The sequence below is a fragment of the Dunckerocampus dactyliophorus genome, chromosome 7 (assembly GCF_027744805.1).
Source record: "Dunckerocampus dactyliophorus isolate RoL2022-P2 chromosome 7, RoL_Ddac_1.1, whole genome shotgun sequence".
In the NCBI taxonomy this organism is placed as follows: domain Eukaryota; kingdom Metazoa; phylum Chordata; class Actinopteri; order Syngnathiformes; family Syngnathidae; genus Dunckerocampus; species Dunckerocampus dactyliophorus.
Window position 1 is genome coordinate 1,721,722 of NC_072825.1, and position 141,962 is coordinate 1,863,683.

The window sequence follows — 141,962 nt, forward strand, 5'->3', positions numbered from 1 at the left end:
GCTGCAAATGGAGGTTTTCTAGTAGTGTGTGTGTGTGTGTGTGTGTGTGTGCTCGCTGCTGTGAGCGTGCACGTCCTGAAGAGGGTGAAGAAGAAGTAGTAGTGCTGGAGGATGCAGTCTCGCTCACTCTCGGGCTGCGTGTGTGCGCGTGTGTATATTTGAGTGTGTGTCTGGCTGGCAAACTGCGCTCATGTAGCTCCTGCTCGCCGAGGCTGAGGGAGGGAGGGGCCGGAGCACCACAGAGGGGAGGTGGGGCGCCGAGGAGGAGTCAGACTTGGCTTGGCTAGAGTGGGTGTGTGTGCGTGTGCGTGTGCGTGTGTGTGTGTGAAGCAGCTGTTGAGTTTTATCTCTGCTCAACTTGATGATCCTCTCGCTCGCTCACAGACACGCTGACCTCAGTAGACGAGATGACACCAGTTAGACCACGCCCCCTATTCAACGCGTGTGAATGAGCAAAAAAATAAAAATAATAAAATTCCCATTGAGCTAAATTAAGATGAGATTTGGAATGATCCGTTCCAGAGTCAATATGCCACCATTAAGTTGGACATGGGGCGTCCTCAATCACGCTTGTGGCGCCCCCTTTGGGTTGTGGTGAAAATGCTTTGGAGGACATGCTAGCGTGCATGTAAATACAGATACATCCTTAGACAAAAGCTCAAAGACTGACTGAGCTGCTAAGTCCCACCCCTGATGTCCTCATGTTGAACAAGTGTTTACAAGCGTAAAAATAAGCTCATACTAACAGTTGAATCCACTTTAAAACACTCAACGTTTAAAGCATTAAGGCTTTGAAGAGTTGAGGTTCCACTGTAGTTTACTTCAAGGTACTATTACCTGATGGTGTGCAACAGGGGTCAATGTTAGAACCCTTTCCATTTGCACCATATGACAGCTAAGCATTCATTTTATTACATCCCGGGATGCACCTTTTCCAAGTCGAGACCCACTTTTATTTACTTCAGACAAAGCAAAACTACAAAAAAGTAATCTTTTTTCATGTCCAAAGTGATTTGTACCGAGGAACTGAAAAAGATCATAAAGACGACATGCACACAAATGATGCATAAATTAAAAATAAATGCCAAAATTGAAGTAAACAAGGCCACAAAATGACATATTTGACTTATAATTGTGCAATGAGTGTGTACTAAGGAGGATGATACTAAAATATTGCTCAAAGCCAGACATGGGTGGTAGATGACATATTTCTGTGTCCTTTGACAAGCTGTCTTGACAAGCCTTGAGAACGACTGATCTAAAAAGTACCTACGCTGATGACACATTCTTTTCTAGCACCTTGTAGTTGGGTTTGTGGAGTTAAGGTTTATTCACAATGATAGTCAGCTGCTATTAACGTATTTTCCGGACTGCGAGTCACCTCTTTTCATGGTGTGGCCGGTCCTGCGACTTACAGCCAGGCTACCGGTACTGTACATAAAAAACATCACAAACCAAGCAGTGAACATTACCGCTCTACGCTAGCGTGAACATTCAACAGACTGAGTGATGTGGGATGAGATCGTGAACTTGGTGAACTTGCATAGCGGTAACTTGCTTGTTGGACTCGCTGGCTTGTGATGTTAATTTAGCTTATCCAGCCTTCCAGGAATGTTCCTTATGCTAGTTTTCTATATAATTACAATAATGTTCCTCTCTCTCCACCACAATACTGTTAATACAACGCATGCATGTCCTCACCAAGGAGGTTTGGGTGATCCACTGAATCCAAAGAGGCAAAACAAGTACAGAATCTGTCATATTTCCATCCCGGCCAGGTAGCAGTGGTCCAATAATCCCCCTGTGACATCTTCTTCAACGTTTCAAAGCCTGACTCATGACAAGGAGATGATTCTGGTCTTATATTTGTTCTCCCGGGGTGGAGTTGATGGAATCACAGGTCCAATGAAGTGCTCTGTCTATGTGTGTGTGTGTGTGTGTGTGGTTAAATATGGACCGAGACGGCATCCTGGTTTGGGTCTGGTGGAAAGCAGTCGTCAGTTTCAAAGAACCTCCTCCTCTTCATTTTTTGTTTTCTTTCCATGGATTTGGATTTCCATGGAAGTGCTGCTCAGCCACGGGTGTCAAACTCAAGGCCCTGGGGCCAGATTTGGCCCACCACATTGTTTCATGTGACCTTATGCCAGGAAATAATGCACGTCAAAAAGATTTTTTATTTTATTTTATTATTTTAATGTATTTTAAAAATATATTTCTTATTTTATTTATATATTTTGATTGGATAATTATTTATTATTTATTTTAATGTATTTTTTAATATACTTGTATATATTTTTTAATTTTATTATTTATTTTATTTATTGTAATTTTTGAAAACTTTTTAATGTACTTATATTTTTTTAGCATTTTATTGTATTTGTCTTTATATTATTTTATTTTATTTTTAATAATAATAATAAAGTAAGTGAATAAAAAATATGATTATTATTATTATTACTATTAGTATTATTCATTATGATGTATTATTGCGCTACAATTTGGAAATTAACCATATTGAATTATGTATTCATTCTTATTCTATTTTCTTATTTCTCTTTTCTGATCTCTACTGTCTTACCTTGGTTGTTTTATTTTCTAATTAAGTTTATGAGGACATTTTTGGAGAGCTGCTCAAAACGTGAATTTCTCTTGGAGATGAATCTAAATAATAATCCGACATAAAATCATTTATAATGAAACATAAAAAAGACAATCTTTCTTGCTAAATGTATTTGTTCTGTCAATTTTTAGAGATTTTTTTGGGTCAAACCCCATTAAAATGAATTATTCTGCTCGGCACCTTGGCTTCTTGTCGGTAAAACAATACAAAGTGAAAAAGCTAATAATGAAATGTGCCGTAATATTACGAGACGGTCATGTATATGGCTTCACAGTTACAGGTGGCCCTCTGAGGACACCCGTGGTGAAATCGCGTGTGACGCCCCCGTAAGTCAGCTTCTTTAAACAACAAAGCCGTTGAGACCGAATCAACAGCGCCTCTGCTGGTTGCAGCCGGTAGTGCACTCCGATTGCTGGAATTATCCTGGCAGTCTTTAAGCTGTGAAAGTGTATGAAAGTAATCATAATCATGCGTCACATCAGGAGATGTGGAGCGTTTTTTTCTAAGCACATCATGCAACACATCAGGCAAGGTGAGTAGCGAGCGCGACTTCACAGTGCAGCATTCCAGGCAGACACAAACCACAAGGCGTGTCCGTGGTGTTCTTCCTCCACACGGCCTGACAGGAATGTCAGCACAGACAAAACGTGTGTTTGTACAGCGTAAGAAGATGTTAATGACAACCTCACCTCCTACTTGCACTTGCACACGGAACAAAGAACTTTTCAGCCCGCTCCTGCTCAGGTATTCCACTTCACATTCCCCGGAAGCATCATTCAAGTGTCATTCAGCAATGCCACGCCGTACAATTCACCAGCAAAAGAGCTCTTTGTTGACACGTTAATGATTAAACATGGCTGGGAAGCATATCTAAGTCGTCACAATAGCAACGCAATGCACAAAGAACATGCGGGTGACATTTGCAATGTGTTATCTTGGCTGAGTGACTTTCCTTTCCTGGGCGGGGGCCCACGATGGAGGGTGTGGACCTTCAATCACACACACACGACAATGTCTCATTCCCAGGAAGGAGCTCAGGGAAACGGGACAACGTTGCGTAAACCTCAAATGCTGGCGGCATCTAATCTTTGTGCAGCCGATAAGACTTTTAGCAGATAAAGTCCAAGTGTTTACGCGTGTGATCTCTTACGCTGCGTTCACACTTGCGGTTCCGTCGCTGGTCCGGACTCGTGGTGCGGTTTGCTTGCCATACACACAGGACGTTTTGTCACGTGACCAAAGGCTGCTTCACTGCTAAAGAACATGTGCGTAAAGTCACGATGCACCAAGCCACACGTTTTTATTTCCAATCACGATATCGGAATTTGAATGGGCCAATACCGACGCTATTCCCATACCAAAGCTCTGATATTCTTTTAGGTACATTTGCTGATATTCTTCTAGCGACGTTCGCTGATACTCTTTTGGCAACGTTTGCTGATATTCATCAAGATACAGTATTTTGCTGATACTCTTCTAGCTATGCTCTTTCAGCTACGTTCGATGATACTCTTGCCCATGTTTGCTGATACTTTTCTAGCTGCGCTCAATGATAGTCTTTCAGCTATGTTTGCTGATACTCTTTTGGCTACATTTGCTGATGCTCTTCTAGCTATGTTTGCTGATATTCTTCAAGATACGTTCGCTGATACTCTTTCAGCTACGTTTGCTGATGCTCTTCTAGCAACGTTCAATGATGCTCTTTCAGCTATGTTTGCTGATATTCTTCAAAATACGTTCACTGATACTCTTTCAACAGCGTTTGCTGATATTCTTCTAGCCACGTTCACATTTGTCATGTTTGGTGCCCACAAAGGTTCGGATGATGGCGTTCACGCTTGAGCAAAGGAAACGTAGTCGCACAGCAAACGCAGAAGTGTTCCTTTTAGCCAAACTAAACACGACACGTGTGAACGCAGCCTTACTTCGGAATTAAATCAACTTCTTAAACGTTTGCAAGCCAAAACACCAAAAACACACAATAAACTGCTCATCGATTCATCAATAAAACAACAGTCGTAGGTTTTCTTAGGCAAATCACCAACAATCCTCGTTAGTATTAAGGTGGATTGGACAGATTACTTCATCTAAAGCCGTTAAAATGACTATTCCGTTCATTCAACACAAACTAATCCTCGTTTACAGTCAGTCTTTTTTTTTACACATTTCAATGTTTGTAGAAGAACATTCAAATACAAATTGTTTAACCCAAGAGAGGAATATTCAAAATACAGTACAGTGCAAACATGCAATATGTACATTGTGCATAAAAACAGCTTCACTAATGCTCTAACGATATTGTTGCATGGCGAAAGAGGGAATACTTTTTTAATATTTGATATTTATTTGGTTCTATTTGGCTTGAAAAAATATTTTTACATACATACTTTTACATATAAATCCTTTAAAAAGGTGTTTGGACAGATCTAGATTTATATTTAAATTTGTAATAAAATTTAGTTTTCTCAACTGGAAAGCAAATAAGGCAAATTACTTACTAAATTTAAATTGTAATTTTTTAAAAATAAAATCAAAAACATTTTTTATTATTATTATTAAAATTACATTTTAATTTGAAAAAATACTTTAAATTACTCTAAGGCATATTACTTTTTACAATTGTATTGGTCATATTTTATTTGTTACTTTTATTTACATATTCCTTATTACACTATTTTTTTTCAATTTTCATTTACTACCTTTTAGTGTTGGGGGATACCAGAATTTCCTAACCAAACCAAACCAAACTTATTTTAAGTAGTTCAGTTATTTCTTTATTTATTAGCGTTTTATTAATAGTTCTATCCTTGCTAGTCACAAATACTGTCTGAAAACACATCACCCTGTGCTTCTTTGGCGCCCTCTGCTGGTCACAACTCGGTCATTGCACCCAAAGAAGGCACCACTAACGAAACGCCACCAAGCGGCCGGGAGGCTAAACTACAATGGGGGCGAATGTAGCGACATGAGAGGTGACTGAGTTCACTTTGTTGCTTACAAACAAGCCCAGTCGACGCTTGTAAAAGCAGCTAGGAACCACTGAAAAAACGGCAACACGAGGACACATTTGAGTGAAGCGCTTACCTGATTTCTCCGGGAAGTTCCTTCATATGATTTAAACCACGCGCCCTTCAAGCGGACTTTCCCACGCAGTGACAGTCCAGTGTGGCGTGATACGAAAGACCGGAAAGGTTTCCGTGTGAAGAAATCCAACAAAACACCGAGCCCTGATGGAGCTGAGCTGCTTTTCAACAAGTTTCCACCTACACACAAACAAAAACACCAACACCAGCAGCTGCACACAAACACCGCGAGAAAGGAGGACGACCTGCCAATCAAGCTTTGCTAATTACAGTGCGCCACCTGGCGGCGATAATTGGCACCCGGGGTGGGGGGGACTATTTTGGGGTATTGCGGGGAAAGACAGGCACAGGATGTTTAGGAATAAAGTCAAAGGTGATTTGTGTCAGTGTGAGTTACCTAATTGACACCTAGAGGCAAAAAATACGTCTTTAAAGACATGAGCGGCATGCCCAGAAAAAAGTCGCTGGAATGAAATGGTACATTTTTATATCTTTGTTAAACACTTGGCCCTAAAAATGAGTGGCTGTACAGTATACTGCTGTGAAGTATGACGTCTTCAACCTTTAAAGACCGCTATCCCTCAGGTGTGTTCCATTTTTCTTCCTTGTGAACTTGCAGCATTTCTCTCACGCCCTTGTTTTTGGGGAGTTTGTGTGTGTTTTTGGCATTTTGTTTTTATTTTTGATCCTGCAGCATTTCTCATTTGCATTTGTTTTATGGTGTTTTTGTTGTTTTTGGATCATTTCTGTTTGCCGCGCTGCTTTTTTTCTCTTTCTGTGTTGCTTAAAAGTGCCAAATCATATTTATTAATTGTTATTATCATTTAGGTTAGATGTTATGTCCTAGCCGGCCCATCCCATGTTTACATGAATAAACTTGTGTTCCTTTGGGGTCTGGAGAGAGTTTAGGCACTCCCAGATCCACAGTATAGCCCCCCCCCCGTCCTCCTGGTGACCTCGTTGTAGTATGGTGCAAGTCGAGCCGCAGCAAAGGCAGCCATCAAGGCGGTGCAGATGTCCAAGTTGAATGTCAGAAGCGCCAAACTGGGCCAGAGTGCAAACAAAAGAAATGAAAAAGCGTTGCTTGAGAGTAAACGTTGTGCGTTTGTCATTTTTGTTGGCTTCATATTCAGTCATTCAACGTGCAGCTGCTTCTTCATTTGTGTTTGGCATACTTGCGTGTTTACATGCATTGATGATGGAAGAGGACAACGCGTCACTGTGATCGCTGGCAAAACTGCAAAGGACACACTTGAAGGCAGAAATATTAGCAACCATGATGTCTACGGTGGTGTGGAAAAGGGTTTGCCCCCTTCCTGATTTTTTTTTTTTTGCATGTTTGTCACACTTAAATGTTTCAAACAAATGATCATCAAACAAATGTAAATATTAGTCAGTGACAACACAACTTTTTATTATTAAGGAAAAAAGATCCTAAACTACATGGCCCTAAAAGTGATTGCCCCCTAAACCTAATAACTGGTTGGGTCCCCCTGTGGAGGAATTTTGGTCTACTCATCTTTGCAGAATTGTTGTCATTCAGCCACACTGGAGGCTTTTCCAGCATGAAGCACCTTTTTAAGTTCATGCCACAGCATCTCAATAGGATTCAGGTCAGGACTTGGACTAGGCCACTCCAAAGTCTTCATCCATTCAGAGGTGGACTTGCTGGTGTGTTTTGGATCATTGTCTTGCTGCAGAACCCAAGTTGCTTTCAGCTTGAGGTCACCAACAGATGGCCGGACATTCTCATGCTTCCATTTATAACAGCAAGTCTTCCAGGTCCTGAAGCAGCAAAACATCCCCAGACCATCACACTACCACCACCATATTTTACTGTTGATATGATGTGCATGACAAAGTGAAAAGGAAAATGTAGCTTTCTTTGACCACATACTCATTTGTTAAAAGGGACAGGTGAGACAGGTGTACCTACAGTATATGTTGTGGCTTGTATGCATCATACAGTTTCCCGGGCGCTATAGGATGCTGATGTAGCGCCATCTAGAAATAGCAACTTGGCGAATCACCTTCAGTTACGTGCGCGTCACCGCACTCACAGGTGTGAGGTCATCACCATGCGGGAAGCGAGCTGTGAGGTGAGCCTTCTTCATCAGCATGTAGGCGTGTCAAAACATCATGTGATTGGAGGCAGGGGGGCGGGAGATGGGGGGGATGACCTAATAGCTGCAAAAAGCAATGAAGTCATACAACCTGACTCATACTGCATTCCCACATGACACCAGCAGCACCAGCTCTCCCAATACGCCAACATCCTCCTGTGTGTGTGTGTGTGTGTGTGTGTGTGTGTGTGTGTGTCCGTGCTGCATTGTCATCACACAATTATGAACAAAAACACCACACAAGTTGTTGTTCTACAACCAAAATATGAAGTTTAAGTCTGCATTTATTTTTTTTAACGTTACTCATTTTTGTCGTAGATTTAAACATAAATTATTATAATTTAATTTAATATTTTTAATGTCATTTTTATGAAATATTCCAGGGTGTATTTGTGATTTTTTTTAACCGCTTTTTTTTTTTACGTTATTGTATTTATTTATGGTAGGTTTGTGGGGTGTTTATTTAAATGTATTCAATATTATTTATAAAATATTTTAGGCTTTATTAATTTTTTCAGGTGTGCTGCTTCCCCCCCAATATTGATCTATTACTCTATTTGTAATACGTACTTATTGTAGATATGTGGGGTATTTATTTGAATTGGATTTTTTAAAAACATAATTCACTGCCATTTTTCTTCAATAGTTAAAGCTTTATTTTGAACATGTTTAATAAGCTGCTTTTTTATTTTATGTTTTTAACATTATACTTATTTATTGTAGCTTGAACCAAATGAGTATTATTTAATTCAATATTTCAGGGTGTATTTATGAACATGTTTAACAAACATAAGGTTTCATGCTGTTTTTTTAAAAAAATCTTCAGAATTATTCCTAATTTGCAGTTATGTTTATGGATAGTATGATTTCAATATATCAAATATTATCTAATGTATTTTTAATTCAAATTTTCTGAGCTTATTTTGATTTTATTTAATATATTGTTTACCATCTACACTCTATTCAAGCAACACTGATTTATTTTCTATTGATTCATTTCATCTAGCTAACTTGACGCATGGGGAGGCGCAGTGAACTGTGGTGGTGGGGGGGGGGGGGGGACTTTCAGTATTAGTGCAGACCTGCCAACATGTATGAATTTGTCGTACTCAGCAAGGAATTTAAAATGTGAATACGCTTGTGTGCTTCACTGCTCCTGTAGTACAGTACACACAAATAAATGGAGTTTCTTAAAGTATTTCAAAATGGGGGGGAGGGGGGGCAAAAAGATGTCTGTCCCCATGACAGAAAATAATGGAGAAGCACTGCTTTAAGGTGAGCTTTGGCACGTGTTTTAACACGTACATGTAATCATCCTAAGCACCCAATTGGACACGCTTGACGTTAACGCCGCGTTGCAGGCGGATTCAATTCAAATAAAGAAACTACAAGGTGCTCACGTGTGAGGCTGGTGACGTCAGTGGTTTACATTTAAGACTTGACATGAGGTGTGAATTGAATGAATGACAAAAAATGTAATGATAAAATGCAAAAAAAGCTATTTATTCTATTCAGTCTGGTCTTATATGATGTAAGTATATATAAATCTTATATTCAGGTTAGGTATAATATGTAATAAATAGTCTAATATTTATTTAATGTGGTGTCATCACACATTAAACATCAATTTTCACAATGTTTTTTGTGTTCCCCAGTAAAATATCTATTACAGAGCAATTAATTATGTGACTAAAATCGAGTAATTTTTTTAAATGCTATTTATTATATTAAATTATATTATGTATTCTAATGTAATAAATAGTCTTAATAGTTATTTAGTGTCACCTAACTAGTATTTTTCACAATATATTTTGTTTCGTATTGCTTTGTAAAATATATATTATAGAAATAATTATGTGACAAAAATCTGATAATAAAAAAATGCTGTTTAACATATTAAATAATATGCTGTATAATATGTAACAAATATTCTAATATATATTTTATGCCGTGTAATAGTTACTAGTAGTTTTCACAATGCTCTTTTTGTGTTCCCCAGTAAAACATCTATTATACAACTAATAATTATGTGATGAAAATCTAATAAATGTCTTAAAAATTGCTATTTCATATATGAAACGATATTATCTATTATATGTTATAAATTTTGTAATATTGATTTTATATGGTGTAATGGTTACCAGTGTTTTCCACAATATTGTTTTCCTATGAATATCTAATATATTGTGACAGATATCATAAATGTAACGTACATCAAATATAAACTCACCAGCCACAACATTAGGTACACATATTGTTAAATACGTATTGCTGTCTTTGTAAGTGCAGCTTTTTTCCTGTAGGTGAACCTAATGAGTGTATTTTCCTTCCTCACGTCCATTCTGCTGCTCCCATGATGGAAACCAACATCTCTGTGGGGGGTAAACAGCAGGTTAAGTCCAAGAAATGAGCACTGAAAGCAGAAACGGAGAAGTTAGACAGCAGTGGGAGAGCACCAAGAGCTTCTTTGTTGCTCCGGAGGAGGACGTGTCATTTGCATGAAGCCTTACATCATCGTCCTGTGTGCAGCACGTGGTGCTCGGCCTGCTCATCCCCTCCTTTGTGCGTGCCGAGGCCTCGCTCCAGTGACAGTGGGGGCGCCGCCGACGTATTTTTTTAATAAAGAGGGACATTTGCTGATGGAAGTGAAAACGGGGACACCCCTTGTGGGACTCTCATGCATGTCCTGACGGTCTTTTGTGACACTTCGGACGCTACTGTAAGGAGGGGAACACAACAAAGGCCTCGTGTGCGTGTGTGTGTGTGTGTGTGTGTAACCACGGATGCCTTTCATCGGGGGGGGGGGGAGACAGCAGGGACCACTCTAGCCAGATGGTCACGATCAGTAACATGACCTCACGAGTAGTTGCACACGTATTCTGTAGCACATGATGGTCGCCTCAGGCCGCCATAGGCTTTGACACGACGGCAGTGGGGGGTTGTGGGGGTTACAGGGGTCACGATCACCAATCAGGCCTCCAAGAAGGAGACCCACGTCGAGGCGGGAGGGAGGTTTGTGCAGAAACCCGATCCTGGATCTCCTTATTGATTCCGTCTCTCCTCTCCCAGTGGACCCCCTTTAATGGACCTGGTGGACATTGTATACTCAACAACCCAACCCGCCCCCGCCCCCCCCAAGCTTCTACGTGGGAGGGTATTGTGGGGAGTAGACCTCCGCCCCACCACGTCCTCTGGTCCTGCATGCATCACGCCATCCCGCTCCTCTCTTCCTGCTGCTGCTGTTTTTTTAAACTGGGAGGGTCAGAACTGGGTTGGGGGGGTGACTTCAATCCCGGCCTCACACCAGAAATCTCCCAGTGAGTTTTCATCTGCAACACGCACGCCTTCCGAAAGAGATGCCTCGTCCTGACTGGCTCCCAGTCGTAGCGTCTAGACTGTGATAATACACCTGCTCGGTATTCACACCCTCTCCATTTCCTGCTACCTAGGAGGTCCAATACAATCAATACCAGGACGCTGGTCCACCTTAGAACATGCAGAAATACAAATGATCTGTTCCAGGGTCAAACCGTTACACTGCACCATACTGGATTAGTGGAACAGACCCATGTAGAGCCATTCACAAACACGAGTACTGTACAGCCTTTGCATAATTTTTTTTGACAGTAAATTCCATCAAGGAAAATACTATAGAAAGTAATATACTTTAGAGTAGTCTGTGTACAACTTGTATAGCATTATAAATGGGACATGACAAACAGCCATTATTGTCCCAATAGCTGGCAAGACACGATAATTGTGTCTTGCCTACAGTCAAGCATGGTGGTGGTTGCGTCATAGTATGGGGCTACACGAGTGTCGCCAGCACTGTGGGAGCCGCGGTTCATTGACGGGAAACATGAATTCCAACGTGTATTGTGACATTGTGAAGCAGAGCATGGGAAACTGGGGCGCATGACAGCTTATCTTCTCAAGGGACAATACTATACAGAGTAATATAATTTAGAGTAGTCAGTGTACCGCTTGTATAGCAGTATAAATGTATGATCCACTTAAAATGAGTCAGCACACAGCCATTTTTGTATAAATATGCCAACACAACCGATTAGCAAGATAATTGTCTTGCCTACAGTCAAGCATGGTGGTGGTAGTGTGCACGAGTGCTGAGGAACATGAATTCCAACCTGCGCTGTGATACTGTGAAGCAGGACCTGGGCTGCATGGCAGTTTTCCAACAAACAGTACAGCAGTACATGTTGAAATCTGTGTGTTCCCTCATTGAACCGCAGCTCCCCCAGTGTGGGCAGCACTCGTGCACACTCCCACCACGCTTGACTGTAGGCAAGACACAATTATCTTGCTATTCACTTGTGTTGCCATATTTAGTCAATGTTTGCGTGTTGACTCATTTTCAGTGAAAAGTACATCTATGCAAGCTATACAGTGACTGATCTAAAGACATTACTTTTTATGGTACTGTCCCTTGACAAGATAAACTGCCGTTTGTGAGGTGTACACACTTTTGGGAGACATGCTTGGAAGCAAGTCTGACTAAAAGTGTTCAAATATTCAACCAAAATCTTTTCCTTTGGAAAGCGCAGGACAGGAAGTGTGTGTTTTTGTTTTGGGCGCAAGAGTGCCGAGTGTGGGAAAACACTTAAGACGTGACAGAGGAGTGATCAAGTGAATTTAATGGCCGCGTCAAATCATTCTCCCAACACCTCACGTGGGAACACCGCACTCGACAAAACTCCGGCTGGATTTCTCGTTGAACGGCGCTTCCCTTTTGTTTGAAAGGCGCGTGCCAGGTGCTGCTGAAAGCATTTTATTTAACGCACATGAAGATGGAAAACATTTTAAGGAGTGGGGGGAGAGGGGAGGGAGAGTGGATGGGTGTCATATTCTCATGCAGAGTTTGCCTTGTCATTCACATCCTCACCTTGACTTTGACACTGAGGAAACACAAATAAAAAGGGCCAAAAACATTGCAAGTGGAAATAATATTAATATCTTTCCGGGTGTAAAAGTACAGCACGGGTTGGAGAATAAGTTGATGGAAATTGTTGTAAAGCAAGTTGTGTGTCTTTTGTGTGGACATGCCATCAGGCGTGGCTTGTCGAGGACATCTTGTTGGGGAGTCTTCTTTGTTCACAGGCTCTGCTGCTGCTGCTGCAAAAGCGCTTTTTTATTTTTAAAGGGGGACTGACTGAATGTATGGATGGATGTATGGTTGAATGTGCCCCCGCCCCCCTCCTGCATAGGGTCTGCAGCGTCTGTCTGCCAACTCCCTTCCCCCTCATATATATTATATAAATATATATATGCACAGACACCGCCCCCCTCCCCTCTCCTCCCCAGCCAGACAGAGTCTATACATAACATCCTCATGCGGAGACGACAACGTGGTGACCTGCTGCCGCAAAGCGTGGCTTACATGAGGTGGGCGGATACCCCTCCTAATTAAAAAAAAAAATCCTCATCAGTTATTATTTAACCCCCCACCCCATCCATACTGAGGAGGAATAAAGTTGACATCATCCTTTTTCCAGCAGCGTCATGTGCGTCCTTCCCTCCGCCGTGTTTACATCCTTGCGTGGGTTCTTACATAAAAGGAGACCCCCCGCCCCCCACCTCTCATACAGGACGAGGTTCTGGTCGGATCCTGGAGCGGCGCGGTCCAAAAAAACCCCACCACGTCTCGGTTTGGTGTCAGGCTCTTTTTGAGGAGGAGGGGAGCGGCTCGGCAGCCAGACGGGGTGGAGCATCGCCAGGCCCGGCCCCCGATGTAGCGTGCAGACGCCGGCCTTCTTCGTGTGTCCCGTCCGCCTGGAGCTCGCCGAGAGTCTACTGTACTGGAAGTGTGGAGGGGTCCAGAGAGCGGGAGGGGGCGGTCTATGGGAGGGACTAGCGCAAAAAGAGAGGAGGGGGTGTCGGAAGGAGGAGGCGGCAGAGAGGAGGTTGTTTCTCCAGTCTCTTTCCCCTCGTCTTTGTCTCACACACTCTTTTGTTAGCCATGCCGAGCCTGCTGGTTCTAGCAGGGCTCATGGAGAAAAACGGGGGCTACGGCGGGGATCTAGCCGGCTCCGGCTTCGGAGGCGAGGCTCTCCTGGTGCCGCCCGACGACGACGAGGACGACTCCCGTGCCCTGCGGGTCGCGCTGGGCCAGCTGTCTCTGCTGGGGCTCGGCGAGGGCGAGGACGGCAGCGGAGGCGGCGGCGGAGCCCCGACGACAGGAGTGCAGGACCGGAGCAACAACAACAACAACAACCACCACCAGCACCACCACGGCGGCGGCGGGGGGGACGCGTCGATTCTGCAAGGGAAGAGCAAGTTGTGCGCCCTGTACGAGAGCTCGTCCAGTGAACCCAAAGGACGAGGCTGCAACATCACTGAATGTGTCCCAGTGCCCAGCTCCGAACATGTGGCCGAGATAGTGGGCAGGCAAGGTAAACTTTACCAGCATGCATCTTCCTGCTGCTTTTCATCCACCATCCCCCGTCCCAAAAATGTTACCTGGTGTTATTTGACAAAGAAAAGGGAGTGGTGTGTGTGTTTTTTGTGTCCCCCACCCCCCGCCCCCCGTCCCCTTCTTTCCATTAGACATCAGCCTCCCACTTTTCCTGCCTCACTGTTGCAAGTTCCAGTGTGCATCATCATCATCATTGTTTATTTGGAGTATTTTAGCATCTCAGGCATTTTTAAGCAACATAAACCCCCCATACCCCCTCCTTTACCCCAGCCCGCCCCTCCCGGGTGAATGATTCCACATCCACGCCATCAATGTCACTGGAGCACTTGCTTCCTTTGTCGTCTGAGACGCGCCAGACTGTTCAAAAGGCAACGTGCTGTTGTGAGCAGGGGTGGGGCGGGGGGGACTAGGGGAAAAAGGAGGGTTGGCTTCCACTGTGAATGGTTGGGCCCTGAGCAGAGGGAGCAGGCAGGGATGATGTTTTGGATGTGTTGGGTGCCTCCCAAAAGATATCGGGCTGGTTGTTTATGTGGCGCACTCATGGCCCACTGACACATTTGGACAATAGAAACAGCCAGCCAGCCAGCGTGGGCCTCCCCTCCCCCCCACTTCTTGTTGGAAAAGTTACATTCCTGTCACATAATATGTTCCTGCCTTATTCCGACACTGCACATTTTGAAGCTGGCGTTGAAGTTAAATGACAGCAGCTGTCAAACAAAGGTGTGAAAGTGGCGGGGCGGGGCGCTGGGGGGGGGGGGGGGGTAGGAGGGGGGCATGTAGCTAGTAGTATGGCTGCTCGGCACATGGGATGCTCTTTCAGGGTGACTCAGCTAGACACAGAAGGAGCAGGTGCTTGCATTTTACAACAAAAAAAGTGTTTGTGCTTATTGTCTGCAAAGCTCAGGCGCAGGTGTTTTGGAGCCAAGTTGCTTCAGTAGAACTTCACCCTTTCACGCTCGCTGGTAGTGGCACAAACACGACGGGCGGCATCTAAAAGCTTGAATGGGAGTCACGCCTCTGAGCCTGCACACACTCCAGTGAGGCGAGGGAGGAAGCAGGTTGGGAGGTGTGTGTGTGAGTGGGGTGGGGGTGGGGGGGTTTAGAAAGAGAAACCACCGGATAAACTTAATTTCCAGACCGTCACAAACACGGGGGCTTCTTTTTAGTGATACTTTACTGCTCGGGTGTTATGCTGATATGGATTTTATTTCTGCAGTAAAAGTGGCCCCCATTGTCTTCCATTGCAGGCGCTGAATTGTAATTGGTGGCCCAAAGACACAGATGTATACATATGGTGCATGAAACTTGTTTTAAGGGGCTGTTTACACAAGATCCCATCAAAACGGTGACCTGGTGTCCGTTTGCTTACGTAACATTGTCATTCTGGAGCTTACAAATGCAAACATTTGAAAATAAAAGCCATATTATGTCCATGCAAGCATGTTCGTCTGTGTGGACATGCGTGAGGACACACAGCTGAACACTTGTAGTGTTTTTGCATGCATTACTTTCAACTAATTCCATATACACGACAAAGAAGCGTGTTCAAAAGCCCGTTTCCAAACTATTTTGTGTGCATGTGCATGGTGATTTTGCCCCCCTTGTGGCCTGGCGTGTTTTTTGTGTCGGCTTTTATTTGGAACATAAGAATATTGTGAAAGAAATGGTTGATTTTGAACACGCTTAACAAAGTTACATTGAAGTAAATCACATGTTGACACAATTCAACATGTCTGAAGGGGAGCAGGAAGAAGCAGAGCTTGTCCAAGTCTCCCATGTTTAACAGGTACCAGGTTACTATTGTCTAAAAGGGGGAGAAAAGGACAAAGAATGTGTAATGCAATCATTGGAAACATAAAAGAGAGGGTCACCGGGAACGGCGTACTTCATGAGGTTGCATCGCATCAGTTTTGTTGTGAATCGGCGCACGGGTGTGCTGTGACATCGCCAACTAGTGGCGTGGCATGCATATCATGATTTTAGTCGTTTGTGTGTCGTCTTCATTTGGAACTTTAAAAAATAAATGCATTAGTAACGTCACATTCCCAAAGCTTTCGATTGATTACATTTTCAGCTCAAATTTTCCCCAAAATTTTGCCTTTGTTTTTGTACAATATTGCACGTAACAAACTAGTTCGTTTGCTGTATTGTTCCGTGTGTCAATCTCGCCAGGATGTACGGGAAGTCTGCATCAACAATAAGTTCCATCCATTCCTCATTTATAATTATTTTGTATGCTTTTCTGCATGTAAACTATAATTATTCTCTATAAAATGTATTTTGTGTTCACATTGTTGGGTGTCTGGAATGGTTTCATTAGATTTTGATTATTTCCTACGGGAAAACCAACCTGTAGTTTTCGCACGTGTTGGTTTTCTGCCAAACTTTTGGAACACATTAAAAACGAAAACTGAGGTACCACTGCATATACCACAAAGACGGGTATTCCAAAGACCGCTTCAAAACTATTTAGTGTCCATTGCAGTGTTTTGTGTGTCATCTTTACAGTAATCCCTCGTTTATCTCAGTTAATTGGTTCCAGACCCGACCGTGATAAGTGAATTTATCATAAAATAAGTGAAAAGTAGGATTCCTTATTTATAAATGGAATATATTCGTAGATAGAGCATAGAAAACCGGTTTACAACCTTCTAAATACGTTTATTATTAGAGCCCTTTGGACATGAAATAACACCCCTATAGTCACCTTTACGCTCGTATTACCCAAAGAGTACCGTAGAAATAATAACAGAAAATAAGACATAATATACACTCGTGATAACATTGGGAGATGTCCTTGTTGTTCCTTTTTTTCTCTTTCTGTTCTGGACAGAACTTCCTCCGGTGGCTATTGTCTCATCAATGTAACATTACTGACACCTAGTGACCAGTTTGGAATACTACATATCGCCGGAAACAACGTCTTCTGAATGCCTTATATTTGTATTTTATTTTTCGCCATTTTAAGAAGCTTAATTTAGGCAAAAAATAAAATAAAATAAAATTTGCTTAAATATGCTTTTTACTAATATTCAACCAAACCTTCCTGTCGGTTGTAAACGTGACTTCAATGCAGGGCTGTTGTGAAGAAAGAGTCACACGGAGCGGGGTACACTTCCTGGCCGACAAACGTACAAGGCTTCACCAGTGGCCGCCTTTGTTGTGAACGGTGCCACGGATGAAAATGAAGCATCTTCTGCGACTGTAAATTCTTGTTGTGTTTGATTAATCTTTGCCCAGTTGAGCTCACACATGATTGTCTAATTGGGACATTCATTTGGGCTGATTAAAAGGCGCCGTGTAGGAGTTTGTTGCGCCGCGATCCTCTGCGACACAAGGGCGTCTATTAGCTTCATTAAATAACCACAATGGCTGTTTGCAGGTTCCGGGTATGGGTATGATTTCTCCCCAAAGAAGCACTTCCTGTCTTGTCCTGAGAGGCCAGGAGGCAAACAGGATTCCCTTACAATAACGTCTCTCATTGGGTGATTCGTGCTGAAGCCATAAAGGAGCACAGGTCTCTTTAAGATTTGCCCGAGGCAAGAAAGACCTGGAAGACTTGTCAATAATTGTGCGGGACTTAACAAGGGTGCTGGCTCACTTTCTGAATGGCCATCTGAGTCGATACATTCTGCATGGATGCTACATGAGCACATCCTATCACCTCATGGATTCACACAGAGGTCAAAACCTCTCCACACACACGTCATGCTTTGTTGCCCTGTATTGTCTTCATTAAATAAAAAATCAACATAGAGCAACAGTCGTCCCAAAAACAAGGGCCGATGTGGCCTGTTGCGAGTTCAAGGAGAGGTCACAGGATGAGCATGATGCTGCAAATAGATCTGCGGCTGCTCCTCCGGCCCACAACACGAGCTCGTGGTCTGGACATCTTAAGGAAGCGCTTAAATAAACTCTTGTTTTTCTGCTGGAGATCTCAATCATCACAACAATTTGAGAGAGGGTACCTAAAAAGTCCACTTTTCTTTGTTTGTTTCCAGTAAAAACGTCAAAAATTCCAATCTAGTCGGTGGTCTTTATCATCACCAAACCGACACTGGGGTTAGACCTTAGTGGAGGTTTTGGCTTCAGAGAGAGCTCCAGTTTTAAAAATGTATGTTGGTGTGTCTGCAGGTTGCAAGATAAAAGCCCTGCGGGCCAAGACCAACACCTACATCAAGACCCCGGTCAGAGGAGAGGAGCCGGTGTTTCTGATCACCGGCCGCAAGGAAGACGTGGCCCTCGCTCGTCGAGAGATCATCTCGGCCGCCGAGCACTTCTCCATGCTGAGGGCGTCCCGCAACAAGCTGGGGGTGTCCTTCAGTGGCTCCCCGCCCACACCGCTGCCGGGCCAGACCACCATCCAGGTGAGGGTGCCGTACCGGGTGGTGGGGCTGGTGGTGGGGCCCAAAGGATCCACCATCAAACGCATCCAGCAGCAGACCTGCACGTACATCGTCACCCCCAGCCGAGACCGCGACCCTGTCTTTGAAATCACAGGGTCGCCAAGTAACGCCGAGCGAGCCCGCGAGGAGATCGAAGCGCACATCGCTTTCCGGACAGGAGGCCTACACGACCACAACAATGAGAACGACTGCCTGGGCCCCAACGGTGGAACCAGCCCGGCGGGCAGCAGCAGCGGTCTGGAGAGTCGTCTCCAGCAGGTGTGGGGCCTCCAGGGGGGCCAGCGCAAACCTCTCACCAGCAGCTACCGCCAGAACTTCTCAGACGCCATGGTCGGAGGGGGCGGGGGTGGCGATAGTGAGGGAGGCGGGGTCTACAACAAGGGCAACTTCTCCAGCTCTGGAGAGAAGCCTTGCTCCTTTTTTGGATCGGAGGGCACCCAGAGCTGGGGTGACCCCGATTACCCCAAGCAGATGGCCTTCTATGCCCAGCAGCGCTCCAAGAGCTTTGGAGGCCTCCCGTTGCCCCTGACCAGACTCTCGCCGGGCCTGCCCGAGCCATGTGGCGGCACCACTAACTCGTCAGTCACCAGCATCGGGACTGTGTCCGGCTCGCCTCACGCCCAGGCTCGCCGCGCCCACAGCGAGCCCACGTCGGCTGGCGAGGGCAGCTTCCCCGGGCGCCTCCCCGTGCCGGACTCACCGCCGGCCACCGTGCGGGACTGCATGACCTGCTTTGAGAGCAAGGTGACGGCCGCCCTGGTGCCCTGCGGCCATAACCTCTTCTGCATGGAGTGCGCCATCCGGATCTGTGAGCTGAACCACCCCGAGTGCCCCGTGTGCCACACACAGGTCACGCAGGCCATTCGAATATTCTCCTAAGAAACCATGTCCGTTTTTATCTTTTGTTTTGTCGTTTATTGGGTCATGATTTGCTCTTATTACGGTAATTATTATTACTATTATTATGATACACGTTTGTTTTTTTCAGAAAATTTTAAAACAAGCAGATATTTTAGAAGGCACTGCTTGCTTTGCTAAAAAGTATAAGAAATATTTTTAAGTTTTTCTTTTATATACATATATATGCATATATATTTTATAAAAGTTTTGTTTATAAGAGAAGTATAGTACCTTTTCAGGTTTTTTTTGTGGGACTGCAGCTGTTTTTCCTTCATGAATCACAGCGCAGGCAGACGTAATGTGAACATTTTATTCTTACACTTTTATGTTGCCATGAAGTGGGTTTAAATGGAAGGAAGCGGATGATTGTGGAGGTAAAATATTCAATGCACCGCACCATACAATCATCACAGTTGGAAAACTTGTCAATCAAACCTTCAAATTTGATGGTAAACTAATCCTTTTATGAAGCTTTGACAATAGATTGAAATCCGCAAAGAGAAAATGTGAATAGTTTAGTCAAAGCCTTGCAATCGAAACCAGACAACATATCTCCCATACTTTTTTTTCCCTCTTAAAGGGACGGGACATTACATCACTTATTTGTCATAATTGGTGAGGTTTCATTGGTGCCATTGTTCACAGCGACGGTTGAAATGAGTGAATTTCATCACAGCGGCCATTGATTACACATCGCTCACTGTAATTTGCTGAAAAGATTCAGTGACGCTCGCTCCTCGTAGCTTAAAGCGCTGATTTAATTTGTGAGGCCCCAAAGCCTTGGAATCCGTCCAGTTGGCCGCCGCCTCCTATATACAAACCCCCTTAACGTGCCCCCCTCCCCTCCACGGACTTGTTTCCTAGCCACCTTAAACCACGCGGTATTGTCTGGCGTGGTCATTCGTCCGCCGTCGCGAGACAATACTAAAGGGGATGTCTCCACTAAAACGAGAACAAGCAGTTATATTATTATTAATAATAATCATGGCGTGTGTTCTCCAGCAGCATCACGCGTGAGCCGAGCCGTCTGGTCGGTAATGAGCCGAGCTGCACAGGGGCAGGTACTTCATGGCCCCGCTGTGGCTTTGACCCCACCGTGGAGGTCTCATCTGGCCACCTTTCTTTGTAACACCCCCACACCACCACCACCCACCCCGCCCATCCCTCCCCAGCTCCTCTGCTGCTGCTTACAGTGAGATCATTGGCTACAGAGGGCCCTCACTGAGGAGGGGGATTATTGTTTCGGCCTGATAGCGACGACAACTGCTCTTTGATAATTAGGCAAATATGCTGGTCCAGGTGCAGACCGTAAGGGGCTGAGGCAACCGGGGGTGGGGGTATTTTAAGGCTACGCCCCACTGTTACAGGCACAGAGTGAACTGAAGTCCACTCTTTTATATGATGCATAGAAGAGGAACGGGGGCATCCTTTGTCCTAGCCAACACACACACGTACACACAAGCACACACACAGACACACACACACATGCTTGATTTGACTAAAATCTGAGGTGGACGCTTGATACTTGATGAAAAACATGTGGTCGTCTTACAAAAAAAAGATCACATGAGGTGTAGTGTGATATTCCCCCCCACCCCTCACTCACATACACACACACACACACACTGTGGCGCTGTGAAATTCTAACAGGGTTTACGTGACAGCAGCAGCAGCACCGATCGAAGTTTCCACAAGGCCCCGCCCCCTCCCACTTGTCCTTAACCGCCACCCTCCCTCCATGATGCGGGCTGGCGACTGTGCAGGGCCCGTCCTGCAGCTGCCCCTTCACTATGGATACTGGGGCCTCAGCCAATAGAAGACCCGCCACCCGGCCCCTCCCCATTGAATGAATGAAAATCAGACAATTGTAATTGACAGGAAAGCAAAGGAAACGCCCCATTTAAGCAGAATCAAATTACACCCCCCCACACACCCCTTCCCGCTTTCGTCTGCACGACTCAAGCCCGGGGGATTTCAGAAGAGGGCGCGTGGGGTAGGGGGGCTTAAGCTGTTGAATAAAAGGGAGGGAGGGGTTGGGCATGTGGCTGGAGAAAGGGTAGCGGCAAGTTGGGGCTTGTTGTCACGTGGGGGCCAGTGGTGACACCGGAGAACATGTATACACCCACACCCTCAAGAGACACCCCCACCCCACCCCCACTCCTCTGAGGCTGTGTTCACACTTGTGGTTCGGTGCTTTGGTCCAGACCAAAAAAGATTCTCGGTGCACACTTTGGTACACGTGGGCTGTGCAGTAAAGAACATAACGCTGGGGTGTCCAGAATATGGAAGGATGCGGGGGCCACTTTGATACATTGTGAATATTAAAGATGCTAGGTCAATATATGCTAAACTACCTGAAGAAAACATCCACATTTAAGCTGTGTTAATTAGTGTCATGCAGGCAAACCTCGTTTTTCGTACTCCCCAGTCTGTTTTCGTACAATATTGCACGTTACCCTGCACTGTATAGTTCCGTAAAGTCGAGGGCCCAAACAAAGCACCACTCACTGTCTGTACATTTTTTAACTGAGTGCAACTGCTAAATAACCCAAAATAATTATTTACATTTTTTTTCTGCATGTAAAACGATAACTGTTCTCTGGAACGGATTAATTTGTTTTACATGATTTCCTATGGGAAAAATTGCCTCAGTTTTCATGTTTCAGTTTTCACTTCCACTGTATTTAATAATATATCTCATTAAAAATTAATTTATTTTATTTTTGCAATATACAGAGGGCCAATTAAAAATGAGCTGCTGGACAAAAATGGCCCCCGGGTCGCACTTTGGACACCGCTGGCATTAAGTCAGGACTTATTATGTGACGTAACTCAAATATTCAGAACCAAAACGCCGTCCGCTGGCTTGAATCCGCAGGTTTTAAAAAAATATTCTGCTATATTTACCAGCTTAGATTTCAACAAAGCCTTCTCAAATATACTTTTAAAAAGCTTCCAAGGCATTTTCTCTTACATATTTGTCATTCCTGCATGTTTTTTGCTGTCATTTTAACACTGGTCCGTGTCTTTGTTCCGTGCAGCACTCACATTTGAGCTCAAGCCCACCGAACCACACGAGAGTTCAGTTACTTGGTGTTTGGTGCGCGGCGATGTAGTAACGTTCCTATTAGCGTGATAGTGTGGATTTGAGTTGTCCATGCAGCTATCTAACTAATGCATAAGTAGATGCTGCTATATAAGCACGTTTTCCACACGTTCACATGAATATCATAACTTAAATCAGGGGTGTCCAAACTTTTCCCGGCACGGGTCGCAAACTGGAAAATCAAATGATACTTTGATATTTTACATTTTGTAACCCAACCCATGTAGATATGCTAACAAGTTACTGTATACTGTATATATTTCAAGATTCCGTTACAGATCACAAAGTGTATTAGTACTTTTTGTCCACTGCTTGTTTGACCATTTTTGCTGTTGCTGTTTTTCAGTTTTACAAATATTTCCACTGACTTCTTGAACATTTTTTTCAAAATACTGTGACTTTATTCCCTCAATATTCCAACCTTTTTTTCCTAAGAATTGCAACTTTATTCTTTGTTTGTTACTAATATGGCGAAAATTGTTGCGCAAATTACTGTGAAAATGACTTTTTTCCTCATAGTATTACGACATTATGCTCGTACGTTTTTTTGCCGTGATGTTACAATTTTTTACATTAACAATATGACCTTATCCGAATATCTCTACTTTATTCTTGTAAAATTACTGCTCTTTTTTCCAATTTTTCTTGTTGTTTTTGTTAGTTTACTTGTTTAAATTGTATTTTTTAAAAGGTGCATAGGGTCGATAAAAAAAAAAAAAATCTGCCACAGGCCGCAAATGTCCTTTGGACACCCCTGACCTAAACAATTGTAAGGGCCAGCGTTTAATAGGTTGTAGTGTACAACATGTATATTTACATATACATGATATGTATGTTAGAGTGTAAAAGGAGGGCCATTTGCAGCCCTTGTCTGTTTTATTGGCCTGCAGCACATTCTAAAAAAAAAAAAAAAAAAACAGCAGCAGAAAAAATGGAAAAATCAGCAGCCATTTTACAAGAATAAAGTCAAAATATTAGAAGAAGGAAGTTGTAATCTAACACGAAAAAGTCAAGAATAACATTGTAAAATGATGAGGAAAAGTAACATTATTTTAGTAGCATAAAGTTGAAATATGAAAGAAAAAAATACATTTTTTTTTAAGTTATAATGTTATTATTATGTTTTTTTTAAGTTATTTTTAAAATATTATGAGAAACAAAATAAAAAGTTTTGGAAAGTTAGGTTGCGGAAGAAGTTATGAAAAGAAAGTCTAAAAGTTGTAACATGAGAAACAAAACAAAACACAACAAAGTAGTACTTTTTGGAAAATTGGGTTGGGAATAAAGTCAAAATATTATGGGAAAGAACATTTACAAAGATGATTTAAGAAGACAGCTGAAACATTTGGAAAATGAAGAAAAACCCCAAAATGGGGAAAAACAGCAAAGAGCGATGCAAGTGGCCCTTGCATCCTCTCATTTTTCTATGTGGTCCTCGCTGGATAAAGTTTGGACACCCCTTGTGCAAAACATGTATAGTAAATGACAAAATACACTACTGTAGCATTATTAGGTGTAAAGATTGTACTCACATGAAAGATTCCTTCAAAAAGGGATAAACGCATGCGCAGTAGCGCTTGTTAGAAGACTGCGATGAGGCCGCATGGCTCGTTATTACACCGGGGTCGGGATGATAGCCTAAATGCACCAGAGTTCCTTTGAACCGAACCAAACACGACAAATGTGAACGCACTCTTTGGAGGCAAAGAGAGCACTGTTCTTTCAAAATAAAAGTACCTTACGTTCTATGAAGGGAGAGTATAAAAATAAAGCGTAGTTCTCATTTTATGGAGAAATTGCACAGCACGTCCAGTTAATTATTTGTATTTTTTATTGTTGTTTTCTGCCTTAATATTTTGCTATTCTGCCATGACACTGACATTCTGGCCTTGGATTGCACCACCCCCTGAAACAACTTGTGTTTTCGAGTAAAAGAATGTGAATGAACCTCGGCTTGGAGGAGGGCACCGAGGAAATCACAAAGACGAACGAGTTCAAGCACCTTATTTACCAAACATTTCATTCATACCAAACCGACCACTGATGGTGAAATATTTGCTAGGATTTGACGAGACATGCACATAAGGATTCCCTATCATTTTTATTTGCCCTTCTCGTTGTTTCACAACAACGGAGGGCTCGCTTTGTAAATACGCGAGGACTGCTTCCGCTTTGCATCATTCCGACAAAAGTTTTAGGGAGAGTAAAACCTTTTATTATACACGACCCATCCTTCTTTTGACTCTTCATAGTATATTAGATAGATCCATACGTGTAACAAATATTATTTCAAAGGGATTAACTTAGTATTTCATCCAAATATATAGATGAAAAAAAAGACTCAGACTATAAACTGTAATAATAATATCCTTTATGAAGCCTCTACTGTATAAATCCAATCTAAAATACAAATTCCGATGAATTGTATGTGTAATAACCCCCGAATGAATACATCACTTTCTATGTACGTTAGGATAAGAAGCAATAAACAAAACGAGTCGGTTGTTGAAATAATATTCTATCCAGACTTTGATTATTAGCATATTAGCGTTTCATATCAAGCCACAGCTCTTTGTGTACGGAGCGTGATGTTATAAGATAGCTGCTGTGCTCTTCAGGGTTTTTCTGCGTGACGTTATGTTGAATATTAAGCGGAGCACACAGGTGACGAAGCAAAGGGCGCGCTTCTTTTTAGCGCTGCCTGTTTTCAGGCCATAGTACGCCTGAAAGGTCAGAAGTGGCGTGTAGCCAAAGACCAAATTAGGAGGAGACTGATGCTGTGTTTCAATTCACACGCTTTTGTGACTGTTGAGTGCACTCAAAACACTCATGGTGGTAAGTGCGCTGTGCTGGACACTTACCAACCTCAATTGTAGCGGAAGGGGCAGGACTACCGTACCTACATGCAAGCAAGAAAAAGTAATTAAAAATTCTGGGTTAACTATTGTAAAAAAAAAAAGGAAAAAAGTGGGCGTTCCAAATTGTTTCCCCAAAATGTTTCCCCAAGTGGTTGCAATTCACCATTAAAAAAAGGAGAGAGGAAGAAGCAGGTACAACTTCACCAAGCTCCCAATCTCATCCACTGACTCCAAGCCTACAGCACCCTCTTGTGGCTGTCAGTCAGTATAAATAAAAATTTAAAAACGTGCTCAATTATATAAATTTTGATATACAGTGTAAGTCGCAAAACCAGCAAAACTATGAAAAAACTGGGACTTATAGTCCAGAAAAGACGGTACAACCTTCAATAGTCGCCATCTTGTCTTCGTAGCGAAAGGTGCGGGACTACCACATCTACACGCAAGCGAAAAAAAGTAATAAATTCTGTTCTAGTTATTGCAAAAAATAAATAAATAAAGTGGGCATTGTAAATGTTGGTGAAAATGCTTCAAGTGGTTGCAGTTCACCAATCAAAAAGGAAAGAGGAAGAAACAGGTACCATATTTTCTGGACTGTAAGTCACATTGGTCAAAAAATTGGTCCTGAAGAGGGAAAAAAAACAACAACATATAAGTCGCATCGGAATATAAGTCGGATTTTTTAAAGAATGTATCTCACAAAATTCATACATTAAATCTGGGAAGACAAGTTAAAAGGCTGAATAGTTGTGTGCTATGTTAACTTTACACATGAACAGTTATTGAGCTTCGCAATATCATAAAGAACATACCTGGCAGGTGGAATAGGCTAAACTAAAATAAGCCAGTGAGCCCGACAAGCAAGTTAGCGCCAAGCAAGTTCACCGAGCTTCCAATCACATCCCACATCAATGAATCCAAGCCTACAGCAGCCCCTTGTGGCCGTCAAAGGTAATGTTCATTCCCTGGTTCATATCAGTCAGAATGAATTAAAATTTAAAAACATGTTCAATTACATAAATATATATTTTGATATACAGCCACAGGACCAGCCAAACTATGAAAAAAGTGCGACTTATAGTCCGGAAAATACAGTACAATCCTCAATCATAGTCATAAAAAAACGAATACATTTTGTTTATATTATTGCAAAAATCAACAAGTGGGCAAAAAGCAGACGTACCAAATGATCGAGTGGTTGCAATTCACCATAAAAAAGGAGAGAAGGAGAAACAGTTAAATACTGCGATCGTCATTTCCGACCGTAATCAATTTGGGACATACACTGTCAAGTTAAGTACACAGCGTATGCAGTATACCGGATGGAAGTGTACTGACGAAAGTATTGGATTTGAGACACAGCTTCAGTCCAGTGTTCATTTATTTTGCAAAAGCAAGTCTGTGAAACAAAAGCATATCAGGTTTCAGTTTGGGAGGCGTGCAGCTGACAAGGCGCCGCACCCCCCCACAAGCTGAAAGGAGGGGCAGTGCCCCTCGGCCGCAGCTAGAAGCGTGCCGCGGGCGACGACGTAGCGCTCTTTTTCGGAGCGCCGCCGACTTTGAAAGGTTTTTGCCTGCATGTTAGCAAGAGATCGTAGCTAAGATTTATCCGCATAAAGGACTCAATAAAAAAAGCTTTACCACCTCCTCAAGGCGAACGTGGGTTTGGGAAAAAAAAAAGTCGTATATTTGCAGCGTAGTTTAATCGATACACGAAATAAGAATATGCTTGTAGGTGTTAAGTTTCATTTGTGCAGCTCGCCCAGTATGAAATACTCGGGGCTAAAGGGTGCGCTGACTCGTGGCGACGCTGGAGTCGTTAATTTCTTCGTAGTATTATTCATTCCGATATTGTATTACGCTTTCTGTTCTAGTAAAAGTAGAAACTGTTGATGTTTTTTCTTGATATGAAAGTTTATGCATTTATGTAGGATCCCTCTGAAGGAGTGATAGGAAATCCTTATTCTCAATGGATGCACTTACGCAACTGTAACCAACTTTTACGAAATCTCACGTCAAGCAAGTAACGCATTTGAATGTACAAAGATTTAAAAAAACAAAAAAAAAACACGACTTAATGCACTCCTTTTTTTTATTACAAGCTTTAAGTTTTTGTTTTTTGGGGGAAGGGGAAAGAATTTGTGACAAGTTCAGACTATATTTGAGTTCTTCCACATACATTTATACAAAGTAACTTAAAATGACTTTAAAAAAAACATATTACAGTTTCTGTAATCTATTTTGCTAACATTGGTTTTTATTTCTTAGAACGCAGAGGAAAAAAGTCAGTATCTGGATGTTATTTATGGAAACAAATGAAGCAACATATTTAAAAGACGTTTTGTTTTTTAATTAAAAATGACAAGAAGTTAATATATTTCTAAACGGGGAGGGGGGAAGTCAGTTTCTACGTAAATGGAGAAGTTTTATTTATGACAGTTAACTTCACACACGTGGACGACAGAATAGACTATTTTTTAGAATTTGGAGATATTTTAGTCGCAGAGCATCAATCTTGTGCCTCGATGATATCATCTGTAACCCCGCCCCCCCCTTGCCCATACACACATATATGCCTTCAAGGAACCCCATAGTACTGACTGACACACGTTACGTTACATTTCCTCTGTGAAACAAACTGGCTTCTTGGAATTCAAACGTTAGCACAACACGCCAGGACTGCAACATACACTTTTCATTTTGGACATCTACTACTCAAGTTTTTGATTGACAGCGACAGAGCAGCTTGATGAAGGCCTGATTAGTTGGTTAGTGGTCCTGCTTGAACTTGGATCCAACACCGCAGCCACTTTTTGCTGGTGAGGTGAAGTGAAAGCGTAGTAGATCTATGTAAGTAGATGCTCACACACACACACTCATACATACGCACGTGCGCACACACACACACACACACACACACACACACACACACACACACCAGGATCATTACTGTACTAGTTTGCATGTATGTCGTATGGTCACTTAGGTGGGAGGAGCAGCGTAAAGGGTTTCTCCCTTCGTCGCTCCACCTCTGTAGATTTTCATAGTCGGGAGTCTCTTCGGAGGTCAAAAGTTGACAAGTTTGACGGCAGACGAGGACGCCACCTCAGTCCCCGCGTCAAAACATCTCCTATCGCCTCACAGCAAATCCACTTGAACTTCCAGTAGTTTGAAAACTTGACAGCCAACGTCACATTCTCCTGCTGCATGCGCGAAGGGACTCAAGTGGCGCCCCGTCCCCGGTCGAAAACCTGCGATCTTCCTCCGAAGAGGCCGATACGGTCTGACAGTTTGTCTTTTGGTAGCGTTTCCAATATTTGCAGCACAGTAGGTGTGTTTCATGCCGGTCTAATAGTGGTGGTAGTGCATTAGTTTACGGGCCAGCGTCAACGCCTGGTGTTAGTTTCTGGTTTCCCTGTGAACGGTGAAAGAGGGTTGCCTGCGTGGCGCTCTGTGGCTGACCGTCAACTTTTGATGGATGCGAACACAAAAAAAAAAAAAAAGAAAGAAAAAAAATGGAAAAAAAAATCTTTGAACTCTGTTACAGTGTGCCATGCCCGACCAGGCATGTGATATTGCAGGTTTATTTCTTATAGCACACGTTTTTTTGGTGAATTACATTTTTGGAAGACATTTTTATTATTATTATTATTATTAATTATTATTGTATCTGCTCCATGTTAGTTCTGGTTCTTTGTTATTTTTCCAAGATACGAGATGTATTGTAAATGTTTCTAATAAAAACAACAAAATGAAAATGAACCCTGACAGATGGATGAGTGGTGCTTTTTATTTTATTAAATGTACCGTATTTATTATGGTGTGAATAATGAAAGAAAAATATTATACTGGATAAAGCTTATCCAGTTAAGCTTTGAGAAATGTCATTCACTTCTAAATGGTTGAAATGAGCAGTTAGGATGAGTTTCTAAACACCCAAAAAAACCAAACTGACTGAACTGCTGGAACTCAAGTTTCAAAATCATAATTGGATATATAATAAATTAAATTATTTACATGTGATTACATTATTTAAATATGTAATTTTTGCACAAATGTACTTTCTGTTTTAGATGAAAGGCAAAAAAAAAAGTCACTGTTCATGACTGTGCTAAATCATTTTGTCAGGGGGTTTAAAATATGCCATCCATCTATTTTCTATACCGCTTCTTCTCATTAGGGCCATGAGGCATGCTGGAACCTATCCCAGCTGACTTCGGGCGACAGGCGGGGTACACCCTGGACTGGTGGCCAGCCAATCGCAGGGCACAGACAAACAACCATTCACACTCACATTCATACCTATGGACAATTTAGAGTCACCAATTAACCTCACCTGCATGTTTTTGGATGTGGGAGGAAACCGGAGTACCCGGAGAAAACCCACGCACACACGGGGAGAACATGCAAACGCCACACAGAAATGCCCAAGGCAGAATCGAACCCAGACTGTTACTGTGTTGGCCAACATGCTAACCACTAGACCACCGTGCGGCCCGTTTAAAATATGCAATATTTCATAATTTGCAAGTTGAAAGGGTTAAATAAAAATTGTGCACTCGTCTCAGCTATCAAAAGAGCAGTTGTCAGTGCATTTTTGTGCAATGGAGCAGACATAAAATCATCAAACTGAACTGCTACAAAGTCAGTTTTCTCTGATTAGTGATCACAATAAGTGAATGCATTGAATATGTTTGTTGTGCCAAGGAGACTAGATTAGAAACGGTCTATTACAAATGAGATTTATTTATACAGATGCAGTCCAATACACATATATTAGAATAAATGATTTTTGTGTGTTTTTCAACAAAAAGCCCTCACCTACACCACCCAGTTTAAGACCCGTGAAGGCAACACAACTGTCAACTGATTGTGTGCACACATTTTTAAATCAAACCCTTACTTACAAACACAAATAACCTGTCTCAGCGGCCCCCCAAGCCCCGCCCGCCCGAGCAAAGACGAGCAAGCACGAGGGGGATCCTGCAAGGCAAAACATTTTTTAAAAATTCTGGTCTCCTGGTCCAGTTAGACAGAAAGCAGGAGAAGAGGGAGTAGTCCGGCTGGACCGTGGGGCCTCACTATCGCTTGAACCCTACACGAGGCAGCCCCATCCCCAATTATAAGAAAGCAGCTACACCCCTTCTCATTTAAGGGTGTGACTCATGTAAGCAGGAAATCACCAAGAAGACAAGAAGAATAAAAAAAAAAAGTCTTAAAATCCCAGCATTTAGGATGACATGTCCCCGCATGGACAGCTATGTCGATGTCCTCACAAGATCTTCATCCGCTGCAATGCTCCTCTACTAATTTGTTCATTTACTGGTAGATTTTAATGGCTGAATTATTTGAAAACAACATCGTCTAGTGTTCAATAAATATGTCTTTGTAGACGTCAAACATCTATTGGGGGAGTGGTGGCAGTTCAGTCTTTGGGAATGTTCCGGTGATGGAAGACAAATTTGAATGCGATTTGTAAAAAAAAAACAAAACAAAAAAAAACTAGCATGAGATTTGCCAATCAGCTCTTGATTATGGAGCGGTCTTGCTTTAAAGAAAAATTGCTGATGGAGCCGAGAGTGGAACTGCTAAACTTCCTGTGCGCCGCACGTCTGTTTATCACGTTTCCCGACCTCTCCTCCATTCTGAACACCTAAACCCCCTCCCTCCCTCCCTAAAACAACTACAGTAGTCCTTGTGTGAAGTGGTCATTGGTACCCACCTCTTCTTCTCCTCGCCACGTCTGCCTCTCTGTCTTAGTCTAACTCGCTTTCTGCCCAAACACGGCAATGAAGGAAGAGGTCGGCAGCGGCGGCGCCAGGCGGTCAGTTATTCTGGCAGCACATGCCCTTACTGGACGTGTTCTGGGTGGGCTCCACTGTGATGGGCACGACGTTGGAGGCAGGCGAGAAGTCTGAGTCGCTCCGTCCTGACATCTGCCGCTGCGACACGATGTTGTAGATGGCTGTGGGGAGACGTAAAACGTGACACACGTGTCGACGAGGAAGTTCAAAATCTGGTTCAAAATGGGAGTGAGAGAGGCCATCTAGGTCAAGGTTGACAAACCATCTCTGAACAGAGGGGGAGGTCTGAGACAACACCTCTTCCCCCACATACAATGCTGTCCATCCATCCCTTCCTCAAAGTTTCAATCATTTCTCCTCCGACACGGCACAGCCACTTTTGCTTTCAGGTGCCCCCATGACCATCGTTACATCTGGATGGAATACTAACGAGGGTGATATTAGCCCAATGACTGTCATTGGCTGGCAGAGGTCTCATTCCACAATAACCATTGTCACTTTGCATCCCAAAAGAGTGAAACCATTCTTGGTTGGGTGTGTGTGTGTTTCTGTTCTACTTTAAAAGATCACCTCAGACAAGAGCTGTCCTATCTAGTCTTTGAGCATGAACTAATGAAGCCTGCTTAGATGAGGGGTGAAACGTCTTCGAAGACAGCTGTTCTCAACTGGTGGGTTGTGGCACCATTTTCAGTGTGTCGCGGGTCTTTGCCTGGGAACATTTTTTTTAAGAATACGGTAATGACCAAATGTCTATGAATGCACCTAATGTTCTTGACTGCGCTATTCGCTGGCTATGCCGCCACAAGGTGCATGCAATGCTTCCGGCCGACTTTGTCAAACTTGACTGGGAGAGGAAGGCGTGGAGTGGAGACTTAACGTGCTGTCCATCCGACACACAGTTGCAGATATCTGCTGGAGAAGACCATGCCATTCAGAGACAGCGTCTGAGCGCTGCAGCTCCCATTGTGTTGAAAACAGTCCCTTAAAATAAACGATTAGCTGCTAAATCCCACTCCTTGTGCGTGATGGCGGCAATGCCTAAAGGTTACAGCCAGTGTTTGTGTAGAGTGCATTGAGCTGTGTGAGAAATTTCAAGTCAATTCAACTTCTGGGGGTGTAATAACAGTGTAACAGCGTAATTGTCAGGAAGATAATAGCACAGGCAACACAGCAGGGGTGCATGTCGTGACAAATTTTCTTTTGTCCTTTTGCGTGCAGTGCTTCAGGAGTACAAACATTACACTGTGGGGTGTCTTCCATTTTCACATGATTACATATTGCAGAATAAAAAACAACAACAAATCATTTCAAGCCGCCATGCACCATTCTGTCTGTCCTTAATAGCCAGCGAAAAATTACTTTGTATAGGTCCCCGAGCGATACACTCCCTGCACAGCTATCAGGCTAACGCCTTGTTTTAATTGTGACCGTTAGAAAGATATTAATTCATTGTGTTTATTTTTGCAGTTGTGTTATTACGCAGCACAGTTACGGTTCAACTCCATGGCAAACTCAGGAAGCCATTTTGGGTCATCCTCCATCAACCAACAAGTAACAATTATTCAGGCCTTGGTGAAGGTCCGCCCCCGACTGCGTGGCACGTTTATGTTCATAAAGGCAGAATGGTTTGATACAGCTTCCGTATAAGTGTATATTAATGACATAACAGTCACTAAACATGAGATTACATCCCATAATTAGACATAGGTTGTGTGTGTCCAGTAGGCAGTCTGATGCTAACGTCTCCACGTGACGTGACGCTCCGTCAGGTGCGCGGTTTACGTCTCTCTAGAAAGTTTACTAGCTTTCTCCTCATCTCCCAGGGAACTCATTAGCTACGCTAGACGCTACAGGGGCTCGTCTGCATAATGTTTTATGAATGAGACTTTAAAAAAACAATTTTTTACGTTAATGCAAGTTAATTGAACTTGAAGCATCAGGGAACTCAAACAAAACGCTTTGAGAGCGAAATGAAGTCAGGTTGGAGGTCATTCACTCAATTCCGGTTCAACTATAAATCTGTGGGAATTTATGGGCATTAGTGATGGTCTTCACAGGGGAACTCATAAAAATCCAAGGGGTTTTGTGGCCACCTCAGTGCACACAGATGGTAATGTGGATACTGCCGCCATCTAGTGGCAGTCGAGAGATGGTGTCTGTTATATTTTAAACCTTCACCATCGATAGACCAATAGACGGCTACTGTGCTTTTATTAATCACCTAACTTGTGACTTTGGCCAGAGACAAACAAAATGGTTGATAGTAATGGGTTTTTAACCCACGGCAGTTGTTGACATCGGCCTGCACTTGTTCACCAAAACATTTATGCCAAAATTATGCCTCATTTTCCAGTTAGCGTACAATACGGCGTGTGTCTTGTCGTGTTATTAATACGCTGTGTGAGTCCAAGTGTGCCCTCGTATTTTAATCACACAATGTGCTTGGTAGAAGCAGGCTAATACTGTACATGGAAACAGGAGGAAGTCAGCGCAGTCGACCGATGTCATCAGCAGCTCACTGTAGTTCTTTGCTAACTAACAGTGATTATTGCCACAGGCACAATGTGGCAGCGAGATCAACATAGACACCACCTTGTTTTATTTGCTATGAGCTATTTCTTGAATTCGATGGTGTTTCTCATCTTCTTATCAAAATGCTGGCACTTACAACTTTCCTTGGCTCCATGTTTGGCTTATTTTGCAGCCGTGATGAAAAGAAAAGCAGAGGCTTGACGTGAGAAACAATATTGAATTAAAAAAATAACAGAAGGTGGTGTCTGTGTTGATCTTGCCTCCACATTGTGTCTTTGGCAACAATCACGTCTTCAATGAAGGTAAAAGTAACCCTAAATGCTCATTTATTTCTTTCATTCATCATTTATATGTATTTTGAATGGTTTTATGCATCTAAAACTATAATTTTAAAATTATAAAAATGTTTTGTGTCAACACTTTTGGCTTTCTGGAAAGGATTAATTGGATTTACATTATTTCTTATGGGAAAAGTGGATTCAGTTGGAGCATGTTTCGGTTGGAGTCAGACCTTCTGGAAGGGATTAATGACACCACCCAAGGTTCCACCGTACATGTTTATTGTATGTTTTAGTTGGTGGCTAACTAAAAATAAATGGGTGTAGAATCCAGGTTAATACAGCCATACTTTTATTTTGAAGCTTATTTTGCACAGTACGTGTCACTAGACGGTAACTGCCACAGACAGTAGTTGGCAAAAATGGGAAATGTCAACAACTTTTAATAGAAATGACACTTTTTGGGTTTCAAATATTTATGTCGAGAAAAGCAGGGCCTTTTTAGTAATAATAATAATAATAACAGTGCATGTGTTAGTCGACATAGACGGACGGATTGGCGATATAGGCGGGACCAACCTAAGCCGGTTCTACTGTACATGAAAATAAATAAAAATGATAATAGAAATTAAATCTGAATCATTAAATATAAAGACGTAACAGTATGTGCAATAAGAATGAAGAATAAAAGTGGATTTCTAAAGAAGAACTGATGCTATAAGAAAAATGTAACAAAAAAACAAAAAAAACCCAACAACAACAACAACAAAAAACTCACCTGTTAGGATAGTTTGGAAAGCGAGCTCCACATTAGACGAGTCCAACGCTGACGTCTCCAAGAAAGACAAGCCGTGTTTTTCTGTAAAAACAAAAAACACATGCACATTACGGGTGTCCTGATACAACCTTTTCACTTCCGATCCGATTCTGATATCGCAGCCTTGAATATCGATCCGATATAAGCACAGATCATACATACAGTCATCCCTCGTTTATCGTATCATAGAAAACCTGTTTACGATCTTCTACATTATTAGAGCCCTCTGGACATTAAATAGCACTCATATGGTCCTTTACATTTGTATTACCCAAAATAGTAGATATAATCAGAGAAAATAAGACATATTACTGTACACATAAATAAGATAATAAGATAACAGATTCACACATTAGCAGTTCCTTGCTTTTTTCTGGACAGCGTACTTCCTGCAGTGGCTACTGTCTCATCAATGTATTGTAATGGCGGCTTTAAGTGGCTTTACACTCGTTTTACCAAATACAGCAGACATAATAAGAGTAAATAAACCATTGAAGATGGGCGGACAGATGTGTAGAGGACAGGAAGTAACGTCGGAGCTTCAGAGTTGAGTTTTAGCTTGCTGTGGGTTATGGCCCTAACAGTAGCTCGTGTTATTATTAGGAATATTATGTTATTATTATCGTGCCTGTTGTGAGATCATTTAAACTTGCAATAAATGCCTTTTCTGGCGATCATATCTGGCCCTCGTCTCACCAAACTCCGATACCTGGTGGCCAATACAGAATGCTATATTCACAATTAGAATACTTCTTCTGCCTTGTATTTGTGTAATGTAGTTGCTATCATTTACAGGTAGTTAGTTCATTTAGCCATTTGTATGCTTGAAAATGCTTAATTTAAGTCAAGAATAAGTGCAATCTGGTTAAATAAGCATTTTTTCCCTAATAATAGACAATATTCAAACAAGAAACAGCGATCCTTAATTAATTTGTGAAAAACCACGATTGCGTGAGGGTGCGATGTTTGAACCGCGGTGTAGCAAGGGACAACTGTACTTTTACTACTTGTTTAGTAGCATGGAACATTAGAAAAGGCTTGATCAAGTGATACCTTTATTACTCAGAACAATGATCCGCAACAGAAGGTATGAGAAAAAATGAGCCATTTTCTTCTTGATACATGGTTTTATCTACAATAGGCATAATGTAGCGAGGCTCGACGTACTCAACAAAGCATTTAAACCTGACATTACCCACCACCACTGACAGGGTCTGGCTCTTTTCTGTAACAGCCAATGACTTTTTGCCATCCTATCTCTCACACTTTGCAAATGTACCAAACAGCGGTGGTTGTTTCTGGAAGCCACGGTGTTGCAAAAATCCTTCTTCAAATGTGCGATGAGGTTGGTCGTATTAACTTACGTGCCACCACAGGAAACTTGTGCAGGACAAGTTTTGCACTCAGCTGCAACGTCTTTTTCGGATTTTAATGAAACGGCTTACATCACTCTTACTCCTTGCTAAACGTGCTGGGGCACGTTGTTGTTGTGATCATGTGGGTTCTGCACTCTGAATAGACGTGCTGGTGCCGAGTGTGGAATGGACTGCTTGTGTCGGAGATTTTAGATGCAGGCCGATATAATCCAATACTGTTTTTTGGTGATATCGGTCCAATATCAATATCAGATCTGGACACTCCTAAATGCACATAACTAGCTTGCATATTATAGCACTTGTAACACAGCCAACCACTCGAAGGAGGACACGCTTATCATTGTCTCGTCTACAGATAACATACTGCACTGAGGGCCGAGATTAAATACATGTTTCATTTATTCAAGTTGGGCCCCATGTGGCTTTCTCTGCCATGTGGTGGAAGCATGTAGTTATGTTCAAGTCTTCCGTGTATTGCAGTACAAACAAGGGTGTTCCAATGGGAATCCTCACAAGTCATAAAGAGGTTTAAAAAATACATATATATTCAAAAACAACATGAAGACATTCTGAACCAGAGCATGCAGTAATTAAAGCAGAGTTTGTTTGCCTACTTACTTGGTTAGTTAGTTACCTGCGAAAGCTTTGGCCTCGTCTGTGGGCACCGCCCTGAGGTGACGCAGGTCACTTTTGTTTCCCACAAGCATGATGACGATGTTGCTGTCAGCGTGATCCTGGAGCTCCTTCAGCCAGCGCTCGGCGTTCTCGTATGTCAGGTGCTTGGCGATGTCATAAACAAGGAGTGCTCCCACCGCGCCACGATAGTACCTGCACAGAAACACAATATGGTTTTGTTATTTTATGCAGGTGTGCTTCATCAATATACAGTCAAACCTGTCTATAGCGGCCACTAAAGGGAAACGGCAAAAGTGGCTGCTATAGGCAGGTGGCCGTTATAGACAGGTTGGCGGCCATTTTGAATTTGTGCACGCACATATTAACATGTCTGTGATTAGAAGCTTGTTGTGTTTGCAGATACATATAATTATACTGTTACATGTTGACCAGTAGAGGGCACTGTGGGACTGCGGATAAAAGTGGAAAAGAACTACTAGGCTTGTTATGATATACCACCCACAGAACAAAGCTGTGCTACTATATATACGGCAAAGTGTCATTACAACTTTAGTTCATCAGGAAGTGACGGGAAGTGACGGTGCGACGTCACGAGCAGGAGAGCTAGGCTGAGTGCTAGCTCTGAGTGTCGACAGAGTTGGGAAGTGTGTGTGATGTTGGCATGGATGTAAAGTCCTGCAGTGTTCTCCGCTGTTAATAAAACGATTAAAGTGCATCGGCGACGTGAGTCTCTCCTTCCCCACAACAAGAGGCATTACAGTATTGACCAGTGCACACCAGGAAATAAACGGTGTCACTGTCTGCAACAAGCTCCAAAGAAGATGGCTTTTTTTATGTGGAACAACTGACAGTTTGTGTGGATCTTGTGAATGATTGTGACTGAGCTAGGACTCAGTAATTAAAGTCTACACACGACGGCTTCATTGATTAAAAAAACAAAACTTTTTCGTGCATGAAGCTTCTGCTTAAGTCGGCATTTTGGCCGCTATATGCGGTCAGATATTGACCAAGGGATACAAAACGGGTGGCCGCATTAGACAGGTGACCGCTATACACAGGGTCTATAAGACGTAAATTTTCTGCGAGGGATTTTTCAGTGCCCGCTATAGGCAGGTGGTCGTTCTATACAGCTGGCCGCTAAGACAGGTTTGACTGTACCATCAAACCTCAGTGTGCATACGCCACAGTTTTCGTCGAGATATTTTCATGCAATTTTCCTACACTAAACTAGTCCATTTACCCCGTACTGTACTGTACTGTTCTGAAAAAAACGAGTGACCAACGAAATACCCTACACGTTGCTGAATCACCGTCCGTGCATTTTTTTATTGAGCGTGACTGCGAAATAACCTGCCATGGAACCAAAGAAAGTTGCAAGTGGCAGCAATTTGACAAAGCAGGCGAGAAACCCGATTGAATTCAATCTCGCCAGGATGTACAGGAAGTCTGCATCAACAATACCTTCCATGCCGCATGTAAAACTCATTTTTTTCTCTATAAAATTGATTTTTTGATCATATTTGTTCAGTCCCTTGCCATTTCACACTTTGGTTTTCGCTGCTTCACTCCGACAGTTTTCAAAGCTGTATTACTAGATCATCACTGTTTCGTGGTTGAATACAACCAGTGAGTCAAAGAATCTGTTTAAGCATATTTTACATATTTTTTTTTACCAAAATGAAGCAGTTTTCAAACACAAAAATGGCAAAATTAACTAAAATATAAACAAAAAGCTTTCAGAAAACACATTCAAAGATGTTGTGGTGATATGTAGTATTCTACACTGGTCACTAGGTGTCAGTAATGTTACATTGGTAAGACAATAGCCACTAAAGGAAGTAAAACAAAAAAGAACCATGAGGAACATGTGAGTCTATATTACATGGTATTTTCTCTTATTATGTCTTATATTTGGTAATACAAGTGTAAAGGTGACTATAGGGGTGTTATTTCGTGTCTAGAGGGCTCTAATAAAGTTGAAAGGCATATTTAGAAGGTTATAAACAGGTTTTCTATGCTCTAACTACCAAAATAACCAATTAAAAACAAATTAACGAGATAAACAAGGGATTACTGTAATTGGACTTACATGATTTCCTATGGGGAAAAAATAGCTTTGGTTTTCGTATGTTTGGGTTTCCGTCTCTTTCGTCTCTTAGAACAAACTAATAAGGAAAACCAAGGTTCCACTGTAAAAGACAAATACTGTACTTACGCAGACGTGATAGCTCTGTACCGCTCCTGTCCAGCTGTGTCCCAAATCTGAGCCTTGATGGTCTTGCCTTCCACTTGGATGCTGCGTGTGGCGAACTCCACGCCGATGGTGCTCTTGCTCTCCAGGTTGAACTCATTGCGAGTGAAGCGAGACAGCAGGTTGCTTTTGCCCACGCCTGAATCTCCAATCAGGACCACTAACGGGTGGGGAAAAAAAACAATCACGATTAGAGTCGTCATCAAAGTGAACTCCAGCATTCAACAATGCATTTTGCTTGACTGCGGTTGATAATAGTACCGGTGTACTTTTATTCGTTGCACTGTACATATTTTTGTCTTTCAAATAAATAAATAAATAAATACACTTTCGCTAGTATGTGCAAAGCAAAGTTCAAACACAAAAGGGCTCACTAGGCCTGTCAAGATAATCGATAAATCGAATAATTGAACGATTAAAAAATAACAAAAAAATAACAAAAAAACAAGTCGGTCATTTTGCTGGCCTCGACAAATTGACCTGCATGCGTGTTTGTTTTCCTCTCTCTTTACCGCACAGGATGACAAGAGCGTTCACTCTGTACATTGGTGAAGTTAGTTTCACGCTGGACGTTGGACATTCATCTCCGTCACTGTTAATTTCACGTTGGCAGTTGGACATTTGGCTCCATAGCAACAGAGGTAGTTCCCGCTTTACTGTGCGCGGACTGCTCTCTCTGGTGCGGGGCGCTCGCACGGGAAGAGTGTGGGGAAATATTTCCCCAGCGGACCGCTCATTCACAGCAGCATGTCCTCACATGTCAAAGCGGCAACTGGAAACATCGGCTAAGTCAGCGCAAAAACTTTGATACTCTTACTAGACACCGAACACGAGCTCATTGTATAAGCTAGCGGGGTTAGCTTGGTCTTTAGCCATAGTCAAAACAAAATTTCAACACATATCACGCCTCACACTTCCGGCCTTCAAAATAACAGCGGTGCACATCCTGTCAATAGTGGCAATAAAATAAGAGTGTCATAAAAATAGCTGCAATTTTATTTAATTTCATTCCAATTACAATATTAATTTTCCATCCATCCATTTTCTATACCGCTTGTCCTCTTTAGGGTCGCGGGGGCACGCTGGAGCGTATCCCAGCTGACTTCGGGCGACAGGCGGGGTACCTCTGGGGCAAAGATGAGTGCATAAGATGAAAGCAGCGTGCCGCTATAGTTGAGTAGAGATGACGATTCTGCACGCTGCAACTAATACTGCTGCGCTTCAGGTAAGGAATTTTACTCAAACTTTTACTGTTGCGCTTGCACCTTCCTAAAAAAAAAAACAAAAAAACACTGTAAACCAGGAGTGTCACGGGCCATTTTTGGCAGGGAGCTTGTTCTTTATTGGCCCACGATTTCTTCTAAAAATAAGAGTTGTTATTAATGACATCACACTAATTATCTTATATACTGACCTACACTCGACTGGATTTAGCATTTTTCAATTTGATCAATATTTGCATTTTTTATCGTAGAATTTAATTGATTGGAGAATTGCTTGCCAATTGATTGCAATGCCATTTTCATGCTTCCCTTTAAATCATTTAATCGTAATATTATCCATCCATTTTCTATACCGCTTCTTCCTCATTAGGGTTGCGGGGGCATGCTGGAGCCTATCCCAGCTCACTTTGGGCGACAGGCGGGGTACACCCTGGACTGGTCGCCAGCCAATCGCAGGGCACAGAAAAACAACCATTCACACTCATACCTATGGACAATTTAGAGTCACCAATTAACCTAACATGCATGATTTTGGATGTGGGAGGAAGCTGGAGTACCCAGAAAACCCACGCACACACGGGGAGAACATGCAAACTCCACTCAGAAATGCCCAGGGGAGAATCAAACCCAGGTCTTCCTGACCTCCAGGCTGTTACTGTGTTGGCCAGCATGCTAACCACTAGACCACCGTGCGGCCACAATATTAAATATTAAAAATTAAAGTTTATGGCTTTTGATATGATGTACAGTATGCACTGGCATTATTATGCCATATAATTAATGAAAAAAATGATCTCAAAAAATGTTGTCAATAATATCGATTATCGGCCAGCAAAATTTGTTATCGTGGCAGGCCTAGGGCTCACAAATGATTACATTTGCTCTTGTCTGGTTGCTGATGACATCAGAATGCAGTATGTTGTAATTAGTGTATTTATTATTCGCTGAGCCCGTCATCTCTTAACGTCCACCACTGACCCACAAGGAGAGGATTCATTCTGTGTTCCTTCTGATTGTCTTTGAAAAGCTTGAGATAAAGAAAGCATCAGGTGACTCAGCCTCACGCCATCCTTGATACTAGGAAATAGGAACTTTAATGTTGTAGCCGTGTTGCTGCAATGGCATTGACAAACAAAGCAAGTCATGTTTCAACACTTGGCATTGCTGCAACGTGTTAGTCAGTGCAAGTATGGCGAAAAAAGACACAGGAAGACACGAGTTCAGCTCTAATTGTCCTATCACCGTGAGGACACCTCCAAAAGCTTGACACCGTTTTGCCCAGAACAAAAACAACTTGGGTGGAGGCGAACAATCGTTATGCAACACTTTGCAGGTTGGCTGCCATTAGCCAAGCGCTACATAGTCTCTATTACACACCCAATCACAAGCCATTGTTGGTTTTGCACTTCGCAACAGAAGACATCAGACTTCCATTACAGCTGTAATATCGTATCATCAACTCCCCACACCCAATTATTATAAGCAGCCGAGCCCTGGATGCTCACGTGAACTGCGACGCTAATTCTGGGAGGATGAACCTGTTTGGTCAGATCAGAACAGATCCTGTCCCTTTAAAAGGCATTTAAAAATAATTAAATGGTAAAACAGGTTACATAATTTCTCACTAAGAAATTACAGCGAGTGAATAATACAGGCAGGCTAACTACCTGAGACATCTTTTAATATCAGATTTAAAGTCAAATTTAATAGCATTAAGAGAGTCCTTTTCAAAGTGATCTTTGAGTTTTGAATATGAATAAAACAATCCAAGTTAATGACTAGAGGTTTGTCTTGTCTATTGATGTGGTCCTGTGACTGATCCGTGCATTTGACAGCCATCTTACAGATCGCTATTTCATCTTTGGACTTTTCAGGGGATTTTACATTAATCCCTATGGGACACCATTAATCTTAAAACAATGTTATACAGCGGGTACCTCAGTTTTCGTTAATAATTGTACCGAACGGTCAGATGAAACCCGAATTGTACAAAACCTGAAGCAATTTTTCCCATAAGAAACAATGCAAATCCAATTGGTCTCTTCAAGACACCCAAATATATTAACAAAAAATACCTTTTATAGAGAAAATAATGTGAAATAATGATAAATGACAAATGGAATGGAACCCAGTGTTGATGTGGATCTGACACGAGCGATCCAGCAAGCCCTGCATCCTGCTAGGACTCAAACTCGATTCGACAGATCCCCATTAAATGAGAGTTGAGCAGCGCTAGCCAACGAGCAAAAAGCCCGAGTTGTCAACTCGCCATCCCGCGCAGCTCTTTAAGGCGTCAAGGAGTGGGGGTTTACCCGACGTACTTTCGCGCAGCCACACTGGCTGGCATCGGTCCCACGTACTTCCTATACATCCATGCGGACGCCATCTTCGTACTTTGCCATGAGTTCTTTCTTCAATTCGATAAGTGTTTCTCACCTTCTTTATCAAATTTCTGGAACTTACAACTTCCTTTGGCGGGTTATTTGGCAGTCGCAACTCAGTATAAAAATGCACGGGCAGTGAGTCAGCAACTCGAGTCCACAGAACGATACAGTACAGGCCAGGGCAAAAGGACTAGTTTGTTACATGCAACTTTCGCCACGAAACAAATCAGACAAAAACTGGGACGTACGAAAGTCGAGGTTTGACTGTAAACTGAACTGTGGTACGTGTAGTTGATGTAATTATCTGAGCTAATGATGAATGTTTACATGTGGATAAAGAGTAAGATATCGCTGTTCTGTGTTTGTTGATGACACAACCTATATACGGCGTCAGCACTCTCTGTTCAGTTGCGTTGAGCTTCAGCGAGTAAAGCGGAAGGAAGCCTCCGGTTGGAGAGCAGGACAACTTCCTGCGCTGATGATGCCTAATGTCGTAGCACTGTGAATAACTCAGCGTAGAGCCTCACTAACTCACCTACAACGATGGACAAATGAAACAAAAGCAGAGGTGGAACAACAAGACCAAAGCAATAAAACCCACACCTGACTGACATCTTTAAACTACTTTTCCCTGAGTGGCAGCCCCCGTGTTGGCTGTGTCTGGAAAGCAAATCTCGTCTTCTCTTTGCTCGGTGACAGAGCTTAACACACACTCGATGCAGGTATTTCCAGTTTGACAACGCATCACGCTTGTTTAAGGTTCCGAAGTTCCCCATGCTCACGTCAGGGTGCAACTATGAACTGTTTGCACCGGCCAATGCCAGCCTGTCTTAAACAAATGTATTTTTGTTTGTTTTACCCATGCTGAACCACCAAATGTGTTTTTGCGTATGTGTGCTTAGCCAAGTAGCAGTGGTTGTGCTCGCATTTTCAAAAACTTTCAATTCTTCCCATACTCCACGGGTCGAGACAGATGGCTGCCCCACCGAGCCTGGGTTCCGTCCGAGGTTTTTTCCTTGCCTCCGTCACCACGTCCTTGCCGATGTGGGGGTCCAGTTGGTTTTCTTTAATTGTCGGGGTGGGGCTTAAAGTTAAGGTAATGTTGTGTGTCATTGTGATCGTATGACCTTTCTGGCTGTTATGTGGATATGGAGTCACGCATGCAAATGGCCTAACGGATGTTAAATAAATCAAACTTTCACTTCAGACGATGACTTTTTATATATATTTCACTCTTTATTCTGTGATACTGTCATGTTTGTCACCTCAATTAGTGTTTCTCACACACATCCGTAGTTTTATTATTTGTGATCAGTGCCAGTTCGCACATCAGCTCTTTTATTCCTGTTTTGTCAACAACTCTATTTTGATGAATGGTCACAGTTTTCGAACCTTGCTGACAGTCATCGCAACCAAAGACGATTGCGTCACCGGCCTACAAGATGACTACTCGCCAGCACATGCCGGCTGGCTTAACTTCAACTGGTCGACTCCGTGGAAAGCTAATATAAAATAATGTTAAAATAATATAACCGGCCGGCTTTCAGGCGAAGAGGTTACCTGTGTAGGAGCAGGTGCCCTTTGCTTGATAGATAAATAGATTAGAAATAAACGTCGACACTGGCAAGTTTGGCGACAGTCGCCCGGGCGGGCAGGTGTCGCGTTAAGCTAGGTAGGAAAACAAAATGGACCCACCTTTGAAGAGATAATCATATTCATCTTCTCTGCCTGTCATAGTTTCTCCTTAACTCGAGGTGTTCGCGTTTGTCGAAGTCGAACGAACTTCAGTTGTTTTTTGTTTTTCTGCTTTTGTCCCTGGTATAAAAGGACGGCGGGTAGATGTCAGAGTCAAACCACACGTCAGCGATGATGTCGTCGTAGTCCTCCAAAAAGTGCAGAAACTAAACTCTTGCCTGACAAACTTTGCCGTCGTCTTCCTCCTCTCCCTGTCACTTGCCACAAGCTGAGACGTGACGTCACCGCACTTGTCAAGCCTCCGGTCTGCTCCTATTGGTCGACCTCCTGTCGACACCTGTCACGCGCCTTAACACGATTGGTCCGTTCACAATGTCACTCATGCTTTGGCCCAGTGCTTGGTTTAATGTGGATGACGTATGCGGCCCTGAGCCTCAACAGGTGAAAGGAAGCACAAGGGAAGCTCGGAGTAGTGATGGAAATTTCGGCTCCTTTTTAGAGATCCGGTTCATTTAAATCGGCTCACTAAAAGAGAGCCAGGCTCTTTCGGCTCTAAAGTACCTCCTCAGATTTTTTTTAAATTTCTTAAATTAATTTATGACCAAATTATGTGTATTGTATAAAATGAATTACCGTTGTAAAAAATATGATTTAAATGTTTTATTTTAAACTGAAAGAACAGCTACAAAAATATATTATAATACAATGTTATATTATAAAAACAAAGACCCATCTCAATAACAAATTAGGTCAAAATAGGTCAAATCTCTTCATGCAAATTTCTCACGAGCGAATCGACTCTAAGAGAACCACAGCGTTTTTAACCCTGCCCCTCCCCCTGCTCAGCGTGGACACAGAGGCGCTGCCACACATCTTGACCAATGACATTCGCCTTTCACAGAAAAAAAAAGACCAGGAAAAAAATAATTGGCTCCCAACGACGCGAACCGGTGCCTATCGTTCATTTCAATAAGCCGTCTCTTAGAGCCGATTCGTTCGAGACTGACACATCACTAGCTGAAAGACGGATACCGGCTGGAAATGACAAAATATTACTATCATAAACTGCATTACAGATAACGATATAGTCATATAATAAAACACCTCTTCAAAAAATATATGTCCTAAGCCAGATGTAGTTTTTATACAGGACACTGTTGGGTTTTTGCATTTTTTCCGATAGGGTCAAAATGGTCCAACTTTGATGAAGTGAAACACGTATTATACAGTTGCATTCAATATGATCCAACCCAATTACGATATTGTCAGAATGTACTGTATTTATAACAGATGGTCGATAAAACAAACAACAATGTGTTGCACTATTAAGATTGATTTCAAAATTAGACTGGACAAAGTCAGGTTAATAACACAAGTGGTTATAGTAAACTATGCTCTGTTTTGGTTCTTTGTTGTTATTTTTTTGTTATGCTTGTATATTATTTGAACTACAATGCCTCGTAGTGCTGTTTCTCATCATTTGGGTGGGTCAGAATGTTCCCTGGATGATGTAGTGCAGTTCCACAACTCTAACATTGCAACTATAGTTATAAACATACTGTATTTTTCGTCAGCAGCTCTTATTCACTGCATTGTGTGTACCTAATGTTGTGATTAGTAAATAATTGGCACAAAAAACAAGCAAAGTGTCACCATCAATCATTTATTTCTGGGCAGAAATAAGTAGCGTAGATCATCAACCTCTGAAATATTAGCCACCAAGCAAAAAACACAATCATAATTTGTATTAAAAACAGTACATGTTATTATTTTGTGCATGGATAAAATGACAGGTGGTTGCATGTTTCACTCATAGGATCTATACCTGGCAGGACACTGATTGATTCATCATCATGAATCCACTATGTCACCCTGCAGCCTCCACAAGTTCAAATCAGTCGGCTCCAGTGATGCCAGGACTCTGGCCATGCACTTCTCGCCGGGCTGACGGGGCGGTCTGACACCCCCACCCTCCTTCCGCTGTGGTCCCCCGCTATTCCGAGGGTGCTTAGATGTTCTTGCAGCAAGGTTTCTTCTCCTCTGTGCTTTGCACTATGGAGGTTTCCAAGGAGACAGCGCTGATGGAGCCTCGCCCCACTTCCTTACTGCTCACCTTTCTGTGAATCTCTGCATCGGGAAAATGATTGGACATTTACCAAAAGCCATAAACTCATGATACTCACGTGAAGGACTCTTCAAGAGACCCTAAATCTCATACTTTGAGATACAACTGGTTGATTCCCTTCCTAAACTACTAGAGAATAGTGCTTCTTGCTTTGTAGCTTCTTGCTACATGACACCTTGTGGAGAGGTGGCACATAGGCCGAGGAATATCCCAATAAACATTGGTGCAGATCTGGATAAAGGTGCAGATTGAGGGTCAAGGAATCACGTTTGCACTGTGGCCAAGTGGAGCAGCAGTGACCCACCACATCCAGCAGGTGGCGCTATGATTACTATCTATGTATCAGTGTGCACCCTGGCACTTTGTAATGCCCACTACCACCACCTAAAGCACTGGAGTGGAACAGCATCACCTGGGAAGTCATTGGTTGTCAATCAAATGACCTTAGACGGACATGTTGGAGGAGGTTTCTACTCGACTGAGTGACCTTTAAGCTAGATCTGTGAATGTTTCAACATTAACCTTGAGGCCAAAAAAGACATTGAAATAATGAATGACCTGTTAGGACCGTGTTGAATGCCACCTCCACGTTAGTCGACGCCAAAGCGGAGGTCTCGAGAAACAGCAGGCCTCTTTTCTCTAAACAAAATGGGAAAATAGAGCATTTTTATTTGCTATTCATCAGAGCCGCCCCTCTGGGGCAAAGATGAGTGCATAAGATGAAAGCAGCGTGCCGCTATAGTTGAGTAGAGATGAGAACGATTCTGCACGCTGCAACTAATACTGCTGCGCTTCAGGTAAGGAATTTTACTCAAACTCTTGCTGTTGCGCTTGCACCTTCCTAAAAAAAAAAAAAAACACTGTAAACCAGGAGTATCCAAAGTGCGGCTCACGGGCCATTTTCGGCAGGGAGCTTGTTCTTTATTGGCCCACGGCTTCTTCTAGAAATAAGAGTTGTTATTAATGACATGACACTAATTATCTTATATACTGACCTACACTGGACTGGATTTAGCATTTTTCAATTTGATCAATATTGGCATTTTTTATCGTAGAATTTAATTGATTGGAGAATTGCTTGCCAATTGATTGCAATGCCATTTTCATGCTTCCCTTTAAAATCATTTAATCGTAATATTAAATAAGACAAAATCAAATTTTGGTGGGAAAAAAGTTCTCTTTACACACAAAAAACGTGCCGAAGCCAAATCCCAAATACGGAAATTTTGTAAAATTGCGACTTTTGTTCTTCATTCGATTATGACTTTTTTTCTTAATATTTTGACTTTCTTCCTGTAAAATTACATGTTTTTTCTTTTTCTGTTTTTTATGATATTTATGATTTTTATGATATTCCATTCCATTTTCTTCCGCTTATCCGGGTCCGGGTCACGGGGGCAGCAGTCTCAGTCGGGAAGCCCAGACTTCCCGGTCCCCGACCACCTCCTCCAGCTCCACCGGGAGGACACCAAGGCGTTCCCAGGCCAGCTGTGAGACATAATCCCTCCAGCGTGTCCTAGGTCTTCCCCGGGGCCTTCTCCCGGCTGGGCATGCCCGAAACACCTCACCAGGGAGGCGTCCGGGAGGCATCCGGACTAGATGCCCGAGCCACCTCAGCTGGCTCCTCTCGATGTGAAGGAGCAGCGGCTCTACTCTGAGCTCCTCCCGATAACCGAGCTCCTCACCCTATCTCTTAGGGTGAGTCCCGCTACCCGACGAAGAAAACTCATTTCAGCCGCTTGGATCCGCGATCTCGTTCTTTCGGTCATGACCCAAAGCTCATGACCATAGGTGAGGGTGGGAACATAGATCGAACGGTAAATTGAGAGCTTTGCCTTCCGGCTCAGCTCTCTCTTCACCACGACGGTCCGGTTCAGCGACCGCATTACTGCAGACGCTGCGCCGATCCGCCTATCGACCTCACGCTCCAACCTTCCCTCACTCGTGAACAAGACCCCGAGATACTTGAACTCCTCCACCTGGGGCAGGACCTCATTCCCAACCCGGAGGGAGCAATCCACCCTTTTCCGACTGAGAACCATGGCCTCGGATTTGGAGGTGCTGAGTCTCATCCCAGAAGCTTCACACTCAGATGCAAACCGTCCCAGTAAACGCTGCAGGTCACAGCCTGATGAGGCCATCAGGACCACATCGTCTGCAAATAGCAGAGATGAGATCCTAGTGCCCCTGAACTGGACTCCCTCGACACCTTGGCTGCACCTAGAAATTCTGTCCATGAAAATTATGAACAGAATCGGTGACAAAGGGCAGCCTTGGCGGAGGCCAACGTTCACCGGAAACAGGCTTGACTTACTGCTGGCAATGCCAACCATTTTCCATTTTCTTCTCCTAATATTTTGACTTTATTCCCAGGTTATAAATTTTCCCCCAACTTAAGTTTCCAAAAATTACAACTCCATTCATTGTTTTTAACTTTAAAAAAAACAACAACTTTTTTTCTTTCAACTTCATGCTCGTGAAATGACATTCCTTGACATCCTCATACTAGGACTTTTATTCTTGTGAAAGGATGCCTTCTTTTCCTTGCACTTTGCACTTTGCACTTTGGACACCCCTGCCCTAAGATACCTGCCGAACAAGATGTCTATATTTTAGCTTTGTATTATCGGTGTAATACCTGATGATATATCTCATTTATTTTATTTCTACAATATGCTGAGGGTCAATAAAAGACGAGCTGAAAATGCTACCCCGGGACCCCCCTACTTTTAAATGCATCTCGTAAGATGTCCAAACGGAACACCTTTGCAGCATTCGACTGTCTTTCATCTCAACGCTTTCATCCTACCTGCAAAATCTTTCGCCTCGTCCGTCGGCACCGATCTCTCGGACTCCAGGTCGGATTTGTTGCCCACCAGCATGACCACGATGTTGGGGTCGGCGTGGTCGAAAAGCTCCTTCAGCCAGCGCTCCACGCTTTCATAGGTCAGGTGTTTGGTGATGTCATAGACCAGCAGGGCCCCCACTGCCCCTCTGTAGTACCTGATGAGAGGACATTGTTCTCATTACTGACAACCGTATCGTCCCGGCCCTGGCATTTACATACTGTATCTGGTCTCCTCCCACCGCAGCGTAATTAATTCCGCTTTGACAGATTTTAGCTGATGCTTGTTAGAGAAAATTGGGAAATTCCAAGGGAGCGAGAATTTGCATAGCGGAATAAGTCAGCGAGTAATTACTCCAAAAGCCGAGCTGCTAATCCAGACAAAGTGACATGGTTCTTTTGTTTAAAAAATCATTTTCCACTCTCTTAATCCAAACATTGGATCCAAAAGAACCAGTGGAGTGTACCATGTGGGTGTTTGGCCTGATAACAAGCGGCAGCACTCACGCTGACGTGATGGCCCGGTAGCGCTCCAGCCCCGCCGTGTCCCATATCTGGGCTTTGATGGAGAAGGTGTTGAGCTGCACCGTCCGCGTGCTGAACTCCACGCCGATGGTGGTGCGACTGTCGTGGTTAAACTCGTTTTTGGTGAAACGGGACAGCAGGTTGCTCTTGCCGACACCCGACTCTCCGATCAGGACAACTGCGGGAGGCCACAAAACAACACTGGGTTGACATGTACGGAATGTTCCAAAAAATATGATGATGATGTTGCTGTTTATGTCTTCATGTGTACAGTAATCCCTCGTTTATCGCGGTTAATTGGTTCCAGACCCCACCGTGATGTGTGAATTTCCGCAAAGTAGGACACCTTCTTTATAAATGGAATATTTTTGTAGTTAGGCATAGAAAACCTGTTTACGATATTCAACGTTCGTTTTTTAACATTTTTAGAGCCCTCTAGCAGCACCATTGCAGCATCCAGCCGATAGCAACCGTGCCCCGCCCACTTTCCCTTCACAAAGCCAAAAACAAGCATGTCTGCCGTGTGGGACTTCCTGTCGTTGTGAGAGTGATATAAGTTTTGCACCGCGCAAAACATGCCACGAAAAATATCTCGCCAGGGTGGCGCCTTAAAAAGCTTTAGCTTTGTGCGGCATTTGTGGGGGCGGGCACTCGGCAGGGTGTGGTGACTGACTGGATGGCCGGGCGGTGGCGGCGGTGGAGGCGTGCAGTGGAGCCTTCGTCCCGGCGCTTACTGGGGCATTTGGTCGGCAAATATAAACAAAACAGTGCAAAACGGTGCACGCTCACAGACAGTGTCGCTCGCTACCATTCAATAAGGTCATATGGCATACTGTGTCTACTACAGGTATACTGGGTAATACGAGTGTAAAGGTGACTACAGGGCTGTAATAATGTTAACACCTGTATTTAGAAGGTTGTAAACGTGTTTTCTATGCTGTAACTACGAAGAAAATATTCCATTTATAAATAAGGAATCCTACTTGGAGGAAATTCACTTGTCACGATCGGGTCTGGAACCAATTAACCGCCATAAACGAGGTATTACTGTAGTCTCTTTAACAGCTAAACAACGTTTTATTAGTACTTTTTGGACAGGTGTGTTTTCTAATGGAGTTCCCCAAGGTTCTATCCTCAGCCCCCATCGAAATTGTCATCTACCTCTTTCCTCTTGGGCCATATTTTGTGTAAAAACAACAAGAAAACAACCCAAACCTCCAGTTCCACTGCCATGCAAAGATGACACCCAGCCTTCCCTGTCCGCCAGACTCCCTACTAGCTGTCAGCATCCTGACGAGCCTCGCGCTGCAACTGGAAACACTGAAATGATGACTTTCGGACCTCAGGTGGCAGAATGTTTGAACAAAAAAAATGTTTTCATCAAAATGCCGCAATTTTGTTGGGTTTTACCCCGCACAACTCGACATGAAACAACGATCTTGGACGTAAAACACGTCTCTCCCAGAAGTGGGAGGCGAGGCCTCATCAGGTGGAACAAGTTCGGCTACTGCTTCCTTCTATTATCTCGGCGGCCGAGGAGAAGAAACTCCCCCGCTCCGTATCTTTCAGTGACTAATGTTTGGGTTTCAGTTGGGAGTCGCTGCTGAAACAAAGGCGTGCTATGAAGCGGCACGTCCCCACAGCCATGAAATATGGAGGCAGAGTGAGTGTGATTCCTGTCACACGTGCACAAATCAGCCGTCACGTGAGAGAGAATGTGCTACCATGTTCTCCCCATGAACTCGCTTTCTGTCACGCTTTCTGTCTCTTCTCTCTGCTCTGTTTAACCAGCAGCCTCGCGTCACATCAAACAATGTATTACCCACGTTTCACTTTGGGCTGCTTTCAGGTCAGCCGGCAGCCATGTTGCTTTGCTCCCACCGAGACCTTCTCCACTACTCAGTAACTGCTTGTGCAAACAATACCTGGACGAGCTTCACGCCACACTGGACTGTTGATTCCGTGGAATTTAGGAAGGGGGGGGGCCTGACGGTCTTGCGTTACATTTTCCCTTTTTGGTTGTTTTGCAGGAGGTGCAACAACAGTTATATTATCCTCTGTCGCACCTGACACATACTCTCAGGAGTGTGTTTCATCGACGACATGTTCACCTCTAATGTGACTTGGAGACAGACCACACTGGTTCATACTTGAAGAATGAAAGGATGCAGGAAAAGGCCAACATATTGATTTCATTTCTTGCTTAATTGTTTCACCTAGATCAAGGGAAGTGCGGCCTGCAGCTCATTTTTAATGGCCCACGACCCATTCTCAAGATCGGGGGTGTCCAAATTGCGGCCGGCGGCTGTTTTTACAAATACAAAAAAAACATACAAATACACTAGGTCCCCAACTTACGAACACCTGACTAGCGAACATTCGCAGATACGAACACAAGCCGACTGGTCTATATTTTATTTTATTTTGCCTTGTAGTCGCTCAATCAGTATTTCTACTGCTACTGTACATGCTTGACCAGTAGAGGGCACTGTGACACTGCTAATGCAGCCTTAGAGCTAATGGGACCAACAGAGGAAGAGTTAGACTGGGGAGATACAGTGTAAAGCTAAATGGAAAGCTAAATGATACAACCCGGGCAGAGCGTGTGATTAAAGTTTATGAAGAGTTAATAGGCCTGCTTAATTCTACACCACCCACAGAACACTACCTCTAATTTCCCTGCTGTGGGATTAATAAAGTACTATACAATAACATAACATAACATAACATAACATAACATAACATAACATAACATAACATAACATAACATATAACACATAACACATAACATATAACATAACATAACATAACATAACATATAACATAACATATAACATAACATATAACATAACATAACATATAACATAACATAACATAACATATAACACATAACACATAACATATAACATATAACACATAACATAACATAACATAACATAACATAACATATAACATAACATATAACATAACATAACATATAACATAACATAACATAACATAACATATAACACATAACACATAACATATAACATATAACACATAACATAACATAACATAACATAACATAACATAACATAACATAACATATAACATAACATATAACATAACATAACATAACATAACATAACATATAACATAACATAACATAAAATACCAAGAAAAAGAAAATGTAAATGTTGAAATATTTGGCAAATAAAAAAACAACAACAGAAATGAAAAACCAAGCATTAAAAAGTGTAATTAAGGAGAGAAGGTTTATCCTAACAGTACACCTTTTCACTCATATTCCAAAGCTGTTTTTTTTCTTTAAATACATTGAACTTTTCGGCATATTTACATGGGTTTACAAAATGTAAAAAATATCAAAGTGGCCCATCCATGCTGTGATATTTCAGTATGCGGCCCTCGATGGAAAAGCGTGGACACCCCCGCTCAACATAAAATGATGCTGTAATGTTACAAGATATCGAACCGATCCTAATAACTATTTTGGTTGTTTGGATTTTTAACACAAAGCTGAAATGTAATAAAAAAAAAAAACAACTAAACCTATAACCCCTAACCTTCATCTTTAAATCTATTTAACCTTTAGCTTCACTAACAGGCAATTTTTCCTATAAGCAATAGTGTAAATCCAAGGAGTCCCTTCCAGACACCCACAAATGTTAACAAAAAATACATTTTATGGAGAATAATTATAGTTTTACACGCAGAAAACAATGTGAAATAATGATAAATGAGGAATGGATGAAACTTCCTGTACATCCTTTATCAAACTGCCGCCACTCGCAACGTTCTTTGGCCCCATGGCGGGTTATTTAGCAGTCGGACTCAATAAAAGAAATGCACAGCGACACGTAGGGATGCCTTGTATGGGCACTTCATTTTGCGGAACAAGACTGACCAGTTTGTCCTGAGCGATATTGCACAAAAACCAAGGCAAAATTTTAGAAAAAAATCTTGCTGAAAACCAATTTGTACAAAAAGTGGGGTGTATGAAAACCGAGGTTTGACTGTATTAACGCGATACTCTGATTCAAATATTCTCACACTTGGACTGCAATCGCAAAAAAATAAAATAAAATAAAAATCATAGTGTTTCATTCATTCATTGTTTTAGCGTGTTTTTTACATGTTTCAGTGCGCGGCACCCCGTGAAGAAGGTTTGCACACCCCTGATCTGCATTGTCCCCGTAGTATAGGGCTGCACGCCAGCAGCTGGTTCACTCTGATGGATGCAACCACTTCCTGGAGTCACTTTGAATAAAACTACGCCTTTATTTTCTAGACTTCCCGCAGTGTCCATTGTTTTGGCAAGCTAATCACATGCTGGCCACACACGGTGCCCAAACAGTACGTCTGCAACAACATTGTATTCAAATGTTAGTAACTATGCAAGAAATGTGTGATAAAGCGTTTTCATTTTTAACTACCATGCAAAGATCTTTAAAGTTGAGGGCCAAACACTTGAAATGGTTGTTTGTGGTGCTGCCAAGCTGCTGCTACAGTATTGCTTTGTATGGGAATTTAACAAAAAGCCGCAACTACAGCACAGCAGTCATATTTTTGGCAAGATGCGTTATTTAGGCACTGGAAAGATGTTTGAAGTGAGCAGTATAAAGTCAACAAATCGGGGTGGCGGTCCTGTTCTGTCCCCCCCATAGCCAATAAGGCTAATAAAAGGAGTGTGAGGAGTCTGTTTGGGCCTTCTCCGGCTACATGTATGCTCCATAACTGCAAAAGGTCAGGTGCCAAGAGTGGTGTCACCCCTAAAAAGTACAACAATGTCCTGTCTTGTCTGCATGGACGTTTGTCTTAGAGATACAGGCGACTGCCAAGCTGATAATCAACAAGGAAGTGTGCATGGAAAAACACAGGAACATTGCAGAAAGGCCCTTCTGGAAGGCCCCATTAAACACAAACAGGAGAAGAAAATTGGACTCACCCTTGAAGACAAAATTGTAGGCCTCGTCTGAGCCCATGTTGCGTCCATCCACTGCTGCCGCCTTCCTGTCCCCACTTCTTCTTGCAAGATGACGCTGACTCACCGGGCAAGGCAGCCTCCGCCTTACGCCTTGCAAACTGACAGGTCCCTCGTTGGGACGAGGACAGAAACAAGCAGCAGCAGAAATATTTTGGCACACTTGCTACGTCTCTGTCCTCTGGCAGCAGGACATGTTGAGCGTATCCAGGGCAGGGAGTGGCCAGGCCACAGCACCGGGGGGTGTGGCTTCAAGCAAAGGCAGGTCGATCAGGTGGGAGGGGAGGAGGGACAGACCAGCAGGTGTAGCTGGAAGGGTTGGTCAGGCGCCCACTGCTGGTGGGAATGAAGCACTGCACGCAGGAAGCATCCTGCCATACTGTACTCAAACGCTGTTTTTGATAGAAACATATTGCTAAATTCATTTTAAAAATCGGATTTATGATTCATAAATAGAAGAGAATTCAAGGGGGTCCAAATCCATGGGGCCAAAGAACGTTGTGAGCAGCAGAAACGAGAAACACAATTTAATTCGAGAAAGAACAAAGTACGAAGATGGCGTCCCTTCCCTTCTCCCCCTTCTGCTCTTCGCTGTCTTTGCCAACGAGTCTTCAACAAAGGTAGAAGGATGACAACAAATTTGTGTCTTTTCATTCATTCAAACAAAAATAGATTTGAAATGTAAAAAAAATGAGGTTCAAACGACAAAAATTTGCCAACAAAAATGAATTTGAAAAAAAAAATAGTGAACAAAATTCTTTTTACTAAAATAATTTTTAAAAATGCTGCTTTTGCTTACAAATAAAAAATTGTTCTCATCCAGGTATCAATTCTGCTTGCATTTCCAGAAGTTTTGTTTGTCACACCCACCATTCAAGACCGGCCAATGAAAAGGCTTTCTAACATCATTCAGAGGAGGCCCCGCCCACAAGAGTCAACCGTCAGTTGAACCGCAATCAAAACTTTTAAGAAACGCAAACAAAATGTATGGTTTCGTGAGAACATTTTTTAGATTTGCACTTAAAAAAAAAATGTAAAAATGTATTTTTTTTTGCAAATCATTTTTTTAAGTTCATATCCACTTTTTGTTTGATTGGACAAAAACACACACATTTCTCTCCAAATTAAACAAGCATTTATTCATCCACATTCCGTAAAAATGTAGTTTTTGTTCATATTTTTGGGTGTCTAAAATTGCACCTATTCCTGTCCAAAATTAAATTACTACAATCATAAAAATCAATCATAAAAATGGCTAAATGGCTAAAAAAAATACAAATATAAGGCATTTAGAAGATGTTAGATGTACTGTAGTGTAATATGTGTCGTGAGTTGTGCCTGACAGCAGTTCCTGTGTGAATGTTCACTGCGCCACTACAGTAGTATTCTACTACACTGGCCACTAGGTGTCAGGAACGTTACAATGATGAGACAATAGCCAACAAGTACAGTCGCTCCCTCGCTATAGCGCGTTTTTTCAGAAATTAATTAATGATGGCTGTAGTATTCTGGTGTTTGTTTGTGAGAAATGTTTGCGTGCAAACCTGAGAAGCACTAAGGTAATGTAACACCTAATAATATCCCTCTTTTAGAATGACATCATTTTATTTTTACAATGTGCCGAGGGCCAATAAAAAACGAGCTGAGGACCGAAAATGGCCCCCACGCCACACTTTCAACACCCATGGCGTAAAATATATATACACAAAATAAACTAAATGCATGGCGTTCCTTAAATTTCCAAACCTTCTGAACAAACAATGACAACAAGAGCTGTAGTCAGAAATCATTTATTTTACACATTTGACATCAAACAAGCACTTTAGATTTAAATGAATGTTCCATGATAGAAAAGCCTGGCGACAAGAGTGTGTTTGCTAAGATGCTGCTACTTGGGTGAGCGGTTCTTCCAGGTATTGGACCAGAGCCTCTGCCTGCAGACACGCAGCAAAACAATATGATGACGTTCGTGACAAAAATGACTGATTTATGAGAACTGCTGTGTTGGAATTCTCACCTTGGCTTTCAGCATCCCAAAGCCCACCGTCTCTTTGGCGTACATACACAGAAGCAGGTTGGCCACTCGTGTGATGGCCACCCTTCCCTCCTGGGGTAAACACGGACACAACGTCACGCATTTGATCACTTAGACAACGTCCAAAATGATATTTTGCACAATTGCTTTGAGGAGAAACGCATCTCTTACCATGCAGTCCATGAGTATGAATTTAAGTTTGTCTTCGTTGAAAGCTTGGTGGCCGTTCTTGTCGTACGCCGCCCAGATGTTGCTGGCGATGGCGGCGGTGACCCGAGCGTCAGTGTCGCCGTAGCCAGAGTACGCCAGCAGGGACCCTTCGTTGTTCAGTAAACTGTGTAAAGTTAAGGCGCTTCAATACACAGGAGACCGGCATTTCACAATACAGTGGGTGGGATCCAGAATTTGATCCATTTGATCAAGGACTGTTAAAAAGAATATACAGTGTACAGTAGATCCCCGGTTTATGTTCCCAGACCCCCAGCGCATGGAAGCTCATGGTGAAAAACTACAAATAACTGACACACCCATAAAAATGCCTACATTTTTGACACTCTAAGCCCTTTAATATGCCTCACACACGTATCAGGCACATTTTAAATTGTAAAATGTCCAGGTACTCACGTCCAGTGAGTGATAATGAAAGCGAACAGATGGCATCGGAGCCTAGTCGTCAGGTTACATAGTCCACATTGCTCGCCTAGAATTCTGTTAATTGCTTACGCTCGCTTGGGTCCACCTCCCTGCTCGTTCTGAGGCTGGATGGTACCAAAGTTTACTGTCGACAGCTAATCCTGCCGTTACCGCAGCCGCACTGGGAGCCGCCGTCGTCGTATGCTGGATTTATAAATTATTAGCGACAAATGGGCAGGTTTCCCCACAAATACATTTTTTTGTGGGACCAAAAATCCATGAAAATGCGAGGTCTGATTTGCAAATATGGTGGGACCCACTGTAAACAGCAAGTTAGGCTGAAGTAAGGCTCCAGCGTCACCACACACTTCACTTGTTATCAAAGTTATTGTGTTTAGGTTTTAAAAGTGGTTAACTTCTTTTTTTCCTGTGAGAAAAGCGTTTTAAAATACAAGCAAACCAGCGAATTACCTTCTTATTTCCAATCACTCAATACCAGCTATTCTCTGTAAAGCAGTAGTAGTAGTGGCAACAGTCACGGTGGTAAACTACTACTATTGTCCTAGTTTATTCGATATTTCACTTTATATCAGTGTACACCAAAGTTTGCATGTAATAACCCTCGCTAGCCATGTTTGGTTTGCAAATGACAAGTTAGCATCTCGCAGCTAATTATACTCACAGTGTGCTTTGGACTCCATTTGTGTTTGCTTGGCTCAGAACCTGCGTCAAAGCTTTAGGTCGTAACATGACGTTGTGTTGTAATTCAAATAAATAACTTGGTGGGAAAACTGCCAAAACCCGGACCAGTTTCCACTGTCACGATACTGTTTATTACACACCCACATACAGCAGGTCAGCTGATGGTGATGTTGGCTTCCTTTTCCGGGTTCGCATTGCATTGTGGACATTGAAGTCGTCACACGCATAGGACATCGCGAGACCACTGAACTCAACTACGTGGAAGGGGCGTCACGGCTGACCGCATGAAGCCATTGGTCGGCCATCTTGCTTCACCCCCCCAAAAAAGCACACACGCATACACATACATGTATCTTCATTCACTACATACATTTATTATGGTTCCGTATAAAAATTAACACGAATTAACAAAAATTCCATTGAAACAGAGTAAATTTACTAGACCCAAATCTCAATTTCCCTCCAGTTTAAGGTTTTTCCTACCTCTATGGTGTGAAATTATAATGCATAACAAGTCAATTTCAGTGTTCACAAGGTATTGTTATAAGGATCTACGTAGTATCAAAGTTAAATGCTAGCATACCTTTAGAAGATGATCAGGAAAGTCAAATATTGTTGGAACTGCATTTTGTCGTAATCTAACAGTCTGGCCGGTCCTGTCAAAGTTCTCCTCGGTGAAATGACTTGAACAGAGTTGCAATCAGGCTGCAGGAATCCACCTGTCTCTCCGCATATTTACTACCCATTGCTTTAGAAGTTGAGCATTGCAGTGTGGAAATCTAAAGGACAATAAGGGCTCATTTACAACTACTTAGATGAAAAGATGCTTACAGATTTAAAGTATCTATTTTTTTTTAAACTATTTTTATTTAACTTTAATTCTTTAATTAATAAACTTTATTTAATAACTTTAATTAATAAAACTTAATATTACAGACAAAAACTGCGCTTAGAAACGCCTGTATTAAACACCAAATATTTTTTTGGTGTTATAAATTATTTGTATTAAAGTGTTACTGTAATGGTAAACAAATTATTAATACAGTATGTCGCAGAACGCGTCAATCGCAGTCGGCTTTCTTGTTTTGGGTAAAACAACATGGCGACTTCTATACTTCCGGTGGCGTCAGGCCTCCAATGCGCAGCAATAGATCGGGGCCATTCCACGTATTCAGTTCAGTGAGAGAGAGACCACTGAACTCTAAACTACGTGGAATGGGCGTCACGGCTGACCGCAGGAAGCTCGGCCTATGTATTGTCAGCCATCTTGCTTCACCCAAAAAAGCACACACGCCACACAGTAGATCCGGGTTGATACTATAGGATCAAGCTCAAAGTACTACAGATTTGAGCACTGTTAGGCACTGTTAAGACCATGAAAAGTCTGTCTGCATTATGATCGATTATTATAAATAAATAAAACTAGCTGCGTGTAGAAATCTATGCACATCAGGAGCTCCCAGTAATATTGGAATTCTGCAATCTACAAGTGTACTCTTATTCAACTGTACATCGCACACACACACATCCATACACAAACACACATGAACGCATACACTAAAAAACACATGCACTCTCAAAACATGTGCAAATAACTGCACACAAACACACACCCATACCAATCCACCCCCACACACATCACAATGTAAAGGCATAAACACTTATTCGCTGCCAAGCACACACAGAGAAAGGCACACAAGAAAGCAATCAGTCAATTAGTTTAAATAAATTTATGAGAATATGTTTTTGTTTTGCTGAGGTTTAGTAGGAAATATTGTAACAAATCGGAGTCACATGTAACATAATTGACTGTCACACTAACACTTCGAAAACCCAAGTCAATGAATCTAACATCACATCCCATAATTTGCTGAAGGTTCTTCAATGGCATTTTCATCAAAATGCAGGGTAAACCCAGGGTCTCTATCTACTTTGCTATACCACTTTCTCAATTGACGAGGATGAGGCAAAGCGAGATCAAATGTTTCGCGCACATAGTTGTATGCCTTCTCTGAATAAAATTGCAGAGTCATGGCAAATGCTTTTAGTTCTTCTGGAAATGCAGTTGCTCCTTTTCCTTCTTTTTTTCCAAGAATTCTTTTCAGCACTTCCTTGGTAACCCCGCTGAATGTACCCTCCAGTATGTCAGCACAATTTGTGGATATAATATGTTCATGTTGTAAGGTGTCAACGATTCCCTGCAGACTCTCTACTTTGCGCTTCAAACGCCTTGCTTTTTGCTGCTCTGTTTTCAATTTTTTCTTACATCCTGCCAATTTCCCCACCGCTTCATCCAGCAACCGTTTCAACTCTCTTGGAGAATCAGTGATGGCATAGCTGTGGTCCTTGAAGGTATCATGGTGTTCAGGCACTGGTGGGTCAGGGTCCGTGGAGCACGAGGGTGAAACATCTGGTTCTTGGATGACTGGTGTCCTGACCTTTGGGGGTTTCCGACGCGCAGAGTTCTGAAATGTAAAATCAGACATGAATGAAATTATCTTTAAGAGACATAAGCACCTAAAGTACATATATTTGTATGGGTAACATACTTTCATGTCAAATTATTTTGTTTTCAGTTTGCTACATTTAATAGCCATCACGTATTTTGGCTTAAACGATGAAATGTAGCAAATCACCTAAGGCAACAATATAAAAAAATAAAAATGTCATGGTCATTACAAGAAAATAAAAAAATGATGCCTTAAATAAACATCAAACTTCAGTACGTGATGAATTCATACATACATGTATCTTCATTCACTACATACATTTATTATGGTTGCGTATAAAAATTAACACAAATTAACAAAAATTCCATTGAAACAGAGTAAATTTACTAGACCCAAATCTCAATTTCCCTCCAGTTTAAGGTTTTTCCTACCTCTATAGTGTGAAATTACAATGCATAACAAGTCAATTTCAGTGTTCACAAGGTATTGTTATAAGGATCTACGTAGTATCAAAGTTAAATGCTGGCATACCTTTAGAAGATGATCAGGAAAGTCAAATACTGTTGGAACTGCATTTTGTCGTAATCTAACAGTCTGGCCGGTCCTGTCAAAGTTCTCCTCGGTGAAATGACTTGAACAGAGTTGCGATCTGGCTGCAGGAATCCACCCGTTTCTCCGCATATTTACTACCCATTGCTTTAGAAGTTGAGCATTGCAGTGTGGAAATCTAAAGGAGAATAAGGGCTCATTTACAACTACTTAGATGAAAAGATGCTTACAGATTTAAAGTATCAATTTTTTTAAAACTATTTTTATTATTTATAAGCAGTTACCTACCTGTGAAATGAAAGTCCCTTCTCGCGATTTTCACGAGTATCACGATTTCTGCAATTAATCGCAGCACAAGGCGGCATGTCGAACTCCTCTTAGTTCAACTCGCACACGTAGATGTAAAACAAAACTTAAAATCGTTGATTTGAAAACGTAAATTTATCATAAATGTAATCGTGCATGCAGACCGCGTCTATCGCAGTCGGCTTTCTTGTTTTGGATGAAACAACATGGCGACTTCTATACTTCCGGTGGCGTCAGGCCTCTATGGTCAATCAACGCGCAGCAATCTTCTTCCTCTTCTAGTTTAATGGCGGGTTGCAACCATGACTTTAAAAAGTGCATACCGCCACCTACTGTACCAGAGTATGTAACATGGGCCATATATAGTATCTTACTTTATGCTAACTTAGATAATGAGGAGACTACTTATACTAATATTAATAATAATCCTAAGAATAATACTTATGATAAAATATTATAATAATCATCTATATTCTATTATATAATCCTGTGTCCTTCAAATATTCTATCACTGCCCTCTGTATATCGCGCAGCAATCGATCGGGTCCATTCCACGTGTAGAGTCATTGAGAGAGACGCCGTACCGAGTGGGTTGTCCACTGCTGACGTAGGTCAACGCCGCCGCCATATTGGATGGGTCAAGGCGCGCTGTAAATTAATAGAAGTCAATGTACGTACTTTCATAAAACGCCTTTCTACAAAGAAATTTAAGTGAATTCCTCTCCTTTATACATTCACACACGTACCAATACAGTTGGGAAACAGTTAGGTACCAAAAACAATTGCAATCACATTGTACAAAAACAAAAACAATCGCATTGTTTCTGGTGCTTAACTATTTCCTAAGTACACTAGTGCGTGTGTGAATGTCTAAACAAGAAGAATTAACTTACACTTCTTTGTAGAAAGGCGCTTTATGAAAGTAAGTACATTGTCTTCTACTCATTTACAGCGCAGACTTGACCCATCCAATTTGGCGGCGGCGTTGACGTACGGCTCAGCGCTCGATGCTGCGTCTAGCTGGGTCTATGGTCACACATGTACGGCGCCCTTTCAGCTTAAAGTAACTAATAAAATAATTTATTTTTCGGAGTATTTAACGCGCTAAATTAATTTATACCAATTGATACAACGAACAAGCGTGTGCTTCAGCATCGTTTGGATTAAAACATGTTAATGTAGGAATTTGGCGCAGTGTATTTGATGACCACAGGTGGCAGCACTTAGCACTTCTCCTGCACTTCTCCTGCCACACCCAGTGTGCGACTTGCGTCATTGAGGAAGAAAAAGAAAAACAGGAAAAAAGTAAACACCAGAACAAGAAGCCTCTCCAGAAAACACGCGAATTTTGGATTAATTTGTAAGTTGTTTAAACTTCTTTGTTTGTGAACAGTCGTTCGCTTTTTGGTTAGAGTTGTGTTTCGTTTCACAGTGTTTGCTAGACTTTTTATTGTTCCCAGACGGCTTTTAAAAAAACATGTTTCGCAGCGTGCATGTAATTTTACTTAAAACATATTCACGTATTGTATTTTTTTCAGGAGTAGGCAGGATGTCTGCCACCATGAAGAGGGCTGATGGCGTCACCGTGTTGACATTGACTTCTGACCCCAAAAGTTCCTTGCCTCCTGTACTACAAATCCTCAAGGCCCTTTGCTATAGCCCCGTTTGCTGCTCGGTGTCCCAGCACTTGAGTACAGTCATGGGGAGTTCTCAGTCTTTACTGGGGGTAAGATTTAACGCTATCAATGTACATATTGTAGTTGAAGGAGAAGAAAAGGTGTGTGTGGTACAGTGGTTCAACATCACATGCATGTGCTGGATTGCTCCTGTCATCCTCCATACGATATACTGTATTTAAGAGTAAAGTATGTTTTGGTTGAGTTCCACAGGACTACCTAGTGACAGCCACCCCCTTGCTTGTGTGTCCGCTATCGTAGGCTGTACAGATCGTGGTAGGCTTGCTCAACATCGGCCTGGGAGTCATCCCCATGTGCTTTGGTTACAACGCCTGGTGGTACGGCGATACCAATTTATTTTCTTTGTGGATGGGATCAGTGGTAAGCAACTTAATGCAAACAAAACAACACTATCTCAATAAAAACAAATTCTCTGTCTGGGAACACCATTGAAAAGGTGCCAATGGGTGATTTTATCTGTTGTTGCTTTATGTTATGATCTTCTAGTTTGTGTTGTTTGGCATCCTGTGCATTTTGTCCGAGAAGTACCCGAGTCCATGTCTGGTGAGTAGCATTCTCGCACCACAGCATATATTTTTCTCTAATTTAGATAGATAGATGGATAGATACTTTAGAAATTTAAATTTTTATCATTGTAGTATTGCACTTGCACGATTTTGAAAAGGTAGGTTAGAGAATGACGGGAATGCCACCGCACCTCACAGATGAATGAAAACCAGAATGATTCATCATAGAAATAAAATACAATGGGCCTCATTCACGAACATCTTCTTAAAAGTCTTCTTAAGAAGGGTACTTAAGAAGGCGTGGGTTGGAAACTGCGCCACATTCACGACACGTTCTTAAGTAGGGATAATCGTTCGCACCGGTGCGATGCACATGCATGTAAGGCCTAATTTGCATAGGTCACCGCCTATTATTTCCTATATAAGGTAAAAAAAATGTGCCGTGCTCAACAGGCAGCTGGAGGCGGAGATGGCAACGTGCAAGGGCAAGACTGAGGAGCAGCTGGACAACAAACGAAAGAAAAACTTAAATTCTACTGAAATAGAGGTGCTTTTACAAGGAGTGAGCGAACACAAGACCACCTTATTTTCACGTGTATCCACCGGTCATCAGGCCATCCAAAAAGAGTCGGCATGGAGCACCATTGCAGGAAACATAAATGCCGTTTCCACGGAGAAACGCACCACCGCAGAGGTTAAAAAGAAGTGTTTTGACTTAAAATAGACTCAAAAAAAAAGATTAGACTGCACCGGAGGGATCCGGAGGAAACGGGAGGTGGGCCATCAATCAAAAACCAAACCATTTCGGAAACTCTAGAAAATATTTAAACAATCATGATGGAAAAATAAAGTCAAAATACATAGTTTGTGTGTGACAATGTATTTTTTCTGTGGTTACATTTGATTAGACGCTGCCTAATTAATACAGCAGCCCCGTGCTCTGGCTCAAGACGTGGCTGGGGGCGCATGTCGTTATCTGGGGGTGCTACGTGCGCAATAGACACACCACGTTTCATTGCGATGTTATTCTGATGATCCTGAACACCTGCAAGAACAGAGAGGGAAGCCTGAATGAGGCCCAATGACTCCAAATATTCCAAGAGTTTCCAAACGCATGGCACCCTCACCCACCTGCGACTACATCTGTGTGTGAAATAAAGATGTGTCACTTCATTAATTCCATCAGCCTCAATGACAGAGGCCACCGTGCTCAAAATAAATACAGTAATCCCTGTGATAAGTGAATTTCCACTAAGTGGGATTCCATATTTATAAATGAAACATTTTGGTAGTTAGAGCAAAGCAAACCTGTTTGCAACCTTTTTTTTTTTTCATTAACCCCTATAGTCACTTTTACACTTGTATTACCCAATATAGTAGCCATAATAAGAGGCTTGTGCTTGTGAGTGTTGCTGTAAATGTGTTCTGGTGCAAGCGTAGCTGATTGTGGGTTGAACAGGAAGTGACGTGGAGGGGGTTCAAAGTTGAGTTTTAGCTTGGCGAGAGTTACGGCCGCTAAAGTAGCCCATGTTAGGGATTACTGTGCCTGTTGTGAGATCATTCAAACCTGCAATACAAGCCTGTTGTTGCAGCGATCAAGTCTGGTGCTTGTGTGTCTCGCCCAACATTACAGTGACATTACTGACACCTACTGACCCATGTGTAATACTACATATCATCACAACGTCTTTGAATGTGCCTTCTAAATGCCTTATGTTTGTATTTTAATTCATTTAGCCATTTTTATGCTTGTAAATGCTTCATTTAGTTTAAAAAAAATGGGATAATAAAAAAAAAATTTTTTGCTTAAATATGCCAATTTTTCACAAATAATTTGAGTGAAGCTGCAAAATTTGAAATGTGAAATGGCAGGGACGACTCCAAATAACCCACAAAGTCATAGAAATTGCAGTAAAACTGTAGTTTTAAAGAGAAATGGGCCGTGGCTCGAATGGTCAGTGAGAAGGACTGGGAATCGCGCCCAAGATAAACAAAATATCCAAAAACACATCTTGAAAAAGTGTCATCCTATATCCGGGTCAGTATGGCACGTCATGTTCATGGCTTTATTTCCACCTTTCCTCGAATAATACATTTAATATTCCCTTTTTTTGTTTTTCTTTAGGTCATCATCAATGTGATCCTGAATCTGTCGGGTGTGGGCTTTGCCACTGTCGCCGTCATCCTCTACTCCATCAACATTGCAGTCATACCCAATGGGATGTGGAATGTGTGCCAGCCCGGATATGAAGACGACTGGCCCCCTGTCAGTCTGACATCTATGAACCCCAACGAGAAGGCCTTATACAAGAAATGCTTGGATGGAAAAGCCATGATTATTGTAAGTGGCAATGCAGTCGAGGTGTGTTGACTTACTGCTGAGTGGAACATGGAGGCCATTCCGGCCATCATCAGTGTGTTCTAGCTACCTCACGCTTCTAGATCTCCTTCAGTGCTTCATTTTGGTTATGTTTTCCAACAAAGACGCTACTGACATAATCTCCAATTCTCTCTTCCGTTAGATGGTCCTGAGGGGCATCAACGGTGTTCTACTGGTGCTGTGTGTTCTGGAGCTGTGCCTCGTCATCAGCTCCTCCGTGTTGGCCATCAAGGCTCTGAGGAGCAACAACAAGAGAGATGAGAAGGTAAAAGTGTTACTCTATTAAATGAAATAAATTGGATTCCTTGCCTTCTCTCTTTCTGGACAACGGGTCTGTGAACATCCTCGTCTCTTTTAGAGCCTGGATGATCCAGAACTCTACAAAGCACTTCTGGAGGAAGTCGCCCCTGTCAGCCCTTCAGCCTAAATGTTGTTCTTCATGCTGGCTGCACAGTGTGTCAAACTTCACCGCTGTCTTACTACTTATGTTCTATTTTATATGCATGCTGTTTATGATGTCCTGCGTTCCTTTGCACTTTAGACATGCCCTGCCCCTGAAAAGAATCGTATAATCTGACTCTGCGGTGTCATGCTCCAGCTGCTACCTTTTTTGATCCCAACGCCGGACAGGTTTTTCCCAGTTTTTTGTAAGTTGTCTCTGTTTTCTGTTAGAGAGAGAAAGGAAGAGAACAAAAGTGAGGGGTATTCAGGTGAAATTTCAGGATAAAGCTAAAATGCACTATAATGTCCAACTGTTGGAGGGATTCACTTTTTTGTGTTTTTGCGTAACTCGCCCATCCCTAACTAGGAACTGAAAGGCAAGATTCATTTCCTGTTTGAGTTGGAATTGGTATTTCAAGAGTCCTCTTCGCCATGCTGGTAAACATTTTGGTATCACGACACCAAGGCCACACCCAATCCTTCATCAACGTTACGGAAACTGGGAGAGTCACAGGCAGGCGCACTGTGTGTAATTTAAAAAAATGAATACAATTTCACCCGAGAACAAGTTGTGCAAAACGCACTGAAACATCGTACAGCTACGTATGTATTTATTTTTGTGTTCACTGATTGTCCGAGAGGACATGCAAAAATAATTTAGATGGGTAAAAAAAAAAAAGAAAAAGTATTGCGACTTATTACGACCCCAAATTGGTCATGAACGTCCGCCGTACATCACAGTGGCCATTATCAGATGTAAAACCTCAATTGTGACACTTTGATCAGGAATTACATTAAATACTTAAATTTAGGAGGTACAAAGTCCAAACTGTGACTAAAATGCGGATCGGATTTTGCGTTGAATCTTCAGATGAAGAGCATCATCCCTTGAGGTTCTGACATGACAATGTTTAGCACAAGTAGCGCACACAAGTGAAAGAATCCGATGGCTGGCTAAAAAGTGTATTTCCTTTCGAGTACCAGTACTCACAGAGATGTGCTTCCAGGACGTTAGCATTTTATTTTCAAAAGACGAGCCAAACAACCATCACGGATCGTCGAAAAGCTGTTCCGATAGTTAGCTCGCAAAACTTTTGCGAAATAACAAAATATTTCTGCGAGATCTCGCAAAACTGTTTATATGATGAGCATTGTACTTCTGCTACTTCCGTTTTCGGAGCAGATGTTTGCGTTGAAACTTCAAATTAAGAGCAGCACATTTGTTGAGTTTCTGATACAACTGTTTACTTACACGAAAAGCAGTGCACACAAGACAAAGAATCCGATGTATGGCTAATCAATGTATTTCCTTTCGAGTACCAGTACTCAGAGATGTGTTGCCAGCAACACTAGCGAGGACCGGATGTTAGCATTTTATTTGCAAAAGACGACACGACTGACCATCACGGAATTGAAAAGTAGTTCCTATAGTTACAGTATCTTCATACCTCTACAACTGTGCAGTAAGGGTTGTGGAAATGCTGAAGATGGACTTTAAATGATGCAAGCTAGGACTGGAAGTACGTCCTGTAGCTTCACATTGTTTTGCGAGATAACGCAACACGCTCTCGAGCAAGTTCTGCGAGACCAATGGTTGTAAACAAAAAAAAAAATCCTTTTTTTCTCCATGTCCCCTACGGGGGCTCCGTAGAAATTGAAACCAGCTAAATGCAACAAAATGGAGAGCAGTGAAGCATACAAGTGTATTCGACAGTCAAATTGCACGCACAGCATGACAAATTACCGAAAGTGTGTCAGGTACCTTCGCATAGTTTACAAAGTTTAGAGAGGTCTCGCCAAAATGTATGTTTTTTTTTACCCATCAAAATGAATTCCCCACTCTGGGGCTCCGTCATTTTCTTATGTGCCTTCCATATTGAAATTGCAGGGAACTTTGTGTGTATTTTCACTGTCAGGTTGGCTGTTTCAGTCAATAATGACGGTTTTAACTGTAATATCTGTAATATGTGTATGCTCTCCTGCTATTCCTGGCATTCCACACCGAAATATAACCAGAATGTTCAAACGAGTGGGAAAAACTCTGCCCAGAATAAAATATTTCCACTATCAATAGTTATAAGGTTTGTAATCCCCACTGTAGCTGCATGAACAGTAAAGGATTAGACCTGCTGTCTTCCAGCTATGAAAGGGGGAGGCGCAACCGGGAAGTGGAAGGTCTTTCTAGGTCATAACAACCGTAGATATCCAGGACTCGATCGGGTGTGAATTCTACTGAATTGACTTGGATTTAATTGTGTAGAAACTCCCCCAAACAGGTAAGTATGTCCTGTTCTGTTTAGTTACTACGTGTACGCCTTAGCTGTCATTTGTGAAGCAAGCTCCTGCTTAGTTCTACGGAGCTTTGTAGAACATTTTAGCAACATACCAGGACACACACAAATACGTCTTTCAGGCGAAATAACACAAATACAATCGTCAATTTGATGAAATCGGGAAAGATGTCAAAACGCAAACAATTACACAACATCACTTCTTTCTATACAGCGTGATGCTCCGCCCACACATGTAATACTATGTTTCTATGATATTCAAAGGTCTCGAGTGTTAAAAGACAACTTTAAAAAGACGCACTTAAAATGTATTGTGTGTTAAGGTTACTGTAAAAAAAAACATGCACTGCAGTTCGGATTCTGACCAGAGGTGGCAGCACCGAACGCTGTGGTGCACATGAAGCACTCGGCGTGAGACTACTAGCGTTGGGCGATGCTGCAAATTTTGGTAATGATCAGATACCAAGTAACAACAGGACCAGGATTGCCTATAGCGATACATTTTTGAACTTGAAAATGTTCAAGCTAATTGAATGATTTTGTCCTTTCATTGGTTGACGCTGAAGGAGTCCACAGTCCACTGAAACAGCTGATATGTCACAAATGTGAAACGCATGCAGGCAAACACTTTCTAAGGCTCAACAAGAGAAAGGACGGGCACATTCAACAACTACAGAGCGGTGTCGCCACCTACCAGAGTGTTAATAGATGACACCCAGCTGCATACAAATGTTGAGAATCGCTGGTTTCGGGAGTAAAATGCACCTTAACGGCTTTCACTTTATACTGCTACGCATTTGTAAAATTCTATCAGGATGTTTTAGCCAATGTAAGAACTTCATTTCTTTGTTTTCTAAAGTAAAGTGGCATTTTTTTAATACTTTAAAGAATGGCTCTTACATATACACTAATCAATGGAAAGAAAAAAAATATCCCAATGCTAAGCCATAATTATGATAAAAAAAGTCAAAATTAAGAGACAAGAAAGGCATAATTATGAGATAGTCAAAATTATGAGATAAAAAGTGAAAATTATGAGATATAACCTGTCCATGTGCCGAAGGCTCCCGTGAAGAAGGCGACACATGCGGGGTTTGCGTCCCATCATTTTGATCTCATAATCAAGACTTCATGTCTCATAATTTCAATTTTTTATCTCATAATTTTGACTTTGTCTCATAATTATGCTTTCCTTATCTCAGCATTTCGACTTTTTGTCTTGTAATTTCTCATTTTTATCTTGTAATTTGGACTTTTTATCTCCTAATGTTGTCTTTTTTTGTCTTCGATTGGCGGAAACGGGTTTCCCTCGCCACATCGCGCTTCAAATTTTGAGGCTTCACCATGGCAGTTTTTCAAAATATGTGAATAAATCACTGTTTCGTTGTTGCCTACGGCCTATTAGTATAAAATATATGCATATTTAAATACATTTTGCATATTTTTTCAAAATCAAGCATTTTCAAACAAAAATGGCTAAACAAGCGAATCAGCATATCATGCATTGTCTTCCTACACATCGAGCACACTGTTCCAAGATCTTAAATGCTCGAAAGCAACAAAACGAGCATCCCCCCCCCCGTCTTTTGGCAAGATCACTGTGTCTTGGCTACAGTCAAGCATGGGGGTGGCAGTGTCACGGCCTAGGGCTGCACGAGTGCTGCAGCTCACTGGCAGGAAACATGAACTCCACAACATGTACTGTGACATTGTGAAGCAGCTCCAGCAGTGATGTCATCATGGAGGAGCGGAAGAAGATTCCAGTAACAACCTGTGCAGCTAGGCCAAGCTAGATAACGGTGGCGCTCACACTAAATATTCACACCAGGTACACAATTTGGACAGGCTCACTGTAAGGTGGACTCATGTGTTGCTGGATATCTACACAACAATGCCTGTGTGTCGGTATAAGCTGTACACTGACTACTTTAAATGATATCCACAGTATGGTGCCTTGCCGTACTCACACTTGGGCGATGCTGCACATACTTGCATACCCTCCTGATCAACATGTCAAGACCAGCTGAAAAATTGCAAGAATTGCCGTTGTGCACCGTTGGAGGTTCTAAGTAGAGCTTCAAAATGCAACAAGAACAAACGGGAGTGAGACTAAGCATTTTGGGAGAAAGCAATTTATTGTAAACAAGCATTTAAGTGAAATAGGCCGTTCATCAGCTGATCACAAGTTTAAGAGCTCAGCCTTTAAAAGGCAAAATCTTGGCAAAAATGTGGACTGAATGTGATTTGGTTTTGCCTTTGCCGCCACTGATGGCAAAGGCAAAACAGCTTTCTCTCTTTTAACGCGGTGGGATTATTGAGCTGCATAAGCAAGGCCTCTGCTGCTGAGGTTGGACGCGGTACCTGAGGGTTATGGAACAAAAAAGTCAAGTGGTAGACCCCAAAAAATGTAGAGAATCCGACACGGGACCGCCCTCGGCCCAAATGAAGGTTGTTACTGTTACCGAGTGCAGTCCAATAACCATCAGACGGCATCTATAAGAGAAGGCTTTTAAGAAGAAAAAAGGTCTTCGAAGACCTTCAAGGCCACAAAATTGGCCGTTTGGAATTTGCAGGAGACACCAAACATGGGACATTGAAAGGTGGAAGAAAGTTTTATTCTCTGATGAGAAAAAATGTAACTTTGACGGTCCTGATGGCTTCCAACATTACTGGCATGACAAGGAGATCCCACCTGAAATGTGGGGGCTCCATCATGATCCTGCAATGGAACAATGGAGTTTCCGGTTGTGCAGGGGTGTCAAACGGCAGCTGGCTGAGTTGCAGGGGACATCCCTCATGACTGAAGGCTCTTGTCTGTGTGGTAATGACCGTCTTTTTCAACAGGACAACGCCACACTTCACAAAGGACTTCTTCCAGAGGAATAAGCTCACTCTTTTGGACCATCCTACGTTCCCCTCATCTAAATCCAAGGGAAGTTTACAAAATAGACATCAGTTCCAGACAGTGGAGCCCTCCGTGAAGCCATCTTCACCACCTGGAGCAACATTCCCACTCGCCTCCTGGAAACACCGGCATATTTTTCAGCTGATTAACAAGACCGACTGCCTTTTTCAACATTTCATTTCTATTTCAGGGTTTTTTGTGTTGTTTTTTTAAACTTTTGATCAGCTGATGAACAGCCTATTTCGCTTCATTGCTTGTGTTGTTCCACTCACTCATTTCTTCTGTTTGCATTTTGAAGCTCTCCTTAGAACCTCCAAGAAATTCTTGCGACTGGTGTATTTTTATGATCAAATCATGCAAACTTGGCCTGCCTATTGCTGGAGCTTTTATTCTGAAAAATCAGAGGGGTTAGAGGTGGAGTGGAGCTGCTGGAAAAAAAAAAAAAAGAAAGAAAGACGCAAAGAGTTGCTGCAGCATCACGCTCCTCGCTAGCAGGTGAGTTCTCCTCTTTTGCTGTTTTTTTTGTCTTTGGTGCACTAGGCTGTGTTAAATGTTGTCAATGTTAATGTGATTTGACGAGCTAAGATGGCTTTAGTTTATTCCAAACGCTCCCACTTTAACAAATAAGGAGACATGCCGTCCTTCTGACTGTTGAGGACATGTGGGTTTAAACACCGCAGGCAGGAACTTCAGCAAAGAAAGATTTTTCTTCCATAATACATCAGCATATTTGGGCTTGATAACCTGGTTAAACATCACACCAGGGACTTTGTGTGCATTCCTTTTGCTATTTCAGGTGCGTGTTGAAGGGCAAGGAGGATTGTTTGACCCACAGGTGACAGCGACAACATGTTGGCATCACCGTGTCCCGTCCTGACCGCTTCTTCCCGCGCTGACAGCAGTGTTGTGTCTGCTCTCGGGGTAGGACACAGTGCACCACAGATCCCTCGTTTATCGCCCGTGATAAATGGATTGGTGAAGTAGGATGGGGTGTTTTGTAGCTCTGGCATAGAAAACCTGTTTCCGTTCTTCTAGATACAGTTTTAAACATTATTAGAGCCCTCAAGAAATGAAACAACACTCCCATAGCCACCTTTACGGCTGCATTACCAAATAGTAGCAATGTTACAACATTTTGAAATGTGTAAAACCAAGCCTGTGATAACTTGAACTTTAATTTGATACCTCATTCACTTCTCTACCCCAAATATTAACGAAGTTAGAGCAGATTTTATACTTTTATATATTTGGTCCCCATTGCTTTAACATTGAGTCAAGACAAAAGCTGTGATCGACCCACGGAGTTTGGCAAGTACAGCCGTAATACAAAATATATAATAACGTAGGCTGTGAAAATCTATCCTTTTACATTTTTGATCATCAAAGAGTCCAGGGAAGAAAGTCAAGTGTCATATTTTTCATGTATACACACTAATCCCGCTACCCACACCAACCAATACAAACGCGACATGTAGTATTTCCGGGCAAAAAAAACATATTTTGCACAAATCAATTTTGATGACATTTCGTCTGCAGGTACATAATAAAGTAGATCCCATATACCTTTTATCTTGTCCTACAGCTCTGGTCCTTGAGTTTGATAGGCTTAGAGTTGTACTTAATTTTCCAAGCACTAATTTGACTTGATGTGGTCCAACACTCAAAATAATTCCGATACGAAATTGAATCTGAAGAAGTTATCTAACAAACACGTATACGAATGAAAACACACTCGATATCATATGAAAAAAATACACGCTCAGTGTCAGATTTTTTCATGGCTAAAATACGGGTTTTGTAACGTTGCTATATAATAAGAGAAAATAAGACATATTAGACCTAAATAAGATAGCATAGACTCACACGTTAGCAGTTCTTTGCTGTTTTTTCTGGACAGCGTACGTCCAGTGTACTTTCCTGTGGCTTTAAAGTCATATTACCCAACATAGTAGACATAATAAGTGTAAATACGCCATGTAAGACGTAAATAAAACTCCTGCTCGAGCAGTGTCACAGTCAATGTATTCCCTAGGGAACCTTAGTGATGAGTGTAGTGGCCGTCTCACCGAACACTGACACCAAGCGGCCAATGTGGGATACAGCACTAGAGTCACATTTAGAACGCTCATTACTTTGTATTTGTATTTTAGTTCGTTGAGTTAGCTCATTTAGCCATTTTTATGCTTGAAAATGTTCAATTTAGGCCAAAAATAAGTACAATTTGCTTAAATATGCATTTGCTTGTACTAATAAGCCATGACAACTGTGATATAACGAAGAACGACTATACATCCATTTTACTTTCGCGTTTGCCCTCCCCGGGGCGTCGCAAGTTAGCTGGAGAATTTCCCAGCTGACTTTGAGGGTGAGAGGCAGGGTATAGTAGCTTAAAAGAAAGGTTCATTATATCTTACATTTTACAAAAACATTTCCCCCCTCAGATTTTGGCTTTTAGTGCAGGTGTCCAAAGTGTGGCCTTAGGGCCATTTGGACACCCGTGTCTATGGCCATAATTAACATAATTAAGGCTTCGTTGTTCTTGGCGCCTTCCAGACTGCACAAATCATGGTGGGCGTGTTCAACATTGGCCTGGGGCCTGGAAGAACCAGTACCAGTCCTGCTGATTTGACCAGTTTGGGTGCCGCGTACTGGCTGGGTGCTGTGGTACGTGTCCACGCAGAGCTCGGAGTCTCTTTTCATGATCTAATGATGACAAACAGTATAAAAAATGCATGGTTTGATTCTTTGAATGTCCTTTCTTAACATCATCAGTTCATCATAACGGGGATCCTGTCAATCTTGGCTGGACAGTTCCCGCCACCCTGCCTGGTGAGACCTCCTCACGATCAAGTCTCTTCAGGAGCTGATTAAATAAAACTTCTTTTCCAGAGGTGCTTTACTGCGCTAATGAACCTGGTTGGAGCTTTATTCGCCGTGGCTGCCTTGGTGCTCTACGCCATCGATGTGGAAAATGCGTCCATCCTCTGGATGTGCGGAGGAAGACTTCAGGACGACAACTGCAAGGCGGTGGCTCTCTTGGCTCAGGTGGAGCTCATCCTCTATCAAATCAAGTGGGTTTTTTCACGCGGGGATTAAATAATGACTGTAGCCGTTCTTGGCATGTGCGTCCTGCATCAGAGGTTGCTGACGTTCATGGATGTGACCTTGATGGTCCTGGCTGTTCTTCAGCTTTACATCAGCGCCAGGCTGTCCACCGTGGTCATCAAGGCTCGGACCATCAGGGTGACGATGGACCTGGTGTCACCAGAGCATAGTTTGGTAGGTGGTTTGTTTATCCTGTGAGGGGGAATTGGGGATTCCCATGATAAAGTCATGTTTTATGTCAAAGGAAAGACAAAGCAACAAAGCAAGTATGAATAAAAATAGGCCTATTATTCTGAAATTTGTAATTTATTATTAAAAATATATTTATTTAGCGATTGTAGCTAATTCTGGCATATTTACTGTGATGCTTTAGCTCATGTTAATTAGGACAGTGCATAATGATGAACATAACAGACTGTCCTAACTAAATAAATAACATTTATTTATTATTATTTATAATACCAGAATATATATTATTTTTATTTTAAAAAGATCTTTATATTTTATATTTGTATTCTGTTTGTATTATTTTTATAATAATATCAACACACCAGAATAAATACCAGAGTAAAAATGTTTGGGTTTTTTTTATTTTAAAAGTTATAAAAAAAAGATAATAAATTAAAATGTAAAAAAAATAAATAAGGGGAGGAAATTAAAATTTATAAAGAATGTGACCTCCTGCCCAGTCACAACTGTGATGGCAAATGCCAGAAATTAAAAGAAAAAAAAAACATGTTTTTTAAAGTTTAAAAGTTGAATTTGTTTTTTTTTAATTAGAAAATAGTAATGTAAAAGCATTTAAAATGTTTAGCTACTGTATATATAAGAATCCTATCAAGTGACCTCATGTCCAGCCACAACTGTGACGACAAATGCCAGAAATTAAAGGAAAAAAAAACATGCCTTTTAATGTTTTTATTAAAATATAAAGTAACAGAAAATAAAAAATATTACAATAAAACCAGCTGACCAGTGTTGCAATTTTGGGCCGTGATTATCACATGTGTACTGCCCACACGAGTTCAAAAAACGGTGCAAAAAGTATTAAAAGATACCAGCAAAAAATGTAAAAACAGCAGCAATAAAAAACAAACACTTAAGTTTATTCTAATAAAGTGCTGAACACCACCACAGTGGATTTGAAACAAAATTATGTGTAACACATTCATTTAGGTTTAATTATCCATCTCTTGATTGATTTGTTAAAAAATATGTAAATATAATCGTTGATGAACAGATGATGGATTTTGTGTTTATGCCAACAGGGGGTCAAAGGGGCTTGGAGAGACGCTGTCATCATTCCTGTCGCCTAAAATCATCTCACTGCGCTGCTTTGCGGCCGAAAAGGAAATTCAACCGGCAAATAAAGCGTCGCCCTGCTCGTAATTGTGTCACGACGCCTTGTTGTTCCGCATTGTGGAAGTGAGGACAGCCTTTATTCTGAAAAAAACGGTGACAGGAAGTGTCGTGTCTTCTGCTGCTCGCTATTGACGTTCCCCTTCAATCACTCAACACCACAAAGCAGCAGCCTGGTCGATTCTCTTCATGACGACACGAAGACCCGGCAGGGGAAAAACACGCAAAATGAAGTTTGGAATGTTACTTTGTGATGCTTGGAGTGAAACGTGCGCCTGCGTGCGTCGTCACCGAGGGCAAGTTAGACTCTATGATCGCTTTTAAAAGCCTGTGAAAACACACGAATGAAAAACGGAGACGTTAAGAAGCAACGACAAGACCGCCGGCGGCTCACCGGAAGGGCGCTCGGGTGTTTGCTATTGTTTACCTTCATTGCACTTAAATTGCTTGACTCACACGCAAACCAATCCGAATTTCATCTTGACAATTACACTTTTCCGCCTGTTGGCAAGGTAAGTCTTTGTGTCTTGACACGGTCTGTTTGCAACAAGATAAATAATAACAGGCACTCGTGAATGTAAAGGATCTTTGACTATATTAGGGATGCTCCGGTCACGTTAGCCGATACCGATCACTGAGAGCAGTGGTTCCCAAACTTTTTACGGTGGCGTACCCCTTGAGACATTTTGACCGGAAGCCATGTACCCCCTTCTGCTGCACACTTAAAAAAACTACATTTAATTACAATGAAATATTAAACATGATTAATTGGTTCATTTTATAGTAAGTCGTTGTGGTTCAAAAATGAGCATTATTCAAGGTCAAATGTTGGTCAAAAGTTTTCCATGAGCACTGATAAATATGTAAGATGTGAGTTTCTCTTGGAGATGAATACAGTATTGGTCATCTATGGACATGTATGTTGTCTGCATATTCAATTGATACCAAACTGAAAGGGAAAGTTTCAGTATCATACACGCAGCGATACAGCCTCATTTTCAGGGGAGTCTCCACTCTGTCATCCTGACGATCACATACATGACAGGTTTTCAATACAAGTTAAACCTTCAAGATGAAACTCTTAATGCGCAACATAATCATCAAACTTGTTCATTAAAGAACTTCATGCCTCGTCTCCTTCCTTCTCAAACCAAGCACACGTATTTGTTTTTGAAACTAGCCAATCTCATCTGTTGAAACATGAACATAAAGACATGTCCAAAGTGCATTTTCGAGGAGTTTATGATGGCATTTCGTCAAGAAAATGAACAACACAAATGCATGCATAGAAATAATGCATAAATTAAAATTCAATATGAAAATGTCACACTTGATGAATATATACCATACAGGAAGGTGGCGAGAATATTGCTCAATTTGACATTTAAAATGAAACAGCAAAATCAGCACGCAATATTTCAAAAAGGAAAAACAGAGAACTCCAGCATGGACACACGTGTCGTACGTACCTTCAAGCTTTTATTTCATGTTTGACCAGTGCTCGATGGGGCCACCACCGGCAGCACGGACAACATCAAGACATGAGAATCCCAAACACGCCTCAGGATGTCGCGGCCCACCGTGTTGATTGCAGCTGTTGCTCGATCTTTCATCAAAGATCCTCTATGACCGGAGAGATCTGCCATTTGTAAGGACTGAGGACTAAAATGCTAGTCAAAGATCCTCTACATCAGGGGTCTCCAAAAGCCCGTTCCTGTCTGTGCTTTATATACTAATGAAGAGTCCAAGACTGATCTTGGACGTGTCCTCCTCCAGGACGTCTGTTCCAGCGGCCAAGACGAGGGTGTGGGGAGGCGATGCCTTCTGCTGCGTCAGGTGTTGAAGGCGTTGCTGCGGTCGTCCAATGAGCTGCTCGCCTTGTACAGTGGTGACCAGCGGCGTGGCTACAGCCGTTCTCGGGGTACGAGATCATTCACCTCTTCTCAAGCACTTAACATATCATCTGTGTAAAAATTCACCTGAAGACATGCGTGCTGCGTGTGAGCCTGCAGCGTTCCTGCGTCAGAGCAAAGTAGCAACAAGCTAGCCAAAAAAGAATGCATCAACACTGGAAGATGGTAGTCCTGGGGATAAGTCCTTAGCTTGTGTTTTCCGAGCGCCACATCTACGGATAGCATAGTTGCTAGCTAGTGTGGCGGTGCGAAAGGACGCCGGGAAGCCTCAATCCTGATGCCTTAAAGATGGGGGGGTGAAATGATTAGTTATAATAACGATTTGATTCATATCACGATTCGAACGATATTGGTTCATTTCAAACGATACGATCCAAAACGATTCAGTAACTTCAAATCGATTCAGTAAGTTTTTTGTAATGGAATCAGGTATAAATGACTAAAAATGCTGACATACCTAACAATAAATGATCAAAGAGTACAAAAAGTTTCCAATGCAATACAACATGAGGATGAACAGAGGGTGGTATAGCTTGCTGTGATGATTTCCTTAATAGGGCAACCAAAGCTGCATTTTTCACCCAATGAGGGACATTATGCAAATGAATGTGGTGTGGTATCTTCAGTTAGGAGTTGGAACGTTCTCACGTGTACGGGCCCATGGCTTTGTTGTGCTGATAATCCTCCTGATCAGAGCAGGTGCAGCAACTAGCAAGAGTTGCCGCTGAGAGGGCCGTGTTTATCAAGTGTCATTGAAAGTGCTAAACCCCCCCGCCTGCCATGCTTAAATCCAATGCTTTATTTCCTAGTATGGATTCAATCAATTGATTACCTTTTTAAACGATATTAGATCAATATATGCCGTCCAGAATGAAAGACACGGGAATATAAATTGATGCGATGGACGACTTGACGACTCGGCCTTTTAGCTCGCAGGCCAGCGGTGCTCTACGCTCAGTTAGCGGGGATTGGTCGACCACGGCTCGAGCCCCGGCGGGTGCACCGCATCACCTAGTTGGGCTGCTTTGTCTTTGCAGACCATTGAGATCCTGGTGGGCATGTTCAACATCGGACTTGGGCCGGGAAGGACGCGGCAAGACTCTTTTGATCTGGCCAGTCTGGGGGCAGCTTATTGGCTGGGTGCTGTGGTAAGGTCATCACCTTCACTTTGGCTTTCTCCAGACTTTCCTAAAGCAACGTTTGAAATGAGTTCTCTGTAGTTTGTCACTGCAGGAATCCTTTCCATCTTGGCAGGGCAGTGCCCCTCCTGCTGCTTGGTGAGTCTAACCGCGAAAAGCAAATTGTTTTCATTTCCTGAAATAAATGAAGAAGTGGTTCCTGTCAGGTGGGCTTTGCTGTGTTCATGAACATAGTCAGCGCCATCTTGGCCATTTTGGCCATTGTGCTGTACGGCATCGACATGGGAACGCTTTCCCGCCACTTTTTCTGCGACTTCCAACAGCACACTTGTGAAGATGTGGCCAATTTTCTAATGGTAAGACTTAAGCAGTATGACACCACCGTTAGCTGTACGACAATGAAATGATTCAAATGTCTTGTAATACTGCTTTGTTCCTCAAGGGGCGATACTGGGTAGATCGATGTCGATGTACTATGTAGATAAGAGCCATGTTGAAACATTGCCTGTACAGTTAATCATGTATTAGCCTTACGATGACCCTGGAACAGATGATTGTTACTCTAACGTTCCATCTTCACACCCACTTGGTCTTCTTGGGTTGTCAGAGGTTGACGAGAAGCATGGACGTCACGCTGATCGTCCTGGCTTCTCTCCAGCTGTGTGTCAGCATCTGCATGACCATTCTGGCCATCAAGGCTTTGGTGGTTGGCAAGAGAAAGCAGGTATAGCTGAACAGTCAACACACCTCATTCCCACCGTATTCACATATTTAATGGCCATCGCAACTGGGGATCACGTCGGGGTCACCAATGTGGCAGCTGAAAGGAACACGTAGTGTTGGTCTCAAGCGGGACTTTATTCTTCAATTGCCAACAACACAATCGTATTTGATGTACGTCTAATGTACCATATTTACATCATATTTAATGGTCTACGCGCATTTACAAAGCTTTTATCGTCTACGTGCCTCTAATGTACCATATCATTTTTAATGTAACTAATGTTGCATCACGTTAATCTGTGTACTTTATTTTCTAATGTACCGTATTTACATGCTATTTAATAGTCTATGCCCCTTAATGTACCACGATTACCTCATATTTAATGGTCTATGTACCTCTAATGTACCACGATTACCTCATATTTAATGGTCTATGTAATTCTAATGTACAGTACCACGATTACCTCATATTTAATGGTCTATGTAATTCTAATATACCACGATTACCTCATATTTAATGGTCTATGCCCCTCTAATATACCACGATTATCTCATATTTAATGGTCTATGTACCTCTAATATACCACGATTACCTCATATTTAATGGTCTATGCCCCTCTAATATACCACGATTATCTCATATTTAATGGTCTATGTACCTCTAATGTACCACGATTACCTCATATTTAATGGTCTATGTAATTCTAATGTGCTTAATGGCCGAGGTACCTGTAATGTACCTCATTTTTATAACATTTAGTGGTCTATGTACCTCTAATGTATCAAACGGCGTATGTAACTACTGTACCACATCTACAAAACATTACATCATCTGTGTAATGCTAATGTATCGTATTTACATCATATTTAATGGTCTACGTAACTTACAATGTACCGCATTTACCTCACGTTTTAATGGTCTACACACCTCAAATGTACCATAGTCACATCATATCCACGTTCTTCACAACTAATGTACCATCCTTACATAATATACCACTCATCTACCCCATTTCCCTTATATTTAATGATCTACTGTAAGTACTGCAAGTACATCCATCTAACGGATGGTCTTTACCTGTAATGTACCACCATGACGTGTTTAATGTTCTCTAATGTACCACGTTTAGTGGTCTAGGCGCCTGTAATGTACCTCATGGTCTACACACCTAATAATGTATTTACGTCATATCTAGGTATCTCTAACGCACATTTATCATCAAGGCAGAAGAAAAATGGGAATTGTGTGACTTTTGAAGCATGTGGTGTAAACGCAAGCTAATCAGCGTCATTTTGTCCCGGCAGCGTGAGGAAGATGTTGAAGAATTCCATCCAGGAGTGAAGGCTTTCCTCCTGGACAGTCCAGATCCAGAAGACTAATATTAGAATATCAATATGAATGTGTATTGAATGTGTTGGACGCGTACTTTCAAATCACGCGCTAGCTAGATTACGGTGCAACTATATCGCAGCTTGCTAGCTCCTCAAAGGTAACATTTTGTCATCACACTAGTGGTTAACTTGTGCGAAAATTTATCCAAAAGTGTGAAAGCACGATGAATTTCAATCATCCTTTCTAGTCTAACGGAGACGTGGGCTCCCCCCCAGTCATTTGCTCATTCCAGCTCATTAAAGCAAGCTGGGACAAATGATTGGTTTTCTTTTGTTATTCCGGCCCAGCTGTGTAGTGTGCACCTTCTGGTATATTTGCACATTTGTTTGTGCATTTTTACAGACGGCGATGGAATTAAACGAGCATAAACCCTGATCACATGCTGAATCTAAATTGTGACGTCACGCAGGTTCATGTTTGCGATGTGATGACAATGACTGCCGCCAGGTGGTGACATTTCCCATAAACAGCTGCCTGATGCAGCTTACTATGCTTCTATATCAATTGATGGCTGCTTCAACACTAATGGAACATAGAAGGTATCACCAGAATATAACAAATGTGCTAATTTTAGTCAAATTTAATTACCAGAACAAAACAAAATTGCTAATTTTAGTCCAATTTTAAAATGTATGGAAGACTTTTTAAAAACCTTACATAAAACGGCACATTAATTCTGCCAACAAGAAAATGTGAATTTCATCTATTTGCTCACCTTCACTGGGACAGGGAGGGGCAATGTTAAGGGGAGAGGGGGCTGCTGCTGACTCTTGTTGTTAAATCTGGTTAATGGGGGAGGGAAACTGATTTAATACATGCTAAACATTTACGTGTGGGTTAAAATGATATGCAGGCTAGCAACATGCTAACATTCTGCTATCTTATTTCATTGTGGACATTAAGCTAACGACGACATAGGCTACAAAAAACAGGTGGCATATGGACACCCTTTTCGTTTGCCTCGCTTCTCTCACCTTTTTGCTTTTTTCCCATTTTACTATTTACTAGGCACCGGCAGCACTGTTGCACACTGTTGACACGACTGCTGACCAGCTGCAGCTAAGCACGGTGAAGGTCGTAGTGGACCAAACTTTGTCATGTAGCTGTGGGGAGGTGGTCAGTCAATGTAGACGTTTACTTTTGGTCAAGGGCACTTTGGGCACTTTGCATGCACCAGACGCAAGTCGTGGGGTAGCGTCATTTGGCAGTAGGCCCATCAAATTTGGAGGTCGTGCACCCTTGTCTCAGCACGGTCCATCACTAAACCACATAATGCATTGCACAATCACGTGCAAGTATCGTGGAGACGTAAACCGGACGATATTTTGGACGCTAAACAAGCAAACACAAGCCAAGGCAAAATTTTTGCAAAAAGCTTGGATGTTAACCGAAAAACGCGCAAACCAAGGTACCGTTAATGTTTATATTTTCAAAGACGTTTCTGCTGATGGCATTCTAGTTTCAACGCTTGCAAATGTTACCTGCTAAAACGTTTGTGCAGTAAAGCTAAACCTGCCATTACTGTGGTAATGTCAAATTGTGTACTATACTGGATGTCAACTGACAAGTAATGCCAAGCACCCGTGCTACTTCCAGCTCTTAGCCCCGCCCACATGTGAAGCCTTTCGTAAAGTCACAATAGCGTTTAGATTTTTTTTCCTCTCCAAAAGCCAAAAAACACAACTCGTGCCATTGAGAGAGAATTAAGTGGAAGGTGGCGCACAATGAATAGCGTTCCTGCAAGGCGGTCGCATCCTTCCGATGCCTCGTGATGTTTGTCTGCGTTCCTGAGGTCACCTGATGGCCGACGGCCTCAATGCAGGGCTGTGTGGCAAATGGTCTCCATGCAAAAGTCATTCATTCGCTCTGATGGGAAGCTTCACTTCACCTATTTGCTGCAGGTAGCAGTTACTCTTCCACACCAAACTCCTCCAAGCATGCCTGCATGGACTTTTTCATGTCATCCCTCGATTATAGCAGTTAACTGGTTCCAGACCCAACCGCGTTAAATGAATTCCCGCGATATAGCATTTAATGTTAAAAAATGGAATATTTTATGACAGCTTAGAAAACCTATTTGACTTTCTAAATACGATTTTTAACATTACTTTATAGCCCTATAGACATGAAATTTGCAATATTGCAACTCTAACCAGTTAGCCTCAAATTTATTCTAAGCCTAAGAAGCCAAAAACTTACCACTTCCACAAGGGATGGGAGGAGAGCCAAGTGGGACGTGCCATGGCTGAACACTTTTAAGGTCATTTCATGTGTCATTACTGCCACCTAGTGAGCAGAATGGACTTGTTCTGAAGACAAAGCTGCAAGTGTGATTGTAACTCGTGTAGCTGTCTGGATGTCAGTGACTGGACGGTGTCGCCTGCAAACAAGCCACGTGTCAAGACAGGAAGCATTCCTGTTAATACTCTAGTCCAGGGTTGCTCATACCTTTTCAGCCTGCGAGCTATTTTAAAATGACCGAGTACCAAAGATCTGCCTCCTATTATAAACATAGAAAATATATTGTATAAATTTATTTACTACATAAGTGAATATTAATGTACATTGTACATGTAAATCGGGGTTCACACACCTTTTCAGCATGCAAGTTAAGTCAACGTATATGTCAAATCTAACTGGTAAACTTTGACACTACTACACTAAATACTAATTAGTATTCACATTCAAGGTTTACAGGTAATCAGAGTTGTTGATATCATTCAACAGTTCACCATTCAATTCAATAAAAGATAATTACACATAATTCCTCAGTAGTTGTGTACATAACCTGAGTAGTATGTCAGTTAAAATAGCTCCTTAGCATTAATTTTGCACACAGCTAACGTCCGGTTAGCTAACTGCAAATGCTAGCATTAATGCTTTCAAACGTTACATATTTTCAAGAAATGAAAATGATTATGCAAAAAACAATGCGGCCGAAGTCAACAAGGCAACATGTTAAAAATGTTTCTGCAATGGGCACATTTTCCAATTCATGAAATAATAGTTTTAACAGACGGAAATTTTGAAAACACGCCTTTCTATAGTGGAGTTCAGGACGTGAAGCAAAGCCCTCAATTGACTTTTTTCTACATCTACTAGCCGTTAGAAATGAACGGAACGGATAACTTTTCTTATAGATGTAGGTATCTTAGCAATCACAAAAGTTTCATTCCTGTGTGTTGCTTGAGACGTCTACTCACCACTTTGTCTTGGCCGCGGGAGGAGCACCACCCAACCAGGAGGGGAGCTTAAGGTCGGCTGACTGATGTCATATGACATTTTCAAAGTGACGTTTAATATTTTGACATGCACGGCTCTATGATGCAGAACATTAGTTCTGCTTGGACGCATTTCACTGCAGCACACAACTTTCCGTGTGGACGAGCTGTCAAAAGCGTGTCTTGCATGAACTGCAAGCGGTAGGTAAGTTTTCCATGATTACTTTGGTAGGTTCCGGTCAAGTTTTCTCACTGTTGACTTTGGCTTAAATTCTGAAGCGTGAATCAGTTAATAATGGAAGGGAAGTTCTCTCTCCAGCAGCATGAATGGGCATGTAAACCAAGGACTCTATAGTTACAATACGCGTGCCGATCGACTGCCACTTCCGTATTATGCCCTGCGTGGGTTTGGCCGCCATGATAGGTAGCAGAATCCAGAAACTATGCATTGAAAACATGTCCTCGGCACTCTGCTCAGCTATTAATTGCTCTAATAGACGGTACAAAAGCAGTGGCGGAGCGACGGATTTCCTATGGCCGGGCCGAATGTTTTGAGCATACTAAAAACTTCTGAGGGGGATTCAGAATGCAAAATTATCGAACGGAATTGGAAAAGTATTCTAACAGCACTCATTCTAAATATTCTCACGGTATTTCAACAGCATTCCCAACCTTCTGATGGCATTCAAAAACAAAAACGCAGCCAAACGTCACTGCGAAGCATCGCCTTATTCACATCACTCCATACGCCAAGAAAGGAGCAACGGTAACTCCACCACCAGCCGCTGGCGTTGAAAGGGTCGCTCACCACTGACATCACGTTGCGTCATCAAGGAAAAAAAGAAGCCGAGCGTAGAAGTCTCAAATCCTCTTCCGATTGTGGTGTGAATTTTGAAACTTTCATTGCGGCTGGTTCTGCTTGATTCGTGTTTAGCGTGACGGGGGGGGGGGCTTAAGAACAGGACACAATTAGTATCAACATTTCAGCCTTTTTTTTTTTTTTAAAAACTACCTTTTTTCCTGTTTTTTAAAATTCGTTTTATTTAATAAAACATTTTCAAAAGTAATTATGTTCATTTATTTAAAAAATGTATTTTATTTCTACAATGTGCTGCGGGCCGCACTTTGTGTGTTTAGGGTGTTTTTTGGTGCAGTCTCAGTGACTTGAACATGACGCATGTCTTCCTGTGACAAAGATAGAAAACCACAGGATTATAGAGCACTCAGGGTGTTTCCCGGCTAACTAAAATAGTCTTTCCCCCATGGGGGAAACGCAATCACAGTGCAGTCGGAAATCTGGGTGTTATTAGGCCGGTGGTTCTCAATTATTTTCTCTCATGGCCCCCCAAGTGGACAGAAATGTTTTCACGCCCCCCTGATTTGAAATACTATTGAGAAACTGCTACTGTCTATTTATGTGTACTGTACAGACTGAACTTGAAACTGCAACACAATGGAGCTGTACAGTAAAGCATAGCAGCGTATTCAAGTCAAATTGCATGTTGAGTGTGATATAATTGTACACGTTAGCAGGTCTGCAGTAACACTGAATGGTCCCCCCTCACCTCACGCCCCCCATGACAGTTCACCATGCCCCCACCCCCCAATATACCTGTACACTATTTGAGAAGCACTGTATTAAGCCAACACACGCCCACACTAATGCAAGTGTTTCATAATAAACACAAACAAAAGCAATGAAGGCCAATATTCATAGTTTATTAGAAGAACTTGATTGGAATAATACCTGCAGTCATGTTAGAAATACATATCTTGGAGTTAATGTGAGGAAAATGTCATTCAGGTGATAACATCTTGGAGCCACACACACACACATTTGATCATAGTGGTTAATGAAACGCTAACAAAGGCGTACCACTTGGCTGAACGCCGCCTACATTAGTGCGGGTTATGTCGTCGTTACGTCGTCGAGCAACCCAAAGTAAACGTCGCGACTGCGCTGTTGGCGCGGACGTATCTAGTTTGCTGCCTAGATGGGCTGCAGAGGAAATGGAAAAGTAAAACAGCAAGTGACGGGCATTTGGAAATGAAGTAGTAATGTATAGCAAAAGGAAGTATAATGGTGTAAAGTGATGGAGTGAGGTTCCTGGTTGTGGCGAAATTAGCATGCAGCGTATTTGTAGCACGCTTTTAGCTAGTGCTGGGATGACTGTGCTTCTTTCCATGTCAGTGTTGCGGACTTATGTTGGGAATTAGCTCATTGTCTGGAACCAATTATCTCTCTTTAGAAGGAATGTTCATTTTCCCAAAAGGTGTCCAAAGCTGGAATGTGATGTTGTTGGAGGATTTGGAGGAGCATGAAGGCACATGAAGGTGAAAAGTGTGGCAGCTCGGAGGCGTCGCTCGCTCGTCACGCCGAGTGAACGCACACGTACAAGTTCTTGTGCTCCTCCCAGTAGTGCAGCTCGTCCGAGAAGCTCCAGGCGCAGGCCAGGTCCTTGCTGGTCTTCACCGTGTGGACCGCGCACTCGCCAGGCAGCTTCTCGAACAGCATCTCAGCCACCGCCACCGCGCTGAGCTTCTTCTGGCTCTGGATCAGCTGCTGGATGTGATTGCGGTTCACGGGTTCAGCGGAGGAACTGTAGGACACCACCACGTTGAGTTTGCTGTCAGACGCGGGCACCTGGAAGCGGTTCCTTCCCGTCGAGCAGTGGTAGTCCTTCTTTGGGGCAAACAGGCCCGAGGGGGACTTGAAGACGCGCACCGACCAGCCCACCCAGTCATACTTCCCCTTGAGCTTGGCTACGATGGCGTCGGCCAGCTGCTGGTTGGTCCAGTCCGGGCGGTCCCTCACCAGCCGCCGGGAATCCAGCTCGGCCTGTTTGGGGAAGCTGACGATGCAATCCTCGATGACGGCGTTCATTTTGTCCTGGACCACCTTCATTTTTTCGTTCCAGTCTTTGAGGAGCACCTCCTCCTCGTCGTAGCCCTTCAAGGCGGCGTGGCCCAGCAGTGCGATGAGCCCAAGGCAGAAGAGTTTTTTCAGCCTGGCACAGAAGTCCTCCATCGACCGCCGACTCTTCTCCTCGTAGTTGAGGATGATCTCCAGCACCGACTCCCCGGAGAAGTTGTCGCCCGTCACGGCATTGTACAGGATGTTGAGATTCTTGTCGCCGCCCGTCTTGTCAAAATGCTCCAGGAAGAGCTTCTTCTTAACTTCCCGGAACTTGGCTTTGGCGTTGAGGATGTCCATGTACTTCCTGAACTGGTTGGTGATGTTCTCCTCCACGGAGAAGTAGGCCGCGTCCACGCCGCTCTTCTTGATCTCGTCATGGATCCTCTGCATCTGCTCCGAGACGACCTCCAGGCGGTCACGCACCTTCTGGAACTGCTCCCTCATGAAGGCGGCCTCCTTGGTCTCCACGTTGTCCAGAGCCAGCTTTACGATAGGCGCAGCGATGGAGAAGACGGGGAAGAGGTCGCCGGCAATGCTGGCCACCACCTCGGCTCCCTGCTCGAAGGCCTCCATCACCGTCTCCACCAAGTCCTTCTTCTCCGCCACGAGCCTCTGCAGCTGGTTGGCCATCTCGGTGTTGCTGGAAAAAGTTCAGACACCCCCGCTTTAGAGTATCAAAAGTAGGCGGCTAGTCTTTTTTTTTTTGTCATTCGCTGGGAGGGTCTTGGAACGTAACCGCCGCGAACAGCGGGGAGCTACTGTACAATAATTCACAAAAGTCTTACAAATAAATGCTGCGTATGCACATTTATCCAGCTCCTCCCCCAATTGTTCTTCCGTAGCGCGTGTACCACCCGTTTATAAGATTTTGCAGAAATACATTGTCTTTTTTGCATAATCCTGCGACCGTATACGTTTTACTAGTTACTGTCAACTTGAATGCTGGAGAAAAAGATCATTAAAACAACAAAAGACTTGTGCACAGTCATCTTTCAACAAGGTCGCATCCATTGCTTTTTTCTTATTTGTTTCCATCGCATTCATCTCCTCAGAGCTCTTCCAGCGAGGCGTTGGGGCGTGGCGTGTGATTTAACTCGCTGGGCCAAAAGGTACGCTTACCGATCAAACTCGGCAGGTTGCCACGGCAACAGAAAATAAAGCTGTTCAGCTCTGTCTCCTGGGGATTTAGTCACTCGGCCTCAGCAGGGGACAGCACCCACTCGTCAGTCTGCAGTATACGACTCATATGCAACAAATACAAAAAAATATACAATCCAGCACTTTCCTTCAGCGATTAAAATGAATATCTATGTATATGTGTGTGCATGGCTCAGATCAAGGGTACCCTTTGCTGTCTTCAACTTCACTTGAGTAGTATTTGAGATTGTTGTTCTAACAATGTGTACTATCCCTATCACTCTGACGTTTATAGAGTGAGGAAGCTTACCAAACCATAAATTAAGCCTGTTCATGTTTTTATTTTGCGTTAGCACGGCTATGTTTTAAAAAAGTGTCTATATTTGGACATTGAAATGTTACATGTAAAGCATGTCTACTTTTGTTGTGAAATTAACAATATTTTCTCTGATCATTTTGTCATGATTTCTACTTAGAATTAAAGAATGATGTCTGAAATTGGTTTCTAATGTGTTTTATTCTCAGTGTAAAAAAAACCCAAAAAACTGTTGTGTAATCATTAGTGAAAAGTACATCACCTTCGTGTCCGCCTGCCGATGAAAACTTTGAAGAACATAATTCCATGGAAAAACAAACCCCATGATGATTACAATGGTATATATTCATGGAATAATTACTCAACTCTGCAACTAAAGTGATTTTTTGTGTATAAAAGAGTAAAATTAGATTATTTGAACAAAAGTCTAACACCAAGTGGACACCGAGTTATGTACTTTACATTTAAGAAAGAGTGAACTTGGGAGGGTTGCTATGGGAAATGGAAGATGTCTCCAGCTCTGGTATGTTGGGTGTGTGTTTTGCAATGTCTGAAGTTTGTGTTGATAACATTACCAAGGTCTATCCACAAGTTTGAAATGTAACACTTAGGTACCCTTGATCTGAGACATGCACATATTATTTTTAGCATGACGACATATAAGAAGGTGCGCGTTTTGCATTCTTTTCTGCGAGATAAGGATTTGAAAAAACAAAATCCATAATTTCTCAGTGATAATGCATGGGAAAAATGAAAGTTTAGGTTATTACACACACACACAATCTCACACACACACACAATGCAAAGATCTATGCTCTACTGAGAGGCACTGCAGATTAAAAATAGGCAAATATTAAAAAATATGACCTAATATTTATTGTAGCACATTAGAAGCACATTTTTTCCATTACAAAAATCATGACTCACCACGATAGTATACTTGAATTGTGTCCATTATACATATTCTATGCATGTTAGTTCTTATCATTAGTACCTTTTGTTTACTGACTAGCTCCAGCAGGGGTGTCCAGACTTTTTTCGAAAAAAAAAAAAAAAATCAAAGAATGCAGACGGCTGCTTTGATATTTTTATTTAAAAAAACTTTTTTTTAAAATTACTTATAGAATATCATATTATAAAATATTAAAATATCGTTAATATAAAAATGTTTTCAAAATGTGTTATATTATTAAATATTAAAAGAATAGTTAATGATAATTTTTTAAAATAAATGTTAACAAAACATTTGTTTAGATGTTAAATGTTAAATATTAAAATAATGAACATTTAACATCTATAAACAAACACAGATATTTCGTTAATAACACTTATTAATGTCATAATTTTTCTCTTTACAACGTGCGCCTTTTTGCTCTATTTTCCCATTTTTGCCGTTTGTTTTAAGGGGGTGGTTTAAGTTATTTTGTCAATTCAAGCAGCGGACCGCAAATGACCCCTGGGCCACATTTTGGACACCCCTAAGCTTCAGGGTTCTACTGCCTTATGAGCCGTGTGGCATCCATATCGGCTAAAGTTTTTGATATTCATTATTACTATTTAACTTAATTGAATTTGTATTATATTATGCAATATAATAAATATATTAATTATATAAGATTCTTATTAGAATTAATATTATATTTATACAATTTTTAAATACTGGATACTGTAATTGTACTTAATGAAGTGATGACTGGATGTATTTGTTATATGGATTCAGATGAAAGGCATTTAAGTTATATTCATAAGCGGACATCGTGTGCATCCTTAAAAATTGTCGTTTTACAACACAAATATAAAACACACACACACACAACATGGGACGCCACTTCCGGTGCTGAGAGGAACGACCGCTGAAACCCAACCGCCTGTAAATGAGCACTCAAGATGGGAAATGTATTGATCGTTCTTGCAGACAAGCTTTACACTCGAGAGAGGCAAACAAACAAGTTAACACCGCAAACGTGTGCGGAAAAGCCGCACGATACCTCCCGGAAGACGTGGTGAATCAGCGAGGCGACCAACGCCCAGAAAAGTTGGACTAAAAACACCTGTTGTGTAGTTTAACTGTCAAGAGGATGGCTTTGTTCCAATAGGGGCTGCTTATTATTGCCACACGACGCCACTTTAACAAACGTAAGCAACATTTTTTTAGACTAAACCCTTAACGTACACCTTCGATTCTGTAAGAAGAGAAGGAAACAAAAGTCGATTAAGTTTGCATCGATCGTTTAAAAAGTGTTGTATCCTAACAGAGAGCATACACCGGGACACATCTGAAGCAGACATACTAGCACTCACCTCTCAAAAACAAAGTTGCCGGAGGAAAAGTCGCCCAAAAAATACCTTTTCACAAGGCGTTTCAGTCTTCTGGTCACGTGATAATGACGTAACAGAGGCGCGCCTCACATGGGCTGTGCCAATCAACAAGTATCTGTATTGCCTGCGGCCACCCGCTTAACAAACTAAAAGGTACTCAAGAATATTTACTTAGGAAAACTGTATGGTTTTATTACAAAGGCGGACAGAGGAATACATTCCCTCTCGAGTCACAATGAACCCCCCCCCCTTCACTTGAAGGCAAATGGTAGAGTCCAGTCTGTGTTGTCATAACAGTACAGTGCGTCATTCCCAACGATGAACCAGGAAGTAGCCTGCTAACTAGCGAATACTTCAATATTTGGCCTGCCTCTGCGGTTTTTGAAAAACGTCTCATTTGATTATTTTTTCCCTGGTTCTTGGCATTGTACTGAGTTTTTTAAACTTATATGCTGAAAAAGAAGAACACGTAGCTGTGTATACATTGCGTTCCCTCAAATGTCCATGTGGAAAATTGTAGAAAAAAATACCAAAATCTAGAAGGCTGACAAAGCATTAACATTTAATGAGCTTTGTTATTCAAGCACGTCTGATCGATCTTCAAAATCAATGGGGGTCCCGCTCTGACACACAACAACATTGCCCAGTCTTGGGTTTACATTGTGTGAAGTTGTAAAACGACAGGGAACAGGCACTAATTCAACTTTAGATACAGCGGAACACTCAAAAGCGGTGCAATCTGGAGTTCAGACACAGTTCTGTGGAAAAAATATGTATCAAAAGCCCAACAAAACACAGGGTTGATGCCATCTTTGTGCGTGAAATCTCTTAAAATCTTTGTAAGCATCTAAAGGATTACAACTTTTCTTTGGCTGTGTTGTGTAATGATAACCATAGAGCACCAAAGGCCAAAACTGTTTTGTTCTTGTATTTCCAGCTGCAATATGGTCATGTTTTGTTGGTTAATAGTTTGTTGACCGTTTATTTGGACACATTAGACCATTGACAATGTATATATTTGTTTGGTTAAGCATCTTGGATGGGATACATTGGCACAGTTTTCCGGAAAAACCATCTTTGTGTGTGCCATCACTTGAAATCTTCATGAGCACCTAAAGCTGGGGTGTCCAAACTTTTTCCAGCGAGGGCCACACAGTGAAAATTGAAAGGATGCAACTTTGCTACTTAGATTTTAAAAAACAACACATGTAGATATGCTAAAGTTGTATATATAAAAAAAATCTGCATCTCAGCTTTGTGATCCAGGTGAAAAAGCATATTATTGATCAACTTAGGTCTTTGCTTTTTTCCCTCAAGTTTTGCTATTGTTTTTTTAATTTAAATTTTCCAAATATTTCAACTTTCTTCCCAAATAATCTTTGTCAATTTTCTTCTCATATTATAATTTTATTCCCTTATAAAAACTTTTTCCCCAACCTAATTTTCCAAAAATTACAGCTTTATTTTTGATTTATTTCTCATATTACAATTTTTTTAAAATTTTTTCTTAAATATTAACTCTATGGTACTAAATGAGGTTATTTTTCCTCATAATATTACAAGTTTATTCTCATAAAATGCAAACTATTTTTTTTTATTTTCCAAAAATCACAACATTATTTTCTTCATAATATTACACAATTTTTCTTGTAAAATTATTATTTTTCTCGTTAATTTACAATTTTTTTTTCTTTATATTTTGACTTTATTCTTGTCAAATGACTGCTGTTTTTTCCATTTTTGCTGTTGCTCGGTTTTTATTCAGGTTTCTTGTTAAATTATATTTTTAAAATGTGCTGCGAGCCAATAAAAAAAAAAAAAAAAACAACCACAAGCCGCAAACGGTCCCTGGGCCGCACTTTGGACACCCCTGTATTAGACCACTGACGTCACCCGAAATCTTCGTGAGCATCTAAAAGGATTAACTCTATGTGTTTGCTTATGTTGTGTTTGTCACCACAAAAAGGAAAAGTGCAACGATAACCATAGAGCACTATATACCTAAAAGTAGAGAACTCTGGGCTTTTTGGGTAATGAAATAACAGACTTGGATGACATATTATTTATTTGTAAATATTGGACCATTGGAAATGTACATAGTGGTGTAATTTGTCATGTTAAATAATTCACGTTTTACATCCATTCCGACTGCAATACAAACTTCAAGGCTCCACCGCTGTTGACGACGTAAGTGTGAAGGATTTTTCAACCTTTGACGTGCTCTTCCTCCATTTGTGCATATTTTTATTTGGGTTCTTCTGTCTTCATACTGTATATTTAACACAGCTGCTGCGCTAATTTTGGCGTATGGCTCAACTACAATGACAGTAATATGGAAGCCCGTTTCCGCCACTGACAGAAAAAAACATCCGAATGGTAAATCATGAGATAAAGACTCAAAATTATGAGGTAAAAAGTTGAAATTCTGAGATAAGAAAGTCGTTATTATGAGATAAAAAGTCCAAATTATTGAATAAAAAGTTGAAATTATGAGATAAGGAAGTCAGGATTATGAGTTAAAAAAAGTCAAAATTATGACATAAAAAGTCAAAATTTTGAGATAAAAAGTTGAAATTACGAAATGAAAAGTCCTAGTTTTGAGATAAAAATCCAAATTCTGACATAAAAAGTCAACATTATGAGATAAAGTCATAATTATGAAATAAAAAGTTGAAATTATGAGATAAAAAGTAATACTGTAATTATGAGATAAGAAAGTCATAATTATGAGATAAAAAGTTCTCATTTAGAAATAGGAAAGTCATAAGACATGTGACAAAGGCTCCAGTGACGAAAGCAGCACATGCACAGTTTTTATCTCATTATTATGGCGTTTTATTTCATAAATTGGGATTTGTTTTTTTCCGAAAACAGGCTTCCATACTATAAAGCTTTTCGGTCGGGACGAAGGTTCCGCTGCCAGAGAAACCTCCATCGGTAGTTGAGAAAACTGCCCGTGTCGGTCGTTGGTGTTCATGCGCTCACCTTGTTCCTTCTGTTTATAACCGAAATATTCCCACACTGGGGCTGTCGGCCGTGGCATTCGCCTCGGAAACCATCGCTTCTGTGCCTTCATTCATGCTAGCGTATGCTGCCTCACGAGGCTAACTGCTAACACTCTGTAGCCACTCACTAGTAGCCCCGCCTCCACAAAGATGCCGAATGAGAGGACAGGAGGGTTCACTCTCTCCGGTCATTCCACTGTAGGACCGATGCACACAAACACATGCAGAGTGAACCCTCTTGTCATCCAGCCTGTGCGGCACCGAGAGACGACATGCACCAACTTATCAACTTATCATAATCATCCAGCTGCTTTTTGTTTATCGTTCGATTAATCGATTTATCGATTATCGTGCCAGGCAGTCATAAAAGTGGAGATGCTTCTTCAGGGGACGTAACGCACAAACACTTGAATTCCAAGAGGACATTAGCAGTAATCAGTGAAAGGCCTTCGCCGCAGCCTACTGCGGGTGGATGCACAGGAAGGCTCGTTTGTGTTTGCCGTAGTAGTAGCTCTCCACGCTGAAGTTGTTGGACTCCACCACCTCCTTGTAGTGGCTGACGGCGTGCACCAGGCAATTGGGGAAGCATCGGTTCAGCGTCAGCGCCACCGCCATCATGTTCCCCTTCAGCTTCTGCTGCTCGATCTGCTCCCTGATCTGGCTCTTGTCGATGGGCTGCGGGTCCACGCAGAAGGACACCACCACTTTGATCTTGTTGCTGGTGGTGGCGTCAAACCAGTTGGCGCCGCCGCTGCCGTGGAACTTCCTGCCCGCCAGCCAGTTGTAGAAGAAGATGCGCTCCCTGCTGTTGAAGGCTCGGACCGACCACTTGACCCAGTCGTACTTCTTCACGAGGGAGTCCAGTAGAGCTCGGGTGAAGTCCTCGTTGACCGTGCCGGGGTTCTCCTTGAGCTGGTCTTCCAGGTCCAGCTTGGCCTGGTCCACAAAGGTCTCTGTGCAGTAATCTACGGCGGTTTTCATTCGTTTCTCCACCGCCTCCATTCGCTCCTGCCACTTGGTCACCAAGTCCGTCTCCACCACGCCCTCCTTCAGGGCGGCGTAGCCCATGACGGCGATGAGGCCGACCACGAAAAGCTTCTTCAGCGAAGCGCAAAAGTCCTCCACCGCCCTCCTGCTCCTCTGCTCTGTGGCGACCACCGTGTCCAGCATGGGGTCACCTGAGGTGTTCTCCCCCATGACGGCGTAGTAGAGAGCGTCCAAGTTCAAGTCACTGTCGGTGTTCTCGTAATACTTGAGGAACTTCTCCTTCTTCTTCGCCTTCCAGTCTGGCTTGGCGTTGATGAACTCCTGGAACTTCTCGTACTGGCCGAGCATCTGAGCCTCGCGGTCAAAGTTCTGCTTGTTCATGGACGTCCTCTGGAGCTCCAGAGCAATTTTATCAATCTCGTTCTGGATGCCCACCAGCTTCTGGTTGACCTCGTCGATCTTCTGAGTCAGGTAGACGGCCTCTTTGCTGTCGGGGTTGCTGAGGATCTCGGCCGAGGCCATGAAGACGGCCTCCAGGATGGGGTGGAGCTGGCCCACGGTGGAGGCCAGCACCTCGGAGGCCTGCCCCATGATGTCTACTCCTTTCTCTATCTTGTCCTTGTTCTCCACCAGCCAGTTTGCCACACTGTTCATGGTTGCGTACCTTGCTAGCTTAAAAGACCAGCTGGAGACGTTTCTGAAAAGCAAACCAAGCGTGAAACTCAATCATTTGTACGATGCATGAGTGCGTGCATGAGTTGAGCGCACGACCAATCAAGCTGTGCTCTGCGTGCTCTACCGCTTGCCATCGTGAGGTTGGCTACATCAAGTAGGACTTCTTCAAGATGAATTGAATACTTTCTTAGAGCTTAGAAAACCTGTTCACGACCTTCTAAATATGTTTTTAACATTAGAGCCCTCTGCAGTCACCTTTACACTCATATTACCCAATATAGTTGACGTAATAGGAGCAAATAAGACATAAATAAGACATAATATAGACATGTTAGCATTGGGGGAGTTCCTTGTTCTTCCTTTTTTACTTCCTGTTCTGTACAGTACTTCCTGTGGTGGCTAGTGTCCCATCAGTGTCACATTACTGACACCTACTGATCATTGCAGAATACTACATTCCATGGCTGTTTTTCGATGGCTTAAAACTGCTCGAAAAGTGACATCTTTGAGTGTGCAGTTGCGTCATTACCTCTTTTTGCCTCTCACACAAAAAACGTAAGAGACATATAAATACGTCTTTGGGGTCGGGCGTTTGGGTTTATAAAAACGCATAAATACGTCTTTGGTATTGAATGAGTTCATATATTTTTGAAAAACCGTGATTGAGTGAAGCCGCAAATTCCAAGCGCGAACCGGCAAGGGACAAGTGCACTAGCATAAAGTAAATGTTAATATTTGACAGTTGGGCTGCGTTATAAATGTATTTTTTGCATGATTCCAACTGTTTTCAACATTTAGTCGAGTGAAAATTGATGAATTTGCATGTTTCCTACCGACCCAGATAAGCGGAAGAAAATAGTTGGGCGGATGCAAAGAAATGTTAATAAATGGGACTAAGACGTATTTGAAGGAGAATGAAAGTAATCCCTCGTTTATCGCAGGTTAACTGGTTGCAGAGCCAACTGTGATAAGTGAATTCCCACAGAGCAGGATTCCTTTATTTATAAATTGAATATTTTTGCAGCTGTTTACGACCTTCTAATTACGGTTTTTAACATTATTAGAGCCCTCTAGACATGAAATAACACCCCTATGGTCACCTTTACACTCAAAATAAGACATAAATAAGACTTGTGCTCGTGTGTGTTGCTGTAAATGTGTTCTGGTGCCAGGGGAGTTGAGTAGGGGCCAAACAGGAAGTGACGTCGGGTTCAGAGTTGAGTTACGGCCGCAACAGTAGCCCGTGTTAGGGATCATGGGTGCCTGCGGTGAGATCGTTCAAACCTACAATAAAAACCTCTTGTTCGAGTCTGGTGCTTGTGTGTCTCACCCGACATTACAGTAGCATTACTGACACCTAGTGACCAGTGTAGAATACTACATAGCATCACTATCATCTTTGAACGCGTCTTCTGAATGCCTTCTAGTATTTTACTTCATTTAGCCATTTTATGCTAGATTGAAATAATGCTGTATTCAAATGAATGTAGCCGTGGAACAGGAAGGGCAAAGTGGCGAGGGATTACCGTATCCTCGGCTTTTTCTTGTTGTCCTCTTAAAGAGCAACCAGTAAAAAAACTCCAAAGGAGTCAGTGCCTCACCAGCCATGAACCTCACTGCATGTCACTGGCTCCAGGTCATGTCTGCACATGTCGCCATCCAGTTTCATTTTTGTGCCGCACCCTCGCAGCCTCACACACACGCACACACACACGGATGTTCGTCCACTGCAAAGATCATCAACATTGTGTGTGTGTGTGTGTGTGTGTGTGTGTGTGTGTGTGTGTGTGTGTGTGCTTAATGAGTTATGACGCATTGTGCAACGTTTTTGCGCTCTTTGGTGTGCTTGGTCATTTTTATCCTGAACGACCAAAGCAAACACAGATGTTCACAACATCGGGAGGGGGGAAAGGTGGGGGTTTACGCTTGCTAAGTATCACGTTCAGCTGAAAATACACCAGAGAGATGATCTAACTTGCTGCTGTCCTCCCTGGAGTCAATATTGTGTTAGGGAAAGAAAGGCACACCCAAAAAGCCTGGCAGATAAAAAAAAAAAAAAAAAGGCCGTCATGCGCTGCACTTGTCCAACCTTGTAATCACCCCCTCACTTGGGCCTCCACCCACACACACACACACACACACACACACACACACGGTAGGTATGTTATTATTGTATGCAGAAAAGACAAATAAGGGTTTGTTTATGCCACCACACACACGCGTCACTGGTTCACAAGTTTATGGATAATCAAACACAACCAAAGATCCTTCATGAGTCTTGGTAAAGCTGCTTTTCCTTGCACACGTCTACAGCACGAGTGTACAGACCTTTTCCGGTGAGGGCCACAAACAGCAAAATTGAAGGACACGCACTCTGATGTGCATTAAAGGCCCTGAATGTAATGTAGGTCAATATATGCTAAGCTAACAGACATCAAACATCACCCGTGTCACACATGACAAAGCAAATTAGCCTAATCTCATAATGTACTGTATCTTAAATAATATGCCCAAGGCCATTAAAGAACAAGCTGCAGGCCGAAAAAAGCCGCCCAGGGGGCCCACAATTTGGACACCCCTGCTTTACCGGCAGAAAAGCAGTGAAGCAGAGAAGCAAAACCACCAACAAACACAAAAGTAAAGTGAAGTGTTTTAAAGGTGGCAAGAGGAGAAGGGCGAGGCCCCTCTCAGTGTGCGATCGCACAGATTGTCGGGCTTTTGAAACACAAAATCAACCCCCCCTCGTCCTCCCAGAGGAGTGACTCCTCTGCTGTGCAGGCTGTGGCCTTGACGACGCTGCCGTCATGATCTTCATTTCAAATCTACACTTTCCACTCATACACGGTGAAATTAGTCAAGTACGAAAAGTTTTTATCTTTCTGTTTTTAGACATTTTAGGGCATCATAAGGCGCTTTACAAACAAGTCTAATTCTCCTTTAGACATTTCAGGCTGTCATACACAGTGAAAATTGTGCTTTACAAACACGTCTTTTTGTCTTTTTTAGACATTTCAGGCTATCTAAACGATCTAGTCCCTTTTTAGACATTTTATGGCGTCATAAGTTTGATACCCAGTAAAAGCATGGTGCCATAAACGAGTCTAACTCTCTTTTTTTGACATGTCAGGTGATCCTCACGTCCAAAAGGGAACTTGCGGCTGAAAAATCCTAGTAAATGTTGACGTCTGCAGCAAAAAAAAGTCAGCTTTTGATGCTAAGGTGCGTTACTGAGCTAATAATGGCGACGCTAAAACAAGGAAGCAAACTCACCTTCTGTGGTTAAAATGTTCTCCCAAGTTGCGCAGTAATCCAGCTGGGAATGTGAGCGCCAGCCTCCGTGGGATGTATATATGCATTCTCTCTCTCCCTCCCGCCCTCCCTCCCTGTGTCTCGTCACTCCCCCTCTGGAACTCCTCCATCCTTTCCCAGCATTCCAGGGCAGAAGCCAATGGATGGGACGGACGGAAGGACGGCACTGAAAGAGATAACATCCTGTAAACACTCACCATGCAGGGACACGCAGCACCAGTATGTGTGTGTGTGTGTGTGTGTGTGTGCAAAAAGTGAGAAAGGGGGCCACTTGCAGCCGGGTCACCCCCCTCAAGACAAAACCCTCCTTGTTGTGGCTAGTAGCCGGTTGCCACGGCAACCACACCCCCGTCCTACTCCAACCATCACGCTGAAGTTGCTCGGTAAACATAACCACGACTTCCACGGAAGCCATCGGGGACGGAAGGCTATTGGTCGGTGGCGTCACGCTTTGAGGACAAGGATGCGGGCTGAAGAATCGGTCGGTCACAGCGCCGCCTGATGAAAGACTGCCAGTGTCTCTGCAGGCTGACGCCATGAGGCAACAGGCTGCTTTGTCGCACATCTTGATGCCGTGTCACGACGCTCTGTAGTCTGAAAACAGCACCTCAAGTTCTAACCGTCAGCACCATCAATTCCAACCAAACACACAAGAACCGCTGTTGAATCTTAAGGGGGCTCTTAAGGACAAAAAATGTTTTGAGTAAGCAATTTATTGCAAAGAAGCATGAAAGTGAAATCGGCTTTTCATCAGCTGATCAAATGTAGCAGCAGAGCCTTTAAAAGGCAAAATATTGGCAAAATTGTGGACTGCATGTGATTTAGTGTCGGGTATTCACACTGTCATGATCTCTTGATGGCAAAGGCAAAAAGCTTAAAAAGCTCGCCAATGCTGCTGAGGTCGGACGCGGTGAGGCAGTCATCATTCCAAACGTCTTCAAAGATCCTGACGGTTACGGAACCCCAAAAAATGCCATCGGCCCTGAGCTGGAGGACCTGATTAGCTGTCTGTCAAGACACAGGAGCATCCAAGGCTCTAATGAAGGTTGTAACTGGTGAGACAGTGGATGCCCTCCGTGATGCCATCTTCACCACCTGGAGCACCATTGCCACCAGCCTCCTGGAAACATGGGCACCAAGCATGGCAAACCCACTTTTGAGGTGATTAACAGGAATGGCGCAGCTACTCATTACTGACTCCTTTTTTCAACATTTTATTTCTCTTTTAAGGGTGTTTGGGGTTTTTGCACTATGGTCGTATACTTTTGATCAGCCGATGAACAGCCTATTTCACGTTAATGCTTGTTTGCAATAAATTGCGTACTCGACATTTTTTTTTTCTTCTTGCATTTTCCAACAAAGATCCAACAGTGCAAAATAAACTCTTGCAATTTTTCAGCTGGTCTTAACATTTTGATCAGGAGTGTTCGCTGCAACACGTGTTTGGAGCTACCATCCACGATCACATCATTCGGCATTTGATGGAACATTAAAGAGCATTAACTCTGTTTGGCTTTTTTCGCACGCTAACTTTTCGCCCCCACGAGAAGGAGCAGTCCAACAGGGGGCGGAGAGGAAAAAGTTCATATAAAGTTGCAAAAAACGTTTTTTTTTTGCTTTTACTCTTAACAGTGCTTAACTTCTTTTTACACTTGAAGGACAGAAACACGGACATTCGGACCAAATGTTTTGTCAAAACGTGACATTAGTTTACACTTGAATGACAGCTAAAAATTGTAAAATGACTTTTATTTCAACACTCCTTGTGTTATTAATTGCAAGTGCTAACATTACAGTTGTGGTTGCTTGTGGTTGTTAGCTCCTTAAAGATTTGCCTGAAGAGTTTATGGTGACAGGACGAAGGGGTGAAATCATTTCTTAATCATTTCTTGTGTCCAACCTCGTAGGTTGATCATTAAAAACTTTTGTGAGCGCGTTTAAATGAGAGAAATGTCAGAAAATGTTCATGCCTGCCTGAGAAAAGTGTATAAAGTGTATGCTGAGGTGTTTTACAGCCTTAAAACATATAAAATCATTGTAAAAAAATTAAGTTGGCTACTTCGCGGAGTTCACTTATTCCGGGCTAGTTTGGGAACACATCCCCCGCGATAGACGAGGGAACACTGTATATATATATATATATATATATATATATATATATATATATATATATATATATATATATATCTCCGTTATTTGCTACTGCAATTGTTTTGAGTGTCTTGGGGTTTGAGGCATTGGGTTCCACTGTAATTGTTGCCTTTTTTTTGATCAAGGTACTCCAGTCAAACACTGGTTTTCGTTCGGATTTGTTGAAAATCTTCCCCAAAATTTAGCCTGGGTTTGTGTCCACTCAGTCTTCGTACAACCTTACACGTAACAATCTTGTCAGTGTGCCCCGTACCGGAATCGAGTGCCCAGACAAAGCAACCTATGCATTGTTGACTCTCTAGCCCGTGCATTTTTCATGGAGTGCGACTGCGGAAAAACTCGCCAAAAAGTTTCGAGTGGCAGCGATTTCATAAAGTAGGTGAGCGACACTTGTGAATTCAATGTCGCCAGGAGTACACATCAACAATAACGTCCATGCATTCCTCATTTCGAATGATTTCACGTTGTTTTCTGCATGCAAAACTCTAATTATTCTCTAGGAAATGTATCTTTTGTTCATATTTTGGTGTCTTTAACGGATTCATTATCATTGTGACTATTGGTACCCTCTAATAAACCCCATCCCTGTGTCATTTGTATTGCATCTCTGTGTGGAGCGTGCCATTCCTTCTGTCCTTTTGCTGGTCTTGCCTTTGTGACGAGACATGACAAATGGCTTCTTATTGACCAGCTTTTATCTCTTTGACCTTAGCCAGCATCAAATGTTTCCTCCTGACCACACGATGCCTCCTCATCTGATGGGAGCAGCCCCCCAGTGGCTCCTTGGTCAGGATAAGACTACTTAAAGATAAATGTTGCTTCAAGTACCCCAAGACCACCTTGGCTTGAAGATATTTTGATCCAAATCTGCAATCATCAGGATGCTGCAGCCACATTACCACCCACACTCATCACTCGTAATGCAAAGTGCAGCCGCTAATGGAAGAACAGCTTCTTAGTTATTACGGGGTTATTTCATAGCGCTGTCATGGAGGGTTTGGATATCGCCTGTGGGAATTCTATGAATAAATCTGCCACTAAAGTCATGTCAAGCACTGAGCAACATGCAATACTGTATGTACTGTATGCATACAGTATGTAAGAACGTTGAACCCAGCAAAATCATCAGAAATCTTGTCAATTTTCCACCTTAAGACCCCTTTGCAACATCCCTACCCAGGCTTTCAACAAGGTAACACGGCTGCATCTCTGGAAATGGGACTACTGTACAGTAATACGGGTTGAATACTGTTATAGCTCAAGGGTTTGGCTTTGGCTTCTGGACCAGTCCAACCGGCTCACAGCCAGAGCGACAATAAAAAAGTTGTAGGCGCCATCAGGTGTCTCATATTTCCTAACCTAAAGGGAGGTCATACAGGTAGATAACACCAACACAGAAACCGGGGGTGTCCAAAGTGCAGCCCGAAGGACCCTTGTGGCCCACATCTGTTTTTTTATTGGTCTGCAGCACATTCTAAAAATATAATTTAACAAGAAAAATCATATTTAAAAAAAAATGAAACCAACAAATGCAAAAATGAAAAAAAAACAGCTGAAATTATTGAAAGAAAAATATTGAAAAATATTGAAAGAAAAAAGTTGTAATTTTAAGCCAATAACAAAAAATGATGTCATTTTAGTATCATAAAGTTGAAATATTAAAAAAGCACGTTATGTTTTCAAGTCATAATATGAGAAACAACCAAAGCAACAAATTAACTTGTAATTTTTGGAAAATTTGTTTGCGGAAAAATTTCTAATATTCTGAGAATAAAGTTATAACTACAAGAAGAATATTTACAAGTTGAAATAGTTTGAAAATTAAAAAAAACAATTTTACAAGAATTAAGTCAAAATGTTAAAAGGAAAAAGAAAATAAACCACAATTTTACAAAAAGAAAAATTGTCATTTTAGTAGTATAGAGCTGAAATACCAAAGAAAAAATGTAAAAACAATTGAAAAAATTAAAATTAAAAAAACATTTTAAAAAAAGTTGTAATATTATGAGAAACAAACTACACAAAATAAAGCTGTAATTTTTGGAAAATTAGGTTGGGGAAACGTAATAATATCATGGGAACAAAGTCACATGTTTATGGGAACAAAGTCACATTTAATATTGCGAGAAGAACATTTAGGAAGATGATTTGAGAAGAAAGTTGGAACATTTGGAAAATGACAAACATCCGTGTGACGATGCAGAGCAGCAGCATCGTAACCTGTCATCAAGGCGAGGTCTCGGGTCTCCCGACAGGTAAAAGCAGCCTTACCATCTCCCGCTCGCTGAAGATCCGCTCCACTCCCTGAAACCTGGCGACCGGGCGGTCGTGAGAAACCTGCACAGGACGGGAGCGTTCCAGGTGTTGCTGACCACACACACAGCCGTGAAAGATGCCGGTAGAACCGCCTGGATCGACGTCAGCCACCGCAGGGGGTGTACTGTGTTGTTTGGAAAGTTGCACGCATACTGCACTCCTATCTTCAGGCTTGTAGCGGGCAGTCATGTCTCCAGTCTGTTTTTTTCTGATAAGAATGCTTCTGAAGAGGAGGACACAGCTTGATGACCTTGTGCTGACTGAAGCTGGAACTCCCTTCTCGGGATTGTAATGCTAAATATTTTTATTCAACAAATTGTCCCCCTCTGTTGCAGTTACATAATTTGTCCACAAGGTTGAACTATCTTAAAAATGGTGCAAAAACTATCCTTTAACTTTAAAATGGTCAGTTGCCATTACACAATGTGGCCACTAGGAGGAACTGTCTGTAAAATGTGGCGCTCATCATTTGGCTTCAAGGTTGAATGGTCTAGATTTAGAAAACTGTGCAGAAATCGGGCAAATTGTACAATTGTCAGTTGCAATTACAGCATGTGGCCACCAGGGAAACGTGCGCTTCAGCTGCAGTTCCAGAGTTTGACCACTAGGCGAACTATCTATCCGTTGCTTCATAGTGACGCGATATTGCTGCCTGAGGTGTTTTCAACAAAGATGTTGGTGACACCGGGCTAAAGCACAAATGAAGACCCTGGAGTTCAAAAGCAGTGTTTAATTGTCTTCATGGATATGTGGTGAGAACTGCAATGACAGAAAATAAACTCCATCTCAACACATGGAGCCATTACAACACAAAATGCATCGAGCTTATTCAACCACGTTGGCAAAATAAGCATTAATGTCCAAACGTGTCCAAATAAACTCTACAGTCAAACTTACAGCACTGCTGCGTGATAATTCAACGTGGAACACTGGCGATAACCGGAAGTACACCGGAAGTACGGCAACCGCAACCGGAAGTGTATTTTAGATTTAACATTTTTTATTACGTTCGTAAATAAACCATGAATTATTCACCTAAACAACTTCTACTCACTTTTAGCAACATATAAATATTATTAGCATTATTTATTTAAACCCATTAACTTATTTATTTAGAAAGATTATTAGCTAAGCTACAACTCTGACACATAGCACATATATTTCAACAGGAGGTCTAGGCCTGCGTCACTGCAGATGTTTCCAGGCCACACACGACAGGACATGTGGCGACCGGCTCAACAGATGGCGAGGCCGAGAGGGAAGACACTCGCTTCCTCTGCTCCCTCCGGCGCTCATTTGATGGGAAATCCAAAGCGACACAAGTCCTGTCCTGAGTCGGCGCTCGTCATCTCCTCCTCAGCCTCAACTCTGACCTTTGGGAGACGCCCACGCGTAGTGATGTACAGTGCCGTCAGCGAGAGGACTCGGGTCCATCCGTCACTTTTCTCTCGGGTCGATACGGAGCGAGATGTGAGGAAAGAGATAAAGGCTGGGAGGAAGTCTTATTGATCTTTGGCATCAAACCACCTTCAGGATCCGCCACTGCAGAAGAGCCAATTCTTCTTATTGGCGGACATGTTGGTTAATGAGATCATTCTTATTCACTTTACCGCGGCTTGTTTTACTTAAAGAGACGGGCAAGGACCAATCCGCTAAATGTCACTCGAGGGGAAGCTTCAGTTCAGTCCAAAGAAAACAGAAAACAAGGGAGAATAAAGTTCCAAGAATCAAGCCACAGTCTACGGGAGAGTCGTGGTCGCAGGTTGGAAAATTCACCTTATCAGCTGCAAGTACTAACGTTACAGTGGATGCTAGCAAGGTGGAGCTTGAAGTTCAAATAAAGTCGTAACATCAACAGCAAAGATTTTCAAGGAAGTTGCGGTTTTACAAGATAGAAGTCATAATATTACAAAAAAAACTTAAGTTTTTACAAGAATGCGGTCGTAATATTACAGGTCCTCGTTTTACTAGAATATTGTCATCATATTACAAAAAAGTTGGAATTTTGCAAGGAAGTCGTAACTTTAACAAAAAAGTTGATTCAAGAAAGTAGCCGTCTTATGAAAATGACGTCGTAATTTGAGATGACGTGCTCGTTTTATGGGATTAAGGTTGCAATGTGACAGGAAAAGTCTTCGTTTTTCACGAGAATGTGGTCGTAATATTAGAATATATACAAGTCCTCATTGAATGAAAGTAGCGTCATCATATTACAAGAACAAGCTGTCATTTTTACGGAAATGAAGTCGGACTATCACGAGAAGAAATTCATATTATGAAGTTGATATTTTATATAATAAAGATATATAATTAGAGATTTATTATATATAAAGATGTTGTGACAAAAAAAAGCTCAGTTTACAATAAAATCGTAACATTTACAGAAAAGATTTCAACAAGGTTCTACGATATTTTATATTATATATATTTATATATATTATATTATCTTTGTCATATTTATATCGTACAAATACAATACAATACGATATAAATATGACAAAGACATTCTTAATATTTACAGGAATGTTACAGGAATGTTTACATTTTATAAGAACAACATCAAATTACAACAAAAAGTTGGAATTTTATGATAAAAAATATCATTTTACAAGGAAGTCATAACATTAATGAGAAATATTTTTCAAGAAAGTAGCAGTTTTACGAAAATAAAGCTGTAAAATGAGACTTTACGGGATCAAAGTCGTAACGTTACAAGGGAATTCTTCATTTTATGAGAGTAGCGTCAACATCACGAGAAAAAGTTGTCATTTTACAAGAACAAAAAAGTCGTAATATCAGTTCTTACTTTACGAGAATAATTAGTACAAAAAAGACGGAATTTTATACAAAATAAACTATTTTACAAGAAAGTTGCAATAGTAACAACAAAGTCTATTCAAGAAAGTTGCAGTTTTATGAAAATAAAGTCGTAAAATGAGATAAAGCGTTAGGATTAAAGTCGTTATATTACAAAGAAATTATTCACGTTTACAAAGTCCTAATTTTATGAGAATGGCGTCAAAACTTTGCAACAAAGTTGTCATTTTATGAGAAGAAAAAAATCTGTAACATACGGAAAAGATTTTTCCAGAAAGTTTCCTAAAATCACAAAACCACACCCTTTTAGAAATGAACACAGTGAGTGTTGATCCAATCAGCTTATTTGTGGTTCGTATCTCCTTCCTGTGGATTAGTGAGACCATGTTTTACTCCTTTGCTATGTTCTATGCAGTCATCCGCCACAAGAGGACGCTGCAGCTTTACTGTGCTGGCATGGCGCCATTTGCGGTAATAGTTCACATGTGATTAATGACGGAGTTTCCTACACAACATTTCTTACGTTTTCTTCTCTCTTCAGACTCACTTTGAGAAATTATTTAGAAATGGGGGGTGCGGGGGACCTTATCTGATCCACTCTTATTTGCTGACGACTAGAAAGGGAAGATTAGTCCTGTGGATGCTGCTTCTGGTCTCTTTCACTTTCTCTTTCTGGCGCTTTCATTCCCACTCTGTGTGTGTGTGTGTGTGTGTGTGTGTGTGTGTGTGAGTGTTTACTGGTCTGCAGCAGTACGAGCGAAGTGATTGGCTAACATAAGAAACCAGCAGAAAGAAGTCTCACCGTGTGTATCAACACTTGAACACAGTGAAGACATTCCAGCAGGAAATGATTTGTTACTGTCGACATCGATGTTACGTCACCGTTATTATTGTTGCCATTACTGTTGTTGTCATGACCGTTGCTGTTGTTACTGTTGATACCGATGTTACGTTACTGTTGTTATCGTTGTTTGTTGACATCAATGTTATGTTACTGTTGTTGTTATCGTTGTTTGTTGACATCAATGTTACGTTACTGCTGTTGTTATCGTTGTTTGTTGACATCAATGTTACGTTACTGCTGTTGTTATCGGTGTTTTGTTGACATCAATGTTGGGTTACTGTTGTTGTTATCGTTGTTTGTTGACATCAATGTTACGTTACTGTTGTTATCGTTGTTTGTTGACATCAATGTTACGTTACTGCTGTTGTTATCGTTGTTTGTTGACATCAATGTTACGTTACTGCTGTTGTTATCGGTGTTTTGTTGACATCAATGTTGGGTTACTGTTGTTGTTATCGTTGTTTGTGACATCAATGTTACGTTACTGTTGTTGTTATCGTTGTTTGTTGACATCAATGTTACATTACTGCTGTTGTTATCGTTGTTTGTTGACATCAATGTTACATTACTGCTGTTGTTATCGTTGTTTGTTGACATCAATGTTACGTTACTGCTGTTGTTATCGTTGTTTGTTGACATCAATGTTACGTTACTGCTGTTGTTATCGGTGTTTTGTTGACATCAATGTTGGGTTACTGTTGTTGTTATCGTTGTTTGTGACATCAATGTTACGTTACTGTTGTTGTTATCGTTGTTTGTTGACATCAATGTTACATTACTGCTGTTGTTATCGTTGTTTGTTGACATCAATGTTACGTTACTGTTGTTGTTATCGTTGTTTGTTGACATCAATGTTACGTTACTGCTGTTGTTATCGTTGTTTGTGACATCAGTGTTACGTTACTGCTGTTGTTATCGTTGTTTGTTGACATCAATGTTACATTACTGCTGTTGTTATCGTTGTTTGTGACATCAATGTTACGTTACTGCTGTTGTTATCGTTGTTTGTTGACATCAATGTTGGGTTACTGTTGTTGTTATCGTTGTTTGTTGACATCAATGTTACGTTACTGCTGTTGTTATCGGTGTTTTGTTGACATCAATGTTACGTAACTGTTGTTGTTATCGTTGTTTGTTGACATCAATGTTACGTTACTGCTGTTGTTATCGTTGTTTGTGACATCAATGTTACGTTACTGTTGTTGTTATCGTTGTTTGTTGACATCAATGTTACGTTACTGCTGTTGTTATCGTTGTTTGTGACATCAATGTTACGTTACTGTTGTTATCGTTGTTTGTTGACATCAGTGTTACGTTACTGTTGTTGTTATCGTTGTTTGTTGACATCAATGTTGGGTTACTGTTGTTGTTATCGTTGTTTGTGACATCAATGTTACGTTACTGTTGTTGTTATCGTTGTTTGTTGACATCAATGTTACATTACTGCTGTTGTTATCGTTGTTTGTGACATCAATATTACGTTACTGTTGTTATCGTTGTTTGTTGACATCAATGTTACATTACTGCTGTTGTTATCGTTGTTTGTGACATCAATGTTACGTTACTGCTGTTGTTATCGTTGTTTGTTGACATCAATGTTGGGTTACTGTTGTTGTTATCGTTGTTTGTTGACATCAATGTTGGGTTACTGTTGTTGTTATCGTTGTTTGTTGACATCAATGTTACGTTACTGCTGTTGTTATCGGTGTTTTGTTGACATCAATGTTACGTTACTGTTGTTGTTATCGTTGTTTGTTGACATCAATGTTACGTTACTGCTGTTGTTATCGTTGTTTGTGACATCAATGTTACGTTACTGTTGTTGTTATCGTTGTTTGTTGACATCAATGTTACGTTACTGCTGTTGTTATCGTTGTTTGTGACATCAATGTTACGTTACTGTTGTTGTTATCGTTGTTTGTTGACATCAATGTTACATTACTGCTGTTGTTATCGTTGTTTGTGACATCAATGTTACGTTACTGTTGTTGTTATCGTTGTTTGTTGACATCAATGTTACGTTACTGTTGTTGTTATCGTTGTTTGTTGACATCAATGTTACATTACTGCTGTTGTTATCGTTGTTTGTGACATCAATATTACGTTACTGTTGTTATCGTTGTTTGTTGACATCAGTGTTACGTTACTGTTGTTGTTATCGTTGTTTGTTGACATCAATGTTACGTTACTGCTGTTGTTATCGTTGTTTGTGACATCAATGTTACGTTACTGCTGTTGTTATCGGTGTTTGTTGACATCAATGTTGGGTTACTGTTGTTGTTATTTTTCCATTGTTGTTGTTACCGTTATTCTTGCTGTTCCCGGTACTGTTGTTATTGTTGTTACTGTTAATACTGATGTTCCATTACTGTTGTCATTGTTACTGCTTTTGCTGTTGTTCCGCTACGGTTGCTCCATTGCCGTTGTTACCAATGTTACCGTCGTGTTACTGACACAAGAGCGTGTGCGAAGGAGCAAAGGGGGGGGGGGTTGCACTGTATGTGAACAAGCGGTGGTGTCATCCTGGGCACGTGAACGTTGAAATGTTCTTCTATACGGCATTTTTAAATTGGTTTTCATTATAGGGAAAAAACCTGATACCGATATCTACCGATATCACATTTCCATGCCAATATTGGGATGATAATATTATCAGGCATCCCTGGTTACTGCTGTTCTTGTTGTCACTGAGGTTATTGTTGTTACCGTTGTTCTAGTTCTCTCTGTTCCTGTTGTTGCTGTCAAATACGCAAACGAGTCGTATTTGCAACCTCTGAGGGAGCTGCTGAGTCGTGATGTGGAAGCAGCAGCCAGCGAACAAACGTTTGAAGGCTTTTTATCCGATTAGAAGAGTCAAAGAGCAGGCGAGCCGCTCGATGAGGCGTAATAACATTAGCCTGAGCGCCGGGATGCGCCTAGACGGGCTGCCAGAGAGACCCGAGCATCGATCCGCTCGGCCCTGCGGGGCCACTCGGACGCGCTCGCCTGGATCCGCTCTTTCATTTGTTCATGAAATATTGATATTGGACGCTATCTGGTGCATCATACTTGTGTTGTGTAGTAAGTTGACGTGTGTGTGTGTGGGGGGGGGGGGGGGGGGGGGGGCATCCTGCAGCAAAGCCTTTCTCACGAGAAAAGCTGCTGCAGTTGAAGGCAGCACGATCAGACGAGACGATCTTTGCTCCTGGTGAGTCAAGACGCTTGGCTGGAATGAACGTTATACGAGCTGACGGCGCCCTCTGTCTGCAAACACCCTGCGGTGCATCCTCGCGTGACAAGGACCAACCTGGCTGGAGACCGCAGGAGATGCCAAGTGTGGCTCGGGTGTGATGGAAGCTCCTGTCAGTAAACGGATGCTTAAAGTCTTCCCCTCCTGGCACTCAGCAACAGCCTTTTTACGAGGGGCCCCAGGGAGGGGGGCGTGGGGTTCGGATCAATACTTGTTACCTTGGCGAAGGCCGCATGACCACTAATGAATCCAGTGGCTTCCAGAGCAGCATGCCTGCACTCCGCTCAGCCACAAACGCTGGATAATCATCTCCTATCCCCCAACTCTGCTCTTCAACTACAATCCAGCCCGTGGAGGATCTTTGACTGCTGATTTTGACATCTGTTCTTTGAAAAAAAACAAAAAACAGCAGAGCCTTCCTCTCCTGTAGCGGATCTTTGAGCTGCATTTTTAAAGCAGATGCTTAAAAACAGCAGAGCCTTCCCCCCTGGGGAGGATCTTTGAGTTGCATTTTTATAGTAGTTCCTTAAAAAAGAGCACAGTGCTACTGTCATACATGGAGGAGCTTTCACTATTGCAATACCAGCAGAGTCTTCCTGTCCTGTAGAGGATCTTTGACATGTTTTTGCAGCAGGTCCTTAAAAACAGCAGTGCTTTTATCGCCTATAGAGTATCTTTGACTTGCGTTGTTGCTTTAGTGCTCCCATCATTAGAGGATCTTTGACTAGCGTGTTTGCAGTCGGGACCGAAAAACAGCAGAGCACTCCTGTCATGTACAGGATCTTTGACCAGTGTAAACCATCCATCCATCTTCTATGCCGTTTATCCTCATTAGGGTCGTGGGTATGCTGGAGCCTATCCCAGCTGACTTTGGGCGAGAGGCGGGTACACCCTGGACTGGTGGCCAGCCAATGGCAGGGCACATATAGACAAACAAGCATTCGTACTTGTGGACAATTTAGAGTTGCCAATGAACCTAACATGCATTTTGTGGGTTTATCGACACAATGAGAATAAAAGCAAAGGCAGAAGTCCCCCCAACACCGCACCTTCCAATTTAGAGTGTGAGGTTTGGGATTACGGTTAAAGTTTAGGCTTAGTAATCATGAAAAAGCGTGTAAAAATGGTTCCATCAGTACATGTCAGCGTCACGCGTGCGATTACGCGTCAGGATCTTTGCAGGCGGAGGCTTCCACTTACAGCCGAGCTGCTGAAGAGCGTCTGGATGTGCTGAGATATGAAACTCCGTGGCGCTGAAAGCTAGCATCCTGCTAAGATAAGCACTTTGCAGCTGGTCTGCAGGGTATTAACCCCGGCGGCCAAACGCTGCGGTCAGGAAATGCTGACTTGGGTGCAAATGGGGAATTAAATTAGTCGCTGCGGCGCAGCCTCGTTAAATCACATTTGTGCTGAGAAAAAGCAAAGCGTATTAGATTAGCCTCGCCTTTACATCCATAAACAACGGGTACAAACACGATGCTAATCAACTGACAGGAAGCAAAACAACCGCACGGGATATTTAACATGCACTGACTTTATTGAGTCCGAGAAACCAGTCAATAGGCAAGATTTGAATACACACTTCTGCTTCTTTGTGTCACCTCGTGTGAGGTTATGGATTAAAACATCTTAAGTGAGCGATGGCTGGCTTGACATTCAGAAAAACAACGAAAAACGGAAGTTACTAGTCGGCAAATGCATTTTAATGCAGGGATTTTAGCGTAGGCGGAATGAAAGAAAACGTAAAACAGCTCCCCTGCAGGACAGTCGGCTAAATGCATCATGCTTTTTAACCGTTATCTTATCTGGGAATCCCTCGTTTATCACGGTTAACTGGCTCCAAACCCGACTAAGATAGGTTAATTTCTGGCAAGTAGGATTCCTCTACAGCAGGGGTCTCAAACTCGCGGCCCGCGGGCCATTTGTGGCCCACCAAATCTTGTGGCCCGCGACTGGACATTGAAGAGTAGTGTAACTGCAGGCCGCAACATCCAGGCAAGCTCAGTGTTACTTCCATACTTCCAGGGGCAAGAAAACACCAACACTGAACTAACAGTGGTGTTATCACATGGATGTATTGGGAATGGTATCGTATCGTGAGGCACCCTGAGATTCCCAACCCTACTCCCAATACTTGATGCGGCCCTGCCTCACCCAAACTCTACCTCCACTGGCCCCCAGTCAAATTGAGTTTGAGACCCCTGCTGTACAGGATGACCAACTACACAAACATACGACACAAAAAGGCAACCTCTTCTGTGATTCACGATTGGCAATAATGCCAACTAAACAATAAACATATTGATTTGATTTAGCAGGCATGACTCGCTACACACTGTTCAGCTGGAGCAGCGCTCGAGGTTCGGGACTTCAGCAGAACCACCAGAGTGTGCGGTCCGTTTTTCTTCGTGGAGACTTGGCTGTGAGACATGCTGGTGTGGGCAGTGAAGGGCGCTCGGAAACAAAGTGCTCGCTAGATAAGTTAGCGGCTAATATCAGTTTAGTTTAGCAGGAAATTGCACAAAAAGCACACTGAGTTGGTCACACAAACACACGATGTGGTTGTTAAAGCTACAGAACCATTGCAGCCATTTGAGAACAGATGTTTCACTAAAAAAGTTGTACTTTTTGCAGTACAGCAACCTCTCGCCACGTCACGCTTCGAATATCGCAGCTTCACTCCATCGCGGTTTTAAAAAATACATGAGACAATAATTCATGCTGTTTTGTGGTTCATGTTGCCCACTAGTCAAAATGATTCATATTGAAGTATTTTTAGCATTTTCAAGCATAAAAATGACTAAATTAAGGAAAATACAAATGTAAGGCATTCAGAGGACACACTCAAAAATGATATGTAGTATTCTACACTGGTCACTAGGTGTCATTAATGTTACATTGATGGCACAATAGGCACCGCAGGAAGTACAAAAAACAACAAGGAGCTCTCCCAATGTCTTATTATGTCTATGATGTTAGGTAACAGGAGTGTAAAGGTGACTATGGGGTGTTATTTCATGTCTATAGGGCGCTAATAATGTTACGAAAAACGTATTTAGAAGGTGGTAAACAGGTTTTCTGTGCTATCTACAAAAATATTATATGTGTGGAACCAATTAACCGCCATAAACGAGGGATATTTTTCCATTGTTCCATTTCTACCTTTAGAACAAGCCGGCATTTCTTTTTTTTCTTTTTTTAATGGAAAAATGTAAAAATTGAATCGGCTGATATGTCGCTTATCGGAATTTTTCTCTATTGTCTAATATCGGGATTGGTTGGTGGGTCGGAGGCGGGATCATGTCCTCGACATTTTTGAAGCTTTTGAGTGCCTCTTCTCTCTCAGAAGCAAAGTAAACAAATGAGAGATGATAGATTTTTGGCACATTTGGTGCTCATGAAGCGTCATGCTACTGTTAGAACATCATTTTTGGTTTACACTTAAAATTCATTCATTCAAAAAAACAACTTTTGTGCAAAATCCTACTAAATTGTCCATCCTACCAGCGATACTGAGGACCAGGGGTGTCCAAACTATTTCCACTGAGGGCCGCATACTGAAAAATCCAAAGATACGGGGGCCACTTTTACATTAAGAAAAAAAAAACCAACCCAAACAAAACATTGAATATCATGTATATATATATATATTTATACATATTAAATGTATTTATTCATTTTATCAGTGATAATAATATTATTAGTACTTTGAACTGTGTCTCCTTACATTACTTTTGCAAATATATCAACAGTCTACGTTTTTTTCTCATACTAATATGACTTCTTTCATATTTTGACTTTATTATCATAACGTTATAACATTTACCCAGCCTAATTTTCCTAAAATTTCAACTTCATTCTTTGTTTGGTTTGTTTCTTATATATTTATAACTTTTTTCCTCTAATATTTCCACTTTATGCGTTTTTTTGTTAATGTCATGACTTTACTCCCTTCATGTTTTGTCTTTATTCTTGTAAAATGTCTGCTATTTTTGCCATTTTTGCTGTTGTTTTTGAAATGTTATTGTTTAATCATATTTTTAGAATGTGCCGAGGGCCAGTAAAAAAAGCAGTCGCGGGCGATAAATGGCCCCCGGGCCGCCCTTTGGACACCCGTGCTGAAGCCCGTAAGTATAATTGTCATACCGATCTATTACTAAATTTGGGATATTCCATGCGGTGTTAGTCGGCGTGAACGCACACGGCCACATTCTTGTGGCGGTCCCAGTAGTGGCAGTCTTCAGGGAAGCTCCACGCCGCCGCCGACTCCTTGTGGCGACTGACGGCGTGCACCACGAAGCCGCTCAGCTGATTCTCCAGGACCTCCACCACGGCGGGGGCGTTGCCCTTCCTCGCCTGGCCCTCCATCAGCTGCAGAACCGAGTCCCGCGGCACCGGCTGTGGCCGGGTGCTGAAGGACACCACCAGGTTGATGTTGTTCACCTGCAGCACCTCGAACCAGTTGTGTCCCGCCACATGGTGGAAGTGCTCGCCGGCCCGCCAGTTCCGGTAGGTGCTCCCCGCGTGGTTAATGAGGCGCACGGACCAGCTGACCCAGTCGTACTTTTTCACCAGGAAGTCCAGAAGCTGCTGGGTCGTGTCCTGGAGGCTCTCGGTTTGCTTCTCCTGCAGGAGGTGCTGAGCGTCCAGCTTGGCCTGTTCGGGGAAGGCGGCGATGCAGGACTCGATGGTTCTCTTCATGCGGAACTCCATTTCGTCCATCTTGCGGTTCCACTCTTGGATCTTGTCCTGTTCTTCCTCTTGGTTGCGGGTCAAGGCGGAGTGGCCCAGCAGAGCAATCAGGCCCAAGCAGAGGAGCTCCTTGGTGCGCACGCAGAAGTCCTCCAGAAGACGGCGGTTCCTTGATACGTACCTGTCAGCAAAGGACAGCATTTTTACACGTGGTTTCCATGAACCTGAGAATGGTACGCCCTAATCTGGCTTGTCTTTCCACTACTGGTTGTGCACACGCATGCATTTTGTTTACCTTTGTCCCCTCTTAAAGGAACCCCCACCAAGCTCCAGCAGGAGATGATGATGTCTCCAACTGCTTTTCGCTCTGCCCATCTACAGATCCTCCAGCTAGGTTCTAGATCACATGTGTCAAACTCGTGCCCTGGAGGGCCGAGACGCTGCAGGTTTTCTCTCCAACCAGTTTCTTCAGCAGGTGATTTAATTGATGAGCTCCTTCCCTCAAACTGAAGGTGTTGATCATTAAAATCACCTGCTTTAGTGACTGGCTGGAAAGAAAACCTGCAGTGTCTCGGCCCTCCATGGCACCAGTTTGACAACCCTGGTCTAGCTGGTGTTGCTGTGGCTGCTGTTGTCTTCCGTGGCTCTGTCCTCTCTTAAATGAAGCCAAACTAAACATTGGCCGGTGACGTTGTTGTTTTATTTTGTTCTCGCTTATCAATCCAGAGGTTCTCCAACCAGGCCCCAGCAGGTGTCATTGTTGTCTTCTATCATTTTGCTCCCCGTTTTCTCTCCGCTTGTCCCCTCTTAAATTATTCTAAACCAAGCACTAGCTGTTGATGACGATGATGCTGTTTTTTTGTCACCGTTTTTCTCTCTCTGTCCATCTGCAGGTTCTCCAAACAGGTGTTTTGTCTCTGTCCGTCCCTTGTTAAATGCAGCCAAGCTGAGCATTAGCAGGTGACGATGTGTTGTCTTTTGGAACAGATATTTTTCTCTCTGTCCATGCCTCGGTTCTCCAACGGGTTTTCAGCAAGAGCTATTGTTGCTGTCTTCTGTCTTTTTGTTCCCTTGTTTCTCTCTTTCAGTCCCCTCTTAAATGAGGCCAAAGCAAGCACCAGTAGATGATGACGCGGTTGCTGTTGTCTTGCCCTCCTGTCAGGTGTTTTGGTTTGCTTTGAGTTTTCTGTTTTCTTTCTATCTGTCCCCTCTTAAACGAAGCTAAATCAAATGCTAGCTGATAATGTCGGGGTTATCTGTGTTATTGCTTTGTCCGTTGGTTCTCCAACCGGGTTCTAGCAGGTGCTGTACTGTTTGGTAGAGTTCTAAATCCATAACAAAAAAAGTATGAACGTACCTTTCTACCACCTCCAAAATGGACTCTGCAAAGCTGTTGTTCCCCATCAGAGCGTCATAGAGCACAAACAGGTTCTTCTCCCCTCCGCTTCTGGAAAAATGCTCCAAGAAAAGTTTGGTCTTCACCTCCCGGAACTGCTCCTTGGCCTCGATGATGTCCATGTACTTCCTGAACTGGTTCCTGATGTTCTCCTCCACGCTAAAATACTGAGAGTCCAGCCGTCCCTTCTTGATCTCGCAGTCGATGTCCTCCAGCTGGCCGGAGAGCACGTCCAAGCTGTTCCTCACCGTCAGGAACTGCTCTTTCACGTAGAACACCTCCTTGCTGTGGACGTTGTCCAAGGCCAGACGTAGAACGGGGGCGGCCGCCTCACAGAGGGGGAAGAGCTCGCCCACGGCGCTGGCCAACACCTCGGCACCCTTCTCCAACATGTCCATGGCGGCCTCGATGGACTGCTTCTTCTGGGCCACAACCTTCTCCAGTGGACTGCTCATTGTCTGGGAGAGAGGAGGACAAGTCGCCTGTGAAATATTTACCACTTGAAGTGTGTGTGTAGCTTTAATGCTAACGAGCTGTTTGTCCACTTTTGACATACACACTGTAACTACACTTGTCCAACGTAATGGACGCATACAGCGTAGTAGCATGGAGGAGTGGGACAGGAGAACACAAACATTAGCCACACTAGCATAGCGACATGATGCTAAAGTGCTAACATTACATTTTAACAGCAAGTAAGTCTAACATCAGTGATGCTAGCAAAGCTGTATGAGCTACAGTGCTAACTTTACACTCACATTTCAGCCTCAACATCATTTTAGGTTAGTCTGCCATCGCTCCCTAAAGCTAATAACTGGTTGGGCCCCCTTAGCAGCAACAACTGCAATCAAGCGTTGCGATAACTTGCAGTGACTCTCTTCCAGCGCTGTGGAGGAATTTTGCAGAATTGTTGTCATTCAGCCACACTGGAGGCTTTTCCAGCATGAAGCACCTTTTTAAGGTCATACCACAGCATCTCAATAGGATTCAGGTCAGGACTTGGACGAGACCACTCCAAAGTCTTCAGCCATTCAGAGGTGGACTTGCTGGTGTGTTTTGGATCATTGTCCTGCTGCAGAACCCAAGTTGCTTTCAGCTTGAGGTCACCAACAGATGTCCGGCCATTCTCCTTGAGCAGAATTCATGCTTCCATTTATCACAACAAGTCTTCCAGGTCCTGAAGCAGCAAAACATCCCCAGACCATCACACTACCACCACCATATTTTACTGTTGGTATGATGTTCTTTTTCTGAAATGCGCCGTTACTTTGACGCCACAGTTAATGGGACACACACCTTCCAAAAAGTTCAACTTTGTCTCGTCAGACCACAGAGTATTTTCCCAAAGGTCTTGGGGATCATCAAGATGTTTTCTGGCAAAATTGAGAGAAGCCTTAATGTTCTTTTTGTTCATCAGTGGTTTTGGTCTTGGAACTCTGCCATGCAGACCGTTTTTGCCCAGTGTCTTTCTTATGGTGGAGTCATGAACACTAACCTTAACTGAGGCAAGTGAGACCTGCAGTTGTTTGGATGTTGTTGTGGGGTCTTTTGTGACCTCTCGAATGAGACGTCGCTGTGCTGTTTGGGTCATTTTGGTTGGTCGGCCACGCCTGGGAAGGTTCACCACTGTTCCATGTTTTGGCCATTAGTGGATAAAGGCTCTCACTGTGGTTGGCTGGAGTCCCAAAGCTTTAGAAATGGCTTTATAACCTTTTCCACACTGATAGATCTCAATTCATCTCAGTTATGTTTTAACAGGGGGGAGGGGGAAATCATTTTTTCACACAGGGCCATGTAGGATTTTTTTCCCCACTTAACAATAAAAAGTTTTTTAAATGTGTTTGATGATCTGAAACATTTAAGTGTGACCAACATGCAAAAAAATAAAGAAATCAGGAAGGGGGCAAACACTTTTTACACCACTGTAAGTCACTTTGACACAACAGGGGCCCTTTAAGGGTCTGATAGCATGCAAGACTTCCTTCGGCTGTTGCCAAGAATCCTACAATAACGAGGGACTTTGCACGATGAACTTGGTCCTGGGCAGGACCTAAAAAGGCATCCGGTGATGAAGCGGTCCAAGTGACTTGGGGAAAGTGGAGCTACCCCTTCATCATCATCGCTCTCGGGATCATTCTGACCCGGAATGAGAGTACCCGCCTAGGGTCCCAGCCACGGCTAACTGGTGAGGATAAGAGTCGAGTGAAACTATTTGCTATGATACAACAAGTAGACGTGTTGATATGACGCCATAAGTGCACCACATGTCACCGAGGAATAATATATGACGTGTATGGTTAATATGGGCACACATGCAGGGTCCGTGGCATCAAGGAGGGAGACATTTCACAGATACGGTTGTGCTTACAACTATGCAATTTTGTCATGACACGTAGAAGTCGCCTTGTTACAAGGAGACATATACAGTATATACTGTAGTAATACACGCATGCACGTGTGTAGAAGCAATGGTTGTTGCTCACAGGAGGGATATTTTTCTAAGCTTGCTAGCTATCATTTTATTATAGCTGTTATTTTGAGGAACTAAATCTTAAACACAAGTTAGTTGAACCTTCACCTAGTAAGGCTGAATGCACTTGTAGGGACACACACACACACACACACACACACACACACCCTTAAAAAAGGGAAGTTGTATTCTGCGGGCTTTTGAGATATGTATTTCTTTCACCGGTTGCTGTGCACAGATGTGTTCATTTGCATGCCATGGAACCATACACACCCAGGAAACAGGTGACCATCTTTTTTGGTTTTGCTGTTGCTATGACTGATGAGTCACGGGGGCAAAACGGGTGTTTTGAAGGGGGTTGAGTATGTTGCGAAATGCTACCAAAGGCGACATTTATCTTAACTTCATTGGAAATCCATGCATGTCCGGCTTGAACGAGAGCTGGCATGTATCTCCTATCAAAGTGTGCCCCGATATCCCCCCAAAAAACATAAAACAAGCTTGTTTCTTTTCCTGTGCATCCACTACTCGTACTCTCTGCATATTTATTATTGATGCAAACATCTTCCATATGAGCAATCAGTCCCACACTCCCACGGTGGAGGTTTGAGGCAGAAGGAGAGCAGGTCATGTATCAAAAAGGCTGTCACGTATGGACAAAATGGAGGCCTGAGATGCTGTCCTTGGGCTGGATGATGCATGACTCGCTTCAAGCGCCAAGGCCGCGCTAGTCTGCGTGCCGGAAAACATCCTTGACGTCCTCGTTGTCAAGATCAAATGCTTAAATCCTCACAGTTTGAGGCAAAAAACACAACGCTGAAGACGATTGAAAGTCAAAAAACAACAACAAACAAGCAGCAAGTGACGTGCGAATAAATGGAGAGACGCTTTTACGCACGTACGCCACCCCCCACCCCCGAGCTACCCCCAAAACCACACCTCACACCATGCGTTTTTGTGCCGGATAAGAGCATTCTTACCTGAGGTGATAGCTCTCACTGATGCTGCTTTCACGTCTGATAAGTTTGTCCTTCTTTTGGAGAATATTCCCACTATGGAGAGGCTGGGGAGGGGCCCAAAAGGAGAGAGACAGTGGGAGAGAGAGAGGGGGCGAAGGAAAGGAAAGGAGGGATGCGCAACTTCAGGAGGGAAGGAGCTGTTTGGCGGTGAAAACACCTTGCTGTCGTTTTTCGTCGACACACGAAGATGGACAAAATGTTGCTTTTGTGCCTTTTAATTCCCTCATCCTCTCGCAAATCATTTTCAACAACGTCAAAGCGCCCAGGAAGGTAAGACGATGATTTATTTGCCAGCGTGTGTCATCCTGCTTGCCCTCAGCTACAAATAAGCACGTGTGCTCGTCATTATGTTCCATTTTAAGACACTGGCAGACGGAATTTGGATTTTTTTTTGTGGTAAATTCGTTGCGCACTGAACTAAATCCCCCCCCCCCCAACAAACATTCAGGAATACATAAAGGTAGAATGAAGGGTTTTATTTGAGTTAAATATAAAATGATTTGACGTAATTGCTCGCACACCCTCATCTTCTTCAGCTAGATGATGATGGTGACCCCCGCGTCCCCCCCAAACCCACCCTCCTCCTCTAACCCGCACCAAAAATAAACCATGACGCAAATCTCGCAAGCAAAAGAGACCTCGGCGATGTTTTCTCACGGTAAACTAATTGTTGACATAAACGTTGTATTGTGCATGACTTGTGTCGAGATGTTATTTTCAGATCTGTACAGGTGACAACAAGCACATAGAGGGGGTAGGTGGGGTGGGGGGAAGCTACGCATTCTGCAACCAAATCAGCATTCTCCAGTTTAGATTGAGCGGAACCAGTTGGGCTGGATGATGAACGATGATGATGTGTGCGGGCTGAGCATGTCTGAAAAGATCGTGTTATACTGTATTGCAGTGGGTGCCCAGTTGAATGCTTCAAAATAGAAATATGTGATTTAAATATGTTAATTTTCTTTGTTTCGATTATATTTTTACATAGTGTAAAAAAATAAATAAAATAAAGGTGGATTTAGTACGTGGTCGTGGTGCGTCTAGGACCGGTGGGCCTCAGGCAAAAACAGGTGGATTGTGGAAGCCAATAAGGAGTATTGTCGCCCTCTAGTGGACAAATAGGCTAACTGCAGCGGCGTACTGCGCTGTATAAAAGCCAATACAGTAATGAGTATTGTCACCTTCTAGTGGACAAATGGGGTAACTGCAGAAGGGCCACTGATTTTGCATTTACACATCTTTCACGAAACAAAAGTGCATTTCAGCTTTGTGATACAGGTGAAATGCTGCTACTTAAAATGACACCCCCTCCTCATATTACGAGTTTATTCTCATAAAATTGTGACTTTTTTTCTCATTCGATTACAACTTTTTTTTTTTTTTTTAGAATATTTTGACTTTATTCCCGTGAAATTAGTTTTTCTATTTCTGCTAGGTTTTTTAAAATTTATTTATTACATTTTTTCAACTTTCCATTTGTAAATTTTCTTAATGATTATGACTTTATTCCAATATTATTTTGCCTTCATTCTGGTAATATAACTTTTCCCCCAACATACTTTCCCTGACATTACCAGTTTATTCTTGTAAAAATGGGAAATTTTTCTTGTTACTTTTTTTTACACTATTCTCGTAAAATTTCTGCTGTTTTTACCATTTCTCCTGGTGCTTTAAAAAAAAATCAAAATATTTCAACTTTTTCCCAACTCGATTTTTTCCACAAAATCAGTTACATTTTCTTTTTTTCCTCATGACTTTTTTAAAGATGTCTTTATTCAACTTTATGCGACAAAAAATGTTATTTTCCCTCATATTACGTTCTCGTAAGGTTACGAGCATTTTCTGTTAATATTTACTTTATTCTTGTAAACTTACTGCTGCTTTTTCAATTTTTGCTGTTTTTTAACTTTCCTTGTTAAACTCTATTTTGCACGCCTGCAATACTTGAGTATTGCCACACTCTGGTGGACAAATCGTGTAACTGCACCAATAATGTGTCATCTGACCTCCACTCTCATCTGGAACATCTGAGAGAAAATGTGAGGAAAAACATGCATAAAAAAGGCTGCAATCTTTCATGGTAAACAAGCCAGGGACTGTTGATGTGCCCTAGTTCTTTTCTATCCAAAACGAATACTTTTCTATTGCATCAGAACCATTCAATGAAACTTCTCAAAGCTGACCTTCACTGTTATGCTATTTGTGTTCATGTCACACGGTTACCTCACCCAAGTGGGTAAGATCCCCGATGACCATGCTGTAGTTTTTTAGTGGGTTAAAGTTTTGAGGAGCACTTGCTGTCTGCTCTGCTGCGGTACACAAACAACACGGTTGATGCGTTCACGGACTATGTGCTGACAAATGACAAGTGACATCAGCAGCATTGATCATATTTATTTGGGGATTTTTGTAAAGCGGTGCTTACAAACATGCATAAAGAGCCCAAACAAAACCTCACATAGAACAGAGAAGACGTCATGTATCATTTCTATACTTGAGCAATACTGTACCTTACTCTGCGGGATGTTGATCACGTGGCAGGCGTGTGGACATGACGAAGTAACAAATATTTAGCCACAAAAACAAGAGCTAAATAAAAACCCAGACAGACACTGAGGCACCGCTGGCTGAACCTAAAATGCTTTATAAATGGCGGCTATGTAGTGCACGTGCATGTGTAAAGTGCACAAACAACAACAAAACGAAAGTATGAGAGTCCTCCTCGTCACATTCAACCCATCAATGACCTCACATGCCCGTCTTTGTTAAGAAAAGATACTTTAAAAATGAATGCCAGTAAATGATTATGCAGGAAGTGCTTCTGTAGTGTTTCACTAAAGCGTTACGTTGGAGCGCGTCGTGAAAAGTAGTGTAACTCCTTGATTTTAGTGTTAACTGCCTCGCTAGACAGACATTTAGCGGGTAACTGGTGATTACATAACATAACATATAAAACAATAAACGTTTTATATGGAGAACCTACACGTGTGTGTTTTTGGTTTTGCTGACGTGGTTTCGTTTTCACCCACTTGTTGCATTTGCATGATGCCCTCTAGTGGTCACATGTCCGAATGACAGCAGCTTTACGTCCCTCCCCTCCTAGCTCGTGAGCGTTGAGGCCACACTGAAAAGAAAACGTGCATAAAAACTACAAGGCTCAAGTTAATTTTAAGAGAATAAATTACAATTTTTACACGGGGGAAAAAATAGCAATGTTACAATTTTTGCTTTTATTTTTACTCTAATATATGCACAGTTTCAACTCCCCCCCCAAAAGAAATAATTATGATGCATTGTTTAAGGTGTTTTTTTAATGTATAACAGCAATATAAGGACTATAAATTCAACAGGTTGCAATATTATAGGAAATGAATGGCAATAACGTCTCTCTCAAATAAATACTGACCTTTTCTTTTCAGTGTGGGTCTAATATCCTCCAAAAATGTACTTTTTTTGTAGTGCATGGGTAGTCTGTCCTAAACATGACATACTCCACCCCCCACCCCCCCTTACAAGTGATTTTAAAGGGCTATATATTGTTCTCTTACCCACTGCCACTGCTGTGTATATACTGTGTCTTTATGTGCATATAATGTATTTATTTACAGTATGTGTAATTAGCGATCCTTGCGGGATTATAAAGCATGTCCTCTGAAGGCCACAGCAAGTGTGTTGTAACAAAGGTCTCCGGTTTGGATAGAGGGTGGTCCCAAAGGGCTTCTAGAAGGACAAAAAAAGGCATGACGGGAGGAGTTACACGTGGAATGTGGTCAAAGTGCAAGAGGAGCCCTCAGTGACACATGCGGAGCGCCTGCTGCATCTTCTCCTGAACGTGCTCCATCTTCTCGGCCCACTCCTCGCTCAGGCTGACGTCGTCGTCGCCGATGACGGCGGCGTAGCCCATGAGGGCGATGAGGCCGATGCAGAAGAGGTAGGTGAGGCGTGTGCACAGTCGCTCCATGGTGCGGCGGTCGCCTCCGGAGTGCTTCAGGTAGACCTCCAGGATGGGCCGGCTGAAGAGCTTGGGCTTGCCCACCACGCCGTCGTAGAGCGTGTGCAGGTTCTGGTCGCCGAGGTCATTGGCGTAGCTCTCCATAAAGTCATCCTTTTTGCGCTCGCTGTGCTCCGGCCGCGCCTCCACAAGCTCCATGAACTTCCTGAACTGGTTCTTCAGGTTCTCCTCCACCGGACAGTACTGGCCGTCCAGCGTCTCCTTCTGGATCTCCACCAGCGCCTTGCGGTTCTTGTGTGAGATCTCGTCCAGGGCGCGGTTGACCGAGCCGAACTCTCGCTTGAGTGTGCGGATGTCCTCGTCGTCGATGTGGTGCAGCACCACCCGGATCAGTGAGCCCGCCAAGCCGAAAATGGGGTTGACCACGGCGGCGGCCGAGGAGATGGTGGCCACGCACTCCAGCACTTTGACCAGGCCTTGCTTGAGCTTGGCCCGGTCCTCGATGATCTCCTCTTCCATCATGGCTGCCAAGGGAAGGCGGTGGTGGCGGCTGAAGAGAGGGAGGAAGAACGCCATTTATTTGAAGCAAATCAGCAAGCTTGGCAGGGCGTTGCATCCTCGTCAACCTTCTGAGTCATGCAGACAACGCAATACAGAAAGTTTAAAATAGTTGGTATAGACATAGCAGATAGAAAGATAGACTGGTTGTAACTAACCAGTAGATTTCTTCAATACTTAGAGAATATATCGGAATATAAAATAACTAACATACACACTGCCTGCTTTACAACATCACCAAGGGTGATTAGGGCCAAAAGTTAGGAGAAAAAAAATCAAATTAAATGGAAAAAATGTTTAGAAAGCACTAGCCTTGAGATATTGAAGAATAATTCAAAGAGCAAAGTTGATACAAATAGGAGGCTTTTTCACGTATATCACAAAGCTGAGATGCAGTTGTTTTCTTGAAATATAGAACTACAGTGCATATGTTGCTTTGCAAAATATTTGGACACCCCTGCTTCAGTGCTGCATTTTTTTTTGTTTTGCAGTTTTGACTTTACAGTTTCTTTTTATGACAATGTTTGCAACTGCAGACAAGCAGCACAAATGCAAAACAATCGATCAGCTGACGCCTGCACTACAGTGGCCGAGCGTCGCTAACCGATAGCCTCACCCCGTCAAAGTGTTACGTCCAGGGACAGGCCCAGGGAATAAACATTTACCACACGCTTTCACGGAGCATTCACCCGAACGCAAAGACCAGGGATGCGCTTACGTCTTTTCCTCGAGAGCTCCCACAGGAACTGAAAACGTGCGTCCCCGCGCTGTCCGGTTCGGCTACGGAGCTGCAACAACACAAAGCATCAATTAGATGAGGGAACCAAAACGGCAAAAGCAGCAAGCAGTGGTGAACCAGGAAGTGTGCGTGGAGGGTGGGGTTGGGCTGCAGGGCTGTAGCAAGGAAGGAGTTAAATGACACCAGAGATTTTCAGCACCAGGCTGCTCTCCGTGGCCGTCTATGGGCTGGGCTGATAGCTCCTCGGGAGGGTGTGTGAGCTGGCGAGCAGCAGCTAACAGACAAAAGCGACTCAGTGAGCACACAACCGCGAGACTTGTTATGCAACACGCTCCTGAATGTGTCAGGATGTTTGAAAGGAGGCCTTCACATTATAAGAGCAGGATTTTAACATAACCACAACACACACACGAGTGCGTGTGGCTGCACGTGTGCTTGTCGTAGCAGACATGTCCACTAGAGGGGGCACACGTGGAAACACACTCCTTGGATTTCAGCACCACAACAGTGGACTGAAAGCACATTAACTTAACCCTTTAGCTGCTGCGCAAAATTAAATTGCATAATATTGCACAGAGAATGGAAAAAAGAATGGCTTTCTTTTGCATGTTTGTCCCAAAGGCTGTCTTGCCTTCTTGGTTGTATGATGCCAACACTGAATGACATGTGCTGTAGTAATGTAATTGTGTTCTTCTTTACGCAGACAATGCCCCTTGAAAGGAGGTTGTGTCCCAATGCTACACAATGATGACAGGTATTTAAAGTTAGCTGCTTTAGAAATCCATAGTCTGATCATTTGTATCACCAAGTACTTCAAATGTGTATGGATTTCTCCTGTGCACAAATAGGGTTGTAAGGATGTTTTTCCCAACATTTACTTAATTTACTCCTCATACAGACTAGCTATGAGAGCATTCGTCATAGTTCTTTTGTTTAAAACCAAAACAAAGCATCAGATGAGTCTCCAACCAGGAAGTGAGAAGCTTCTTTGTTACTTACACAAATAGTAGGGATGTAAGGACTTTATTTTTTACATTAAGTTGATTTTGTGCATCATACATTCACTAGCTATGAAAGCATTCTTCACCTTAGTTTAAAAGCAAAACAAACCAACCAGGAAGTGAGGAGCAGCGGTCACCTGTCACCGTGCGGCCCGGCGGCCATCTTAAAGGTTCGATGCCAAGCACAGTTAGGCTAAACTAATCCAAAAATAGCCGCGTAATCGATCTAAATTCGCCTTAAAAGTCCACGATGTGTACTTTTATTAACTTTTGAACTCTATATTAGTGCTCATCATGGGATTTGGGGGTCAGCTAAGACAGAATTGTGTCAGCCAGGGAGGCAGTTTAACTAAGGACGCACACACCCTAGGGGCTGATACAGTGCAAATAACTACGACGACAAATGCTTCAATTCAACAATGGAGTGTCTTCCGGATGAATTTAAGTGTCTTCAAACATTAAAATAGCCAAACATCCGCTTTGGCGCGAGCAGAAGACCAGGGAGGCGCCTTCCTGCCGTGCAATGGCTCCCTCTAGCCGGCCCTCCATGTTTGCTTGTCAATGCACTGGCCTGGCCCTGCCTGCTTTAAAAGGCGACCAAGTCACCAAATTACACCTGAAAACCGTCAATTTTTGTCCTCAACGCTGAGTCTACAGTCACTACTTGTGATTCCAAGCAATATTGGACACCATTGGCCATAGAGGAAGCCATGAATTCCTACCTTTAGTTGGAGGTTCCACCTATGACAGTCTCTCCAAAGGCCCAACCTCGACTGCCTCCTTCTTCTTCCCAGCAATCCCTGCAAAAAGGACACTTCCATGTTCGTTCAACATGTAGGGGTGATCACATTGGAATAAACCATTATTTAAAGGCCAAGAGATGCCCCCAACCCCCTGAAATTAATCATTATGGTTAATTAATTAAATGTCCAAAATGCTATTTAAAAATGCCACGTCATAGCTCTTAAATATCAAACCCCTCTCCCCACATTTACAGTAATCTCCCCCTTTGGTTCCAACTTATTTTGGTCCATCCTCCAGCCAAGCAGTTCAAACCAAGACTCTATTGTCAGTGTGCGCTCAGCTGAGCTCCAAGAAGTCTTTTAAGCAGCCTAGAAACCCACGCAGCCTCTTTGGGAGACGACAAAGGGTCTTTTCATGACATTTATTGATTCAAAGATAAATTTTTCTTGAGGTTTGGACATTTAAAAACACAAGGGTAACGATTTCAAGCGGGCAAAAGTCGACAAAGTGAAAAGAAAGCAGTGGCTGCAACACACCTCTCCAAGAGTGCACAGGTGCACCCAGAGGCAAGTGGAACTGTCCAATGGCTTAAAGGGAGTAAAAAAAAGACAGTCCTATCCTAAAATTTTAATATTTTGTCAAATCTATCACCACGCTTCAGAATATTACGCCAATTATCCCCAAAGTCTACCAGAAAGCGCACCACTGTTGCGCAAATGGTACTGCAGTTTAAAACGCTCTTGATTTATGGCCTTTACGCGATCAGACTGTTTAAATATACGTGAAATACAATGATATGGCTGCTCAGGGATCATTTAACATGCCCAACAGCCGTGAATAATGACATATTATGGAGCCTTTTAGCGCACACGGTCAGTACGCGCAGCCTACAAACAACCATCTGTCCCTTTGTCCACGCTCTGAAAGACATAACATGAATCTTGTGCTACCAAAACGTCCTCAGCCAAACAGATGAATAAATCCTCAGCCGGAGAAAAGCGAATCCACTGGCGGTTGGGGGTGTTTTGCCCTAAACACCCCAGTCCCGCACGCAAATAAAGCAGTCAGTTGTGTTCCATCCTGTAGCAAATTTGTAGATGTAGCGCTGTAGCTCTCACCTAAAGTAGGAAAAGAAGTGTATGCTGTTTCGTCCACGCGTGTTCACACATGACAAGTCCGATTCTTGTCGATCAAGAGGCCCGGCATCTCTCCTCCGAGCGTTCGTAGCACAAGCACAGCGCCCCCTGTCGACGCTTTCATACCAGATAAAAGGAAAAGTGATCCTATAGACACAATGTCTTGTCTGTTTGTTAAAAATCGACCAAGTGAAAGCCATATGCTGCCTACCGACATGTGTTTGTCACGTTGTGCCATTCACCCCCCATAACAGCTGTCTATTGGATCATATTACAAGTCTTATGCGCAGACAGGCCTGCAGTAACGTCAGCTGTCTACATGCATATGTAGGCCTTTTAAGCCCACACTATGTGTGCTTTAAACCCATAACTGTCTGCAAGTGATGATCAAACATGTTTATTTATTTGTATGCTCATTAAACAATGAAAAATAAATGACTACATGCTGCAAATGTCTACTTGTCTTGTGTAGAAAAATGTGCACGATGCAAGAAAATCCCTAACAGAAATGACAATATAACACAATAGCATGTATTTAATGACATATTTTTATTCAACACACTTTTATAGCACCACCAAAACAAAGAAGTTGAGCTCAAAAGTCAGTTGGCCTCAGCTGTAATTGCAGCTGATGCATGCTGGGGGCGCTGCAGTGCCAGTGAGTGAGGACAAACAACAGCCTCAATTGTTATCATTAGGGAAAGGTATTTGGACAGGTGTTCACTGCAGTAGGAAGAGGTGATAAGGCTCCTCATTAGTGCACGTCAACCATCAACCATTCTGGAACCATCACAAATAAATATTGTACCTTACAGCGCATAAACACCCTTGGTCTTGTATCAACTACACAAAATTCCTCCCAGTCCTCCGCTGTCAGCGTACGAGTCCCCGCCATCCTGTGCTTCTCCTGGAGGCTCTGTGTGCTGCACAGGGTACTGCGAGGGGCCCGTCTGGTGCAGAGCCATTTTCCGTGCATAGTAGTACCTCTTTGAGGAGGCTCTCCACGCCTCCCTCTGCTGGGCCTGCGACTCCTGAGGTAACGTGGATATTGGTGCCCGCTTCCTTTTGCTCCCGAAGGCGAGGCAATGCGAAGAGGAGGAAGAGGGGGAGTAGTGGGGGGCCGTCTGGTGGTGGAAGGGGCTGGGGCGACCCAGGAGCGACTGCTGGCGGGCCACTTTGCGGGCGTAGTATCGCCTCGAGGCCGCTCTCCACGCTGCCCTCTTCAGCCTCTGTGCCTCCTCTGATAGCTCCGCCATGGAAACTCGCTTCTTTCTGTTACTGAGGTGAGTGACACAGGTGAGCCTGTTGGCTAACAATATTTCTCTAACATCTGTAACTACAAACAGGCTGTCAGTATACAAGTTATGTTGTGCTGGTGCAGTGGAACCCACTTAAAGTGACAACCCGTCTATGTGGACCAGAGTATTACAATGCTCATCCCCGCCTATGAAATGATGGGCAGCTAAACATGTGACTACAGCCTGCATTTGTCGGGACTGAAAGCTTGTCATCCTTAAAAATCCCACCTCAGTTGCTCTGCCTCTGTCATCCGGTGTGCGACTGCATCCACTTCACCGTAGTTCATCCCATCCATACGCTCCAATTGGTCTAACAGAACCACAACCATCCATGTCACTTTGGTATAAAATGAACAAGTATTCAGTTTAAATCCCTGGTCACTAGGGGGCGTTACCTTCATCCCAGCAAAGACTGCTGTCTCGCTCCTGGTGCTCCCTAAATCTCTCCTCGCTCATCTCCCACTTGATGAGCACAGAGTCGATGTCGCACGGCTCCTCTTTGACGGCCACGCCGCTGGAAGAAGGCGAGGGCGACTTCCTGGAGTCCTCTGACGCACCCGAGTGGTCTGCCAAATCCGGGTCTGGGCCGAGTTGGCTGACGGGAGCAAAGGGGAGAGCTGCTGACGCCTCCTGGCTCTGGGGCGGCACGTGTGAAGGTGGGCTGGCAAAGAGGCCCACTGTGGGTGGAGGAGGCAGAAGGGTTCAAATGCTGTGTCTTTCCAATCATTTTCTACAGTGCTTGTGATCACATGCACACTTATACTGTAATTAATATCATTAGCACCATTAACATTTTAACTTTTTTTCAATTTTTGCTAAATACAACAGTAAACATAAGTACTTAAGGGGGTGTCCAACTGCAAAAATAAACCTATAAGTGTACTTCAGAGTTTCTCCAATTACAACAATATCAATTTCTACGTGTAGTTAATGTCTAATTGCACCAATAAACACGTGTAAGCGTGCTTATTTATGTCCAATTACAACAATAAACGTATAAGTTTACTTAAAAAATTCAAATTATAGCAATACACACGTTTAAGTGTACTTAATGATGCCCAATTAGAGCAATAAACGTGTAAGTGTACTTATTGATGTGCAATTGCAACAATAAACGTGTAAGCGTACTTAATGATCTCTAAATAAAACAATAAACATGATTTAGTGTTTAAAAGGTGTCCAGTGACAACAAACGTGTAAAGTTTACTTAATGTCCAATTACAACAATAAACATGTGTAAGTTTACTTAATGATGTCCAATTATAGCAATAAATATGTCGAAGTGTACTTAAGACGTCCAACAATAAAGGTGAGGACACAAAACGTACCCACTTACTTACAGGACAAACTGAGTTCACAGTGCTGCTGCTCCTGCTGCCCGGCTTCCGGCTCTGTGGCCCCACCATCGGCCCTCTCCCCGGCCTGTGGCTCGCCTGTGCCCGGTGAGATGACCTGGTCACGCTCGCTCCCGGAGAGCAGCGTGCACGCGCAGCCGCCACACCGGCGCAAGGCGTGCGCCTCGCGCTCCATCTCGCGCAGCCTGCCCTCGAGCCGCTGGATCTCTTTGTCCCTGTCGGCCACCATCCTCTGGTACTCCCGGCTGCGGCTGCTGTTGACGCCGTAAAGCACGTTTAAGATGGAGTCCACGGCTAGCCGGATGGCGTTCTCCACCACCAGCGCCTCCTCGTCTCGGAGGTGTGAGTGTAGGCTGGTGTTCTGAGCTAAATTCATCCTCTCTAGTGTTAGTTTGTCAACGGGCAGCCGCTAGCAGTAGCAGACAAGCTAACAGGGGAAGCTTTCGCGGACAGCGCGTAGCCTAGCTAAAGTCACATTTAACTCACGAATCCGAAGCCTGTCGTCGACGGGAAACTCGATAAATTAAATAGAGAAGCCTCTAATCGTTTTAAAACATTACCTTCGCGTCCACTTTGGCCGCTGCCATCTCGCCTCCTGCCACTGTCCCTTGATTATCCACGTCTATTAACTGTGGTTAGTTGCCACAGCGCCAACTGGTGGATGGGAGGAGTAAGGAGTCAAGGACACCTCCAAGTACAGCTGTAAACAATGGCACGGTTTCCCGGTGGTTTGCACGTCTACCTCACAGTGTGGAGATCCGGGTTCGAACATTTCTGTATGGAGAACAGTGGGCATACTCCGGGTACTGCGGCTTACTGTCACATCCCCAAAACATGCATGCTAGCCTCATTGGATACTCTAAATTAGGAGGTGTCCAAGGTGTAGCCTGTGTCACATTCCAGAAATAAAATTAAACAAACAAAACTAGAAAAATGGTCAAAATGGGGCACAATGTAAACAGAAAAAACTGAAACGTTGATACTAACACAAAGTTATGTCTTTAAATATGTACAGTATGCCTTTAGTCTTTTTACAAAATAAAAATATCAAAGTGGCCCCCTACGTCCTTTTAGTTTTCAGTGTGCAGCCCTCAGTGGAAAAAAGTTTGGACACAACTACTCTAAACTGTTTACAATTAATTTATGACAAAGTTGACTTTTTAAATGTTTGGCGCAATGACTCTTCTGGGAACCATATTTTGCTTCAAGAGACAAAAAACAGGCATCATAATTTCAAGAGAAGACGAAAGATGAGAAAATGTACTATAAAATGTCCCCCCACTCTTCATAAGGCGTTGTTTCTCTTCTTGGGATGATATGTGTGAACTATTAACAACATAAACAATCCATAAAGAGAAAAAAGAATATTGGTCCATCACATTGTTCAGTGGAGATGGTTTGCAGAGTCTTCTCCAGCAGTGCTATACGTCATCCACTGTTTCACGTAGTTGGAACGTGATGGCTGGTGCGCGTGTAAAAAATCTCGATGCTCTCCAGAGTTGGAGTCGGACGGGCTTCCGCACTCCCCGTAGCCACTGTCCACAGTGTCCAGGTCCACACAAGGGTAGCCGTCCTCTGACTGCTCATTGGAGGCCAGTGAGGCTCTCTCTGGTTCTCTGAGGCAAGTGTTTGACGTGTTGAATGTTTGGCTGTCCTCTTGTAATATCCCACTGTGTCTTTCCATCTGGAACATGTCAGGCTCATCGGAATCACAGCTCACCAGCTCTCTGTAGCTTGGAGACTCACGGTCACTTCTGAGCGAGCTCCATGACGCCTCCTTGTCAAAGTCTTCCTCTCCAGACAGAGTCACCGTGTGGATGGACACGTGTCCAGCAGAGAGCCCAGTGCCCTGCGCACTCCCGCCATCCTGGGACTTGAGCAGCGGGCTGCAGTCTGGAACGGGGATGTGATGGAGGAGACAGCCGGCTGGTTCTGCTTCATCTGAGCTTTGGTGGCTGTTGTCACAGTGGAGCCGCTTCTTGGTCATGATGTCCACGTGAGCGTTATTGCTAGAAAAGTCGTACTCGCTGAACACAGGCTTCACCCACTCCTGCAAACAAACAGATGGGAGACATGGGCTGGGGCTCATCTGGCACACTTGCATACTTACACTTCAACTTAGTTAAGTGCGTTCACACTAGAAATGTAGCAAATAGCAGTGCGCTGTCAGTGCACTTAATCATCCTCAATCATCGCCGTCTTGGCTAAGTGGCAGAACACGAGGGACTAATTTGTCCACTCTATCACAGTTTTTCAAAAATATATTAATAAATAATGTTATTTCATGGTTGTATTCGACCTATTATTAGTCAAAAATATGCATATTTAAGCTAATTAAACTTTTTCTTTCAACCTAAATTAAGCATTTTCAAACATAAAAATGGCTAAATGAAGGCATTCAGAAGATGCATCCAAGCTATTAGGGGTGCTCCAATCAGCCACCCATCAGTGTCGGACGATTGCAGCATCCAGCCTATAGCGACTGTCTCCCGCCCACTTTCCCTTCAAAAAGCCCAAACAAGCATGGCTGCCGTGTGGGACTTACCTGTCGTTGTGAGAGTCATTTAAGTTTTGCACCCTGCAAAACATGCCACAAAAAATGTCTTGCCGGGGTGGCGTGTTAAAAACCTTTAGTTTGGTGCGGCATGTGGGGGTGGGCAATTGGCAGGGTGTGGTGAGTTGTTGAGGCTTGCGATGTGATCATCAGTCGGGCAGCGGCTAATGCAGCGCCCATGTGCGCGTGGCAGTCGGAGGTGGATAGCCCAAAAAGTGGTTGGATTCGTCGGACTGCCTTGGGGTCCTGCTGGAGCGCCATCAAGCTGATCTCGCATCAAAATTCTCCTTAAAGAAGGCGCCTGATCCTCTAAGTTTCACCAGTGATTTTGCTAAAGTAAGTCAAATATGTTTTTGTCTAAATGTTATGGTTTCCCTTTCATATCATATAGCCCAGGGGCCACCATCGTGAGCACCCCACGACCACATGAGGTGCCTGCAAGCCTGATTTTCATTTAGGTTTTCTAGTTGATAATGTGAAAACACGAGGAAGAAATGCATTGTGAAACACAAAATGCGAGTTGTGGATACCAACATTTTGTTCTGGTAAACTTTCCCCACGAAGCTGAGCACGCAGATGCCGCGGTAGTTACTGCAGTCGCTGCGATCACCCTTGTTCTTGTATAGCGTCACAATCTTGGCATCTCGCATGTCCTGGGGTACCTTGCCCTCTCTCCAACAAAGACAGAGGAGATCATGTAGTGGCTCGAGCAGAGCTGGCTTTCCGCATTTTGATGCTCTCTGGAGGTATTCCGTCTTCACCTGGAGTTCTACCACATGATAGGGTGTCAGTTTCTTTGCTGAGTTTCTCCAGGGTGGACTCTGAGTCCGGCTTCTCTAGAATGGGCAGATCCTCCAATGCAGCAATTGCTTCCTGGAAGACTAAGTTTTCTCTTGAATACTAGGTAGTGTTGGACCCATCTCGCTAGTTGCTTGTCTTGGTAAGTGATGATGTCCCCTGTGTTGGATTTCCGTGGCACACACTTCTTCATTGGTTTGCCTGTTACTTGATGCCCTCATACATGCACCTGATGTTACCAGTGTCTGAAGCCTGTTGGATGTTCTCCGACAGTTGATGCCAGTATTTGTTCACACAGCGGTGTGCAGTTTGCTGGACCTTGCTTCGGGCAGCTTTCAATGCCTGCAGGTTCCTCGCAGATGGATCACGTTTGTACTCGGTCAGTGCAGCCTGCTTTGCGTTGATGACGGGCTCCATGTCTGCAATGTTGGCCTCAAACCAGTCAGTGTTTTTACACTCCTTCTTGCCATAGGATAGGATTGCGGCGTTATGGATGGTATTACGGATAAAGTCCCAACTATCCACAGCACTGTCTTCCTGTCCACCTGTCAGGGTTTCCCTGAGCCTCTCGACGAACTTTACATTCTTATCTACTGTAGATAGGCTGTCTTGCTGGTGTTGATGCACCTTGCTGGCCGGGGGCTGCCCGGCTTGAGTGACTGCGATGTTCCCTCCCACCATCGAGGACAACCCTCAGTGTCCAACTCTACGGCAATTGAGCATGGACTTATAACTAGTAAACTGCTGTCCTCTGTGGTGTGCTCTCGCCAGATGGCGAGACTGGAATGCCCTCTCCAGGGCACAAGCCTGGGCAAAGTGTATGGAGGCCTTGTGCTGCCCATTCAAGATGGCCCCCCTTCTCGGCCTCGCCAACTTGGTCCAAAGGGTACACAGGGCGTTACATTTGGAGTTGGTTTGGTTGCAGGAGCTGCCGGAGAGATGACGACATCGACGATCCAACCGCATTTGGGGCTCCACTACGGATTTTTACTTGGGGTTGACTCCCGAAGTCTTGCCTGTGAACAAGTATCCCACAAGGCAGCGGGGGTTTAGAATCAGGATTCCCCTTCCCCTAGATGGGCTGCCCAACCAGGCTAACGAGCCCCACCTGCCCGAAGCAAATGGTTTTAAGGCACCAGATACCCGCCCTCGCCCCTTCTCCTGTCAGTATAAGCAGTTCCGCCGGGCACACACTCACTGGCCACAATATTAACATCACCTGCACAACGTTAAGGTTTAGCATTATTTGAGATTTCACCCACACATGCACAAAAAACATCTTCTAGTGCTCATATGGAAATATAAATGTTCTACAAAAACAGCTAAAGCCCCTTATTTCCGACAAAAACAAGCTACATTAGGATGACATTTGCATGAAGAGGGTATTTCTTCCACCAAGCTAGAGAGCACAAACATCTAACCACGGTGCGTCATAAAAGGCCCATTGAAGCCACTTCACAATAACTATTCACACCCACCCCCCAAGAGGGCCCCTCTGTGTGACTTTAAAAGGGATTTTCCCACGTAGCAGCTCCAGATGCTGCAGAAAGTCCCTCTCCTGTGCACCACCGCCTGCTGGCCACATGTGTAAAGCACACCTTCTCACCTTGAAGTTGCCGCCGTAGTTGAGGTAGAGGGGCTTGAAGAAGTCGTGCGGCTTGGAAACGTACGTGCTCAGATGGAGTTTTTTCAGCAACAACCTGAGAAAAACGGAGTCATTGAGGATGATTAGATAAGTTAGATGTTTGTGGTTGTGGTGTGCAGGGATGTGCAACTGCATTGCATCATACCGAGAGCGGTTTCTAATACTTTGGTTAGCTCATCAGGAACATGAAACAGCTCTCAGGCCAACCACGAAGCAATGCTGTCTGTGTATTGGATCTCATTCAACTGTGCGGGTTTTTATTTGTCTCTTCATCTGCAGAAAGCGCAAGTTCATTCTCTTCTTGCGACTGATCGTCCGTCGCCGCTGTCAGCGACGCGTGACTTCCTGTGAAGTGACGTGCGGCGCACCGGCGGTTTCTCGCTATGTGGGGGGCGATGCCAGGAAAGGGTAAACTGATGCGCTGAGAAGAGCATTTGCTGCCGCCGCGTACGGGAAGTGCGCTGATCATTGGCTTTCGCTTTGCTTGTCACGTCGGTCTGCACATGACCACTCCAAACCGTACACTGTACTGCTGTTTGCATTTATTTCATTACACTACTACATTTTGTTAAAGTCAAATTGAGCAATATTTTAATCATCTTCGCCCTTGGTCTAGAACACATTGCACAGCTAAAATGAAATATTTGCTTTTGTGGTCTTGTTTACTGCAATTTTAATATTATTTGTTATTAGAATTATTAGTATTATTGATTCTATATACATTTTATTCTATCCATCCATCCATCCATTTTCTATACCGCTTCATCCTCATTAGGGTCGCGGGGGCATGCTGGAGCCTATCCCAGGTGACTTCGGGCGACAGGCGGGGTACACCCTGGACTGGTCGCCAGCCAATCGCAGGGCAACATTTTATTCTATTCACACTATATTCATTTTTAATGTAAATTGCTCAGAAATGCACATTTGACATGTAATTATCCATATTGATGTTTAAAAAGATGATATACTCAATAAAAAAACATTTCATTCATTTGACATACATAAAAGTTGGTCACCATTGAAATGACCATTAAAAAATGTGGGTCCTGGTTGAGCCCATTTGAGAACCCCCCGACGTAGAACATTTCTTACAGTGTTTATTTGTGGCGGCCCGCCACAAGTAGTTTTGGCTCTACCTGGTGTGCCCTAGCTCATAATCACATTATAACAGGACTGTGAATGCAGCTTGTCATTCCATCTCTGTCCAGTAGATGGCACTGTAACGCACATTGTCTTGTCGTCATATTAACCCTTTCAAATTGCAACATTGCTGAGTTTAACGAGCCATTTCTGCAAGCATGGCGCCTCATGTAGTTAATACTTTACAACAGGGGATGGCGGACATCTGTAGCGTCGATCCAAGCAACATTTGTGGGCGTTTCTATGCAAAGTTTATACGTTTATAGACTTTGAAGCCCCCTTGTGCGTGCGGCAGTGCGTCCGCTCGCCATGACAGTCCACACGCAGCATACTTGAGCCGATGCTTTGCTAAACCGTGTTTGGGGTGGCAGGAGGGGACATGGTGGGTTGTCAAAACAGACTCCTCGGCACTGCTACTAGATAGATATGAGCTGAGAATACAATGACATGGGTGAATGAGAATATTCACAGGCATGATAGCTAGATAGATACTTTATATCGAGCTATGTAATAATAGCTGTTGAGGCAGCAGTGGTGTTCAAGATCCCGCTGTAAATGACGATGATGATGGCTGACTTTCCTTGAGGGATGAGGAAGAGTATCACGAGTAGATCAGACATTTCGATGAGCCAGTATCGTGAAGACAGGGATCTGAAAAATTGTGAGCCTGGTGACGTGATAACATGCACATTAGATGAGTACATTTACCCCCATCGCAAACTTCGGGTCATTCTGATTTTTCAAGCTACAACCTTTTGAAATAGAAATGTCACAACTGACACAACAGACTTTATTCCCGTAATATTTTGATTTTATTCTCGTAATATTATAACTTTTACCCCAGCCTAATTATGCAAAAAAATCATTTATTTTGCTTTGTTTCCCATAATATGACTTGTAAAACGGCTTTTTGTTTAATATTTCAACTTTATGCTACTTAAATGACGTTATATTTCCTCATAATGTGACGACATTCTCATAAAATTACACATTTTTTACACCTTTTTTTCCTTAATATTTTGATGTTATTCTTGTACAATTACTGTTTTTGCTGTTTTTTTTAAATTACGGTATTATTATTTTTTTATATTATTATTTATATTTAGTTTTTATAGTTATTTTTTTAGTTTTTAATTTTTTTTTCTATTTTCTATTTTAAGAATGCGCCGTGGGCCAATTAAACCCCCCTCCCCCAAAAAAAGGCGGGAACGACCCCCGGGCCACACTTTGGACAGCCCTGCTGTAGATAAATATCTGAATGTGATGAGTGCCCAAAAAGCCACACGCACCTAGTACAAATTCAAATGTGCATTTTTAGTTTTTAGTACTCACGGTTTCTGGGAGAAACCCAACAGCAGCGCAGCAACCACAAGGACGACGGCCAGGAGGATGTACAGCCAGGATCGTTTCTCTGTAAAGCACAGGAGACCAAACCATGTGTGGGGGTCGGATACAAACTGAAAAAAACACTGTTCCTGTTTCTCTTGTAACTGCAATGGGCTACACAGACATGCTACTTGTTGCCAGGTGGAATTTGCTGTGCACACAATCACTGCCTGTTAGGAAAATATGGTTTGTTATTGGACTTATAAAATGTCTTGTGTCCATTATTCCATTGTTATATTTGACGATAATTAGTACACATGAATGTCACGCTGACTTGCTATGATTATTTGCTGGAGGCAAGAGGCTTTTTGTCTCCAAAACAAGTCCTCCACATGCTTATCACCTGACTCACATAGCCGAGGGCGTGTAGGCATGCGAGTCTGCCCTTCATCAGAGATCACATTATCTAACACAGGGGTGTCCAAACTTTTTCCAGCGAGGGCCACGTACTAAAAAAATGAATGAAAGGGTCATTTTGATATTTTGTAACGCATATGCTAAGAAGTGCTAAGAAAAAAGTGCATCCCAGCTTTGGGATGTGGGTGAAAAACCCTACTATGTGCCATTGTTTTTTTTGTTGTTTTAAATTAAGTATTTCGCCTTTCTTCTTGTAATATTATTACTTCATTCTCATAATATTTTGACTTTATCCCCATAACAACTTTTTCCCCAACCTAATTTAAAAAAAAGAACATTTTTTCTTTAATATTACTACTCCATACTAAAATGACATTATTTTCCTCATAATATTACAAGTTTATTTTCATAAAATTGTAACTTTTTTCTCTTAATATTTTGACTTTATTCTTGTAAAATTACTCATTTTTTAATGTTTTTTTTGTCGTTTTCATAAAATGTCCAAATATTTTAACTTTCTTGTAAATTTTCTTCTCATAGTATTATGACTTTATTTCCATAATATTTTGACTTTATTCCCATATTATAACTTCCCAAACCAAATTTTCCACAAGTTAAAACTTTTTTCGTTTGTTTCTTATAATATTAAAACTTTAAAAAAATATATATTTTTTTCTTTCATGTCTCAACTTTATGCTACTAAAATTATGTTATTTTTCCTTATTATATTATTATAATATTACTACTTTTTCTTGTTAATTACAATTTTTTTCTCTTAATATTGTGACTTTATTCTTGTAAAATTGCTGCTGATGTTTCCATTTTTGCTGTAGTTTTCTTTTTAATTCTTTTCTTTCTAGGGGCCAGGGGCCGCAGATGGCCCTCAGGCCGCATTTTGGACATACCCTGATGTAACATTTCAGGATGAATAGTCAAGCATTTCTCTCAAATCCGCTTTTCTGGGTTATACTGATTTGTCTCCTTGTGTCGCCTCTCATTCGCTTTGGAGCCAACAGCAGGTTTTCCCTTGGCATTGCCCGTTTAGCCTGACTAAAAGGAATTAGGACATGCCCGGCAGTTTCATTGGCTGCCTTATGCAGTAGTGAAAGGACAGGGAGATGGCAAAACACAGTGAGTCCACGCTTAGTTTCAGCACCCAAAGTTAGAGGAAGTGCTTGTTTTACCTGCAATGTCTGGGGAGTCTGCGGGCGTTGACGTCCACTCAGCCGTGGAGCTCCACTCGCTCCACGGACCCTGACACGGGCTACCGGGAGACATTTTGGCCTGAAGCTCCACACTAAACCTGTGGGGCAGCTTCTTGCAATCCAACAGGAGGAACTTTTCATCCACTGAGAAGGAAAGTTCTGGATGCTGTCAAGGGAAGACCACAAACATCTCACCGATACTGTAAAAAAAAAAAAAAAGGTACACTGCAAATTTAACTTTTACCTGCGACAGGCCTTGGTGTGCTCGGATGCGCAGCCTGTAGGTAAGACGGTGCCTTTTATTGTTGTTGTCCCACGTGATGTTGTAGGACCCGCCGGCGCTCGTCACTCGCACGTCGGAAGGGGGCAGAGGTTTCACTGGTTTTTATGCAAAAGAGGACAAATACGAATAAGACGTTGATGAATGCATCCATCCATCTTCTATGCCGCTTATCCTCACTAGGGTCGCGGGTATGCTGGAGCCTATCCCAGCTGACTTCGGGCGAGAGGTGGGGTAAACCCTGGACTGGTCGCCAGCCAATCGCAGGGCTTGCGTGTCTCCACTTCGGGACACATAAATATTCATGTTCTTACGATGGGTTTAAATCCACACCCGATTACATCATCAACGCTATCCATACATCCATTTTCTATGCCGCTTGTCCTCACTAGGGTCGCAGGGGTAATGCTGGAGGCGGGGTGCACCCTGGACTGATCACCACATATAGACAAATAACCAAATGTGGCTAAAAGGTTTGCACACCCCGGCCTTAAACAACCGCTATTGTGATTTATGTCTGTCAGCAAAACTGAGATATTACATTTTTTTCACCGTCAGTTCATTGCAAACAACAGTAAGTTCATACATTTTGCAAAGAAAAAATGTTCTACATTGGCGATTGGATCATTTCAAGTGCAAGTGTCCCGTGTTCATTTCCTTCCTCTGTACTGTATATTCAAACCATTTTTTCCCCAAAAGTCAACTAATATACCTCCACAATGCGCCTGCATAACCGAAAGTGAACATATAACAACACCCTAGGTGGTCGTGACTCACTCATTGACTTCACGGATGACTAGTGTTTAAGAAGCCTTGGCCGAGGTCTTCATTTCCTGTCAACCGCACGTCTCTTCTGCAGAAAGGGTCTACAGTTTCGTCGCTTACCCACGTCACTCAGCGCCCAGCTGGATGATTCGCTTGGCGTGATGACGTCCGCCGGCCCTCCTTGATGGCTGACGCACGCCGTGCATTCGGTGCCGATGGCGGCGACGTCGTAGAGCGCGTCCGGGTACATGACGCACCAGGGCCGACGAGGTGTGACCTGGCAGTTGTCCATGGCGTGAAGTTCTCCGTCACTACAGCAGCGAAACGGAGAATCAGCTGGTGAGCTGCAGTTGCAGATCACGCCATAAATGTGTCAAAGATGCCATTTCTCACTCATCGTGAGACCTCAAGTGCTGTTCTAAAAACACTAAATGTGAACACGTTCCTATTAAAACATTACATCACATCAGGGTCCAACCAAAGAGCGTCTGAATGGAAGGAAGTGGCGCTATTGTTGATCCACAGGCTGCACAATTCACCTTGATGACCACTTACCTGCAGTTGACCTGAAGGCGGAGCGGCTGCGACGGTACGGAAGCACACGAGCAGTTGAGCAGGACGTCGTAGTCCGTGTAGCAGGTGACGCCGCACGAGGAGGCCGCTGCAGCAATGAGGAGCAGCGTTTTGCACTTTTAAGCTTCACA

The 141,962-nt window shown here is 42.7% G+C and overlaps 13 protein-coding genes across 18 annotated transcripts in view; 2 read left to right on the forward strand and 11 right to left on the reverse strand.

Moving 5' to 3' along the window:
• Positions 1-5,953, reverse strand: part of LOC129184809 (lamin-A-like) — a 36,707-nt gene extending 30,754 nt beyond the window's left edge. Inside the window, exon 1 of one of the 2 annotated variants that reach the window (XM_054781161.1) lies at positions 5,705-5,953. The gene's annotated coding sequence lies outside the window, so the exon portion shown is untranslated. Of the gene's footprint in view, positions 242-5,704 lie in introns of those variants that run through there. The other variant, XM_054781160.1, reaches the window with a different exon arrangement.
• A 7,772-nt stretch (positions 5,954-13,725) lies between these two features.
• On the forward strand, positions 13,726-30,486 carry mex3a (mex-3 RNA binding family member A). The gene is made up of 2 exons (XM_054781163.1): positions 13,726-14,233; positions 18,391-30,486. Exons 1-2 carry the CDS (start codon positions 13,801-13,803, stop codon positions 19,539-19,541), a joined length of 1,584 nt encoding a protein of 527 aa, XP_054637138.1. The 5' UTR covers positions 13,726-13,800; the 3' UTR covers positions 19,542-30,486.
• On the reverse strand, positions 22,860-44,802 carry rab11al (RAB11a, member RAS oncogene family, like). The gene is made up of 5 exons (XM_054781166.1): positions 44,523-44,802; positions 39,185-39,380; positions 36,968-37,161; positions 34,919-34,999; positions 22,860-31,491 (listed from the first exon to the last, which is right to left on the reverse strand). The coding sequence occupies exons 1-5, from the start codon at positions 44,560-44,562 to the stop codon at positions 31,352-31,354; spliced, it is 651 nt and encodes a 216-aa protein (XP_054637141.1). The 5' UTR covers positions 44,563-44,802; the 3' UTR covers positions 22,860-31,351.
• A 1,375-nt stretch (positions 44,803-46,177) lies between these two features.
• rab25b (RAB25, member RAS oncogene family b) lies at positions 46,178-55,146 on the reverse strand. The gene is made up of 5 exons (XM_054782853.1): positions 54,963-55,146; positions 50,000-50,195; positions 49,457-49,650; positions 47,206-47,286; positions 46,178-46,649 (listed from the first exon to the last, which is right to left on the reverse strand). The coding sequence occupies exons 1-5, from the start codon at positions 54,997-54,999 to the stop codon at positions 46,531-46,533; spliced, it is 627 nt and encodes a 208-aa protein (XP_054638828.1). The 5' UTR covers positions 55,000-55,146; the 3' UTR covers positions 46,178-46,530.
• A 1,626-nt stretch (positions 55,147-56,772) lies between these two features.
• On the reverse strand, positions 56,773-58,548 carry lamtor2 (late endosomal/lysosomal adaptor, MAPK and MTOR activator 2). The gene is made up of 4 exons (XM_054781991.1): positions 58,349-58,548; positions 57,205-57,367; positions 57,016-57,105; positions 56,773-56,932 (listed from the first exon to the last, which is right to left on the reverse strand). Exons 1-4 carry the CDS (start codon positions 58,414-58,416, stop codon positions 56,876-56,878), a joined length of 378 nt encoding a protein of 125 aa, XP_054637966.1. The 5' UTR covers positions 58,417-58,548; the 3' UTR covers positions 56,773-56,875.
• A 1,535-nt stretch (positions 58,549-60,083) lies between these two features.
• Positions 60,084-62,277, reverse strand: LOC129185224 (THAP domain-containing protein 1-like). Its single transcript, XM_054782020.1, has 3 exons — positions 61,656-62,277; positions 61,350-61,545; positions 60,084-60,833 (listed from the first exon to the last, which is right to left on the reverse strand). The coding sequence occupies exons 1-3, from the start codon at positions 61,730-61,732 to the stop codon at positions 60,222-60,224; spliced, it is 885 nt and encodes a 294-aa protein (XP_054637995.1). The 5' UTR covers positions 61,733-62,277; the 3' UTR covers positions 60,084-60,221.
• Positions 62,278-62,869: 592 nt separating this feature from the next.
• On the forward strand, positions 62,870-68,768 carry LOC129184888 (transmembrane protein 176B-like). Its single transcript, XM_054781352.1, has 7 exons — positions 62,870-63,033; positions 63,212-63,399; positions 63,611-63,730; positions 63,857-63,913; positions 66,002-66,217; positions 66,399-66,521; positions 66,615-68,768. Exons 2-7 carry the CDS (start codon positions 63,223-63,225, stop codon positions 66,681-66,683), a joined length of 762 nt encoding a protein of 253 aa, XP_054637327.1. The 5' UTR covers positions 62,870-63,033; positions 63,212-63,222; the 3' UTR covers positions 66,684-68,768.
• Positions 68,769-86,362: 17,594 nt separating this feature from the next.
• rpz4 (rapunzel 4) lies at positions 86,363-90,230 on the reverse strand. The gene is made up of 2 exons (XM_054781351.1): positions 88,783-90,230; positions 86,363-88,303 (listed from the first exon to the last, which is right to left on the reverse strand). Exon 2 carries the CDS (start codon positions 88,291-88,293, stop codon positions 87,118-87,120), a length of 1,176 nt encoding a protein of 391 aa, XP_054637326.1. The 5' UTR covers positions 88,294-88,303; positions 88,783-90,230; the 3' UTR covers positions 86,363-87,117.
• Positions 90,231-93,173: 2,943 nt separating this feature from the next.
• On the reverse strand, positions 93,174-99,459 carry rpz5 (rapunzel 5). The gene is made up of 2 exons (XM_054781350.1): positions 99,373-99,459; positions 93,174-96,124 (listed from the first exon to the last, which is right to left on the reverse strand). The coding sequence occupies exons 1-2, from the start codon at positions 99,456-99,458 to the stop codon at positions 94,900-94,902; spliced, it is 1,311 nt and encodes a 436-aa protein (XP_054637325.1). The 5' UTR covers position 99,459; the 3' UTR covers positions 93,174-94,899.
• A 12,827-nt stretch (positions 99,460-112,286) lies between these two features.
• On the reverse strand, positions 112,287-120,550 carry LOC129184944 (protein rapunzel-like). Its single transcript, XM_054781500.1, has 3 exons — positions 120,307-120,550; positions 116,818-117,314; positions 112,287-115,641 (listed from the first exon to the last, which is right to left on the reverse strand). Exons 2-3 carry the CDS (start codon positions 117,309-117,311, stop codon positions 114,951-114,953), a joined length of 1,185 nt encoding a protein of 394 aa, XP_054637475.1. The 5' UTR covers positions 117,312-117,314; positions 120,307-120,550; the 3' UTR covers positions 112,287-114,950.
• Positions 120,551-123,953: 3,403 nt separating this feature from the next.
• LOC129184945 (protein rapunzel-like) lies at positions 123,954-127,395 on the reverse strand. Its single transcript, XM_054781501.1, has 3 exons — positions 127,318-127,395; positions 125,574-125,643; positions 123,954-124,847 (listed from the first exon to the last, which is right to left on the reverse strand). Exon 3 carries the CDS (start codon positions 124,817-124,819, stop codon positions 124,136-124,138), a length of 684 nt encoding a protein of 227 aa, XP_054637476.1. The 5' UTR covers positions 124,820-124,847; positions 125,574-125,643; positions 127,318-127,395; the 3' UTR covers positions 123,954-124,135.
• A 1,610-nt stretch (positions 127,396-129,005) lies between these two features.
• On the reverse strand, positions 129,006-131,758 carry LOC129184943 (uncharacterized). The gene is made up of 4 exons (XM_054781499.1): positions 131,114-131,758; positions 130,169-130,450; positions 130,002-130,083; positions 129,006-129,753 (listed from the first exon to the last, which is right to left on the reverse strand). Exons 1-4 carry the CDS (start codon positions 131,502-131,504, stop codon positions 129,315-129,317), a joined length of 1,194 nt encoding a protein of 397 aa, XP_054637474.1. The 5' UTR covers positions 131,505-131,758; the 3' UTR covers positions 129,006-129,314.
• A 381-nt stretch (positions 131,759-132,139) lies between these two features.
• The window catches only part of il21r.1 (interleukin 21 receptor, tandem duplicate 1), a 12,992-nt gene continuing 3,169 nt past the window's right edge, over positions 132,140-141,962 (reverse strand). For 3 of the 5 annotated variants that reach the window (XM_054781493.1, XM_054781498.1, XM_054781497.1), the window contains 7 exons: positions 141,814-141,919; positions 141,379-141,602; positions 140,458-140,591; positions 140,193-140,379; positions 138,598-138,676; positions 136,087-136,180; positions 132,141-133,178 (listed from right to left, as the gene is read on the reverse strand). In XM_054781493.1, coding sequence (XP_054637468.1) covers positions 132,513-133,178; positions 136,087-136,180; positions 138,598-138,676; positions 140,193-140,379; positions 140,458-140,591; positions 141,379-141,602; positions 141,814-141,919 — 1,490 coding nt within the window. In that variant the 3' untranslated portion in view covers positions 132,141-132,512. Of the gene's footprint in view, positions 133,179-136,086; positions 136,181-138,597; positions 138,677-140,192; positions 140,380-140,457; positions 140,592-141,378; positions 141,603-141,813; positions 141,920-141,962 lie in introns of all 5 variants that reach the window. The other 2 variants (XM_054781492.1, XM_054781496.1) reach the window with 2 other exon arrangements.

Excerpts from the sequence above, each read along its gene's own strand:
- mex3a (XM_054781163.1), top strand. The coding sequence starts at position 13,801 with ATGCCGAGCCTGCTGGTTCTAGCAGGGCTCATGGAGAAAAACGGGGGC. Across the intron at positions 14,234-18,390 it reads CGAGATAGTGGGCAGGCAAG|GTTGCAAGATAAAAGCCCTG; the intron begins GTAAACTTTACC and ends GTGTGTCTGCAG.
- rab11al (XM_054781166.1), bottom strand. The coding sequence starts at position 44,562 with ATGACAGGCAGAGAAGATGAATATGATTATCTCTTCAAAG. Across the intron at positions 37,162-39,184 it reads TACAGAGCTATCACGTCTGC|GTACTATCGTGGCGCGGTGG; the intron begins GTAAGTACAGTA and ends GTTTCTGTGCAG. Across the intron at positions 31,492-34,918 it reads TTTCCAAACTATCCTAACAG|CCATCTACAACATCGTGTCG; the intron begins GTGAGTTTTTTG and ends GTCTCCCCACAG.
- rab25b (XM_054782853.1), bottom strand. The coding sequence starts at position 54,999 with ATGGGCTCAGACGAGGCCTACAATTTTGTCTTCAAGG. Across the intron at positions 49,651-49,999 it reads TACCGGGCCATCACGTCAGC|GTACTACAGAGGGGCAGTGG; the intron begins GTGAGTGCTGCC and ends TCCTCTCATCAG. Across the intron at positions 47,287-49,456 it reads CGAGGCGAAAGATTTTGCAG|AGAAAAGAGGCCTGCTGTTT; the intron begins GTAGGATGAAAG and ends CATTTTGTTTAG.
- lamtor2 (XM_054781991.1), bottom strand. The coding sequence starts at position 58,416 with ATGTTACGACCTAAAGCTTTGACGCAGGTTCTGAGCCAAGCAAACACA. Across the intron at positions 57,368-58,348 it reads AATGGAGTCCAAAGCACACT|TTTACTGAACAACGAAGGGT; the intron begins GTGAGTATAATT and ends AACTTTACACAG. Across the intron at positions 56,933-57,015 it reads TTGGGATGCTGAAAGCCAAG|GCAGAGGCTCTGGTCCAATA; the intron begins GTGAGAATTCCA and ends GCGTGTCTGCAG.
- LOC129185224 (XM_054782020.1), bottom strand. The coding sequence starts at position 61,732 with ATGCCGCCTTGTGCTGCGATTAATTGCAGAAATCGTGATACTCGTGAA. Across the intron at positions 61,546-61,655 it reads AAGGGACTTTCATTTCACAG|ATTTCCACACTGCAATGCTC; the intron begins GTAGGTAACTGC and ends ATTCTCCTTTAG. Across the intron at positions 60,834-61,349 it reads TTCCTGATCATCTTCTAAAG|AACTCTGCGCGTCGGAAACC; the intron begins GTATGCCAGCAT and ends TTTACATTTCAG.
- LOC129184888 (XM_054781352.1), top strand. The coding sequence starts at position 63,223 with ATGTCTGCCACCATGAAGAGGGCTGATGGCGTCACCGTGTTGACATTG. Across the intron at positions 63,731-63,856 it reads CTTTGTGGATGGGATCAGTG|TTTGTGTTGTTTGGCATCCT; the intron begins GTAAGCAACTTA and ends ATGATCTTCTAG. Across the intron at positions 66,522-66,614 it reads ACAACAAGAGAGATGAGAAG|AGCCTGGATGATCCAGAACT; the intron begins GTAAAAGTGTTA and ends CGTCTCTTTTAG.
- rpz4 (XM_054781351.1), bottom strand. The coding sequence starts at position 88,293 with ATGGCCAACCAGCTGCAGAGGCTCGTGGCGGAGAAGAAGGACTTGGTG.
- rpz5 (XM_054781350.1), bottom strand. The coding sequence starts at position 99,458 with ATGCATATATACATCCCACGGAGGCTGGCGCTCACATTCCCAGCTGGA. Across the intron at positions 96,125-99,372 it reads GAACATTTTAACCACAGAAG|AAACGTCTCCAGCTGGTCTT; the intron begins GTGAGTTTGCTT and ends TTTGCTTTTCAG.
- LOC129184944 (XM_054781500.1), bottom strand. The coding sequence starts at position 117,311 with ATGAGCAGTCCACTGGAGAAGGTTGTGGCCCAGAAGAAGCAGTCCATC. Across the intron at positions 115,642-116,817 it reads ATTTTGGAGGTGGTAGAAAG|GTACGTATCAAGGAACCGCC; the intron begins GTACGTTCATAC and ends CTTTGCTGACAG.
- LOC129184945 (XM_054781501.1), bottom strand. The coding sequence starts at position 124,819 with ATGATGGAAGAGGAGATCATCGAGGACCGGGCCAAGCTCAAGCAAGGC.
- LOC129184943 (XM_054781499.1), bottom strand. The coding sequence starts at position 131,504 with ATGAATTTAGCTCAGAACACCAGCCTACACTCACACCTCCGAGACGAG. Across the intron at positions 130,084-130,168 it reads CAGTCTTTGCTGGGATGAAG|ACCAATTGGAGCGTATGGAT; the intron begins GTAACGCCCCCT and ends TGGTTCTGTTAG. Across the intron at positions 129,754-130,001 it reads ACAGAGGCAGAGCAACTGAG|TAACAGAAAGAAGCGAGTTT; the intron begins GTGGGATTTTTA and ends CACTCACCTCAG.